We start from the raw sequence: 143191 nt of genomic DNA, 5'->3' as shown, positions 1-143191 counted from the left end.
GCTAGTGTTAGCTAGCGTTGACCTAACATCAGTCGAAGTGTTTTCTTGCTGAAAAAAAATTTCATAGCGGATTATAAAAAACAGCATAGCGCCACACAGCAACAATGGCTACAGAGAGATTGGACGACTGTATGATCACTGTATGACAGCACATTAGTTAAGGTTTTAAGGACTATGACTGTCGGTAGTCGTTGTTGATTTTGTTTAAATATGCAGAACTGTAATTTTATGGGTTATCGTTGTTCGGACGATTACTCTAAGATAGCTAATATGTGCGTCAGTGTCCATTTTTCCCACACTAACTGGCAACTATACCATGTGATACCAACATCGTTATACTATTGGCTCACAAGCCTTGTTAGAAGCAGGAACCAAACGTCAGACATCTCACACAGAGATAAACAAAACAGTCATTTTGGACCCGGCAATTTTTTAAAAATGATTAATTCCCAATCATAATAATTTTTTTTTTTAGGAAAAGTGATACTTTTACTCCACATCTTCTTAAAAGCTCTGTGGATGTATTATTTCTATTTAAATATTCATCTACATAAACATTTTGATCAATATAACCTTTAACTCTTTGATCGTTTTCTCTGTGAAGAGGAATATACCAGTGTTCTTGCAAGTTTTATTACCATTTTTCTTCACGCTCAGCAATATAAAACATTATGGTGTACTTTGGAAAATGCAATGCAATAGTTCTAATCATGATGTTTTTATTATTATTTTAAGTCATGCTAGTGGCGTGACTCTTGTTCCAGAGGGAAATATATTGACAAATATTGGACACATTCATATGACATTTTGTACCCTATTTATGGTCACTAGAGGAATAATCCAAATTAGTTTGATGATTTTTCATTCCACCTGTTCAACACTTCATGACAGGATACTTCTTAAACCAATATATGAATTATTGTCAACCTCAGCTGTACTTTGTTACCATGCCAACTGGGATGCTCCTGTGTCAGAGGGGTTTAAAGCGCTGACCTTGAAACAAAATGTCCCTGGTTCGATTTTGGCTGGGGACCAATGATCCATGTCGTTCCCGTCTCTGGAATTTCTAAAAAGGCATAAACAAAACAAAAACATGCCAACTGCACTCATGTTAAAAATGTTGTTGGTTGCTAAGTAAACAAGCTAAAAAGCTTAATGTTATATAGTGAACAAGTGAACATGCTAATAGCAAGCTAACGTGCTGAATGATAAATGTCATCCAGCATAAAAAGGATAAGAGTCTGAGATGTCCTAAAATGGCCTGCAGTTTACTCTTAGGTCAAACTTTTTATTATTTTATTGTATTTTATTGCCCCACTAGTAGTAAGGTTCTAAGACTAGCAAAGTTCTCAATTTTCAATCCATCCAACAATTTAGTTTTCTGGTGTGGCTGCTAATGCGGCTATAGACTTGGGCTACTCTTTGGGTTAGTAAATCAGCAAAACATGCATGAACTCTGGTCTGGCTCTTTAATCACCTGTAACAGAGCCCCTTTACTTCACTATGTTGGAGGAATAAGCTCCTCGCTGGATGTAGCTTTAATTACATCACCCAGCGAGCAGCACCTCCAGTTCAAACAGCCCACACTCATCCTGTCAGCTGCACAGCTCTGCGACATCAGCTGAGCCTCCGCCGCTGCGACGCACTGTAGCTTCAAAGCTGCTGCTCGTCTGGCTCACGCCAAAACCAGTTATAGTGGTGGAGAGCAGACCGCCGCCACACAAAGGAAGCTTTGCTTTAATGTTATCAGAGACTGATCCACGTCTGTACAGAGCTGTAATGATGCTGTATTTCCCTGCCCGTCTGACAATGGCCTTATGGCTTTTATAAACGGGCTCTAATACAACTATACACCATTAGAGAGCCACTTTTATTACGTTTCCAGCCCTGCAGAAGCCCATTCATCTCCAGCGAGATGGATTGCTCTTGTTTTTTGTGATCATTAAGATGAATGAGTTTATGTTTCCCTCTGGCGATGGAGGGGGGGGAAATGGTGCCTGCATGGGGATGAGCATCTCTGTGCAGAATCAGGAGGGCACAAACCACGGAATATATTTTATCTGTTTGTTAAACAATAGAACTAAAAACAACCCTACCCTATTTCCAAAAGGGTGCTTGATATTTATGTGTTTTTGTTTGTTTCTGATGCTGAAGTGTCTTTGCTAGTTTCTGAGGAGCTATATGAGGTGAATATTGCCGCTGATTCATGCTGTGTTACTTGCAACGCTGTCAATATAAACCAATATAAATTTAAATACTTGTGACTTACTATCTTTTACTTATTTTGGCATATAAGTTTGTGACTATTATTTGCAAATTTAACATGTCATATAAACCCCACTGAAGACAGCCGGAACAAAAAGGATAATCTGAAATATAAAAAGACATCAATTGAACCTAATATGGACCTCTTGAGCACCAGTATTTGCATTTTAACTTTTGCCTCAAGTAGATTCAAAGTTATTAAAGAAATGTTTGTACAAACCCTGTACTATGATGTCTGCTTGTTTCACATTAACTGAAGCTATGTCAAGTAATATCCAAATATCATTTTTTACAGATACTATTCCTAATGGCTGCACAAACGGAAAGATTTTGATATCTTCTGAATCATTTTGTAAACCTCTGTACTTCAACTTGACATATTTGGTATCTCTGGAAACTTCTTTAGCTACAGTAAAATTGGAGTTTTTGCTACATAATTTGTAATTCAGGACCTTTACAGATTAGATTATTACTACAGCAATAACTAATAAAGACAACACATCCTCATCTTCAGTCTGTGCTTTGATAGTGAAAGTGTTTCCAGTCTGTGTAACGCTTCCTCTGACATCTGGGGACACTCTGACAGTTATGGCATTTAGCTCTTTATCCACAGCAGTAAGTAACGGCTCTGTCTTCTCCAACCATAAATTCTTTATCAGGACCAAAGCAGCCGGTTTGGACATTCCTCTTTTCTGTCTTTGTGTTGTTCACTGTGTTTTGTTTATTTGAAACAGAGTTGTAAAAGATGTTCCAAACCATCCTGGTGCGGGGTCAGCTTGCTGCCGAGGCTTTGATGAACTGTAATGCAGAGCACCCCTACACCCCCACCTCCCATCGCCATCCATACACCCCCTCAACCACCCAAAACCCCAAATCTAAATGGGGGGCTTTGATGTGGCTGGTTGGTGCCTCTTGTTATTGTTTGTATCAGGGCTTATCACTGCCGACCCCGCGCCCCACCTTACCCCGATTCTGGCCACAACCCCACACACACACACACACACACACACACACACATGCACACACGCCTCTTGTTGCATCATGAAGGTCGTAAAAGATTGGGACATGACATAATTTTTGCGCTTATTTTGTTATTCCATCTTGTAAAAATACAGACTTCTCTTTTAATTCTAAAGCTGATCTTCATCTTTTCTTCTTCTCTTCTTTTTTCTTTACTTCTTCTCTTCTCCTCTCCTCTTCTCAGTACAGCCAGGCTCTCCCTGATAAGGATGATGGATGGGGCAGAACTCTGGCTCCAGCCAAGCCCGGCAGCTTCCTGGGAGCTAAGAGATACTGAGGGGGAGGTGGGGAGGTGGTACGGTGTGTGTTAGGTCGGGGGGGGGGGTACTGATGGAGGGAGTTGCTTGCCAGCACCCTGTGCTGCCCAAAGGACTGACAAATAAAATAATACTATAAAGGCCGTGTCACTCCACTTGCTCCAGATCTTTGCTGTAGGTGAGGTGAAAGGGACCAGGAGAGTAACCTTATTTTAAGTTTGACAACCAACCATAACTTCAGTTTTTGAGGTTTTTAATCTGCTTAAAACAACATCAGCAACACATTTTTGAATGCTAAAAATTTCTGAGGTTTGTGAAGTTTTAATAAGCAGTTTCACAAGGCCACTTTTGTTCCCAAGACAGAGAGGGCAGAGGTGATGGCTCCCCCTCCCTTGTGCACATCACTGCACCTCATTAAAAACAACATTTGAATGCTTTACATTCTCTAGAGCTGCATATTCATCTGCACATTTTCTTAAAAATGTTACTACATCTTCCCCTCAGAGTCATTGAGTCAGGCCGCAACATATGCATATATGAAAAAGATTCCCAAATTGAACTTTCAATGTCTTCCCTTAATTTCATGTAAAAAATGCATGATGTTTTGCTTGCCGTGACCTACAGAAGCAGCATCAGGTCACATCCCTTGTTTGTGGAAACTTAGCTGACCGAAGTAAGAGGTCCGGTCTCTGTAGCAGCGCTTTATCTCCTACTGTAACTGTGGCGTGTAACCTCCCGGCCACACAGCGCCATCCTGCTGGAAAACTGTGATTACGTTAATGATTTGTTTGGGTTTCAGGAAGACAGGGGGAAAGTCAAGCAAATATATTGTTAAATGAAAAGCCTAATCCGTGTTTACATCCCAAGCAAAGACAGGCATTTGCTTTAATTATGAATCAGGCGAGATAATGTTTCCCACAGACGTGCTTTTTTAAAATAAATGTTGACCAATTTTCTGTAGCTCTATCTGTGCCACCAGGATTAAGGGCGCAAAGTCTGCGAGCTGAAAGATGCGTTGTTGCTGTCGTATCTTGGTGCGATCAGAAACATCGACAGGGCTGGCAACTGCAACCTTAAACAAAATTTGTTTAGACAGTGTGTGTCCTCATGCCTCTGTCTTTGTCTGGGACTAAATTCCTTGTATACACACCTCGGCTCTGTCACACTTCTGATACACTCAGAGATACAGCCAAGGGACAACTTTTATTTCCCAGAATTCCTCCATTCCCCCATAAGGTGTGTGCTCACAGCTCACGATGATGATTTAGGGGTGTTTATCTCCGCTCGCTTAAACATTTACTTTTCAGCACAAGGTGAAGCAGAGAAGAAAAATGTCTCTCTGCAGGATTCAACCTCTGGAGGATTTAACACCATCTCTTCCCCATCCACACCACTGACGTTTACAAGACAAGCAACTTGTGATGGCACCCAAGGAATCATGGGATACATATTAGGGCTGGTGGAGCATCCAAGGGCGAGCGTGTATATTTTGTAAGGTCACTCACGGAAGTACATCTCGTTTTGGTTTGATTTCTATAATGTGTCTGGGAGGAGTCTCCATTTTTCATCCCAACACATTGTTTTGATCCAGTTCCTCTTTTTAATGACCCATAATCCTTTACTGTAAAACGGCTGGAAGGAGATCCAAAGACCCCTGCTGAGTGACTTATTATCAGTTTATGCTTTAGCATGTAGAGTAAAATAAATGAACATTTCTCTGTGTGCCCTGAACCTTCACCTTTTTATGTTCTTCTTCTGAGATTCTTTACTCCTTCTTGGCTGCTTTATTGCTTCTTTTTTTCGTCTCTATTTAAATTTTCTTGCTTCGCTCCCTGTCATATGTCTCTTCCCCCCTTTCTTTTTGCTCCACTCCAACACCTTGAACTTTTTAAGAGGCTGCAGTTTCAGAGAAATTACTCCGGAGACGCTGCTGGATGTTAACTGCAGAGGTGCGTTTCTGGGTGAAGGGACACCCGGCTTTCTTCGACTCCTTTTAGGACATGGGGGTCGCTGGAGGGGATGGGGTCTTAAGTAGGGCCAGATCAGGGTCAAAACTGTAATTAAGTCTCAGTGATTGTTTTAAAGCACTTGGAGTATCAGATGTTTTGGTTTAATGGAGTAAAAAGTAAAGTTAGATACATTTTCAGCCACAGAAACCCAAAATAACTTTACGGTTTTAATTCTTGTTATGGGTGCAGGGGGACTACTAATGGGGGTTTAGCTGAGACACATTAAGACATGTGGAGGAAAAAGGTCGAGCATGATTAGTGACCTTCTTAATGGTATAATGTTGCCTCTATTTCAGTGTTCCTCAAGACAAAGAGAGGGTGTGTGTATGTATGTGTGTGTCCTGGGGGAATGCATACATGGACAGGAAAGTGTGTGTGTGCAATGTATCAACTGCTAACTCTAATTCGTACATAGCCTATCTCATAAAGTTTTGTATCATCTATGAAAATGAAGGGCTCTTTTTTGAAAGACTTTTTTGTTTTAAGGATTATGGTTATTTATGTTTGTTTATGTTTTATGAAAAGAAGCCAGTAAAAAATAAGACTGCAATTCTATATCCATGCTAACAGCTCTGTGAAGCTGTTGCGCTCTTTGTGAAGAAAAAAGAAAGTTAAGATGGATAAAAGCTGAAGTCAAAAGTTAGTTTTTGTAGAAGTAGATGCAAAAATGGCAGTGGTTGTAATGCTAACATGCTCACAGTGACAATGTTAACATGCTGAGGTTTAGCAGGTAAAGTTTACCATGTTTACCATATTTGGTTAACAACATGTTAGCATAAGTTTCTAATCAGCACTATATACAAAATACATCTGAGGCTAATATAAATGTCATTCTTGCAGATCTTACTTACTAATTTAAATTTTGACCTGATGATGGCTTTAGAGGCAAAGTCAGGGGACCACCATTACAATTATTATTATAATAATTAATTATAATATGAAGTTATTATAATTCATCCAGAGGGGAACAAGAATGTTATTACACAGCAATCCATCCAAAGCGGTGGACCAGGTGGCACTGCCATCCCTATTTATATATATTTATCACTAGTAGGGCAACAAATGTAAAGCCTGGCCCGAGGATGATACCATGCAAGATTTTAACATGTTCACAGTTAGCTTGTTACCATTCTAACATTTTGTATGTTGGGATGTTCACATGAATACAAATAAACAAGAACATTCTATGAGATCAGGCTTCATCAGTCTGTCACCATGTCAGATACTCTCAAAAATCATCTCATCTCTTTTCTAGAAATTACATTTATATATTACAAATTTGCAACAGCAAATGTGTTTTCGAAGAAATGTAATGTCACCCGTATTACGAAACATTTTCAATAAATGTGTATGTAGCAAAATATTCATAGTGAACCTATCTGCAAAATGTTCACTGAAATCAATGTCAAAAGTAATGTGAAGCATGAGAATGGGCGTCTTCACTCTAAACGTTTAACTGAAACCACGATCTCTCCCTAACCTTAACCAAAGTGATCCTGTTGCCTTAACCTAGCCACCTGTGGGACTCAGGATGTGAACGCTGTGTCAATGTGTTGCCTTTTGTATGCCCGATATCCACCTCAACCTCGTCCCTACAAAACGTTGCACTACCTTCACTGGAAAAGACGTTGACGCTGAACATAATCCAGGTGACGTTACGTTTCCCTCAAAGCGTATTTGGCAAAGCAGTATAGAAGTAGTATATAATCAAGATTTCTAGCAGACAAGGCTGCTTATTTATTTACTTTCATGTAAAATATGTTATAAAAAACATGGCATCTTGTTTGCTTCCCAGTTGGATCAACTGGAGACACATTACATTTACAGCTTGCAGCTAATATGGTTAAGACTGGTTTGGACAATCAGACTACAGTCCTTTCTAAGTGCATCTTGAGGGCATATTCAGCCATATCGGTAAAATACATCTGATTACGCCGCAATTTAAAGGACAATGTTGGGCCCATAATTGATGAACTGATATATTACTCCAACCCTTCCTCCTCAACTGTCAGTGCCAGGCTTTGTTTGTGTGTCTGTGTGTGTGTGTGTGTGTGAGAACAGTGACAGACATGGCGTCCGCTGACAGCCCGGCTCGGTCTTATCTGCACTGCAGGAGTGACGTTAGAGGACCAGGAGGGGGGATGGGGGAGGAGAGAGGAGGGAGGGACAGATAGAGAGGTAGAGGAGTGTGTGAGTGCGTGTGTTTCTCTTTTCAACAAACACTTGTCACAGTTTCCTCACTTTTATTTCTCGGCCACTTTCTGACACTGTGACTGCTGACACAACTCTTTACCGTTGGTTGAATGGGACGCTGGTGATCTCATGCTGTTGCCCACTTAATGTCAGTCACCTTAGAAAACAATGCCAACTTGAAGCCTAAAATGGAGATGGAAAAGAAAAAAAAAGACAGATATTTGTTAATATCTGTGTCATTCCCTTGCAGATATCGTTCATCGTGGTAAGGAAGCTGATCACACAGCAACCACAGTCCTATCTGCGGACCATTGAGCAGGTGCTCAAGGGCACCTCAATGATGGTGGTAATGAGGGAGGGGCAAGCACTGCTTTTTCACTTTCCACAGATATATCCTGCCGGTCCGGGGATCAAACTGGCGACCTTGCGGTCACAAACCTGCTTCTCTGACCTTTAGAGAAGCAGGTTGATTCTGCTCGTGCCTAAAGGTTGATTGTAGCATCTTTCAAATTATTTAAAAAAATTGCATTTGTTTTCATTTATAGAAAACTGAGACAACAGTGGCCCTGAACACTCATCGACCATCACGCATAGAAATTTTAGATTTTTTTGAGAACCGCAAATTTTCTTATCAGACACATTTTTAAATGTAACAACCAAATCAAGTCAATTTTATGTATATGGCCCAAAATCACAAATGTGCCTGCATTTTACAATCTGTACAGCATCAGAAAGAGGACAAACAGGACAAACAACCTCTGCCCTATTGCCAGACAAGAACGATTCCCTGGATTAAAGGTACCATGGAGAGTTTTTGACCACTAGTAGCGCTATGGAGCAATGTTTTTATGAGTGGGTCCTGTTTTGTTTGTTTGTGCACGTACAACTTCAAAACTACAATCCGTGTTTTCATAATAAATTTTGAGGACCATGCAAATTACGGGAGTTTCCCGGGAGAAACAACAAAATGGGAGGATGCCGGGAGATGCCCTTGAAATATGGGAGAAACCCAGGAAAAACGGGAGTGTTGGCAGGTATGGATATGTATTTTTGATTTTGAGGTGAACTGTCCCTTTAATGAAAAGGCAAGTGTTAATAGCAGGTCTGTGATGGGACGCAAACTCTGCTATCCTGCATGAAAGTCTGACTCACTACATGCCCATCCACTAACCTGACCTCCACACCGTTACTTTCTGTCTCCACACTGCATCCTCCATTGACACTGAACATTGGTACTGGACCTAAATCGTATATGCATGTAAATATGTATTTAAATTGTAATTGAATGTATACTGGGCTATATGACTATATAAAAGCGCGGCCACACCGTTTGTTCTCAGTTGTACATACTTATGTAAAATGTTGTGTGTGTCGTGTGTGGAGGTAGGGTGAGGTTAAATAGTTTTGGTTAAGATTAGGCTTGTGTTTTTTTTTGTTTGTTTTTTTTTTTACTGTGGCAACTGCCCTGATTGAGACAGAGAACATGAAATGTATTTATTATATATTTTTTCCAGTGAGATCAGGCAACAATATCACAAATAAAAAATAAAAAAAAAAAACTAAAAAACAATGTCCCCCTGGTTATGGGAAAAATAGTTAAAGGGAAGACAAGGAGAGAGCAGAGATGGTGGAGAGGCTGAAAGGGACGAGGGTTAGAGGAGGTGATTTGAGACGGAGAGATGACAAGAGCTGGGGAGAGGAGGAGGGGGCACAGTGAGGAGAGAAGATGAGGTAAGAGAGTTGTGGGAAAGAGATGAGAGTGACAGAAGAAGAGGAAGAGTGATGAGAGAGGAAGAGAAACTATATGAATCTGCACATCTGTGACCTCTGTGAGCCTCTACAGGTGACCAGGTGGGATAACAATGTCTCACCCTCTTCCCTTCTGCATCCCCTCCAGCTACCATGGCACTATGAAACAAGAAAAGCATTCAATAATTTGCCCATTCAAACTTGATGCTCAATACTCGTTGTGTTCTCAGAGGTGTTAAAGACACAGGAATGTCTTTGGAAAAACTCAACCCTCTCGCCAGACAAGAGTGTCGTTATTGGATGATTCAGCAAAGCCCCAGATTACGTTCAATGACATTTTACAATTCACACTTCCTACAATATCTGCACATGGCATCTATGGTGTGGTTAAGGTTAGGGAAATATTGCGGTAGTGGCAAATAAGTTATGGTTAAAGTATGGGTAGGGTAAGGCAATTAAAACACTCGGGGAAAGATAAAGGTAACAGTTAATACAAAAAGGAATGTTAATTGCAGGTCTGTGATGGGATGCAAACTCTTGCATGAAAGTTAGGCATGCTACACGCCCGTCCACCACCCCTACCTCCACAACCCTTGCTTTCCGCCTTGCTATACTACTTCCTGCATTGGCACTGAGTAGGGACATTGGACATAAATCGTCTAATATGGATGTAATCATGTTTCTTTAAGTGTCATCATCAGGTCAAAATTTTCATCTGTCCAATACTCTGATAAATGATCAAATGACTGCAAAACTAATGACATTCCCGTCAGCCTCAGCTGTACTTTGTGTTTAGTGATAATTAGATGTTAGCATGCTGGTGAACATGGTAAACATTATACCTGCAAAACATAAGCATGTTAGCATTGTCACTGTGAGCAGTTCACACAACTGCTAGTATGACTGTAGACTCTAAGTCTTGTTCATTGATGTTCTATTCATTTTGTACCATTACTGAGCTGCTTGCTGCTCCCAGTTTCCCCACATTATATCATTGTCATGGATTGGATCCATAATGATACCGTGTACTTGTTTAGAGGAAATGATTAGAAATAAGGGAGTGAGATGTCAGAAAATAGAGTTGTGAAAGAATAAGAAAAACAGCAAGTCAAGAAAAGCTTTGAGAGAGATAAGTCAGCAGCAAAACAACACTGCTAGCGTGGCTCCAAGCCATTTTCCAACAAAGTCATTGGTCAAATGGAGAAAAAAAAGACCAAACATCTCCACCAATGGTTGTATTAATCTTCTTGGGATGCAGACATGTGAAATGGGTAATCATAGAGGAGAGTGGCCTGAAAACTAGACTACAAACACATCAAAACTGTATAATGTGAAATAAACTCCAAATTAGATCTTGTGCATGAAACACCGTAGCTAAATTAATCCGAGCTTATATTTTCATACCAAGCAGAGCTCATTAAAGCATGTAAAGGAAATCTGTTAATAGAACAAGTTGAGCCAGAGTGCAAACTGCAGAGACCAGCAGCAGCCACTTGTTTCTGTTTATTTCAGCTTCATGCTGTTTGTCTGATGGGACGGACATCAAAGAGAAGACGGACATCTAAGAGAGATTGTTTTTGGTTTTTCTTTCATTTTTCATCTTTTTTTTTCTTCTTTTTTTTCTTGCCTCTCTATCTCCCTAACTCAGGGGAACATGGAAGCTGTGTGACCCTGGATGATTCATCAAGACATTTCTCAGTTTTTTTTCGTCTCCAGTTAAAGTAAATGACTGGTATGTAGAGAGACTCTGGAGAGTCCACAGCCCCCCTCGCGGGCTATTAGGCCTCCCTCCGCCTTCCCCTGTGGAGAAAGGGAGATAAGGGAAAATTGAAAATGAAGAGGAAAGAAAAGGAGAGAGAGGCATCACTGCATCCACAGGCAGACCTCTTGTTCTCCTCCACTATCTCTCTTTCTCTCCCTCCTTTGAGCTTGATTAGCCGCCAAGCTTAAGAGGCTTGTTATCAACCTTGGAGACGATGGAAGTTCATCGGCCACAGGACTTGACTGATGGAGACGGGGATGGAGGGTTTTTCTGAGCGTGTGTGTGTGTGTGTGTGTGTGTGGAGGAAGTGGCGTATATCTTTTTGACTGATGTGGAGTCACCGTAGAATGCGGTCAGTTCATTCGTATCCGGGGCCGCGGGGACTCCAACAAGTCTGCTGGCTGGTTCTCATTCAGTCACATGACTCGTTTAAGTGTTGCACACAAACCCGTTCTTTGCTCAGGGTCAATCCGACCCCCAAATCTTTTTAAACACAGAAAAACAAATGTGTAAAATTTGATTTGACTTAACACGTGGGTCAGACATAGAAAAGAAAGAGCGGGCACAAACTTTCTACTTTCAGGGTACAGGAGCTCACTTATTGAATTCCCCCTTGGGGATCAATTAAGTGTTATTTTATCTTATCTCATCCATAGGAGGGCAGTAAAGCCATCCATTCTAAAACGAGCGGCCCAAACAACAAGTCCTACTTCAAAATAGGTAATTTCTCAGTGCCTTCCATTACAAAATGTTTTTTTATCTGCCACCACTATGGGGAAGATTTGGTAAGGTTAATGCAACTAAAGCTACTTACTTAAAGGGGAACTTCACTGACTTGATACATCAAAGTCTGTTTGCAGGTTTTAGGGAGTACTACTGCATATGTGAAAAGAGTTGTATAAAGCCTTTTGTGACTCCAGAGGGGTTGCAAAATCTAATAACTGATGACATCACTTGAGTCAGCACTGGTCATAAATGAAGCTGTACACAGGTTAGTAACCACAAGTTACTTGTTAGATGTTTAGCACAAAAACTCCGCCCTGTAGTTCCTGGTTCGTTGGAAAGTACTACCCCCAGAACTACGGCTGATGAACAAAATGTAGACCCTGTTCCTCCATTCCAGGGACTAAATACAAGTAAGATTCCTGAGTTCCTGAAATAGTTCCTGGGCTATTAGTGCATTGCAACTCCTCCTGTACCGCTAAGCAGAGATCCTCTGTGGACATACCTGGGTGAGGATAAGAGACCAGTTCAGGATTCCACACCACGAGTGAGCACGTCAGAAAACCTCTGCCACCTTTGCAGCATCAACAGTGGCCAAAGTTAATAAAGACAGCACAGCTCTGTCCACCAACTTCCCACGCAGAGCCAGCTTTAGTCCTGCTGCATGGGAATCGTATGGCACCCGAACGCCATAAAAGTTACACACAAGCAACCCAAACACTCGCCGTCATCCTCACTTCAAACTGATTCAAAAACTGATTTGGTAGATTTTTAGGATAAATCTGAAAACCATTTCGAGACAGTCGCCATGTTCAGTTCAAGTAGCAAAAACCAATGACCAGGTGAGTGGGGCTTTTATCCACTTCAAGTTGATGTCTGGATGAAGGGGAGAGCTGTCGATTATGTATTGCATAAATACCCAAAATATCCATTGCAGCCCAACACCCTGCATTCATTGTTGTAATTACTTCTATGGATAATCAACCACATTTGCATTTCTACCCAGTTCTACCCACTAGTACATGAAGCATTTTCTGAGCTGTCCTTGTCACAAGAGGACATACAGTAGTGGTTAAAGTCTGGATGAAAATCAATCGAAATGGAAACTGGAAACAAGTGCATTTGTTTTTGTTTTTTCCCACACAGTGAGCCAAAACTGCGGTTTGGTCTGTGATCTTCACTTTGGTTATAAATAAAATCTTCATGTTAACTACATCTTTGACTATCTCTTATTCATTTGTGACTGCAAATGTCCATAATCTGCCATAAAGACAATTACGAGCACTTCCCCATGGTCTTATCAGAAGCTGTATCAGTTCCAGTTCATGACTTGATGACCATTGTCTCTTAGTGTTTCTCTCCTCTCTGTCTGAGTCCTTGCCGGCTCTGGATGAGGCCTCAGAGGGCGACAGGACCGTGTAAACATTCCCAGCCCTCAGAATCTGTCTGTCTGCCAGGGGTGATGCATCTGTCCGGCCCGTTTGTTTACTGGCAGAAGAATGTTAAGAATATAGGCTTCAGTCTCTGTGTGTGTGTTTGTAATTTCATGTCCATGTGACCATGCACTTAAAAAAGAGAGTGTGAGGAGGCCAGGGGGACACATGGGTGGGGCGGGGTCACAAGTTTTGTTTCCTTTTGAATCGTCTTAATGTTTGTAATGATCCAATGGGATGTGGATCTGGTGAATATTGCACGGTGTTTAGTCTACCAATCATCACGGTGACAAAGAGTCTAGGTTTGGGGGGGTGGAGGTGGAGGCAGAGGGTGGGGGTCAGAGTAGTTAGTGGTGTTGTGGGTCAGGGACGACTGCACTGCAAAAAATAAAAATAAATCCACATATATAAAAATACACCCAACAAGCTGCAACACAGACAAGTTCTCCTGTAATTTTAACATTGTAGGTTTTGCCTTATTTCTTATGAATTATACGTCCACAGGAAGGGACAAATTTCAAGTTAAGAAGGAGACAACAACAAACCGCTTTCTTAAACTGCAATGACAGAGCGCTGCATGCAGAGAGAGTGTCACAGACTGGCTGGGAGAAAGTCTGCTTCTGGAGGTGGTGGGGTGGATGGATGCATGGATGGACGGACGGCTCAAACAAACAAAGGACTTTCACCCAGGAGACCAGGGTTCGTGTCCCATGTGAAGCCAAAAGTCAACGGTGACTTGTTTTAAGTTGCATAACATTACATACGTGACTTAAGTAACTTGACTTACATTAGTTATGTGACTTACGTTAGTTACGTAACATACATGACTTACGTAATGTACTTAACTTACGTTAGTTGTGTAACTTACGTAACGTACTTATTTTAACCCAAACCATGATCTTTTCCTAATGCTAGTGGTGGTCTTGACTTGGGAATCGACTCAGGACGTCATGGCCAATGACTTTGTTCTACCTCTGGCTACAAGTGTTGTAACTAGCAAATGCACTGTACAAATGTTGTCATACGCTGTTGTCAAACGAGGTTTTGCCAATTTTTTTAAGGCTAAACCTCAATTTTTGTTAGTGTGCATTCAGGTTAAAGTCCCCACCGGGATATAAGAACATGAAACACGCACACACACACACACACACACACACACACACACACACACACAACTGCTCTGGACAGTTTAAACTGCTGCTGACTGTGAAAGGTAATTCCAGTGAGCCTGCACTCTTACCGTAACACACATTAATTATCAGCTGTCTGCAAACGTTGGAGTCACTGTGAGATGTAAGATATTTAGGTAATCTCTTGGGATATTTAAAAGCTTGGATTTAGTTTGACCGGCTACTTTTGATTTGCATTATGTTCATTTGCATAAAAATATTTATGTCACACACACAGAGCAAGGACAAAGATGGCTTCTGACAAGCTGAGGAGGACAGTTGAAATGTCAAAATTACTATATGCTAAGATCAAGCTCTTCTAAAGTTATCTTAAATAATCTGCACACAAATAATCAATCACTGCACTATTAATTTCTGTGCATGTTTCATATTTTTTCCCTTTACAACATTTTCAGGTCAATCCTCTGACAATGCAAGTGTTAAACTCATCTCATCATCATCTTAACACAAAATATACTTACAATCACTTAGTATTATACTCACTGACAGTGTCAGAATATAAGCTTTTAAATTGTCAGGGGTAAAAAGATGTATAGGAAGAATACAATTTAAATATTACACACTACAATCCCAGAAATGTGCTGTTTGATAACTCTTCCCAAAAAATCAGATGAGGAGATTTCAGCTTTTTAGACAAAAATAAAATTGCTTGTTCATTAATTGAAACATATAGGTCCTAGAACATCAAAGACATACAAAATACAGATATGAATCTCACTGAGGAAGGAACTACTGCTGTTAGTGTTGACAGTATCATGTGCAGCACGGCTAATTCGATTAAATTTGTGTTTATAGCCTTTTTTCGGCCAAATAAAATAACTCACTTTTTTCCCTCCGAAAGTCTGTAAGTCCGTCGCTGTCCGACACAACAGAGGGAAAACTACATCCACTGAAGAGTTATAGATCTTATTCACCCTTTCAATGAACCTTGAGATGCACTTAGGGGTTGTTTCCAGCAGCCGTATATCAAAGCTAACAACAGTGCAGATCCTCTTCAGAGGAGCCTGGCATGAGTTTAACTCCCGGTACTGCCCCCTAGTGGAAGAGGGGTTTGGTATAAATGCATGAAATATAATTCCACCTAAATGCTGTATTTGATGAGAGATTTGTAAATCTCTAATCACTGATTCTGTTAATACTACTATTACAACTACTACACCTCATAATTCTTACACAGTGACATTTAGGGCTGCAACTAATATTTTTTTATTGACGCTTCATTTGACTGTTTTTTTAATTAATTAATTAATTGTTTAGTCTATAAAATGCCAGAAAATGAAAAAAACCGAGTTCATATTTTGTGACGACAACAAAGTGATTTAAAGTTGGGATTGGATTCAACTGCCCAGAAGAAATGCATCTAGTTTCTGGATGAGAGAGTCCTCAGTCTTGTTAGGCTGTGCTGCTGTTGTTCAGTGTGTTCGCCAAGTGTTCAAGTCCTCTGCTATCTGAATGACAAGGTTCAGCAATCAAAGAATTTGTTGACCCTCCCTCCCCTTCCCGCAACTCTCTTCTGCTGCTACACCTCCCATGCCTCTCATTTGCAAACCATTTTTTGACAATCTTGTCTTACAGTATCACTTACAAATTACATTCATTTGCAAGTATTTACATTAAGTAATACCGTGAAAATTAAAATAGCCTACATCATGTTTTCTGCAGTGTATCAGACAGAAGGCACGTGTTAAAGGTGTCTCCAAAATGTTCAGTGCCAGTGTTTTTAACTGGTTATTCCTAAAATGTCTCTAATATTAATATCACCTGTGCAGTGATTTGGTATCCGATACACCCTCTGACTCATGGATCTGTTACTCAACCGTCCTTCCATGTTTCATCTTCTCAACAGTACCTGAAACAACACCCCCCCAGCGTTGTTTTAACACAGTGCTGTTTTTGTACGCCTGGTTAGGTGGTCAGGGTGAATTGTTGGGTGTACAAAGTGAGACTGCTGTTTTTGTAATGGTCATAGGCAACAAGTCCTCCAACCCATACGACCACATAGGTCGTTTGTACTTACCCTCTAATACGATCCACAGGAGCGTTTCCTAAATTAGCGACCTTACCGGTGGCAGCTGAGGGCAGGCTGCAAGCGTACGTTAACATGAAACGGTCGCAGCTTGGTTAGGTTGGAAAAGATCGTGGTTTGGGTTAAAATAAGTAAGTCACGTAACTAACATAAGTTAAGTTACGTAAGTCACGTACGTAACATTGTGCAACTTAAAACTTTAAATAAGTCAGTGTTGACTTTTGGTTTCACATGGGACACGAACCCCGGTCTCCTGGGTGAACGTCCTTTGTTTGTTTGTGCCACCCATCCCCACCTCACCTCACCTCACCTCACCTCACCTCACCTCCTCCAGAAGCAGACTTTCTTGCTCTTTATCCTGCGTCACCTGACTTCCTCCTTTGCTCCTGTCATAATTACTACAGCCACTAGAGGTCACATCCAGCAATAAATGGAAACATGGGTTGTAATAAGCTGCTTGCACAGACAACCTATATGGACTTTTTTTTTTTTGGTGAGGACAGTCTGGTTATAGGAGTCGTTTGGGAAGGCATTGCCAACCTATTTTGTTGTTGTAGGTTGGTTCCAGTATTTTCTTTGCACATCAAAACACACTCCAACATCATGTATCATGTTCATCATTAATTGTGAATGATTTTGAACTAAGTTGCATCGTGTTTTACGATTGCAACAAATCCTTTTTTCAGTTGATCTGCAAAACTCTGATGCATCTGAATACTGTATCAATACCTGTGCCTGGCAACTAATCTATGGTTAAGATTAGGCAACTAAAATCAGAATCCGCCTTATTGGCCAAGTATGTGTACACATACAAAGAATTTGACTCAGGGTTTTCTGGCTAAAATATGGCTAAAAACAAGGAGAACAAGCTTAACAAGGTAAACAAACATTAACCTACTTAATTAAGCTACTGTAGTACAAAGTACAAAAAACAACAACAGTACCATTTGTACACAGTAAGACAATTACGTGCAATGGTGCAGTGTGCAAATGGTGCTGAAATAAATATAATTAATGCAACAGGTTGCTTTATATACATGAGGTGGTGGATATGACAGTATATACAGTATGTACAGCATGTGTAGATTTAAAAAGTGATAATATTTACATAAAACAATGAGAAATGTACAGGTACAGTGGATGTGTAAAACAAGGATAAGATCAGGGAAAGATGGTGGGTCATGGTTAAATGATAAAAATGCCAATAGTTACTATGGTATGCGAGAGGATCATAGGAATAGTAGGACAAACTTTTCACTGCACTATATAATCATTACAGCAGTTCCTGCATTAGCACTGAATGTTGCTAAATGACTGATGAGCATGGATTGTACTGGCGCTCTCCATTCTTGTTATGTAAATAAAAAAAGATTTGAAAATGGCCTAAATCCAGAGTAATCAGGAAATTCTTTCTGTTGCCGTTTGCAGTTTTTCAAATCTCATTTTCCAATACTTTTAATTCCAGAGATAGTTTGTTTTGTTTTTTTTGTAATTTGAGTAAACTGACCCTTTAGGCGCTTCTTTCCTATTTCAACATTTCAATGCCAATGACAAACTTTTAGAACAAGGTGTGACAATGCTAGTTTGGATGTGAAATTAATTATGAAGATGTAAAAGATGTGGCTGCTTATGTAGATGTCAGCTCCCCACCCCGCTGGATTTTTATAGCATTCTGGGACAAAATCTCTCCACCGAAACCAGAGTTCAAATTATTTTTGGGTTAACACAGCGACTCACTCAATGTAAAGAACACCACCACTCACACATACACACACAAACCATCTGATTTTAATAGACACTGAGACACTAAGATCACGCAGGGATCAGATAATTTTTGCCCCTTTGCCCCTGCTCTCTACCTCCCCAACGCACACACACACACTCATTGCACCATCATCAACCTCTACCTATCCGTCTCTCACTATCAGCTGCTCCCTGCTGCCGTTGTTTTGAGAGGTCATAGCTGTTTGTTTGCTCTGAGGGTCTGATAGCGTGTGTCGGACTACGCCTGCCCCTCCCGTCTCATCTTAACCTGAGCCGTTATCAGCCGACTCCCCGGCAACTCCAACCTTGTCTTTTAAAAGGAACACTTCCCCTGGAAATTATGGAGAGTCTCGGGCAGATAGACGGTGTCTCTATCTGTCATGGTGGAAACCTCAGGACAGACAGGATGACACTCAGAGGCCTCAGGCAGATTCCACGTGCTCCAGGTTCAAATCCATCTCAGCCCTGTTCTCACAGGATTCCCTCAGTAAATATAATTAAAGCTCATCCTTTTCAGTTTTTACAGATTTTCACTGCAAAATACATAGATTTCTTTTTAAAGGAGCAGATCAATTTAAGCTGATTTTCACAAAGATTTTATGTCCCCACACATCCAAAAGTTGTTGTGTTTCGTGCTGCAAGATGACACAGTGTAGTTTATAGGAAACAAGGTCCTCTTGTGGTGAGAACAGATCTGAAAGTCTTTCCTTAAAAGAAAGCCAAGAGAAAGCACAAATGAGCTGCTGACTATGCACCTCAATCCCTCTACTGTAAGTAAACAAGATTAAGGCATGCTGATGTTGATGTTAACATAACTGATGTTAAGTATAATGTTTACCATGTTAGCATGCTAACATTTTCTAATTTGCACTAAACAAAAAGTACAGCTGAGGATGATGGGAATGTCCTTAGTTTTGCAGGTATTTGGTCATAAACCAAAGTATTGGACACATTAAAATGTTTACCTGATGGTGGCGCTAGATGAAAAGTCAGAGGATCACCAAAGTTATTACAATTCATCCAGATGAACATTAATATCTGTACCAAATTCCATGGCAATCCATCCAGTAGTTGACACATTTTACTCAAAACCACAAATGTCAACGTCATGGTGGCACTAGAGGATAAGTCAGGGGATCACCAGAGTCATTAGGATTCATCTTCTGGGAACTATCAATGTCTGTCCTAAATTTCATGACAATCCATCCAATAGTAGTTGAGATATTTCAGTCAGTACCAAAGACCGACCGACAGACCGACATATTCATCCATACACCCACGCTGCTAGCAGGGCTAAAAACAATAGGTTAAGGTACAAACTGCAAAACCGTTCTTTCCGAGTATGAGTGAGTCATAAAAACCTTATTTTCAGGGGACAAATTTTGCCAGTGCAGTAAGATTATTAACAACCTGTTGCAGAAATCAACTTGTTCCAAGAATTTTCTAGAAATTGCTGTCTACATCATGAAACAAGAAAGCTAAAGGGATTCAAGTAAGAGAATACAATAAAATATTAAAGACAAGGCTACACAAAGCATTAAGATGTAAGAATAAAACCAGAAATGACGGTGAATGAAAAACAAAATAAGAATAAATGATAATCACGAACACAAATGTTGTCAAGTTTGACAGAGAATATCAAAACAATAAAAAAAAAAAACTTTCTTCAGTTGTGTTGGAATTGTGGCCATTTATTTTATTATTCAAGACAATAAAAAAAAAAAACGACACAAATCCCTTTTCGGCTTTCAGAGACCTCCCTCACCTCAGCACGGAGTCATCTGGAAGTGCAGCCGTCCATGTGACCACAGCAGAAAGTAAAGAAAGGAAAAAAAAAAACTTGTGATAAAATTACTCCCCCAGCACTGGATCAAACCCAGCGGAGCGGGGAGTGCCAACCACCTGATTAAGCAACATGGAGGAAATGAGAGAAGCAAAGGGGTCCATTTTCTTCAGGAGTGGGAAGGAAAAAACCAGAAGAAAGAATGGGGGGGGGTTTGTAGGTGGGATAAGCTGTGTACGTGTGTGTGTGGGGGGATGTTGGAGGGTGTGTGGGGTTAAAGTCACAGATTTTAAATCAGTTCTTTGGCCTTTAACGGGCGCAACAGAAGCCCAGTATGAGAGAGCAGAACAAAGAGGGCAGCAGTGGCCTCGACCAATTAAAATTCCTGCAGCCTTTATGAGCCGCCTGGACCCGCCCCTTCACTCACACCTCATAAAAGTCACAAACATCAATTCTTGCAAACCATAACTGTCGTTATAATCCCATTAAAAACAACCCACTGAGCAATTTACAGTGAACACCAGGGCCAAGTGTGCCAGCAGAGAGGAGAGATCGCCTCTGCTGGAAAGCAAACCGGACTAAACTAATGGAAAAGTTTATTGGGAGTAATGTGACAAAATATGACATGATAAGTTTACCGTGCAAACTGAACAACAGAAAATGAGGTTAAATCTCTTCTCCTCCACCCCCTTTTAAATTTAAAGGGTTTTGGCAAACGTCTAGCTGACCACACAGTACAGATGTGGTCATTTAAAGCTGCATTAAGACATTTTTGGCCACTAGAGGGCAGAACACCAAAACAAGCTGACCAATAAATAGCCACCACTTACAAAGTTGTTAAACCTGATGAATGCAAGTCCAATGCAATTTTTTTCCACCAGCTAGTCGCTAACTTTGTCTGTCTGCTGTTTGGTGCTGAGCAGGTAGTGTACAATAGGTTTTCAGACATTTTGTTTTCCTGGAAGCGGATGCCTATGGAGGTAGGTGGCTGATTTTATGACCAAAACAATGTGCAAAAAGTGGCTAAACTGTTCAGTGGGGCGTCAGAGTAAAATAACGTAAGAAACTCCTAACATTAGCATTCAGCTCAAAGCACAGTTGAGGAGTCCAAGTAGGCTACACCTGAGACAGACAAAATACAAAGTTAGGCCAACTCTGACAGTGTAGTAAGGAGGCCCAGGAAAAAAAAAAAAAAAGAAACATAAAAAGTTAGGCATGATAAAAAATACAACTACTCTTATGTAGGTCAAAATTATGATAATAATTAAAATTATTGATTTAGTAAGTCAAAATTGTGAGATACTAAGTCAAACTTTTAACTTATTAAGCAAAAACTTTGACTGAGCTGCATAATTTTGACTTAGTAAGTGAAATGTTTTGACTTAATATCATAGTATTCACTTAAGTCAAAATTATGACTAGCTCATAACGTTGGCATATCTTTATTTCCATCATGCATAATATTTCAACAACTCCCGCCCCCTTTCATTGAGGAAATGAGCTGAGTCTGGGAGATCCTATAATGGCCGTGATACAGAGGGTGGACAAAATAACAGAAACACCTTATAATATTGTCAGTGCAATTTAACAGCCATGCAACAGTTAATTTATCTCTATGAAGTTAAAGTCATATCCTGTTATTTTCGGCTGAGCCTTGATTGTTCCTCAACGATTCTTGTGTTTTACAGGGGGCGGACAAAATATCAGAAACATGGCACCAAAAGGATACAAATGTTAAAGTGACTAAAAACGGCACTTTATTTGACGTGTCCACGAGTTCCAAATAATTTCCTACTAAGTAAGTAATTAAGTAATAACTATGAACTCTGTAATTTGGTACCAAGTCTAGAGGAAACAGGAATTCCTCAGAAAGAAAAGCTCTGTATTTTTTTATTTAAATTTTCTTTAGTTATTCTTGGGAATTGTATTCTCTACATATGTTTCATTGTATGCTTGCCTGTAGACAAATCTGCACTGACTAAACGACTCTACACTAACAATTAATTGATTGAAAGTCTCTATTTTCCCTATAATTAGTACAAAATTGCATAGTTTTTTTTCCAGGAAACTGTTACCACTAAATCACAATACAAAAGCAGTTGTTGAATACAACAACTACAGTGAGTACAGTGTGCGTCAGCTTCAGCAGAGGTCTGAATGTCCTCATTTTCGCAAGTGAGGTTTCAAAGCAACTCACAGAGGTAGAAAGAGGGCAGAAACTCACTGTCTGCTAGCGCAGCATCAGTCTGAAACATTCAGTGATGTGGAGTTATTGTATAGGAATGATTTATATTGCTTGGTGTATTTGTTATTTTGTCCTCCTCCCATGTAGGTGGTGAGAGATGACGTGGGATACTGCACATCATTGGTCTGATCCACTGTGACCTCACATGAACCTCAGTGTTATCGGCACATTGTGAAGTGTGTGGCTCCCTCTAGCCGATGTATTAGGTTTTACATTAGTATTTAAAGTGAACTAAAGTTAAAGTTAAAAGTGGCTTTCCTTACGTTTTCTGTGCAGTATGCCCCTTTCGTATTATACATTTGACAATGGGTTTATATATTTATGTATTTTTAACCTTCTCCTGACAACATGCTGTCTGAATATAGGCTACAAAGAAATAACCGCATACTATATTCATTTAATTAGTTTTATTGACAAATCAATAATTAATGAAAACCAAATTGTTAAGCAGACATGAACTAAAAGCAGATTTTTCAAAAGTGAATGTGCATATATACTGTACATAAAGCGAAAATAAAACTGTAAATTGCTGCACTCTATATTTCTATGTAACGATTATTTAAAGTTGAATTTTGTTTGCATTCGGCTTATGCTGGTGCTAATGGGGATCCCAATAAAAAAAGAAAGAATTAAGAATAACCAAAAATTAAAACAAACAAAATTACATCTTAAACTGAATTCATTAGTTAATAAATCAAGAACAGTTGCCTATAAGTCATTGGACAGTTACTTCTACGTGTAACCAGGATCAGATATTATTTTTTTGTTAAAGTAAGAGTATTAAAAATAAAAAGGGAAAGACTCGGGTCATAATAAAAAAATAAATAAATAAACCTGATTTCGTTCATTTTGTAAAACCTTTTATGATGCCGGAGGGTTATTAAGTTAACCGTCTTAGTTAACATATTTAAAGTAGTACACATTTGTAGCTAGAGACACTTTCAGTCAGTAACATGAGCTCTTTAGGGTTTTTTTTAAATCACTAGTCTTTCTCAAAGGGCTTCAGTCTACAGTGTAGATATTTCAATAAAACACAACCTGCTTCGGCTGTTACTAACATGTTATACGTGACAACCCTGGTGGTGATGATGAGCGAGGAGGTCATGTGTTCTTGGCGCTGACTAGGACGATTTGGATGTTTCTTCTCCTCATCTCTCTGGACATCTGACACCAGGTGCAGGGTGTACAGCAGGTCGCATACAAGCAGTCGTTACACATGGTGTCCTGCAGACAAAATACAGTGACGTCAGGTCAACAGGTGAACAATCTGATCTACAGGCTGGATCTTACACGGGTGTCAGGGGGGAAATCTGTGATGAACCACTGCCTTTAATTATTAATTAAAAACACTTGGTATACATATTTCCTCCCTCCATTTAGTAATTCTTACCTCAAATTTAATTTGTAGCCCTGAAATACTGAGACTGTCCTCAGTCTGACCATGACTAAGTTGTTCTTTTAACCTTGATAACAAAAGGTTTCTTCACGAAGTAGCTTTTTAAATTCAAGCTATGATCTTTCCCAAAGTCTAACTAAGTACTTTCTGTGTCTCGACATAACCAAACCTTGATTGTAGTGGTGGCAGATAAGAAAACACAACTTTTTAATACCCCCAAATGACATTGCTGTACCTCAGCATTAGTGAATACATAATGTAATAATAATAATAATAATAATAATAATAATCATAAAATCTATGGGTTACGTTCCCAAAATGATATGTTCTCTCCTCCATCTGAGAGATTTTCCCAAAGCCCCTTTCTTTACTTTACTGTCCCCCTTCAGTTTTGGTATCATATTGTAACTGTGAAATATGTTAAACCATAATTACTTTATAGGTTCCACTCAATATCAGTTGTGTTAACACCATTCTTCCCAACTTTAGTTTTGTTTCCTGCTACTGTACACATTATTTACAAAATACTTAAGAGTATAATTCATTTCCCCTTTCCTCTAAAATGCCCAGTTGTTACTCCCTTGTTGTACCTACATTTAAGAACCAGGAGGAATCGGTAAGTAGTTTGTTGGTATCTGATTGATAATATGAAATTACACTGTAAAACGCAGGCTGAATTGTGTCACAAAAACGTTAATATGAATCATTATTGAAATAGTTATTTGTAGCAGTTTGGGAAGGCGCTGACAACTGACAACATCCTGCTGAGCGCCTTACTGTTCTCTTCTGCAAATAAAACAACAGCTACAAAATCATTTCTACACACCCACAGGCTTGAATTTCTTATGAAGACTTTTATAATTTATAATAATTTATAATATTGCTGAACATAATATCACCAGCTCAAAATCTTTTTGACCATTAATTGTGCCAATAACAAATGACTTTGCTGTAAATAAGTTATAGAGGACTACAAATGATTTATTTAAAATGTTTGGTGGGTGAATTGTCTCCCTTTGCTCTCCATAAAATTACACTTATAGTAAATATCAGAATCAGAAATACAGGTCAAAAGATTACAGATTGGGACTTTAAAGCAGCCAGGGCTCAAACATTTCTGCCAACTAATGACAATAACAGCAAAGAATTGTGGCCTTACTTTGATGCCGTAGCGCTGCCGCATGGAGACCCTCATGGACATGGTGATGGGCGGGATGCAGCCGAAGATGTCCAGCAGGGGGAGACAGAGACACTGGCCATAGTCCCTGGTAGTTTTACAGGCAAAGCAGGGACAGCACCAGAAAGCAAAACAACCTTAACCAGGAAACAAATACACAGAAAAGCAACAGATAAACAACACAGATACAGATAAAAGACACACCTACAAACACTCAGAGACAAAGAAACAGTGTTGTAAGACAGAAATTAAGATATGGGGAAGTTCTTTCTCAGTCTTATGTCTTTCCTTAACATCATTCAAGAAATATTTTAGATTTCAGGTTTGGGTAAAACTCTCTCACATCAGATGTGTTGTTTGTTTGGATAAGAAAAACAAGAATGACGACTTGCCCTGACAGTGAACAAACAAGGCCCTTTTGTCACAGAGGCTTACCACGACTCTGGGCAAAAATAAAAATCAACACTGAGTTGATCAAAGAAGAGTTTAACTTTAATATTTGCTCTTAAAAAGTTACTAGATAAATATGTATCAGATTAAAAAAACGCTTGACTTCATGAACATATTTATCAGTTTATCATCCAGCACTTGCACTGGTGTGGATATTAATCAGTCACTGAAGCACAGACACTTACACTCGGGCACATTGTCACAGCAGTCACATATCCCAGATCCCCACTCATCAGAGTCTCGGGCCTCCATCACAGGCTGAGGCTGCCTGATGACCAGTGTGGACATGATGGCTTCTAAAAGGAGAAACCAGGACGCAGAGTTCACGTTACACATGTTTAATAATGTCACATGCGTAAGATACAAGCATACACAAAGTGCAAACAACGAATTCCTGGGAGTTGGCGATACCCCTGCTACGACATTGAAACAAACAAATTACAAAATATTTGCTATACTTGGATGGTCTTCATGGGACTTTAACACAAGAGACTGCTGTTCCCTTCTCGTTTCCTAACAACAGTCAGCGTTGGTTTCTTTGAACCATGACCACGATGTTTCCCTAACTTTAACCAAGTGGTCCTCTAACCATGATGAAGTAGTAATTTTACCCCAGACCATGATCGTTCTCTAACCCTAACCATGCCATTTTTGTGATTACCCCTAACCAAACCTTAACCACAGCGTTGTCAGCTCAGAAAACAGGACAAACGTCCTGTCGATAGGGGCATCAGATCAGAAAACGCTTACATATGGAGGGGAATTACAAACAACATATTTTAAAACTGTAAGACTTTTGTGTTTAAGTAACGCAAGTTGTCTAAACAAGTGTGTATGGCAAGCCAACCCCTTTCCCTGGTTTCAGAGAATTTCCTTGATTTGTGGTGGCCCTTTGAAAAGGCTAACCTGACAGTGGAATCAAACGTTAAGCCTGATTTGTACAGAAAATCAGAAGCTGAAGACGCAACGAAAATGATAGTCCAGTGCGAACATCCGCCCTTAATGAGTCACAGCTTTTGGCGTGCATTACAGGTGAGTCTGCGAGGGCGGTCTGACTGAAATCAGCATGATGTGCTTGAGGGCTCTCTCATTGACTTTTTTTTAATTTATTTTTTAAACCCTTTCTGCACACATTCCCTCAATTCACTTCGCAACATTTATAAAATGCAACTCCAATTTTAGGCTCTAAAATCCTCAGTCATCTAAATCAGCCATTATGTATAATGGTATATACATAATTTTATACTTTCAAAATGAAAATTATATATTTTCAGCCAATGCACAATGAAGAACTTATGAACGTATAAATGGCAAAATATCTATCTTAGAAAAGTCCCCTTTGACATAAAGTTGAGAAAAGTCATAGATACTAAAACAGGACACATTAGACTGACCTATGGAAATACAAATAATAAATACAATTCAAATAATATGTGATGGCACTTCGTTTTAAAGAAAAGTTCTTTACAAAAAAAGCATAAAATCATTACATGAGAGAAAAATTAGATGACAAACACTAAATATAGACACATTAAGAATAATAAAAGCAAATATTTGTATAGACCACTATTTATGTATTACAATTGCGGTCTGATCCTAAAGAGCACATTTAATGTCTTACCTGTGTGTCTGTGTGATGAGAAATCTCTGAGTCGTACGTCCTGTTACAGCTGATATCTGCACTGAGAAGCTGCCATTTCTCAGTCAGCTCAGAAATACCTGCAGACAAGAGAACACCTGAGAGAGCAAACCGAACAAACCAGTCGGTCCTGTGCTTCTTTAAATCACTCTTATTATTTATAGTGAACAGCAGACAAAAAAGGGTGGGGCCATGATTTGATCACCGACAAACCCACGTCATGGCCTAACGAGCAAAGATTACATGACATTGTTTTCACGAAAAGTTCTGGATGTGAACTCTGTTGCTTTATTTAAATGAATGTCAGTCAACGTGCATCTAGATTATTTCATTCAAAAATCATAGTTTGTATTTCTGCAGCTAATTTTCATCATCAGTCGCTGTTGTACAGTAGCTTTCAGTTGCCAATTAGCTGGGGGGGGCTGGCAGATGTCGACAAACATGGTGCGTCCCAGATCAAGGGAAGCAATACCATGAACGGACGTCATTCATTTCTAAAGACTTGCTAGCTACTGCTGTTACTTGTAGCGTTAGGTGACCTTTTAGTTTGCTAGGTGATTTTTTTTCTTAATGTGACTACAAAGCATGGCTTGCATTTACACCTGTCTAACATCCAATCACAGTGTGAGCCAGACCACCTCCAGATGTGGAGGTGATCGCTGATCCGATCTTGCCTTTATACCTGACACCAGATGGGATATCCAGATCCAGGTCACATGCAAATGGGGTCAAAGCGTTTCACTGCTTCTTGCATAGCGACCCATCCTCTCTTCCTATACGATTGTTGAACATTAGTACAAAATGGCAGCTCTAAAAATACACCCTTGCTCTTTGATACCATAGAACTGACAGGAATTTTTATGATGAAGGAGCAGAGAGATGAAGGAGAAGGTTTTGGGTTTTTTTTTTTTTTTTTTTCATACAAGTGGTCGAAAAGGCCCAGACTGAGGACACTGGAGGGATTATATATCCCATCAAGCCTGGAAACACCTCAGGATCCTCTAGTAGGAGCTGGAGAATGTGGCTGAGGAGAAGGAGGAACAGACTGATGGACAGAACTGCCCTATTTTTACATAATGGCAGTGTTATAGCTGATGGTCTGAGTACAAGCTGATTGTAAGAACAAGGTTGGTCTGTGCCTTCCAAAATGACCCATATGACTGTTCTTAAAATGACTCATACGCGCATGACTAAAACTACCTGGTTAAGATTAGTGAAAGATTGCCTGCATGGTTAAAAGGAAAAGACGTGCTGCAACTTGCAAGTCTCTGGAGTCAAAATCGCATGTGCCTCGGTGTGAGATTATACGTCAGTATAAAAATGTCACACTACTTTTGCCTTTTGTTACATAGCTAAAATTTACATGTGTAACCAAGGTCTCTGAAATACAGAGCAGCTACATTTCTCTCTTACTGTGTACAGTAACTAAAAATGGCTGGGACTAATGGTTGTGAAATTCAGGTCACAGAACAAACAAGTCAACTGCATGGGTGAAAGTGACGCAACATGTGGTTTTGGGACTAAAAGGTCACCTGTTTGTCCTCCTTTAGAAAATCTGGGCGGGAATCATGAATGAATAAACTTCTCCCATCCTTTAACAATTACTGTCAAGAAACATTTTAATGAGGCACAACATCGCCTGCAAGCCACAAACCACAGTAAACGCTGTGGATGTACTGTGAATGAAGGAGAACAATGCCCACAAAACCCCTGACGGAGAATATACCGGCTGTGATCAAGTGAACAAAGCAACATAAAGATGACTAAAATAAAGAGTGTAGAAGTGTGTTTTAAATAAAATGAATGGCAGGCAAATGCTGATGAATTTGTTGGGGATTAATTACTTTGCTCGTTCCTTACCAACCATCATTTAGAGCATGTAAAGATGTAGGATTGTTGCCTCAATACATTTAGGAATACAAAAAGGATACAATAAAATGCAAAAAAAGGTAGAGATTTGAATTGACAGCAGTGCCAAACAGAAACTCATTCGACAGACGCTGAGCTGCCCTACCCTGCATTCCTGTTCAGCCAACAAAGACAGCTGAATGCCACAGTGATAACCTGCTTTACATACACATTTAGTCACAGTTACTCACTTGAGCATTGCCTGGAAATACCTGAATAGAATGTAATTCGATGGAGCATTGTGCAAGTTCAGGTAGAACACTGCAGCTTGCATTAGCAGATTCATTCTCAGTGTTTCGGTCATTCTTCAGCCTCATTGGCTCATTGATACATCAGCTGATCAGCTCCTAGCTAACAAGAAACATCTATTCATATAGGTGCACAGGTGTTCCTCCTCCACCACCAACAGCTCCTCCTCGTATGTGTTGTAGCTTTGATATTATTCACTTTGCTAAGATCTAGTGTTCATGTTACAGGTATCTGTGAATTCTGTATGCTATAGTAAGGGCTAATTATTTTAGTTTTTAATTTTAAAAAGCTGGGAACATATCTACTTATTTTGAAAAAAACAACAGCTTCAATCCGTGAAGAGCTACGTTAGCATTAGTAACAGTTACCTAATGTTATAGTTCCCTCAAACAATGTAACGTTATAACGAAGATGCAAATCAGAAAGGATTGGACCGCTTATGAAAAGTCGCTCTTCTTTAAGAACAGAGTGGACGTGGGATCCCAATGTATTACCAATGGGGCATGTCGAAGGTCATTTGTTCACTCCGATCTACTGCCGTGGCTACCACGCCTGCAGAGGACGCACCTGTGGTCATCACGGTGAATAAACGGTGTAAAACCCAGCTTCTAGAGCATCTTGACAGTTACAGAAATCTTTTAATCTGTTATAACCCAGAAATTAGAAAAGCAAGGCAAGCACTTCCGCGATCGTCAATTCAATGTACAGGCGGTCACCCAGTGCGACGGTGTAGCTCATAATGCATTTTATATATGTTTAAAATATATCAGGCTTTGGCTACACAGACAATACTTGGTAGTTTGATCGATTTTTTGTTAGATTTGTTCTTTTCAGCGGATTTGTTAACAATAAAAAAAATATACCATCGTCAGCTTTATCCTTTAACGTGACAGTAGACTTAGAGAAGGCCGTAGCTACTGTGTGGTAATGTCAAGACTATCGGTGGCTTTTGGTGATACTGCCTGTTTCAGCAGCTTTCCCATTACCTTTAACCCAGATTGACAACTACCATGAGCCAGCACAAACTGAGTAAACTGACCCTGCTGTACTATGATACAGCTCAGCCCTTGAGCTAACATGTGAACAGCAGCTTTTGAAGGCCGACGATCACATGATTTAGTGAAATCCTTAAATAGTTGGAATAGTGGAGAGTAGTTAGGATTACAACAACCTCACGCTCTTGACTTGTATCTTAATATCCATGCACGTGCAACGGCCGCAAACATGCTAATAGAATGAATACAATGCAGTAGATAAAAAATTCATTACTTATATGCATGACATATACGACACATAATGATTCAACATTGAGCTTTGGCCTTTTGAGTGTTAGATTCAGCAAGCCTACGTACCTGCTTTTTTCAACTTCATGAATACCTCCCGTTCAAGAGTGCGCATTCATGAGAAAATTTAAATAAAGGACACCTGTTCCGCTCTGCTGGTGGGCAATTTTCATTCACAAAAATGTCACCCAAGAGTAATAAGAACACTTCGCACTGCAGGGCTTGAAGTCCTGCGGTTGGAAATCAGCAGCCGAAACATTTATCAGCATCAGTAGTCATATTAGGGGCCCCGAAACAATCCTAAAATGTTATTACAGCTGTCAGCGCTGTCATTGAAGGGCCTTACAAAGACAGAAATAAAGAGGGACAGGTTTGACAGGGTGTCAGATGCCAATAAATGTCTTGCTAAAACAAAGCCTTTCATGACTAAAAAGGGAGGCAGTCAAAGAGACGCGAGCATCCTGGAAATGGATGACAGAATGAATTTCCATGATAGAAGAAGTTACAGTCGGGTGTTTGTTTGTTTGTATATATATATATATATATATATATATATATATATATATATATATATATATATATATATATATATATATATATATATATATATATATATATATATATATATATATATATATATATATATATATATATATATATATATATATATATATATATATATATCTATATCTATATATATCTATATATATATCTATATATATATATATATATATATATATCTATATATATATATCTATATATATATATATATATATATATATATCTATATCTATATCTATATCTATCTATCTATCTATCATCAACTCACTGATACGGTGACAGAATAGTCATTTTACATTAAGTTTTATTTTATTTTGTATATTTATGTAACATATGTTAACTCTGAATCCATTCAGATTAAGAATGTTTAAACCAACCAAGGGTTTTCCCCCCTGTGGCAACAGGCAGACTATCTGAACATGAGGTCCAATGTGTATATTGAATCACACATACAGGCAATGACTTCCTGAACCCTGCTATTTTGTTGCAAGGACTGGTTGTTGAATATGTGGTCACTCAACCAACACACACACACACACCTTAAACCCTGTTGTTTAACGATCCTCCTGCTTTGTCCACAGGAGATAAACCTGCTGAACTCAGGAGGTGAAGACCACAGAGCAAATGTCTGATCAGAGCAAACAGACAGCAGCGCAGCAGCCCTGCAGACTGAGGTTAAAGTCTCTCCACAGTCAACATAACACAGACCTTTTGTGCGAAACCCCAAAAAGTCTCTCTCAGAGGTGTCAGCAACAAGCCAACTGAGTGCAGAGAAAACAGGAAGATACATTTTAATGAAATGATGCATGTAGCAGCTACAGCAACCCTGTCTCCTAAAAAATCTGCTTATATACTGATAATTTGCAACAAATATGTTTTGAAAGAAACAATGTTTTCCCACAATATCCGCTCATGCCAACCAGAGCATTATTAACATTTTAATGTTTCTGTTTAGGCAACTCAAAGCACTAAAATTAGGAAAAGGTCTTTGATGAAATACAAATATTCAACTAAGTGTAGGACACTCTGTGCAAACAACGTTGAGTTGTTGTGAACACATCTTAGTGCGTGTGCTCTTTGCTTCTCCTCTGCTGTTGTTGTGTTATGTGCACTCAAAATAACATACGCGCCGCACGCCTGCAGTGTACCCTGACTAGTTTAACACATAATTTGCAGTGATGGCTGAACAAAAGTGGAGCATCGTCTGTAGCTATTTCACAGCTGTGAATGAAAACGTTGCAAACTGCAATGTGTGCATCAAACCCGGGTCTCACAGGTGGCAGGTAGAAATTATATTATTAACAGTTAATGCTAACCTTTGGCAAATCATTTAGTGGTCATGAAAATGTATTTGGATTTAGCCTATTGATGATGTAGTCACCTCATAAATCATGGCACACTGCTCTCCCCCACATGAAAGTACATAAGCTGCTTTTAATAATAAAACGAATCGTATCGATGTTGGCGATTCTGGCTCTGTATTACTTGGTATCGGATCGAAACCAAATTATGCGGTATCTCCCACTCCTACTTGAAATGCTATTGCGTGCACACAAGATACAATCCGTTCCTACGTTATGATTAATTTGTGCGCGCAAGTGTATATATATATATATATAGTTAGCACAACAGACCAGCCTTGTTTATCAGAGTGTTGAGTAATAGGAGACGTTAATTATGAAGCACTATGAGTTAACAGTTTAATTCAAGCATAGACACTGTATTATGTGTAGCTCTGGTTGTGTCTGTGTTTTTCTTGCAGCTGGTTTGCTAAACAAACAGCCAGTCGTGCTGATACAGCGGATTGTGCGCTTAAAACAGCCGCGGCCGGAAAAGACGTTCTCAGGCTGGAGAGGACGTTTTGAAAGTGCTACGGATGAAAGCATCGCAGCTACCACTCATATGTGAACAGTTACGTCTCCATAACAACTGAGCAAGCTAAGGAAAAAGCTAGTAAGTTGTCCTTGAGTTGAGATTGTTGTTTTTTTTTTCAGATTTTTTTCTATTTTTTCTATTGCATTTCTATACATAATTAAATGCAAGATGTAGGACATGGCCTCAGGTAAAGAGATAAAGGCAGACTCCATTACTCCATTTTTTATGGTGTTCATTTTATTTTGTCCCGCATCTATATGTATTTACATAAACCATAAAGTAACAACCAACATAAATGACTAAATATTTTACTTGTACACTATTACAAATGTTTAGTTGTCTATAACACTTTTTTTTTTATTAAATGTCATTACCAATTTCTACCAAAATGTAGGCTATATTCTGAACTGCACTTTGTACCAGTAAAGCTCAGTTAAATGGGGGCAGACAAAGAGAGGGGGGGTCAGATAGAGACAGCAGTGGTGAAGCAGTCGGTCCTGAGAGGAGAAAGAACTGAAAGGATCTCACACTGAAATCTGGTATTACCTGAATCTACAGCTATGTGACTATTTCTTGCGTCTATATGTTCAATATGTAGATATACAGATACACTGGAGCTGTTTGCATAATTGCTACATGATTTTGATAAATGTTTGCATATGTATATGCAGTATGCATGCATGTATGTATTTATGTATGTCTGTATGTGTCTAGATAAGAAAAAACACCTCTGATGCTGTGAGGTGGTGTGAGCACATATGGCGATTATTACCTATATTAAGTACATTTTATTGGTTATAATGGTTTGTGCTTGGCAGGTGGCATATAATTTGCTTGGATGAGCTTGTTTGTTGGAATCAGCTGCTTACGGTTTAATTTGGGGAGTTGATGAGAGTGGCGAGACTCAAAAAACTGCTTCCAAAAACAATTAGCTGAAAGCTGCTAACAGCTAAACAGAGCTGATGAATGAAATTAAGCCTGAGCATGAACATACTGTATGTATTCTGTATTACCTTGTATCAACTCTTCATTGAAGCATTTATGATGTTTACACTGAGTGAAATATTCAAACTCAAGACTCCATGTTTTCTCATGGCTGCACCATTCTGACGTCTTGTGCATCATTTTATACACATTTTCTAAAATTTCAGGCTGATATTTTTGATATATTTGAAATCACTGAGATCTCGACTAGAATTTTAAATCATAAATTTACAAAATGTTATACCTACAATATTATTCTAATTACTTTTTGTCTCTGGGGATGAGATATCTAATATATTAGTGATATAATTTCACTAATGTGCAAAGGTATGCTTAGAAACTGGTTACAGCTGGGTTTAAGAATATCTAATCACACATCAAATGAAAGTGCATTCATTCATGTGGGACTGTAGCCATACTACTGTGTCTTTTTCTTCTTTGTCCTCTTATTTTTTATCTTTTTCATATCTGCCTCTAGCACCTTTGCAGCCAGGAGCCCTGGGTGTCCATCTTCCAGCTGGCACAACCACCACTTCCTCAGGATGGACTCTGTGGCTGCTGTCCGGGGCTCCACACCCAGAGGAGGACTCATGTTACTCTCGTCCACACTTCTGTAACAGCTTCAGCAGCCACAGGTTAGTTTAGCTTAGCTGGTTCATTTGCACATTGCAATATGACTAAAGACAGAAGAAAAGATCATCTTTCTAGGAACTGCTCCTTTGACATTTATGTTGCTTTGTGTTGGTCTCACTTATAATGGTCTTTCATAGGATCTATGCCTCCCCCTGGTGGAGACTTGATGAAAACACAGGAACCGTCTCGGCTGCAGCCACCTTAAAGCAGCACTACTAAGATAATTATCATCAGCTGCAGTTTCCTGCAAATCTACAGAGCGTTTTAGCATCTTTCAGCTCATTGTGTTGGATTTCCAGCACACAAGACTCAGCAGGCAGCTGTATTTTTTTTGTTTTTTTTTTAAGCAAACGATACCTGCTGAGCGCCAAACAGCAGACAGACAAAATTAGCAACTAGCTGGTGAACATAGTGAAACATTTAGCAGCTATATAGTCTATATATTTTTTCTCAGGAGTTTGTGGAGATCAAAGCAGAGCTAAAAAGATACTGAATATTGAACTTAACTCTTAAATTCATTGTGCAGATTGAAACTTGACTACAAATGAATTCTTATGTTGCTCTGCGTCTGCTGGATGTATAAATAAGCAACTGTTTGCTAACATGTTCACTATAACAACTTTATAAAAAGGTGATAATATGCCGATGTTGTGTTTCAAGCTTTTACTACCAACATTCCTACAATACCATACAGGATTTAAGACTTAGCTAAACATGGCTTCAGTGCCCTCGTCCACGTTTCTACATTTCGTTTTAATGAGCTAATCCAGTGATTACCAACTTTTTGGCTTGTGACCCCTTAAAACGAAACAATGTCTACAACCTGTTAACCCTCATCACACGTTTCACAGGCTGTCTTTGAGCTGTGAGTACTCCTACCTTCTAAGAGTGGTTTTTGTCTCTTATAAATATTAAAATTAAACATTGTAAAAGGACTGAAGAGGTAAAACTACTCTCCATGAAAAAGCAAATATTAGAAAGGAAGTATGGAAAAAATACACTTCTTTAGCAGAACTTTTTTCGCCCCCCTGTCTATCCCTTTAACCATTTAACAATGCCTGACTTTGTGACCCGTTGGGGGGGGTTCTGTCCCCCATGTTGAGAACCATTGATTTATTATCATGTCATCTAATCTAATGCTTTAAAAATGTGATTTTCAGGTGCTTTAGTACCTCAAACCAGGTGCAGAAGCAGAGGTGGAGACTCGGGACAACAGGGGGGGGATGGAGGGCAACAGTAAGACAGAGACTGTGCCTCCTGGCCTCGGTAGGACTTTGGCCATGTCTGGGCCTCTGCTCTCAGATCCCCTGGAGACGCTGCACAGCCAGACGGACTCTTTCCTCACTGCAGCCCGGCTTGTCCGCGGAGGATGGACGGAGGAGGGGAAGAAGACAGGGTGGACATATTCCCATTTCGACTGCTCAGCACGTCAACCCTCTCTCTCCAGGTCAGATGGAAATCGGGGGCCAAAACGTGCTGAGATTTGCCTGAAGGACCACAGGAGCGGGCAGGTTCCAGCTGTGAACAGCAGGAAGACGGCTGAGGGCGGAGAAACGGGCACTGAAAAAAAGGCAGATGATGCAAAGCAGACAACTGAAGGTGCATTCTCAGCTAAGAGACAAGCAGAAAGACAGATGGGTCTCCGCAGTCAGACAGGCATTGTTTGTGTCTGGGCGTCCGGCTGTCGCACCACATGCAGACAGTACAGAAGGTTTAAAGCCCCAATATTACCAGTCATTGCTGAGATGTAGGCTAGCTGCCATTTGTTCCAGAAAGGACACAAATTAAAAAGGAAAGGTGCATGTAAAACACTGCTTTTTCTTGGTTACAAGAGTACTATAATATATCTAGACTTTAATCAAGCCTAATGTTAAATGGAGGATTACATATGTTACTGTTGGTTGGTGTTCTGACATTATTGGTGCAGTAGAATCAATATTGAAACTAAATTAGTTTTTTGTTGTCTGATCACACCGCCTTTTTTAATTTGTCATCTAGCCATTGCAATCCACACTGATCAAAAGGCTTGTCTTAACCCAGCCCAGCCCTTATCACAGCTGAGGACTGAGTGATGCGGTTCAACAGAAACAAAAACACACAGGAAATGCAGACGGAAAATAAGCCAAGTAACTAAAAAGTGACGTGGACAAAGACCCTCAATTTAGAAACTACTTCACTGTGCAGTTTAAGGTAAGGTCCACAGTATATTCAGGTTATGTTACGTGTTGTCATGTTTTATGTTGCCAATGAGACTAAGAGCAGCCCAGAGATATTTGGAAAGGCAGTTGAGTGCCTTACAGAAAGAGCACAATGTTCATCCCTCTGATAGATTGCAGGCTGAAATCACTTCTGTGAAAGCTGCATTTATAGCACTTATGAGTAATAAAAAATGGCTTGTGTACCTGCCTGACTTAACTCTCAGCGCCTGTATAACACATGCTTCTGGCAGGAAATTATACAGCAATAAAGACATTAATTCTACTGCTCTGACATTCAGTGGGTTCACAACCACAGTGATGGATGCCTCTATATCATTAATAGTGTTTAGACGAGCTGATTACTGCTTATCCCAATTTCATTACTTTATGTAGATCAAAAGCTAAAAGTTTGTCCAGAAAATTGGAGATGGTGCTTTCGAGTATTAAGTCGTCTGACCTATTTTGGGCTGTAAATCTTGTAATAACATTTGTCGGCTGATCAGCATTTTTCACTATGGGCCACATGCAAAGCAAAGGTTTTTAATTATTTCAACCAATCAAGCTTTTGATAGAATATAAATGACTATATTTTGCCTTAGAAAGAAAAAAAAAAAGTGACAATTTTACCCAAATAATACAAAAAAAAAAAATATATATATAATTCAATAAAAATGGTAATGGTGCTAACAATAACATAACTACAGTGAAATTAATACATTATGAACATTCACACAACCAAATATAGTAAATCAAAGGAATAAACAGCCAACTGGTGGCTCTAATTGGACATGGCGCTAATAACATCAATCAATTAGCTGTCAGACTGAAGGCAAATTAAACTACAGTGGCGGACATTAGTAAAACTCCAAGATATACTCAATCTCCAACATTGAATTAGATAGCAATGCACATGAACAAAAAGTAGAAAACGGGTGGAAATTAATATTGAACATTAATAGTTAGCTTAACTTTACTGCTCAGCAATGTACTCTTAGATGTGGAGCTAATTACAAACGATTAGACCACATAGATCACGTGGGAAAATGATCAAATATTAAAATACCGTTGTGTGACTGTCTTACCTGTGTTACGGTTTAACGAGCGACCTGGTTAATTGGCGACTTTCAGCCAAATGCTCTGTGAGTAATGCTGTCGAAGTTAGATAGCTGTTTAAAACAGGAAGAGCAAACGCAGCTGAATGCCTCTTTGTTTAGTTTGTCATCATTATGTCAAAGAAACACACCTGGTTCGTCTTTTGAGTCTTGTATGAGGAAACGTGTCACGTGGTACAAGAACGCCCACTTTTTCTTCTTCTCTGCTTTCATCCTTTTTGGACACAAATCGCCATTTTTTTTTTTTTTTGGGGGGGGGGCGCCATCTTGTGGCCATTTTCCACTGTAACAACTTTTCTGCAGATGTATTTCTCTGCAAAAGATAAACAAACGATTTAAATATTATTTTTGTTAATTTTCAAAACTTGACAATTATTGTAATCTTAAAGATAATCAGTGTCAGCGTATCATACCTGTGGTACACACGATGCATCACATTGATCTCCTTCCTTGGCATTGTTGTTGTGCTCCATCGCAAATGTAATGTTTCATTGTACACAACCAATATATTGAACACAATATTAATGATAAAAGATTCCTGTTAACTAGCAGGATCAGAAGATTAGTAATCAAAAGCACTTAGGAATGGTAAATTAACACAGAAAAGAGTTCACATTTATATGTTTCAAAACTATTCAGTTTATTTTTGTCAAGCCTGTGAAGATATTAAAACAAGGTACACCAGAAAGGAGTAATATTGTATATGTTTATACTATTTCAATGCTACTATATACTAGACTTACAGATTTAAATGCACAAAGAGTCAACGACTAACGATTTTCTATTTGCTGAAAATATTGAAACCCATCCAATCTCAGATATATGACAGACAGGAAGGCTGTTTGTGTAGTATTTTGACGCACTATACAGATGCTCAAATGTTGTACTTAACTGACAATAACTGAACATTTGTATATTTTAGTGTTTGTAATACAAATGACTTTAATGTCAGTGACAGCAACTGGAATTCAATTTCTTAAACCGTCTTAATATATTCAGGTTTATATATAAAAATCAGAAGAATAGTTTCTCCTGATGGTTGATTTATTACAGTATATAAAGGTTTAAACAACAATGCTCTTATATACACTTATAGATTCAAACAATGTGAATGTTTATAGATTAGGTACACTTATATGTGAATCAGGGAGAATTAATACGTTGTGTGCAGTGGTATTACTTTTACACGTGTTTACACTCAGTAATGTTTTCAAACTTCCAAAGACAAGAGAGCCACTTTGATAGAGGAGAGCAGATGGACAGCAAATCCAATTAAGCAACTTCTACCCAAAGTTTAAATGACATTAAAAGTGTCTGCTACAGGGTCACCAGCAGTGATGCCGGGTGAGGGAGAGAGAAAGAAAGAGAGATTTTCAGTTCACGTCAGAAAAGCAACTTCACAGCTCATTTTGGACTATTTATTTCCTTTATTATCAAAGTCTCATTCAAGTTACAGAATTTTCCAGGAAGTTAAAATGTCTTAAATAAATGAATTTAAGTTGCTTAAGAAACTTAGTTCTGTGATAATACTGACTTTGGTGTCAACAAGGCAAAATTGTATCCCTTCAATGTCTTATCTTACAGCCTTTTAGGACTTGAGGATATGCAATAGTCTTTACAGCACAGTACATAAAATAAAGCATCGCCTAGTGTAAATCATGTGTGAGTGGCATTTTTCTAAACAAAATGAAAAGGTCTAAGGATGCTAAACAGTTATTCACATTCAAGTTATGTGGTCTGGTGTCAATTTCAGTCCCAATATTTCTATTTACCAACCAGCGCAGGGCTGGATTGATGTTATCGACATGCTAGTGTCGTCTGTGTCAGTGTGTGTGTGTGTGTGTGTGTGCAAACTGACAGTGGGTTCAAACCATAGACTGTATAGGTTCAAACTAGCAGGCCTACAAACAAAACAAAACAATGCAGTTAAGTTAAATGGCAAGCTCAATGACAGGGTCGTCTGGCTGTGAGTTGCAGCCGGAAATGTCAAAGAATAAATATAAAATAAATATATAAATACCTAAGATAAAGCATCTATACTGTAGTGCCTGTCAATTACTGACTGACCGACAGACTGACTCACTATATTTGCTGCTATATTTCAGGAGACCAGCGGCTCAACAACTGTCCAGGAAAATATCAGAAGCAGAAATGTGTGGACTTGTTTTTATAACAAGTTAGTTTAATGTTAGTAAAGATTACTTTGTGTGAAACCTTTACTTGGAGGAAATGCCAATCCCCTCTACAAAACACATTGACCACTCTGTTTTGAGAGACCACATTGACAGCCAAATGACTCGCAATTCATAGACTTATTTTGTAGGAAAGTGTAGAAAAGTATGAGGGACCTCCTTGTTGGATAATGACATTATTCCGGTGACACTCGTTGACTTCTTGCTTATTCACATGACATTTTGTTTGTACGCCCCCTGACGTGTCGGAGAATATTGCAACGGACAGTGCGTTGAGCATAAATGCCTCTGTGCATGCCTGCAGCTCTGGCTGCAGCGACGCTTCAAAATGCACAGTGAAAAATGATCTGTTCATAGTCATATCGACATCATACCAGCAAAACATGCACCTTTCACTACAGTTTCAATGTCTATATCTGTAGAATATGTCACATATATAAATATAAATATTAAAATATAACTTTCAGAAGAGGTGTATGATGTCTACACTACTTCATACAGGTAAAAGCAAATTTACCTTAAAAACAAACAAACAAACAAAAAAATAAACATAAAAGGAGAGTTAAGGCGCCTGATCTTCAAAAGAAAAACCTACATGTTAAAAAGCATTACAAGAATATTTAAAAGGAATAATTTACTCTCTATTGAAAATGAAATGAATCCATGTGTATTGTGATATCTACTACACACCTTAGAGAACAAGGGTTTCAACTCTTCTTCTACCTGAATAGTAATTTATTTGTCATTTTTATTTATTAATTTCTATATTGGTAAGATCATTTAAGTGGGGTATGGTATTGTATTTTAATTTAAATAATATAAGTAAAAATTTATAAATTAATAAGATATTACATATTAGATATTCATTATACATATATTAGCTTTGGGAGGGTGTTTGCGTGACTGACGTTTTTCTTTGTCTACCTCTGCCATCCACAAGGAGTCTCTCTTCTAAACAGGTTACATTTTATTTAAAGGGTATAACTTTTTCTACAGTGAAATACACATTGAGCTGCCACGTTTTATTCTGAAAATCCCGTACAGTGCAAAGCGGAAGTCTTGTAGATAATGCAGGAATGTAACACTCTTTTCTGATTGGGCGATCATACTTACGTTCAATCCAACCAATGAGCGAGCAGCTGCGTCGCCATATAAAGGCGGTTTTCTCGCTTTCAGTTTTACTTTTTCAGACTCTCTCTACTAATAAACGCGGAAAATGTCTGGTCGCGGGAAAGGTGCCGGTAAGGCCAGAGCTAAGGCTAAGACCCGTTCATCTCGTGCCGGGCTCCAGTTCCCCGTCGGCCGTGTTCACAGGCTGCTGAGGAAGGGTAACTATGCCCAGCGTGTCGGTGCCGGAGCTCCCGTCTACCTGGCGGCGGTGCTGGAGTACCTGACCGCTGAGATCCTGGAGCTGGCTGGCAACGCCGCCCGCGACAACAAGAAGACCAGGATCATCCCCCGGCACCTGCAGCTCGCCGTCCGCAATGACGAGGAGCTCAACAAGCTGCTGGGGGGAGTCACCATCGCTCAGGGCGGCGTGCTGCCCAACATCCAGGCGGTGCTGCTGCCCAAGAAGACCGAGAAGCCCGCCAAGAAGTAAACACCCGGAAGGAACAACACAACGGCTCTTTTAAGAGCCACCCACGACAACTAAAGACCAGCTTCCCTTATTTCAAAATTCTTAAAGTACTTTTCCACAATTTTTAAACTATACAGTGAGTGACCGTCAACAATAATCTAAACTTAAATACTATTTATTTGAAAGCACATGTTGTATCTTAAAAACCCTTGGAAAGACTAGTGTATAGTTTCTCACTTTGAGATAAGGTAAACAGACAAGCAAAATTTAGTATGTAGAATTTTAGAAATGAGAAATTTCAGCATTAAGACATAACTGTCAAATCTAAAATGTGTTTAAATTTGGTTCAAAAGTGAAAGTTTAAGAGTCTAGCTGTCAATTAGACGGCTATTGCAAATGTATGAGAACAAAATGACTATAAGAATCACTTTTCTGCAAATATTAGCATATTGTCACTTGTAACAAATAAAAAAAAAAAAAAAAAAAAAAAATCCACATTTCTCAATGGAAAACCTGTATAAGAATATGGTCTAAAAACTGGCTATACGTAGCTCAAAAATCACTGGTCTATGGGCAATGGCAATGCTGAATGTCTATTGCTCTGTGGGTATACACAGGTAACTAAACTCAAAATGACAAGTATTACACATTCATACAGTACCACAACTAGTGTTGTACTTAAACTGATACTGCAGTACTACTGTTTCAAGTGAAGTAACACTGTGGTAAGTAGCAGTAAAGTAACGTGTTACCAAGTCTGCTGGCCTCACAGGCCTTGATGCTACTAGAGACTGGTAGATCTACAGGAGCCTGCTGCACACTGAAGGATCTTTACATTAAATACTTGTATTATATTCTTATGTAGTTTGCCAAATCTGGATTATAATTGTCTGTCATTTGTGTCAAGATCGAACACTTAAAACAGCCTGTAGTGTGATCTCAATTGTTTTATGGCACTTTCCCCTCAAGACACCAGAATCACTTTTCATTGATTTGACACTTATTAATGTCAGTAAATTGTATTTAAGTCCTTCATCTTATGTCTTTTGAATATGTTGATACCGGTATATGTCAGATGAATAAATATCTAATAAATGTGATTCCAGTTATCATTTAGTTATTATTTACACATTCATGCACACTGGCAGATGCCGTTTGGAAAGCAAACACCAAATTAAAAAGAGGTCCAGACAGCTGCTAATTTGTAGTATTTTGTCCACCCCATTTATATCAATGAGGGTAGGCAAAATAACAAATACCTCTCTGCGTAATGTAATACAGTTCAACAGCAGCACAAACTCCACCCTGCAAAATGGCAACAACAGCTGTGGTTGCTTATCTGCTCCATTTCTACCCCCTTTTATTCAGAGACTTGGGAGCACCACATGTCATAGCTAGGTATGGCGTGTATTATTTTCAGGATGAGTTCTGCTACTCAGAATTGGTTTGTTAGAATCTGAATCTGCTTTATTGGTCAAGTAAACACATACAAGAAGTTTGACTCCGGTTTTGAGTTGCTCTCGCTGTTACACAGAGCTCCATGAACAGTTTACAGGAAGACAGAAATACACATACAACTGAACCAAAATAGGTAAAACCAAACATATAACTATTATGTACGTACATGTTGGTGAAACGTTAAGTTGATGTCTTTGTTTGTCAGACCTAAATATCTACTTCAGCTCTGACAGTTATTGTTGTGTTTATTGCCACAGATTATGTGCAATGGCGTCTCTCCGCCGGCACTTGTGAAGCCTTAATAATAAGACGGTGTAGTCTCTCATTCGTCCAGGAGTGTTCTATCGTAGAAAAGGTTTCAGTCGTAGTCATCTGGACACTGTTTTCAGAATCAAGACGTTTCGGCTCCCATCCGGAAGTCATTCTCAATTGTGAAAATGGTCTGAGAACTCAGAAATTTAAGATACTCTGTGTTCCTTAAGCCCTGCCCTCAGGAAGGAGTCTACCTGAGTGCTGTTTACCCTGCCTAGTTTCACCTGAAACTGACCTTCTTTTGTTTCCATGATGGCCCAGTAATCAGTAATCAGGCCTATTGTTTTCTGGCTACACCTCCCTCATCACTGTTAAGTACCTGATTAGCATGTGATTGGCTTGACCACGGTGTTGACCAAGCCTTAATAATGTTACCAGCAGCTATGCATGAGAGGCACAAACTGGGACTACTGAGCCACCATTTATACTACCACAGTTGAGGGGTAATAAAGCAGTATGAATGAGAGGCACATTGTAAAGCGCTTTGGATAAAAGCACTTTATAAATGCAGCTATTAATCTTTAAGTTCTTCAGATACACACACATCTGAGACAACAATAGATAAGAAATAAATGAATGCGTTATGATAAGGGAACAGTCAAGAAGGCTAAAAATCAAAGTAATGTGGTTAAAATCGGAAAGTAAAAAGGTTAATAAAACAAGAGATAAGAATAAAAATAGTGTGTGTTGTTCACAAAAAGAGTGATTTAGTAGGAGACCTCTCGTGTCCAGTTTCTTCCCTCGGATGTTTGAACTTCTCTGTGCAGAACGACGTATTTGCAGAAACGTTCGTTCATCTGCTGACCAGGAAAAGTTTCACCTTCGTGTTCACACGAGCATCATTTTGTGACATCACAACACACGTGTGATGTGGAAACTGGAAGCCTCCAGTGCACAAACACCACAAATGGACTTTTCATTGAAGTAGGAGTCATCTCATGTCCAGCAGTTAAACTTTGGAAAAGAAAAACTATTTGCACATTCGTTCATTTCAATGAGGGAAAAGGAGTAGATGTGATTTTAAGAAATTTAAACAATTCAGCTGTTTTGAGAAAAAACACTTCAGACACAAATGCTTATTGAAGCAGGTTATTTCTAAATGTCTTAAAACATGTCTGGAGGGGATCTTTAAAACCCGTTCAGACTCAGAGTCCATTGTAATGGATGTCCAATATTTATTTGTCTCAGCCGTTGAAAATTAGGTTTTAACATTTGACTTTGGCCAAGTAACTAAATTGACTAATTAACTAATAAACGTCAATTTTTGAAACGTCAGCTGCCAGGTGACGGAGTTCAGCACCTAAAGTTAAACCAGAAGTTGGCAGATCTGAAATCAAATAAAGTTAGCACAGCCATTTCAGTCTCAAAATGTTTTTTTTAAACTGTGTTTTAGATAATAAAGTTATCAAGTTGATTCCAGAAGATTCGGGGAATGAAAAAACAAAATAGTTGTTTGTAAATCTAGAAATTAGGGAAACATTTTCCACCTGTCACAAAACATATTCAATGTCAAATGTAATATCAACAAATGAAATTAATAAGACACATTATAGATCCCCAATTGGCCTTAATGGCTGCAAAAGAGGGACAAAACAGCTAGAAGATGTCCAATAATTTAACTGAAATAAATTGACACTGTAGACCTACTCATGTGTGTACTTAGCTCAAACATAGTTAAATGTTTAAAGTAGAAAACATTTTCTAATCAAGCTGTTTTTTTCTCTTTATTAAAACATAAAGCACTCACCTAATTAAGTTATTTTCAGTTCATCAATGATGTATTAATCACTGTAACTATCATCTGTTACATTTAGAGCCATTTCAGCTCTGACTGAATATATCACATGCTTCTGCTCCAGAGAGAGCTGATATTGGTCAGTTATTGATTTAGCGGTAGAACCATAAACACACAAGTTGTCCTCAGCAGGAGAAATGTCCACAGCTCTGACAGGAAGTCTGGCTGCACTGCTCCACCGGCCTCTGCCATCATCGGTGTGCTTGCTGCTGCCAGAATATCTTGAGTTTATTGCAAACTGATCACCAACAGATGGTTGTTTTTACTTCGAGTCCCTGAACGAACATGTGGCTCAGCTGGCAAACGGCTTTTGATGGAGCTCGGATGCATTTTAATACATTTTAGGAGAGAAATTAGTGGGATAAGCCGCCGAGCAGCGCCGGTCAAGGCGGTGAATATGTGAAGTTTGGAGGCTCCGCCAACAAACTGCAGAGCTCCGCATGACCGCAACATGAAGAGACACGAGTCCGCTGTCGGCTGCTTCGCTGGCAGCCTGCAGCTCTTCTCCCAGAGTTAGTTTGGAGGCTTTTATCGGTGCAGAGAAAACACAAATGGCGGCGTCCAGCCTGCGCAGAGGGGCCGCGAGCCGGGCTGAGTCTCCACGGTTCTCACGGTGTGTATAAGTGCAGCCTCCTGCTCGGAGCTCCGCAACAGTCCCGTCAGACTCTCGTGTTATCGTCAGGAGGAACCGGTCTACGAGCACAACATGGCAGAAGTAGCTCCGGCTCCAGCCGCCGCCGCCCCGGCCAAAGCAGCCAAGAAGAAGGTTTCCAAGCCGAAGAAGGCTGGCCCCAGCGTCGGGGAGCTCATCGTCAAAGCCGTGGCCGCATCCAACGAGCGGAGCGGCGTGTCTGCGGCCGCCCTGAAGAAGGCTCTGGCTGCCGGAGGCTACGATGTGGAGAAGAACAAGGCCCGCGTCAAGATCGCCATCAAGAGCCTGGTGGCTAAGGGGACTCTGGTCCAGACCAAGGGGACAGGCGCCTCCGGCTCCTTCAAGATGAACAAGAAGGCGGACACCAAGGCCAAGAAGCCGGTGAAGAAAGCCGCTCCTAAAGCCAAGAAGCCCGCCGCAGCCAAGAAACCCGCAGCGGCCAAAAAGCCCAAGACCGCGGCCCCCAAGAAGCCGGCAGCGGCCGCTAAGAAGTCCCCCAAGAAGGCGGCGAAACCCGCAGCGGCCAAGAAAGCAGCCAAGAGCCCCAAGAAGGCCCCCAAGAAGGCCGCCAAGAGCCCCAAGAAGGTGGTCAAAAAGGCCCCCGCAGCCAAGAAAAGCCCCGCAAAGAAGGCCGCCAAGCCCAAAGTGAAGAAGGCAGCACCCAAGAAGAAGTGAGCTGCCATCAGGAGAACTAACGGCCCGACAAAAGGCTCTTTTAAGAGCCACCACAGCCTCCTTAAAGAGCCTCTTCCCGCCTATTGTTTAGGATGATGATGATGATGATGATGATGATGATAGGACATTAGGGTAATGAGGATGAAGAGTAATACATTCACTGCCTCATTTAATATTAATATTATGTTTTAAGTACCTACATTTACAGGAAAAATAAATATATGCACCTCAGAGAACCACCTATATTTCACAAACAGCCAGTATATATCTTAACTTAGTCAGTATAACTGCTTTCTTTAATATTTTATCTTAAATTATAGACCTATAAAGAAAAACAAACATTTTCTTATATCACCTATATTTCCTAAACAGCTAATTCCTATTTAATGTTGCCATGTGGTGTATTAATGGGTGTATTTCCCTGTTTCTACAAGCTCCAATGTTTCAAACAGTACAAAGTGAATACGAGCAGCTGCAGCATCAATCAGAATCAGAAATACTTAATTGATCCCAGAGGGAAACTCTTTTGTCAAGTCAGTGCACACAGGAATAGAAGTACTAAGCAAAAAATGCAATACAGGTAAAGTACCTACATTTAGAGGAAAAATAAATCAATGCACCTTCAGAGCTAAAACAGCTAATTCCTGTTTAACTTTTTTTATTTGATTTGCCATATCAACCATATATTTAACTCCTCCCTCTCAGTGTCTGTATGACCCCAAGTCACTAAACTGGACATTGATCATTAACATCAGAATCAGAAATACTTTATTGATCCCCGTAGGGAAACTCTTTGTTACAGTAGCTTGCCTTTACGTCAGTGCACACAGGAGATCATCACTGCAATACTTGACATAATTGTTAATACTGCTGTGCAATATACTGTTTTCAGTTTAAAATTCCCTATTAATTGATATTGACTCATACTTCTATTACTACTGTGCAATATCCACCGTCTCATTATAATCTTAATAGGTTACACTTAACTTGACAGTTCACGCACTATTACCTATTACCTATTACTTGTATTATTACATTGTATTATTATTCCGTACATACATCAACCGGTAATCCACATTGTACTTTACACTTATTTTAATTTTATACTTATACCCACTTGGTACTTAATTTATCTGACCTGTATTATAGATTATTATATTTTTTTCTTAGTACTTCTATTCCTGTGTGCACTGACGTGATGGTGAGCAGCTGTAACAAAAGAGTTTCCCCTCAGGGATCAAAGTATTTCTGATTCTGATATGGTGTATTTGTTTTAAACAGTTTAAAGTGAATTCGAGCAGCTGCACCAACTTGTCAGTATATCTGAACTTATTCAGTATAACTGCTTTAATATTTTCTTAAATTATAGACCTATAAAGAAAAACAAACATTATCTTATATCACCACCTATATTTCATAAACAGCTAATTCCTATTTGTGGTGTATCAATGGGTGTATTTCCCTGTTTCTACAAACTCCAAAGTTTCAAACAGTACAAAGTGAATATGAGCAGCTGCAGCATCAATCAGAATCAGAAATACTTTAAATACTTTTTTTTTTATTTTTATGTATTATTGTAAACTTAACATGACAATCAGAAATGCTTATCATGTCAGTGCACACAGGAATAAAAGTACAAAGCAAAAAATAATACATTTAAGAAATATAAGTATAAAATGTTGTTTAGGATAATAAGGACATTTCATAAACAATTCCTATTTAACTTTTCAATTTGATTTGCCATGTGGTGCATTAATGGGTTTGTTTTCCTTTTTCTACAAGCTCCAATGTTTCAAACAGCCTAAAGTGAATATGAGCAGCATCAATCAGCTGAATTATTATCTTGTGTGTATTATAATTATTGTTGAGTTTTTTTAAACACACAACGACCTTGTCACCACATCAGATACATATGCATGTTTGATTTATTGTATTATATATTTCATGGATGCATTAGAGACACATGAGGAGCTCTGCTCTTTCAGAGGTGAGTGAGCGGCTCTTAAAAGAGCCTTTTGGGGGGCTGGTTTCCAGCAGTCAGGGAGGTTTTACTTCTTGGCGGGCTTCTCGGTCTTCTTGGGCAGCAACACCGCCTGGATGTTGGGCAGCACGCCGCCCTGAGCGATGGTGACTCCGCCCAGCAGCTTGTTGAGCTCCTCGTCGTTGCGGACGGCGAGCTGCAGGTGCCGGGGGATGATCCTGGTCTTCTTGTTGTCGCGGGCGGCGTTGCCGGCCAGCTCCAGGATCTCAGCGGTCAGGTACTCCAGCACCGCCGCCAGGTAGACGGGGGCTCCGGCGCCGACTCGCTCCGCATAGTTGCCTTTGCGCAGCAGCCTGTGAACACGGCCGACGGGGAACTGGAGCCCGGCTCGGGAGGAGCGGGTCTTGGCCTTAGCTCTGGCTTTTCCTCCGGTTTTGCCTCGTCCAGACATTGTTGAACTTGTTTTCTAGAGTCGTGACTCAAAGAAACTGTGGCACCGGCTGTCACAACCCTCCTTTATAAATCCGCGGAGCGCGGGCCGGTCCTTGCCAGACCAACCAGGAAAGGGGCTTCCAGCAGGGCAGCCCGCGCTGGGTTTTGGCGGACATTTTGAAAAGATGTTTCGCCAATAAGCAGCGGAGATTCAGGCGGCGGGTCGCGCCTCTGGGCGGCGCTGAGCTCCAGGAGGAGGCCCTCACCAATCCGGAGCCGGGGGGCTGAAGCAGCGTCACCATTTCACAGCCGGTCCCAGAGTTTAAGAGCAGCGTGTCTCCTCTCTTTATTACACTTTTCTCCTGTTCAGAGAAACGAGATACAATGGCCAGAACCAAGCAGACCGCCCGTAAGTCCACCGGAGGCAAAGCTCCCAGGAAGCAGCTGGCGACCAAAGCTGCCCGTAAGAGCGCCCCGGCCACCGGCGGCGTGAAGAAGCCCCACCGTTACAGGCCCGGCACCGTGGCTCTCCGGGAGATCCGCCGCTACCAGAAGTCCACCGAGCTGCTGATCCGCAAGCTGCCCTTCCAGCGCCTGGTGAGGGAGATCGCTCAGGACTTCAAGACCGACCTGCGCTTCCAGAGCTCCGCCGTCATGGCGCTGCAGGAGGCCAGCGAGGCCTACCTGGTCGGCCTCTTCGAGGACACCAACCTGTGCGCCATCCACGCCAAGAGGGTCACCATCATGCCCAAAGACATCCAGCTGGCCCGCCGCATCCGCGGAGAGAGGGCTTAAACTCACCCACACCTGTTGAAACCCACAACGGCTCTTTTAAGAGCCACCTCACTCTTCACTAAAGAGCTTCTTCCTCTCCTGCTGCTGTTACTCATTTATTTCAATGTTGTATTTTTATATTCAAGTTATTAAAACACTTAATAAATTATCAAACACTGAGTTTAGACATTATATTCTGATTCACATCAGGCTGCTTCCAAAACTGGAATTTATTTGGACACAACATTTAAGAGAAACGATTTTTATGTCATCCTGGATGACTATATTCAGTTTGTTTTGGTTTCCTTCCTTCCCTTGTTAGATCATCTGTGCTGGCATCCTGGATCATCAGGCCTAGCTGCTCGTCAGACACATTTAATAATTGTAGTTTTCTTCCAGACAGACTGTTCAGTGCATTACTTCCATCATGTGGTGACTCACTGACATCTCTCACTCTTATGGTTTAAATTGTTCATTAATATGAGTATTTAAATATGAGTGATTATAGAGATGGCTATATTGTGGTGTGGTTTTCCTTCATTTCAGTTCTCTGTGTATGTTTACATATTTAACAGGTTCAACTACATGAAGCTCAAATGCAGTGATGAACAAACTTCACTCAGCCTACTACTTTACTGAAATGAGCTGTGATTGTGTGATTAAACTGTGTGTTTAATCTACATTTTCTTACATTGAGCTCAGTTGTTTGTATTGCACATTTGTATTTTCAAATGTGGTTATACTGAATGTTTGTGATAAATAAAGAAGTGTTTATGGGTTGAAAAAAACTCTCCTCCTTAAGCTGAATAAACTCTTTAACACACACACACACACACACACACACACCCCCCAGCTAGACAATGCATCAGTGGGGTTTTTTTTCTGAGCTCATGAAAAGTTAACTTTTAAGAGATATGTGGTTCTTACAGGACGGTAACGCTACAAATGTGATGATCTTATATGATGCATTGCTGTGGATTAAACTACCCAACAGTATATAAAGTAGGTAAAATGAGCTCAACTTCTGCAGATGTAAAATACAACACACACATTAATGCATCATATATAATAGTAACATACTGACTGCAAGCATTTTACTGCACTATGAGTGCTTTTACTTTTGATACTTTAAGTAAATTTTGCATACATACTTTTACTTAAGTAAAGTTTTGAATGCAGTATTTTACTGTGTAGTATTAGTACTTTTTACCTGTAAATGTAAAATCATCTGAATACTTCTTCTGCCACTGAAATATTTACACCTAGCAGCTAATAGATGTAACAGATTCTTTGCTGATAACCAACTGAACAATGACTGCTTCAAGACTAAAAACGCAACATATGGCTTAGAGCGACTAGACGAGCTAATCGCAAACAGACAGCATTTTAAAAAAATAGTCACGCTGTAACTTCCCTTTAAAAAGGAACTACAACCGTAGACTGTGGTGTCCATGATGTCAGCAATCGGTTTCTGAAAAGCTGGCAGCACGTCACTCAGCCCAACTCCCGGATAACCAAAAAATGGGCAAAGAGGTGGAGCGTGGGTGGAGCTCAGGTGCCTGTTTGCTGAAACACACCCACCTAGCTCAAAGTTACCAAGCTGGCTAAGGCTAAGAAGCTAAGCTATATGCTACTCTGCATTGCTAGCTGGCTAAAACCCTGTGGTGTGCGGTTGGCAGTCCACAGTTCTACTATACAACAAACCTTGAAATAATCATGTATTTGTTGCTGTGATTATACAACACAAGCTTTAAAATGCCTGAATGTTTTTTTTAAATATATAATTATGGTAATTTGTAACATTAGATTTTATCAAGACTTGCAAAAATGTGGCCAGTGTTACAGCGAATTGGCATAATGTTCACTTAATACAAAACAGACAATTTAAACCTAATCAATAAAATGTAGTTGTGAGTGATTTATTTGGATGTCACTTGTTTATAACGTTACTTGTAATAAGTTAAAGTTAATAAGTTACCTACATGTGATTGCATAGTCATAATTATTAATTAAAATTAATTTCCTATTATCAAAAATCTGCAGTTTCGATTCTAACTGCGGTGGAAAGGCCTTCTCCCCTTCTTTTCCCAGTCCCTGTGAGGAAGAGCAGCACCGGATGTCCTCAATATCCACTGTGGTGGCAACGACACGAGGGAGGTCAGCAGCATCAATCTGGTCAGCATGATGAAGGAGGACCAGCTTCACCTCCAGCACCCTGGCATGAAGATCATATTTTGTCTGTGATCCAAAAGGTGCAGGTGGAAGGCTGGTGCCAATCCGGTGAAGCTTGACAAGGCCATGAAATTTGTCAACAGTGTTATAGCTACATTTGTTCATAGCTTAAATAGTGTTATGATTGAACACCCTCACATTAGACATGACAGTCTTGGGCTATTCTTGAAAGATGGAGTTCATTTCACACCTAGAGGAAATGGTATGTTTTTAAGTGCAGTAGCTAATTGCCTTAAAGACCACCTCCAAACGCAGTGAACTGCTTACAGTTGGCAATGTCACTGCTTTTGAATTTGGCCTTTAGGACCCATTTTGTTACAGCTAAACATAGCCCTGCCCGTCATGTTTAATGTGGTTTATTTTTGTATGTTCATTATTGTTAAAAACACTGTTACCACCTCTGCTCTTCCTTATTCCTACAATCCAACCCTTTATCCCCTTTTCCCCTTTTCCCCCTGCCACTCTACGGACCCTGCAGCTCTCTGGACATAGCTGACCAGTCTGTTGTTGTTATTTTAATAAATGTGTTTACTTTTACATTTACAGTTTTAAAAACACAACACTATTGAGCATTTTATTCTGCTGGACTGGGTAGCGCCCACCAGTGGTTCACCTCCTACCTGACAGACAGATCTTTTTCTGTCAAAACTGGTAACATCTTCTCCTCGTGTGCTCCCATCACCTGTGGAGTACCTCAAGGGTCCATTTTAGGGCCAATATTATCTATGTATTATAGATACATGCATTCAGGCAGCAGGCGGCCACACATCTCCCAACAGCAAGAGAGACAAAATTCACTTCATCCATATTAGGCTGGAGAAAAGAGAAGTGGAGTTAGAGCTGCACAATATATCTGTCAGCTTATCTGCTCCAGTCAGTACCTGCTTCAGAATATATATATTTTATACAGGGACAAATATCAAAATCCCTTCAGGTCATTTAGAATGGATGAAGTTCATATCTGACTTACTCTAAACTCTCTCATTTACGTGATTTCTACAGGACACCGATAACAGGTTTTGGCCTTGACCATCAGTCTACTACACACCCAGGACTTTCTACATATTAAATCTGTGGAACATAACTTTTCTATCAGTCCAGATACAATATATATCTCTCATCCAATTACTTCCTGATATCGATAAGCTGAGTGATATATTATGCACCCCTGTCATATATTTACAAGTCTCTACAATCTGTGTGTTATTTTAGTGGACACAGAGTGTGGGGAGAAATAAAAGGGAAATACTTATTTAAGTTGAAAATCTGTTTAAACGAGTATTGCTGTATATGGCGTGTATGCCGAGTTTAAGAGAAGCTCTTGTTGATTCAGGTGAAGTACATAAGTCATACATGCGACGTCTGTGTTCTTGTAAACTTAAAAAGACTAGATTTCTAAATGGAGTTTGGCATTTAAACGGAACTTTGGACATTGGTAGGTATCAACTGAGCTAACTGTTACTAGCTAACGACAGTAAAGCGGTCTGTGGACAGACAGCACACATCTCCCTAACCTTCACAAACGTCAGTTAAGAAATTACCACATTCATTTCATCGCAAACCAACCTAAAAGGTGAATACCGCCACCTACTGTATCAGAGATTAATGATTCATGGCATTAAATGACCTGAATACTGATTAATTCTATTTAATACTGTACATAATAATGTGCTTATGTTTATAAGCTGTGTTTAAGATGTGACAAGCCAAAAACTTTTAACACCCCCCTTTAATAAGAGCCTTCTTTGCTAATGTATTTGCTTGTTCAACACCCATACGAGCAGCAGTGGCGGAACGTAACTAATTACATTTACTTTCCCCATCATTTGATAATTACAAGGGCACTGTATTGCAACACTTACCGTAAAATGACATTTCAATCATCCTTACACTGTAAGACATTAGGCATATTTTTACATTGACATATATTCACATTTTAATCCAATCAAAGACTACAGTACATTGTAGGGATGCTATTAAAACCCACAGTGCTTGACATTAGACTGACAGCTACAGTAAAAGTTGACATTAGCTAGCATTAGTGTTGACCTAACATTAGTCGTAAGTGTTTTCTATGAAAACAAATTTCATAGCGGATTATAAAAAACAGCTGAGCGCCACGACTGTGTGATCATGTCAGTATTTTCAGATTTATATGTTAACGTGAGTACCGTAACTGTTGATCTCAACACAGCTGGCTACATGGCTAGCTAGCCACAAGTACCTCAGCAAAGTGTCTCATAACAGGGCTAATGGTAGACTACTATATGAGATGACACCCTCAGTAAGAATCACATATTGGGTCTAAACACTATAATGAGCAGATAGAGCCAACTCATTCGTGACCGACACATCACTACGATATCACAAAATGTTAATACCAGGACCAAGATTACTGCTGTCCATACTAAAATATAAAAACAGCTAATTTCTTCATGTTAGGGAGACCTTACCCCGATGCTGGAACAGTAACATCTAATTGCTTGTAAAAGTTAGAGCAACTCTTCAAGACTCCTCCTGTGTGTGCAATAAAAGTCCTTGAAGCCTGCATTTTATTAAATCTATAATACTTCAGAAGTTATACATTAAATGTTATTGTGTAGTATGTTACAGTAATATAATTGATAAATGCATGTCCAAAATTCCTAGATGAAATTTTAATGTAACTTTTTGGTGTGATTTAGGCCCAGTGTCCCTGTGGGCATGATGTGATATAAATGGCTACATAATTTAGTTTATTATCAATGGAAAAACCCTTGTGTGATCGTGTAATATTGTCTATTCGCATTATTGCTTAAAATTAATATAACGAGAAGCTGCCTCATACAACACGGTACTACATCAAGACAGCGATATTGCAGGTTTGTAAGATAAGGATGAAATAAAAATGAATCAATATATTAATTAAAACAATAAAATGCCACTTTGTTATCAGTATGACTTCCATTTGTCTCAAAATCTGTGACCTTTTTACTTTCCTGTAATAAGATAATAGCCTAATAAAAAATTTAATAATATAATTGTGTATGATTGTATCATAATCAAATTAATCAGATCTTTTGGTAAATGAAAAAAGTATCTGAATACTTTCTCCACCACTGATATTAACAGTTAAAATCTGTGCAGCGCATGCTCAGTCGCGTTTAAAAACTCAGCCAATCCTGTGCGAGGAACCGCACAGTCTAATTTGCATCAAGCACATACAAATCCGTCACCTCAGCGCTACAGGGATCATTCGTTGAAGTAAATTCCTACGAAGTTAACGATGCCTGATCCAGTGAAAGCACCGAAGAAGGGCTCAAAGAAAGCCGTCTCTAAGAGCGTCACCAAGACCGGCAAGAAGAAGAGAAAGACCAGGAAGGAGAGCTACGCCATCTACGTGTACAAGGTGCTGAAGCAGGTCCACCCCGACACCGGCATCTCCTCCAAGGCCATGCTGATCATGAACTCCTTTGTGAGCGACATCTTCGAGCGCATCGCCGGTGAGTCCTCCCGCCTGGCTCACTACAACAAGCGCTCCACCATCACCTCCAGGGAGATCCAGACCGCCGTCCGCCTGCTGCTGCCCGGGGAGCTGGCCAAGCACGCCGTATCTGAGGGCACCAAGGCCGTCACCAAGTACACCAGCTCCAAGTAAACCCGCTGTTCATCCCAACAACACAAAGGCCCTTTTCAGGGCCGCCCACTGCCTCAACTAAGAGCTGATTTCCTGCTAAATGTTACTTAACTCAGTTTTCACTTTATACAACTTAATATCATGTCTTTTATATACCAGCATTATTTATGAAAAGTAATGTTTGTTCATATTGCATAACTGAAAGTTTACAGAAACAGACATGGTGTAATTATAACAGTAAAGATAACATGAGCTGACAACTAACTTATACACTACTTATTCTGACATAACTTTTATCAGTTGTAGGTACTTATCTCGGATTTGTATTAAAGAAATGTAATGAGTCGTCGTAGATCTTCTACAGGTGTATGAATGTGGTAAGTGTCACATCTTGAAGCTCAGGCTCAACCCCCCCAGTCGCGTGACAGGTGGAGATGTTGTCCACTATACTAAGGAGGAGAGGTGTGAAATGTCATGTGAGCACATCCAACCAATGACTGTTGTGTTGTACATGTCAGATAATAACATTGCTATGGTTTTTAAGTTGTATCTCAGGTGCTCTTTATTCATAACTCACACAAGTTCAAGTTTCAACAAGTTCAATACAAAAGCACAACATAGATACCTTAGTAAATATCATACATGAATATTATAGATAATACAAAGCACAATACAAAAGTGTTTGCTAATGTGGGGAGCCAAGCAATAAAGTGCAAAGAGAGATAAGAACTTAGTCCAGTATGTTCCAGGGAAGTAATAGTCTTTTATCAATAGTTCTCCTTCTCCGGAGGTCACCCAGTACATGTTTCACAACCATGTCGCTGTCAATGACAGTCTTATTTAAAACCATGGTACATCTGGTTCTCCAAAGTTTCACGCACACATTACAGACACTGAGCTGGAACAATTATTTTTGTTTCGGAGGCATTTTCTCTTGAAGGAGTCCATACATGATGGAGTTGTAGTGTAGTAGACATCCTGTTCACTACTCAGACTGTATATGGGCCTGCGTGAAGGAGAGCCCAACTTCATCTGAAGTCCTGCACATATAAACTTTGCAACTTATACTCACACTACTATCCTGCTGTTAACCATATTGGCTTTATATATTATATCACATCATTCCCATACTGTTCCTATACCTATATATACATGTTATAATAAGTATTGGACATCTGGGACAGAACATGAGGGCTTGACTTCATTTTGTGCAACAACAGAGTATTTTATTACAATGTAAAATATATTACCTGTATCACAAACAGGAAGCCTACAGAGAGAGAGGTTTCCACACAAACTGAAGCTGATTACAGAGAGATGTCATCATCACTGTGTGTAGCAGAAGGCAGAAACATTCATTATTATTATCTACAATAACAGGATTACAAAATACTAGTTAGTACAATTGGTTCCTATTGTGTGTTGTAATTATATTTGTCTTATTATTTTGTTTTGCTATACAGAATATAAAGCCAGCAGGTGTGTTATTGGATTATATCAATAAATCGGAAAGTGGATTTTGAACCTGAGTTTGATCATTATTACTTGTTGCTGAGCTTGTCTGCCATCAAGTTGCTAAAGAGACAGCTCTCCCTAAGGCCGACCCAAGAAAACCCAGATCTCAAGAAACAAGATAACAGATCTGTTGACATATAAAGTCATTGTCATATTTCCTTTGTGACACAGTAAGATATTAATGTTCCATAAATACAAATTCCTCTATATTATATTTAAAATGGACTGCATGTAGTGACTGATGTTAAAACGCCTCTGAGGGGAGCATCAGCTGAAGTTATTTCACAGGTAAAGAGGAAGAGTCTGGAAAACACGTCTGCCTCTGTAGCATTTCTTTTTCATTTATATCAAAGCAAAGTGCTTTGTCCAGGAGTGACCTTTCGACTTTTGTTGTTATTTGAAGAAGTAAATGGACTCCCTATCTTTCCTCTTGTTGGACACTGTAATATACAGATAGATTTCAGTCAATGATAAATCATAATTATTGAATAATAATTTAACTATGAAATACATAACATGGGTTAAAACCTCAAGTTAAAACCATACTAATGCTATTTACAAATTATTTATTTTTGTTTTAAAGTTATACCAAAATAGAGGCATCAGACGAGGTTTGTTTTATGAACACCAACATTGATTCCACTGAAAATATTTAGATTGTATTTAGTTCAATAATGTTTAAAGATTTTACCGCTACTAAGAATTTACATTCTGATGTCTAAAGCAGATTTGTAGTCGTTTCATAAATTCCTCACAATGTATTCAGCAGCTCGGCCAAGGCTGTAAACTGAGGAGTATCTTTAAAAGTCATGCAACCCCACAATATATTCGAAAACAACTCAAAGTCTATAAAATCACATTAATTTTTAATATTGTTCCATGTTTAATTAGATCACACATAGTTAAGTTTAATGAGTCTAAAAATATATCTGCCTTTAGAGAAACCCATTATGTGTAACTATAAATAAAACCCTCGGGTCTGTAAAGTACCAAATAAAATACAAAGCAGATGATAAAACCTCTGTGTCCTCAGTGATAGCTAAAGGACCTGAGTTCAGCTGAGAAGAATTACTTAGAACATATTTTAAATCACGTTTAAATATACAATACTATATAATGTATTATAATATATGTATTGACTCCTGGGACTGAGGATCAAATCATGTAACAGACAGAAAGCAGGTCTGAACACAAACTGAAGCTGATTAAAGTGATTTCAGTAAGTCAGGTCTCTGTACAGCAGAAGCAATATTTACTTTCTGCTGTAAGTCCCGTCATGTTAAACACTTAGTGGAGACGGGAAGTCTCTTCCAGCGGATCCATCTGTGACAGGAGTAACCGCCCCGAGCCACCTACAGCAACCGTGTGTTTACGTCCACAGAAAACCTCTCAGATTGAAACGAAATAAATCGCCTTAGTGCAGCGATTTCAGTTTTATTCTATCCTCACACGTCTCTGCTTGGTGGAAAACCACAGTCCCATTTAATACATCTGACTTTTAGCCATTTTTAGAGACGAAATGTGAAGAAAACTCGCAGCGAGCTGTACAAAGTGACGGTGTATTAGAGAGGTTTGAAGCCTCCTGGAGTTAAATAAAGGAGTCCTCGTCGCCAAACGCGACCTCAGTGTGAAGGGAAGAGCGATCTCTCACTGATACAATAACAAGTGTTGTCTAAAACGTTTGTCTTGTGCGGATTTTATCCCCAAAATGTGGAAGAGAAAACACAAGTGTCGCCACATTTCAGCAGGCGGCCGAGCGGCTGAGCGCGTTGCCTCTCCACGGTTCTCATGTGCTTTATAAGTCCCGCCTCCTGCTCTGAGCTCGGACACGTTCAGACGAACACAGCAGAGCGCAGACACGCAGAGATGGCAGAAGAAGTTCCAGCAGCGGCCCCGGTGAAAGCCCCGGCGAAAGCCCCGAAGAAGAAGGCGGCTCCCCGCCCCAAGAAGGATGGCCCCACCCTCCCGAAGCTGATCCTCAGCGCCGTGGCTGAGTCCAAGGAGCGCAAGGGGATGTCGCTGGCGGCCATCAAGAAGGTCCTGGCCGCCAAAGGCGTCGATGTGACCAAGTCCAACAAGCGCATCAACACCGCCGTGACCAAACTGGTGACCGGAGGAACCCTGAGCCAGACCAAAGGGATCGGGGCGTCCGGCTCCTTCAAGCTCGCCAAGAAGGAGCCCAAAGCCGCCAAACCTGCCAAGAAGGTGGCGGAGAAGAAGAAGGCTCCCGTCAAAGCCAAGAAGCCCGCAGCCAAGAAAACCGCGGCCAAGAAGCCGGCAGCCAAGAAGCCAGCAGCCAAGAAAGCAGCAGCAGCGGCAGCCAAGAAGTCCCCGAAGAAGGCAGCGGTGAAGAAAGCCGTCAAGAAGCCGGCAGCGAAGAAGACTCCCAAGAAGACCCCCGTCAAAAAGGCCAAGCCCGCTGCCAAGAAGCCCGCTGCCAAGAAAGCTCCCGTAAAGAAAGCCGCAGCCAAGAAGTCCAAGAAGTGAAGCGGCTCCGGCTCATCCAGCACTCAGTGCACCAAAGGTTCTTTTAAGAGCCACCACAGCTTCCACTAAAGAGCTGCTCCTGCATCATGTCCGTCTTCAGCTGCCATGTTCCACCATGATTATGGTGGACACAAACAGCACCCATGCATCTTAGCAACTTTATAATACTTTTGTAGTCCCCTACACAGAGCAACCTGTTCAACAGTCTCACTGACTCCATCTTTACACTAGTTATGCTTCACTACACATTGTTACTATACTGACCTACATTATTTATACTGAACATACTTATTTTATTATTTATTTTTTTCCACTGTTTATAATGATGACTGTCTACAAAAAAGAAATATTTTTTATTTATCCTTCTGTGCAAATCAGTCAGGGGCACAATTAATGACTTGGGGGCCTCTAGGAAAACAGAGCCACGGGGCCCCGCTGTGCCTTATTTTCACCCTTTCTTTAACTCAGAATGCAGGTTTTGGCTTTGGTAGAAGAAGAAGTGCTCACATCGTAAGTAGACAAAAAACATCATGCTTTTCAGTAAAGTGCATGATTGTCCTCGAATATTAAAATGAAATTAACTGTATGCTTGAACATTAATTGCACATTATCTCCTTTCTCCAGCCAGTGTTCTTCCTCCACCAGAACAATATCAGAATCAGAAATACTTTATTGATCCCCGAGGGGGAAACTCTTTTGTTACAGCTGCTCACTGTCACGTCAGTGCACACAGGAACAGAAGTACTAAGCAAATCAAAATATAATACACTTTAATACAGCTAAGATAAATTAAGTACAAAGTGGATATAAAGTATAGAAGCTCAATAAGCACAAAAGTGGATTTACAGGTTGATAAGTGTGTACGGTATAATAATACAATGTAATAATTTAAGTAAAGTGCAATAATGAGTACTGTCAAGTTAAGTGTAGCAGATTAAGATGATTATTAGACGGTGGATATTGCACAGCAGTAATAGAAGTATGAATAAATATCAATAAACAGGGAATATTAAACAGAAAACAGAGTATATTCCACAGGAGTGTTAAACAGAAAATATTTCAAGTATTGCATTGATGTCAGAGAGGTCAGGCAGGAATGACTTCCTATGGCGCATTTTGGGGGGATGAGTCTTCCCTTTTTTTTTAAAGTTAAATAACTATTAAGTTTCAACAAGTTCAGTACAAAATTTACATAAACACAACATAAATACTTCAATACAATTCATACATGAATATTAAACATAATACAAAGTGGTAAAAGTGTAAGCTAATATGAAGGGCCAAGCGATAAAGTGCACAAAGAGGTACGATATTAAAAGTCCAGTAAGTTCCGGGAGAATAAAAGTCTTTTTATCAATAGTTCTCCTCCTTCGGAGGTCAGCCAGCTCTTGTTTCACTACAGTAAACAGTTTTATTTCCAACATGTCCTATCTATTTAATAATTATTATTATTATTTCTTGGCTGTGTAGCTGAATAGGGAACAAACTGTCAAATAAGAGTTTACTTGTCTCATCTGTAGCATGTTGCCTTCATATTTCTTTGTCTATGACCTCTGGAGGTTACTAAAATTAAACAAGATATCCATCTGGAAGTTACTTATGATGAGTAGCTAAACATTTCAAAAATCCATAAGAGCTTTATTATTATTATTATTATTATTATTATTATTATTATTATTATTATTATTATTATTATTATGTAGGATATAAATAAACATGAAATGTAACATATTAAAGAAACATTTACATGATCTAAACGTTAGTATTTGCAATCGTTTATTTCTAACATGGGCCATCGGTCACATTAAATCAGACACACTTCCTTTTCTGTGAATATTATTTATTTGTCTTTCTTCTCAGCCAGCTGCTGTTGGATGATTGGTTGGTTTGAATTTTCAGTTGATGAGCTACAGCGCGCGCGCGCCTCCCGGCCTGGACCAATCAGCGCTGCCGCTGCTCTCCGGCAGCTCCTTTATAAAGCCGCTGTTCGCAGCCAGACAGTATTCCTTCTGTAGCTGCGAACGCAGAGAAGACTGAGAGACTACAATGGCCAGAACCAAGCAGACCGCCCGTAAGTCCACCGGAGGCAAAGCTCCCAGGAAGCAGCTGGCGACCAAAGCTGCCCGTAAGAGCGCCCCGGCCACCGGCGGCGTGAAGAAGCCCCACCGTTACAGGCCCGGCACCGTGGCTCTCCGGGAGATCCGCCGCTACCAGAAGTCCACCGAGCTGCTGATCCGCAAGCTGCCCTTCCAGCGCCTGGTGAGGGAGATCGCTCAGGACTTCAAGACCGACCTGCGCTTCCAGAGCTCCGCCGTCATGGCGCTGCAGGAGGCCAGCGAGGCCTACCTGGTCGGCCTCTTCGAGGACACCAACCTGTGCGCCATCCACGCCAAGAGGGTCACCATCATGCCCAAAGACATCCAGCTGGCCCGCCGCATCCGCGGAGAGAGGGCTTAGACTCACCCGCACCTGTCCAAACCCACAACGGCTCTTTTAAGAGCCACCGACACAAACCAAAGAGCCACATGTCCTCAACTACACGCTGTACACGAACGAGTCACTTTTCACAAAAGTAAACCTTTAACCTAAAACGTGTCTAGTGAAGACCGTCCAGTCATAAAGCCTACAAAAAATAAGAAGCAATAAAATCAGTATGGAAGTTAAGATTTTAGGTGGTAAATCACTCACGTGGTGTTTACCTCTTGGTAGGCTTCTCAGTCTATGTAAATATGTATATATTATATTACCTTTCAAGAGGTTCAATACAAAAGCGCAATATGTAAATATGAAAACGTAATGGATGACAAAGGCACAGAGGTTCTTTTAGTTTCAGAGGCATTTTCTCTTCTAGGAGGCCTTACATGACAGAGGTGTAGCTGATATCAAAAGACAGACCGAATCCTTTCAAGGCATCGCCATGAAACCACAGCGCTCACAGGGAGTCTGCCGACAGAGATGAGCCACCGGACACCAAGAATGCATCGAAAAATGCGCACGGTTTTTACTCTTTAATATTTTTAACACTTCTGTACCTTCACCATCGGCTACATTTTTAGATTTAATTAACCGACTTGACATATCCAAAAAGTTCCATAATGAACTATATTCAATCCAACACTCATAACTGTATAGCTGTGACATGGGCCATCAGACAAACCTTTTTCCCTTTCTTTTTTGGTGACTGTTGCTTTTCAAAACATAGTATGGAGGTTTTTGTAGTTTTGCTGGAGATAATAATTCAACCAAGTGATCCTGGACTGAATGATTATCACCAAACCTCACGAGGAGGTTCCATAACACAAAAAAGGATTCAACTTATTATTATTTAAAAACCAAACCTAGACAAGAGTAGCAATATTGGAACAGTAAGAAATCAATTAACCTCACCCTGAGAAATAACAGTATTTTCAGTAGCATCAGGGGTTAGTACCTCCAGATTGTAGCCTGTTTACTTGATTTGTTTAAATGTCTTCAGTCTGAACAGCAGCTCTTTGGTTTGCTGTTGTGTTGAACTCCAGTCATAAAGGCTACAAAGTGTAAGGAGAAGCTTTAAAATCAGAAATACTTTATTGATCCCTAAGGGGAAACTATTGTTACAGCTGCTCAATGCACACAGGAATACACACATAAAGTACTAAACAAATATAATACAATTAAGTAGTTAAAAAGTAGTAAAAAAAAGAAAAAATAAGTACAAAAGTGGAATAACAGGTTGATATTGTATGTACGGTATAATACAATGTAATAATACGTAATAGTGCGAGTACTGTCAAGGGGTGTCAAGTGTAGCTTATTAAGAGGATTATGATGAGATGGCAGATATTTAATATCAATATATAGGGAATAGAATAGGGATATTGTACATTATTGTGATGGTCCAGTGTCCAGTTTACATTATTTAAAGGTTTTTAGTTGTCACATGAGGTTTGTGGGCCATACAGTAAGAAAACAATTATAAACATGTGTGAAACAGTCAGTAAATTAAGGGAAGCCGGCCTTTAGTTGGAGGTGGGTGGCTCTTAAAAGAGCCGTTGTGTTGTTCCTTCCGGGTGTTTACTTCTTGGCGGGCTTCTCGGTCTTCTTGGGCAGCAGCACCGCCTGGATGTTGGGCAGCACGCCGCCCTGAGCGATGGTGACTCCGCCCAGCAGCTTGTTGAGCTCCTCGTCGTTGCGGACGGCGAGCTGCAGGTGCCGGGGGATGATCCTGGTCTTCTTGTTGTCGCGGGCGGCGTTGCCGGCCAGCTCCAGGATCTCAGCGGTCAGGTACTCCAGCACCGCCGCCAGGTAGACGGGGGCTCCGGCGCCGACACGCTGGGCATAGTTACCCTTCCTCAGCAGCCTGTGAACACGGCCGACGGGGAACTGGAGCCCGGCACGAGATGAACGGGTCTTAGCCTTAGCCCTGGCCTTACCGGCACCTTTCCCGCGACCAGACATTTTCCGTGTGTATTATTGGAGAGAGTCTGAAAAAGTAAAACTGAAAGCGAGAAAATCGCCATTATATCTCCGCGCTGCTTCTCGTTCATTGGTTAGATTGATCGCCCAATCAGAAAAGAGCTTGTTTCTGCATTAACTAAAAGACTTCCGCTTTGCGCTGTACGATATTTTCAGAATAAAACGTCACAGCTCCGCTATACCACGGTTTAAAAACAATAATAATAAAGTTATCCACTTCAAATACAATTTAACCTCCAGTATTATTATGAATGTATGAATGTCATTAATATCGTATTAATTGATTATTTGCGTTGCACTACTACAGTCGATGCAACATGTAGAGTCAACTGAAGGAAAGTTGAAATCATGTGATTAGTAGCTTCATGTTGACACTGTGAGCAGTCAGGACTCTGCTAACATGAACCTCAGGCTATATTAACAGGAGTTATTTCCTGAAATAATGACTTTGTTTATTGGCAGCGGTGGAAAGTAACTAAGTACATTTACTCAAGTAGTGTGAGTACAATTTTCAGATACTCGAGTAATATCTGCTCTACATTTGTTCAATAACTTCAGTTACTAGGTACTTTGCCCATTCTGATAATGATATAATCAATGAATCCATTCTAAAATCAGACTTTATTGATCACGAGGGACATATTCAAAAGTAGATAAAGTACTTCGAATGACCTCCACCTTTACACATGAATGTAGAATAATATACATTATTCTCAATAATGAGTACTTGGAGTACATTTTGATGCTGATATGTATTTCCTTTTACTTGTGTAAAAAAAAATGAATGCAGGACTTCTAATAGTTGCTTATAGCAGGTCATGTATATGAGTATGATATTTTGTTCTGTTTATTTTCAGTGCTTGCTGGTGTTATATATATATATATAGCAAATTATTATTTGTGTATGAAGGGAACACCTTAATCATGTAACAGAAACTAAATATGTTGTTATTTTAGAATAAATTCACAACAAAGTCATAGTATACACATTTATGATGTAGAGGATGGATCCAGAAGGTCAGTTATGTAGCTTCAGTAGGATCTGAGCCACACCACCACCACCTCCCCCCCATCATAGAGCCAGCAGCATTGTATTTGTTATTGAGCGAGAGGACTAACAACTGAAAGACGGGAAGTGTTTGGTTTTTGTTTTAATAATTAAAAACTATTTATTTTGGAGAAGGCTGGTATATGGAAAACATTTAGCTACTGAATTTCTTAGAGAAAATAAAGTTTAATTATTAATTGATTGAGCAGGAAAGCAGCTCTTAGTTGAGGTAGTGGGCGGCCGTACATTTCACTGTGCTGTTGCTCGCACCGGATTGGCTGATATGTTGTAAGCTTTTTAACAAGATGTAACCAAGTCTTCCATCAACAACTGTCTGGTGTGTAAACCAATGTGGAAAAAAAATTATGAACATCACAAATGTTAAGAGATTAGATGTATTCAGTATGTAGTGTTCTTATTGGGTTGACTGATGATTTGTTTCTTTGGACTAGATGGTGTTTGTGTGTATGAGGCGCTATGCAAGTAGTTGTGTTTTTGTATGAGCATCTATGAGATGCTTCAGTAATGTACAATTATATTAAACAAACGCAAATTGATTGTTTATAGTTTTGTTTTTACTACTAGTAGTAATCACCAGGATAAACTCTTGAGAAGAAGTGGGCGGCTCTTAAAAGAGCCTTTGGGTTCGCGTGTCAGCGGGTCTGGATCAGGTTTAGCCTCCGAAGCCGTACAGGGTGCGGCCCTGCCTCTTGAGAGCGTACACCACGTCCATGGCGGTGACGGTCTTCCTCTTGGCGTGCTCGGTGTAGGTGACGGCGTCACGGATCACGTTCTCCAGGAAGACCTTGAGCACACCGCGGGTCTCCTCGTAGATCAGACCGGAGATACGCTTCACTCCGCCGCGGCGAGCCAGACGGCGGATGGCGGGCTTGGTGATGCCCTGGATGTTATCACGGAGCACTTTACGGTGACGCTTAGCGCCGCCTTTCCCGAGTCCCTTTCCGCCTTTGCCCCGCCCACTCATTCTGCAGTCCGTTTATCTGAAACACTCGGAGACGAGTCTGCTGCTGGACGGCAGACTGTCGCCTTTTACATCTTCTATGCGGACGTAAGAGAAGACAGGCGAGGCGCCAAACTCAGCAGCTCCTGCAACATCTTTAACTGTCATCTTAAAGTGAAAATTCTTCCTTTTGATTGTCTCGTTTGAAATGTTTTCATATATAACAAAAACATAATCATATTATTTATTGTACAGATGAACTGATGTAGTTTTAGTTCATTTTAATGGTTTATTTTTAAATTTTACTGCCATTAATAATCCACAATGACCTACAATAAACATAACTAGGATTATTATCATTAGTGGTAAAAGCGGTCACAGTAGTAGTACTTGTTCTGAGAAAAATGTCCTGAACACTTTATTATCATATTGCATTTATGAGTTTCATTGTTATTTGTCTTCAAACTATATATGAATTCTCAATAAAAAAGGAAACACTGTGTTTATGATTTGTCTACAGTTAATTTTTAATGGCTGATTAATCATCTCAGTTCAGTTTTAATTGGAAACATTGACATTTTCTTTTTAAGTTAATAAGGAGTCAATCATAGTTTAATCAATAATACAGTTTGCATGCTGTTATCTATCTCCAGGAATGACTTTGAGACACTCGATCAGAGAAAAATAAAATCATCTATAACCTGCATTGTTCTCATCTTCATCAAAACCTTCTTATATCAATAACCACATCATAAGGACGACACGAGACTGTCTTACGCGTTGAGTCAGCTCGGTGGCAACGCCAACGGTAAAACAACTGTGTTGGTCTGCCGTCCGCTCGTTCATTTTTGCTTTTCTGAACACATCACAACTCCACTTCCTGTTCATTTGTCACATGTGTCTGTAAGCCACACAGGAAGACAGCAAAATTCACCATGCGCACCAACTTACAGAAGAGCGCCCTCATCACCTAAGGAGGTTGCACACTTACAAACACAAATCAAAAAATTCAATAAACTATTTTAAATAGAAATAAAAAGTGGATGGACATTGTTTCCCAGATGTGGAATTTTTATTGTTAAGATGTCCACCACATTATCTGCCCAGAAAATTCACCCATGATTGCAACAAGGAGACATCCCAAAGGATACTGAAGGACAGTCCCACCGAGCCACAGCCCGTTCAAACACTTCAGCTAATGAGTCTATCCTGTTGTCCTCATAGGCACTTACAATATGATTAACACCTAATGAAATCTTTCAGAATACGATTTCAATATCCTAATAAAATCTCAATATATTGGCTAATATAACTATAAATAATTAGATAATTCACTTTTCTTTTAGTAAACAACTGAACCATCATTGCAGTTAACAATGTCACAACCTTTCTAAGAAAAATGCACTAATATCCTTTTTAACTATATTTCAGTTACTGCCAAATATGGATTTCTTTGCATTATCCTTTCACTTAATCACATGTGTTTAAAGGCAAGACAGTTAATTTATTACATTTCAGGTTGTTTTTGTTTGTTTTGTTGTTGTCAGAGCTTCATTTTTTCGTTTTTTAAATCAACACGTAGCAGTCTATAAAATGAAATGCCTTTTAATATCAGCTTGAATTACAGATGAAAATTCAGACAGTGCTACTGCAGGTTGGTCAGATGAGGATGGAGTTACAATGAATAAGTAAATAAATTAAAACATGATTTCCATGTGTCTCTAACCTTTTTCACTTGTAATTGATCATTTCTGATTTCTGTACAGTATGTGTATATCAGAATCAGAATCAAAAATAATTTATTGATCCCCGAAGGGAAGCTTTTTGTTACAGCAGCTCGCCTTTACGTCAGTGCACACAGGAGAAAGTACTAGCAAAAAATATAATACAATACACTATAAAAACAGGTCAGAAAATAAATTAAGTACCAGGTGGTTATAAGTATAAGATGTCTTATAAGTGTGAAGTACCAAGTGGGTTGATGATGATAATACAGTATAATAATACAATGTAATAATATAAATAATAAGTAGTGGTGCATGTACTGTCGAGTTAAGTGTAGCTTTTTGAGATTATTAAGATATTGCACAGCAGTAATGGAGGTACATATTTTCAATATCAATAAATAGGAAAAACTAACATAGGAAAACTAAATATTGCACAGGAGTAATACACAGAATATTGCACAATTATTCAAGTACAGCAGAGATGTAATGATCAAAGTCCAGTTTAGTGACCTAGGGTCATACAGACTAACCCTTAGAGGGAGGAAGTATATGTATGTTTGTAGTAATGACTGAACCAGCTTAATACAAGGGACATGACTGAAGAGACTACTGGGAGGATTTATTCGAGTATCTGACGGAGCTCCATGGACAACCTGCTCCTACGATTCATACAACAAACCAATGTAATATAAAGGTTTGTTAGTATTTGTGTGTATAAATATTGTTCCCGTCTTAAATCTAATCCATCAACAGTATTATGCTGTAATTAATCTATTATATTCCATATTCCCAGTAAATATTGGATTGTAGTCAGTATTTTTATACATTACTAAATCAATACACAATGTAAAGTCATCGTCAAACCTAAATGTACACTTTGTAGTGTAAGTTTTGCTTGTACACTTTCAGTACTACATAAGTTGATTTGTATTGTCACTGTGCATTTAGATAACTTAGACTAAGGGCATTCAACAATGAGAATACAACCCCAAAAAAAAAAAAAAAAAAACACTGTTTATTGACTATCTGGCTCTAAGTTTGATGTTTTTCCACCTCCTCCTATAAAATAGTAGGTAAACATAATTGTAAATTATACTTATATTTGGAGTAAGGTAAGCAGTTGTTAAATGTCTCTTAAATCACTAACAAGATTAGAAAATATAACATGTTGTCATAATTATTTGGATGTGATCTTCTGTTATCGAAACATAAGGGAAGCTGGTCTTTAGTTGGAGGTGTGTGGCTCTTAAAAGAGCCGTTGTGGGGTTACTTCGGGTGTTTATTTCTTGGCGGGCTTCTCGGTCTTCTTGGGCAGCAGCACCGCCTGGATGTTGGGCAGCACACCGCCCTGAGCGATGGTGACTCCGCCCAGCAGCTTGTTGAGCTCCTCGTCATTGCGGACGGCGAGCTGCAGGTGCCGGGGGATGATCCTGGTCTTCTTGTTGTCGCGGGCGGCGTTGCCGGCCAGCTCCAGGATCTCAGCGGTCAGGTACTCCAGCACCGCCGCCAGGTAGACGGGGGCTCCGGCACCGACACGCTCACCGTAGTTGCCCTTCCTCAGCAGCCTGTGAACACGGCCGACGGGGAACTGAAGCCCGGCACGAGATGAACGGGTCTTGGCCTTAGCTCTGGCCTTACCTGCTCCAGTTTTTCCTCTTCCAGACATTTTTAATTGTTTCTTTTTTCGAGTACGAGAAAAGTATGTCTAACAGGTCGCCCAAACCGGCCTTATATCTCAAACGAGCTGCTTGTTGATTGGCCAGATTGAGCGTAACCATGATCGCCCAATCAGAAAACAGCTCAGTCTCTATTAACCACAAGGCTTCCGCTTTATACTGCATGGGATTTCAAAATAAAACGTGTCAGTTTTAATAGGAATTTAACTGTAATATCTTTTAAATATAATTACACACAATATGAACCACTTGTAGTGACTAATATTTTGTAATCCTGTTATTGTAGATAATAATAATGAATGTTTCTGTCCTCTGCTACACACAGTGATGATGACATCTCTCTGTAATCAGCTTCAGTTTGTGTGGAAACCTCTCTCTCTGTAGGCTTCCTGTTTGTGATACAGGTAATATTATTTTACATTGTAATAAAATACTCATGTTCTGTCCCAGATGTCCAATACTTATCATAACATGTATATATAGGTATAGGAACAGTATGGGAATGATATGATATAATATATAAAGCCAATATGGTTTACAGCGGGATAGTAGTGCGAGTATAACATGCAAAGTTATATTCTATATTATATGTGCAGGACTTCAGATGAAGTTGTTCTCTCCTTCAGGCAGGCCCATATACAGTCTGAGTAGTGAACAGGAGAGTAAACAGCGCCACCTTGGGGTCAGAAATACACTGCAGCTGTAATATAAAGAAACCCCCGGTGATGATGAATGACTGAAGGCAGTTTTCAGCTTCAGATGTATTTATTGTTGTGTGAGTTCAATAAAGAGCACCCGAAACATCGCAATGTTATTATGTGACGTGTACATGTATGAAAAACAGTGATTGGTTGGTTGGTTGTACTCACGTGACTCTCTCACCTCTCCTTGTTAGTATAGTGGACAGTATCTCCGCCTGTCACGCGGAAGACCGGGGTTCGATTCCCCGACGGGGAGGATTGTTTCTTTAACAGCTTCCGTGGTTACATGATAATGACAAACAACACTGTTTTCTTAGTTGACGCTGTAGTGGATATTAGAGACGGACGCTAACACCCTCCCCCCCGTTACATAAGCCCTGCCCTCTATCTGTTAATAGCTAGTTCACCTGAAACTGACCTAATTGTTTCCAAGATGGCCCAGTAATCAGTAATCAGGCCTATTGTTTTCTGGCTGCATCTACTTCATCACTGTTAAGTACCTGATTAGCATGTGATTGGCGTGACCAAGGTGATAATACACTGTGACAGACTTTGGGCAGATTGAATCTCAGACCACCATTTCTGTTCAAATAGGGGTTTTCTTTTTTCACAAAATGGCTTCCTTGATGCCCCGTTCAAACCAACTCTTCTCTCTACTTCGAGTCTTCACCTCGCTGTCTTCGAATGTGCGGTTTGTAGCGTTTAGATGCAAATGCACGGCGCTCTGTAATCCCGAGTTAGCGTGTCGTCTGTGCTGATAAAGTCTTTTGTGAAGTGGCTGTTTGGGCTCACCTATGTACCGTTCTTTGCAGTTTTCCTCACTGCACTGAATGGAGTAGACAACATTGCTCTGTTTTTGTGTGGGTAACTTGTCCTTAGGGTGAACGAGTTTCTGTCTTAAAGTGTTGCCTGGTTTAAAGAAGACAGGAACATCGTGCTGTCTAAAGATCCTTTGTAGTTTTTCAGACAGTCCAGATACATAAGGAATGGAGACACCGCTCCTTCTTGGTTCTGTTACACTTTTGTCCTGTTTTTTGGCTCTTTTAACTTTGTTGACAGCCCAAGTAGGATACCCACAGGCTGAGAGTGCATTCTGGACATGCCTTTCCTCTTTCTTCTTACCCTCTGAGCCTGTGGGCACTTCTTTGGCTCTGTGTTGTAATGTCCGGATTACGTCCAGCTTGTGCTGTAGTGGATGGTGTGAGTCAAAGAGCAAGTATTGATTCGTATGTGTTGGTTTCCTGTACACTTCTATCTGGAGCTTTCGGTCCTCTCCTCTGAGAGAAGAACAATCAAGAAAGGCCAAGCGGTTCTCTTTGGTGTCCTCACGCGTGATATGCTCTGAGAACGCTTCCAAGTCTTGTTTCTTGATTTTCACAAAGGTGTCATCCACGTAGCGGTACCGATGACTTGGTGGTGTGCCCGGAAACGAGGATAATGCCTTCTTCTCAAACTGTTCCATGTACAGGTTGGCCACGATGGGAGAGCCCGTAGTAGGTTGTGTTGAGACAGATGTCTAATAGTTTGCATATGTGTTCAGGTGTAAGCTTGGTCCTTTGCTACAAGGTGGAGTCCTCCTGCAGTCTTCTCCTCACCGCCGTCACTGCGTCTGATCTAAAGAGTAACAGCTTTGTGCAGTTGGGACACGCTGAAAATCTAGTGTCTGGTTTGTTTCACCAAACATGTTTTTTTTGTTTGTTTGTTTTTTTTTTCATTTTATTGTTGTTTATTAATACATAATCTGTCTGTTTGTAATGGCCACCACCCTCACCTTTTAACTCTGCTGTGAGTCAGAGTGTTTGGACGCGGCCTGTTGACTCCCTTAAGTGTGAATATACAGAACACGTTTCATAAAGGTACGTGGCTCAATGTGTGTTTGTTTTTATAGTTGTTTTGTTCTTTTTTGGTAAAGTATTGAATTAACTGTTTACCTTAATCATTTCAATATTTTCTCTCTTAATATATTTAATTAATAAAGTGTTGTGTTTTATCTATAGTATAAGAAAAAAGACATTAGATGATGATGACAGTGGCCAACAGTCACTCTGTGAGTGACTAAGTTTCTGTGTGGCATCAGGAAAAACTAAATTACATAAACAGGAGAGGAAACAGCGCCACCTTGGGGTCAAAAATGCACCGCAGCTATAATATTAACAATTTGTTTTGTTCTATTTTTTGTCTTTTTTTGTCTGCAAATCTACTACCCCAGTCCGGTAGGTGGCGGTAATGCACCTGCAAGCTGGTTGCAGAAGAAGAAGAAGACGACAATTTTCTGCAGTTAAACCATGAATCTGCTGTGACACGTGGACACAGTGACGCATCTCTCCTCGTTAGTATAGTGGACAGTATCTCCGCCTGTCACGCGGAAGACCGGGGTTCGATTCCCCGACGGGGAGGAGCTGATTCTTTAACAGCTGGATGGATGAAGTCGAGCTTGAGCTTTAAAGTCCGTGTAAAGCAATAATAAATATGTGTTGAAGAAAAGTGTGTTATTAGCCACTTAGCCAAATTTGAATCATTAAAAAAATCGCTGATTAAGTGAAATAAGTATTTTATAAATCTTGAAAAAAATGAGCCTTATTCTCTGCTCTCAAACGCTGGGGGCGTGTCCACTGAGGGGGCGTGTCCACTGAGGGCGCTGAAACCACGCCCACTCGCGGGAAAGCTGTCACTAAAATGGCTGCTCCCTCCATCAGCTTCATTGGATTCACACCAAACAAGCTGGAGCCTCCAGAGCCAGAATCTAATTCAGAGGACAATGACCGGCTACCCGAGCATCAACCTCGTCCCTCTCGCTCTGCAACACACTGGTATTTTTTTATGAAAGTTAGCAAGTTAGCAATATATAGCTAGCATGGCTAGCAAAATAAAGGCTATCAATAAATACTAGAATAAAACATATCTTGCCAGATTACTTTTATTATTATTTGTCTGTCACAGATCAAACTAACAGCCATCATGGTTTTAGTTATGTTACATATTAAGTATGAAAATTATGTGACACAAAATGCTACAGCCTTTACAGTAACCAGATCTTAACCCAGTTTCACACATATGGAAGATTTTGGACTAACGTGTAAAACAGTGCTCTCCACAACCAATTTTTTTATTTACGGGAATCTCTTGTGGATCCACAGTAGCACTGAAGCTGTTCTGGAGGCTCGTGGTGGCCTGACTCCACATAAGACACTTGGTTTTTCCCTTTCATTTGAAACCCATCTTCAGCTACACACAGTTGCAGGTCTTCTGACTGCTTCATTGCTGAATATCATCATTGCAAAACACACACTGAGCAACAGAATATGCTTTAAACAGATCAGATCACCTTTATTTATGTAACTGACAACTCAAATGATTGACAACATCTTTAGTCACACTGAATTAAACTGTATTGTACAGGTGCAGCTGTGGAGAACGCAGGACAATGCCCACAGAGGATGAATGTCTGCTGCAAAGACTTTAATGCTGTATGTAAAAGCAAACAAATGCATTGTCCACGATGATCATTAAAAGTATGAACACACAACCAGTCGAGTATTAGATGTCTAGCACTAAAACACTTTCTAATACATACTCCAACAGGTTCAGAATAGACGTGGAGAGCTTCCTGAAGGTGCAGGACTCTTCATCCAGGCCTTGAGCCTGTCTGCCTGAACCTGTACTCCCTGCAAAATGCCCTAAACACCTACCAGGCAGACCATGGGCCACTGGAGATGAAGGAAAGAGCTGTGTAAGTTAGACAAAATACATTTCTATTTTGAATGTGTAGAAATTAGGCAATAATGCACATTGCCTGTCTTTCATAAACTGGTAAGGTTTAGGACTCAGGAACCTCAAGTCACTGTCTGTGCAATCATATTAGTGATGATTAATGTATGCATTGATGGGATAATTCACTACATTGTCTTGAGGATCAATGCACACCAAAAACAATGTTTGTGTAATGATGTTACACTAACATACATTAGTCAAGTAAATTTATTTAAACAGCCCAATGTCACAAATCGCCTCAAAAGGCTTCCAGTCTGTATAATATGACACCCTTGATTTAAAAAAAAAATAAAACCTGGGGGGAGAGCAATAGGGGAAGTTCAAACATGCATATAATATAGATTCACAACACAAGTTATAGTATACACAATTATGACTACAAAATGTCGATTGTAAAACAAGTTAAGAGAATGGCTCCTGAAGGACAATTATGCAGCCCCCCCCCCCCCAATAGAGAAAGCTGGTACACACACATACACGTCATTTGGCTATTAAATTGCTTAAAGAAAATTGAGTTATCGAGTATCATTATTTGATTGATTGAGAAATCAGCTCTTAGTTGAGGCAGTGGGCGGCCCTGAAAAGGGCCTTTGTGTTGTTGGGATGAACAGCGGGTTTACTTGGAGCTGGTGTACTTGGTGACGGCCTTGGTGCCCTCAGACACGGCGTGCTTGGCCAGCTCCCCGGGCAGCAGCAGGCGGACGGCGGTCTGGATCTCCCTGGAGGTGATGGTGGAGCGCTTGTTGTAGTGAGCCAGGCGGGAGGACTCACCGGCGATGCGCTCGAAGATGTCGCTCACAAAGGAGTTCATGATCAGCATGGCCTTGGAGGAGATGCCGGTGTCGGGGTGGACCTGCTTCAGCACTTTGTACACGTAGATGGCGTAGCTCTCCTTCCTGGTCTTTCTCTTCTTCTTGCCGGTCTTGGTGACGCTCTTAGAGACGGCTTTCTTTGAGCCCTTCTTCGGTGCTTTCACTGGATCAGGCATCGTTAACTTCGTAGGAATTTACTTCAACGAATGATCCCTGTAGCGCTGAGGTGACGGATTTGTATGTGCTTGATGCAAATTAGACTGTGCGGTTCCTCACCCAGGATTGGCTGAGTTTTAAAAGCGACTGCGCGTGCGCCCTACAGGCAACGGTTAAACATTGAGAAGTGAACGAAGATGTGAAGGTCAAACGGTGAACACAGATTTTAACAGTTAAATGTATTAGTTTTTCTCAGTCGCTTTGGTACATGTCTCGAATCAAACTCACAATTTGCAAAACAGTAAGTGCATTTCTCAAAACAATTTGTACAAATAGCAAAACACCATGGATAACCTGCAAAAGCCAATCTCTTACTCAAAATCCTTAGTTCATCTCTCAAAAGTAAATATCTGTGTCAATGAACATGTCAGTGCCATCAGAATGACAAGTCCTTGTGTCATTGTATACGGATAAGACAGTCAAATTGTTTAGTCATGTTGTCAATATAACAGTTTACTCTGGAGGGATGTTCTGATGGAAACTATGGCTAAAGTTTTGATGACAATTATTGTCAATTGTAAGTTACATCTCAGTGTATGTGTGAGTGTAATTGCAAGAGAATGGAAAATATTCAAATTTACACTCTTACTGTTTGTACTGTATTTTATTGACAGAACATGTCATTGAGATACAGAAATGAAAAGACAGCACTGAATAGCACACAAAAAAAAAAAACCTAAAGAAGAAATGTGAACATAGGAAAAACTGTACATGCGGTGCTGTAGAAATTACATTAAGGAATTACAATCTTCCTACACCTCTTGACGATCCTGTCTGTTGGGCCACAAATTCTCATCCACATCACAACGAACATCTTCTCTTGCAATGCAGCGTGGAAAGAATCTTTTTGAGTGTCTTATCCAGCCTCTGCTGTGATGTCGTCACATGCAGCATCTATGGCAGCCAGAAGGGTCATTTGTGTATGTGGCTGACGATCGTATACTTTCCATCTCCATGCTGAGAAAAATTCCTCAATGGGGTTAAGCAATGGAGAGTAGGGTGGGAGGAACTCCATCAGCATCCTGTCATGGGCAGCAAACCATTGCCTGATGATGTTGGAACGATAGAAACTGACATTGTCCCAAACGATCACATACTTTGGCAGGTCATCTCCAATCTGACCCCTCTCTTGTTCAGGGATGAGATCCCTGTAGAGGGTGTCTAAAAAGGTGACAAGACGCTCTGTATTGTATGGCCCAATAATGGGAATATGCGTTAGCACACCATTCTCAGAGATTGCACAACCCATGGTTATGATTCCGCCCCGTTGGCCCGGCACATCAACTGTAGCTCTGTGGCCGATGATATTTCGACCACGCCTTCTACGTTTTGTTAGGTTGAAGCCAGCTTCATCCATGTAGAGGAAGCTGTGCGGTGGTTCACTTGCTTCCAGTTCCATTATACGCTATATCCAGAAGACACAAAATGAGTTTTATGAATTACATGCATTTACATTTTGGCCAAGATACAGTTACATCAAATGTATACAGCACATATTTGCTATGGCTGTAGAAAAGAAGATGCAATGTGTCAAGTTCACACTTACTGTACTGTATATCACTATACAATGTTGTACTGTTTACTCTGAGGTACAGTTGCTGCATGCTCATACATGTTTTACCTGTACATATTGGTAACGCAGCTCCTTCACTCTTTCACCATTTCTTTCAAACGGAACAGTGTAGAGCTGCTTCATATTCATTTGGTGTCTTTTCAGCACCCTATCAATGGTTGAGATGCTGACTGTTGTTTTGAAAGATGTTGTTGTCCTGTATAATGGCACTTTTTATCTCCCTGAGTCTTATTGCATTGTTTTCTATTACCATGGTGCAAATGGCCTCCTCCTGTTCACGTGCGAAAAGGGGCCCTCTGCCACCCCTGTGAATTTGTCTTGCAGTCCTATGTGGGAAAAAAATTAGTAAGGAAAGTACAGTGTACAATGCCTATTGTTAGATTACATACCTATTCTGTCGAAGAAAAGTCTGAATAATCGAGGACACAGTTGTTCTTCCAACATTTGGCTGCACCCTTCGACCAGCCTCGGCCATTGTAAGCCCATGATTGAGAACGTGGTCTACGAGTGTGGCTCTAATCTCATCAGGAACACGCATATGTCCTCGGCCTCTTCTGCCTCTTCCTCGGTTTTGCCTTCCAACTCCTCCACCACGCAGCCTCACTCCTCTTCTTCGTCTTCTCTCTGGCTGTTGACCCCGTCCAATTCCTTGTCCTTCCATTGTCAAACATTGTAACATTCTGTTGCTCCGGCTATATATATACCTGCTAGTTGATGCTTCATGAGAAGCACCTTCGTTAGAGAAAGTCAAGATTCACCTGGGAGCAATTTACCAATTCAGGACAGATTTAGAAAAAAGTCTAATGGAAATATAGAAAGTATAGAAATATGCTTGACATATTATGATAACTTGTTCAACCATTTTGCATGTAAAGACTTATGCTATGAGCTTGTGCCTAAATGTTGTGGGGGGTGAGACTATTCAACAGAGACCCAATATAATACATTTTGATCAACATGACATAAGCAACTGATAATGTAGGAAACAACAGAGAATTGTACATAATCATTTGCATGGATGTACCAAAGCATTTGCAACTTGTTCAAAGAAATGAGAAACTGCTTTTTTGATGTGCACAAGTGACACAATGATGTGAGAATTGAACAGGTAGTTTTGAGAATTTCAATTCTGATCTGAGATATGTACCAAAGCGACTGAGAAAAACTGTAATATCAGTGTTGGAGAAAGTATTCAGATACTTTATTTAGGTCACTTACCAAAAGATCGGATTAATTTGATTATAATACAAACATTCACAATTATATTAGTATTATACATATATATTTTTTAGGCTATTATCTTATTACAGGAAAGTAAAAAGGTCAGAGAGTTTGAGACACGTGGAAATCACACTGACAAACTTAAAGTGGCATTTAATTGTTTAAATTATTTTATTAATATATTCATTCATTTTTATTTCATGCTTATCTTACAAACCTGCAGGATCACTGTCTTGATTGGCAGCTTCTCTTTATATTAATTTCAAGCAACAATGCTAACAGACATTACACGATCACACCAGGGCTTTTCCAATGATAATAAAGTAAATTACGTATAAAGTCAAGTAGATGAACTCATTCAGTGTATGGGCTGTGACCAACATCTGGAAAGAGTTACATTTTATTTTTTACAGTAATAATGGTAAACCAACACGTTTTGGGACAGTAACTGCTTTATTATTATTTCAATTATGTAATATATTAATCTAATTAAATGTATACCTAATATCTAATCTAAAGAATCGATCAAAGCGTGGCTGAGCTGTTGGGTTTCGTTCACTCTGTATTTCAGTGCTTGCCATCTTGCTGTATAAAGCTTTCAGATGGATGTAATCACTGCGGGTGGGCGGATCGATCCCCAACACATCGATATTATTGATACGAAGTCTCGTTTTAGGTATTGATACCAGTGTCAATAGGATACAAAAAACTGATCCATCACATCAACACTTTTCTTAGTGCTGCAATATTTGTATCTGTTTCTGTGCGCAGCGATGACCTCTTTAGTTCAGAAAATCCTCCTAGTTAACACATTTTCACGGACGTCATCAGTGACGTGGTTTTCTTCATTTTGACGTGACTGATGACGTCCGTGAGGAATATGGAGATGTCCACTACAAACACACCATTTCTACCTGATAATACAAGAATGTAATAGGCTAGTTGAATTAATATCACACCGTGCCCACAGCGACACTGGGCCAAAAATAAAACAAAAAAACAAGACACACCAGGCAGTTAAATTAACATTTCATCTAGGATTTTTGGACAATGCAACAACTACACAACATCAGCAAGGAAACACTAATATTAAGGTTAGGTCAACACTAACGGCAGCTTTTACTGAAGCTGTCAGTCTAACACTGTGGGAATTTAATAGCATCCCTACATTGTGTTGTGTTCTTTGGAAGTGTAATTTGTTTAGTGTCTTATGGATGATTGAACTGTTATTGTACAATAAGTTAATACATGGGACCCCTGTTAAATATTGAGGGGTTAACTAACACTAGCTAAACACGATTACCATAGATAATTTTATATGAATCACTACTGCACAGCAGTCTAATCTAGTAACCTAGATTAAAATTACTTAGATGTTGCTAAATGAAATCCTTTTAAAAGTGCCACTCCATGAACGAAATATGCAGGTTGTGCAATAAACTGGCAGCTGCTGGAATAAAAGGGAGGTGCCATCTAGTAGTTAGATGTTATCGACAGCGCTAATGTATTAAAGTCAGGATAAACTCTTTGGAATAAGTGGACGGCTCTTGAGTAGATGTATTTGTGAGAATGAGGTGCTATATGCAGCTAGTCAGTCTCTAGTTCAGTGGCCTATTAATGCGTTGACCTTGTAAATCATCACCTGTGTTTTTGTATGACCATCTATGTCAGTTGGCAGGGTTCTTCTCACACCTGCTGTGGATACTAACAGGCCGGTCCTCTGGAGGCGGAGTGGACTTTACAGCTGACTCTTTGTTGGGGAGATCAAAACGAGCATTTAATGTGTTTAGCTCAGCAAGCTGTTTCCATGCAGATGTAGTATTTAAAAGCTAGTGATCACTGATTTCCAGTAGTAGTTAATATATAGTTTATGTATTAATTATATTCTTTATATTAATGAAAGTTTTTCAGTGAAAGTCATAGTCGGGGCAACACAAAAGTCAACAGGATAAACTCTTGAGAAGAAGTGGGCGGCTCTTAAAAGAGCCTTTGGGTTCGTGTGTCAGCGGGTCTGGATCAGGTTTAGCCTCCGAAGCCGTACAGGGTGCGGCCCTGCCTCTTGAGAGCGTACACCACGTCCATGGCGGTGACGGTCTTAGCTTGTGAATCTTATAATTATACATCATAATGTATTTGTTAATTAGGATATCTTCTGTATAAATATATCTGCAAAGTAACTAGTGACTAAAGCTGTCAAATAAATGTAGTGGAGTAGAAGTAGTACTACCTCAAAACTGTACTTAAGTAAAGTGATTGAGTAAATGTACTTAGTTACTTTCCACTACTGCTGCTCAACGGTTCAACACTCCTCTATGATATATATATTTTTTTGTTTTTATCTTATTACAAGGAAGTAAAAAGGTCAGAGTGAGTTTGAGACACATGGACATGTTGTCATCACTTCACAATATGACCAGAAATATCTTATAACCATAGTGAAAGCTACTATCCTAGACAATATTAAAGACTCCCCGTCGGGGAATCGAATCCCGGTCTTCCGCGTGACAGGCGGAGATACTGTCCACTATACTAACGAGGAGAGGTGACGTGATTACGTCACAACACCCAACCAATGACTGTGTAAATTTCGCACTTAATAAAAATGTGACGTGATTGGTTTTGTTGTTGTTGTTGTTCTTATGCAACAATTACGCTACTCATAACATTTTAACACGTTTTTAATCGAATTACTACACAGTAAATCCATATCGCTTATAATTGTCACGGGTGGTACTTTTCACTACGGTTGTTATATAGTTTTGGCCACATGCGGTTGAATGTAATTAATTACATTCCTCAAGTACTGTATTTGAGTCCAATTTAGAGGTAATTGTATTATATTATATCACTTATTGTTTCTAAATGTAGCACTTGAAACAGTTCAACATATTTAATGTATACATTAGTTATATTTGATGTAGTTGGATGATTCTTGCAATTTTTGGATTGTATCTACATGGTTGAACTTATTGTAAGTCGCTGTGGATAAAAGCGTCAGCTAAATAAATGTAATGTATTAGAAATAAATTAATAAGTAAAGACTCCCCGTCGTGAGCACATAAAACCAATCACTGTGTCTTATATATGTTCACGTCATGCGTCTACGTCTCAGGTGCTCTTTATTGTACTCATCTAACAATAAAATACATCTGTTTACTGTTGGATGAAATGTAAAAACGTGTTGATGTATAGAAATTTATATCCAAATGAGTTACCATTATTTATTGATTAATTTATCAAATTATACATTTATTTATATACTTATTTCAGCATTTACTTATATATTTGTTAATTAAAATATGTATATATTTTTGTATTTTAGCATTATTAGGCATATATGTATTTTTTTAAATATTTTAACATTTCTTTAATTGAATTATTTTAGCATTTATTATTTTATTCATTACTTAAAATATCTATTTATATATTTGTAATTACTTTTTCTTTTATTTATTGACAAATGAGTCAATTTGGTCCTCCACATTTATCAACAACTTTAACCAACCAGCAGTTTGCCCAGCAGGGGGCGTCCTCCTCTGTCTCCAGCCTGAGGTCAGGATGGAAGATTTAAAATGCCTAAATGAAAACAAATCAAACTTCACTTAATTCAAGTCAGTTGTAACACTGGTGTCTATGGCAAAATGAACTGAATTTGTCCCACAGTTCCCGATTTTTACATGCAGACATATATAGTGGTTGTGCTTGCAGATCTGCATATCATAGAAGTCTACGCTCTCCGAGTGACCTTCTAGTTTCATTTGTTTTTATTTAGGTTCCCGTATTCTTTAAGAATGATTTCCAGAGCCTTTTTTGTTGGCAGTTGTTTATTGAACGATGGCTGCAGTTTTAAAATGTCCTCACCCCAACATCCAGATGTGTTTCACTCCAGATTATCACAACCTCCTGGCTGCTCACATACAGATAAAATGGCCGATGTGACACCTGAAACAAAGTCATTAACTAAACTAAATGTAAACAGTTCACTGACAGCTTTTGTAACACAATGAGAAATCTTCAAAATACAACGTTAATAATAATTCATCCGACAGAAGCAGATTCTTAACTTTAACATTTACAGCATTGGTTGAAACAGTCTGATGCATGCAGGGTTAAAAATATACTGTTGTGAAACCAGAAAAGCATGGGTGGTGGTGTTTTAAAGCCTGTGTGACTGAAATGTAATCTTCAGGCAATGCGGATGTTAAATCAGTGGCTTCCAACCTTTTTGGCTTGTGATCCCTTAAAATAAACCTGCTTGTGACTCCTTCATCACTGGTGAAACTGGCTAACAACATGCGCAGTGTGCAAACAAATTTTCCTTCTCAGGTTGTTTTATTTGAACAAGTTTAAGAGGCCTGAAGAAGTAAAGTATCCGGTATTTCACCAGAAAACGAGACTTAAGAGTCTGTCGGTGCTTTGAGCCAAATGCTAACGTCACACCCATGATGCTAACATGCTCACAACAGCAATGCTAACATGCTGATATTTAGCAGGTAGCATGATCACCATCAATATTTGGTGTGTTAACATGCTAACATTTGCTAACTACAGAAGTACAGCTGAGGCTGATGGGAATGTTATTAGGTTTGCAGGGATTTGGTTATAAATTTAAATATTGGACAAATTGAAATTTTGACCTGATGATGGTTCTGGATGAAAACTTAAGGGATCACCAAAGTCATTACACTTCGTCCTGAAGGGAACGTGAATGTCTGAACCAAATTTCATCACAATCCATTCAATAGCTGTTGAGATATTTCACTGAAAACCACAAATGTCAACCTCAAGGTGGCACTAGAGGAAAGGGGGATCACCAAAGTCATGAGGATTCATGATCTGGGAACCGCGGATGTCTGAACCAAAGTTTGTGCCAATCCATCTCGTAGATGTTGAGAAATTTCACAGGAAAGTGAAAACTTATCTGACCTGCTGGTGGCGCTACAGCAAAAGTCAGAGGATCATCAAAGTCATGAGGATTCATGATCTGGTCACCACAAATATATGTACCAAATGTCATAGATCCATCCAATCGAAGATATTTCACTAAAAAGCTAAAAATGTCAGCCTGCTGTAATCAGATTCATCCTCTGGGAACCATGAATGTAGGAACAAAATTCCCAACAGTTGTTGAGATTTCTGAATCTGGACCAAAGTGGTGGGCCGACCGACAGACATTGCTATCCATATAGCCGCTCGCATGGCTAAAAACACCACAAGTTAATAATTTGGACTCATCTTTCACTTTGGAACAAGCTAATTGTATATCTGGCGTTTACACCTTAGTTGTTGATGTTTCATGAAAATTAATTAAAGGAAAACTGAACTCAAACAGGAACAGATGGCGGCTCTGAGAATTCATACCCTAAAAAAACAAAACAAAAACGCCATTAATATGAAATGCTCACACAAGTCAGTTGTATGTTTGCTGTATGCATGTATGTTCTTTGCATGTTCGATCAAATGACAAGAGTCCAGTACCACAGGAAAAAAAATAAACTCAAGAAATAATAAATACAATCAACCACATGAAACCACAGTTAACAGTGTAACAACCAACCCTCTCAGAAACGTTGAGGATGAAGGCAAAGCAGAAGTAATAGTGCATCTGTAAGCTTAAAGAAAATGTCAAAAGGTTTCGCACAAACGTCCAGTGACGGCTGGAATCAAACGAGCAGGAGTTGGGACAAGAGTGCAAAACGATAAAAAAAAAAAAATACAACAGCGGAGCCATTTTGTTTCTTGGAGACTGCTCGAGCTCTGATTCTTTCAGCTTCAGACTGAAGTGAAACTCGATGTGCCAACTTGTCTTTCAAACACAACATTTGGTGTTGGGCCCCTGCTGACTCTCCACTGCCACCTACTGTTCTTTGTACATTGTATATTTCCCCTGTCACTTTCAAAGTTCACATTAGGTACAATGCACACAGGAAATTACACATGGCAGCTTCAGCTAATATGCTCGTAATGACAATGCCAACATGCTGATGTTCTGATCTTAGTCTAGCGTGTTAGCATGCTAACATTTGCTATTAGCACTAAACACAAAGTACAGCTGAGGCTGATGGGAATGTCAGTTTAGCAGGTATTTGGTCATAAACCAAAGTATTGGGCAAATTAAATTTTTTACTTGATGATGGCGCTAGATGAACGTTTGTACCAATTTTCGTAGCAACCCATCCAATAGTTCTTGACACATTTCACTCAAAACCACAGAAAAATCCAACTGAAATTAAATTGCATTTTTCTTCTGTGCTACAGCACATATCTGCTCTGTAAATCACTTGTCACGTGTTCTCCTTTGAGAAAAACTAAAACGAAACAAGAACCAAAAAGGTAGACATTTCTGGTTTCTATTTTTTGGTTTCATGATGGTGCCCCCTAGTTTTGCATTAATTCGACATAATACCGTTCCGGTATGTGTCTATGTACATGGAGACCTTATTTCAATACGGCTTCCAATGAGGTTTCTATTTCTCTTTATGAAAAAATCAGATATTTTTTACACACATAACATCCATCCTCTAAGGCGCATCAAACTCACATTGTCTGGTTCACATGTGATGATGCTGAAAACAATATGCATGTTTTACATCGATGGTCACGTGAATGAATTTGTGCCATGCGGATAATTTCTCTGTTTATCAGAGATGTAGCATGTTCTCCTGTTGCTACACTACTTTGGAGAAAAACTTTAACAGATGGTACACATGCGTCGGTAATAATAGAAAAGCCATAATACCCTTGAGGCCGTTCTTTACTGTGATAATACTGAACATTCAACAGTGATGCAAATGTGTTAGCAGACTGGAGTTTTAGTTCCTGAAACATTTTTCAGACACAAAGTTGGAAGATTTGAACAGAAAGATGAGATGCTAAGGTGTCATATGTTGATGGATGGATGGATGAAATGTCTGCAGTGTTATTGAAACTACACACATAACCTAAGAGGAATGGCTTATTGGCTATTGTAAGCCACTTTTGTTCTAGTGGTGCTAGCATAAACCTCTTCTATGAGGAAGACAGAACTAAAACACATCAGTGGTTCAGGTCGGGTTAGGGTAGTATGAGACAGGCTCATTCAGGTTGGGTCTTAAAGGAAATTGTTTGATATTTTGGGAAATGCTTACTGGCTTTCGAAGCTATTCCTTCGTGCAAGGTGTTAAGGGAGCGCTTCTACATTAGCTAGCAGCTACCTTAGCATGACATCATGACATGTTTAGTTTCCCCACTTCTCTGAGGAAATGTTGCAGTTAAGCGTAGTGTTACTCTGAAATAGTGATAGACCGATAAAATCGGGCCGATTATCTGGCATTTTGAGAGAATCGGCAAATGCCTGCGCTCACGAAGCCGATAAACAACAAAAAAAAATCGTCTGCGCACACATCTGCAGGCGGCCTTGTCAGTGTGGCTGCTGCGAAACAATGTTAGTCACCACCTTCCGTGTTATTTTCTATTTCATTAATGAATAACAATTCCATCTAAAACAACATGTTACTGGTTAAGATAACCATGTATATTAGATTGTAACGTGCATGGAATAATGTTCTGTAAATAAAACTCTGTTCTGCTTCACATAGGTGAGTCACAGAATCACACTAAAGACTGTCCTCCTGGGTATTACTGCTATCATATATACACTATATAAGAATCATAAAAAATATTATTAGGAATAGGTTGTTACGGGGTCAAAAATGTTTTGTTAGTCTGTTTAACTTGTAGGTTTTTACTGTATTGTTGGATCGAAGACAAGGTAAGAGATTAGGAGTCGAGTCATGTGCAGGTAGTATTTTCTTCAATAAATAGATTCAGTAAGGTGTGTGTACATGTGTGTGTACATGTGGAGACATCCATCAGACACTTTACTCATGCCACAGGTTTCTTAAAGGAGCAGTCCAACATTTCAGTGAAATCCTCTTGTTCTCTTGTGTTTTCCAGAGTCAGATGAGAAGATGGATTTCAGTTTCATCTTTGTGGATCCAGAACAGAGTCTGTGTGTCCTAGCTTAGCAAAATAAAACTAGCAGCAGGGGGAAAATACACCTCTTGGATGTTGATTGTAACTACTCTATCAATCTAATCACCTATCCAACTGGGGTCTGAGTCGCTTGGGCTTGGCTGAGAGATACAAACTCCGTATTTCTCACTTTATTTTTTATTTAGTTATAACAGTTTGAGTTAACCTCTCATTTTGAGAACTTAGTGAGGACAAAGTATCTTGACCAACTTGTTGTGTTTGTTCTCAGACTGCATCCACAATAACTCATTTAATTTTTAAAAGACTGTTTCTGTGTGAACACAACATGTTATTAAAGATCTCTGTCCACACTGAAACACCTTAACAATAAGAAAATGGCCACATTATTATTATTTTTTTTTATGTATGGTCAATTGTTTTGTCTTTAGGTTTGCTTGTTTTTCTTTGTGAGTATGTATTTATTTTTATGCAGGCTTCTTGTTATTTGTTATAAGAAATGCCGGAAACCGAAACGTAGCTATTCCATAAATTCACCACAAGTGTTGACAGCGTGCAGGAGCTGATTTCTGTCTTGGAAGACAGGGAATAAATCTAAAACCTCATAGCATGCTTTGGAAAATACTTGGCTAATGTATTTTTCTTAAAAATCATGTTACGAAAACCTTCAAAAAGCAGTGGTATGGCCCTTTAAGGGTTGATATTAGGGTTAGTTTAGGGTTCAAGGATGAACATTATCAGTGGAATGTCCTCATGAGGATATGTATATGTGAACAGCAGGCACATCTATCAGTGTGTGTGTGTGTGTGTGTTTGTGTGTGTGCGCTATGACAAAGAAATGTGCGTATTCCAGTGTTTACAGGCTATAATGACAGCATGTAATATTTATAGTGAGTGGCACAGCGTTCCTTTAGGTTCGGCAGTGAATATGAAGTTTTCATGCGACTGTCATGTTCATGTTCATTGTTACGTGTCTTCATGCAGGATTCTGCTTTGCATTTTGTGTGTGTGTGTGTGTGTGTGTGTGTGTGTGTGTTTGTTTTGCTTCACTGCCTCTGTATTTTCCAGTCAGTGGTTGACTCCACCTCCAGCAGCCTGAGTGCAGTTCAGCTTGCTGAACCCAGACAGCGTGACGCGTCCGTGGGTGTAGATGTCACGGTTGGACCCCTGGTTCATCCGTTTGATCAGGTTCTTCTCGTACAGCAGAGGGTGGTAGGCGCCGAGCGTGCAGGCGGCGTCGAAGAAACGCTGGTAGTAATGGCAGAGCTCCGTCTTCCTCCGGGACGGCAGGAACTCGTAAACGTGCACCACCTCGCACAGCGACATCATCAGGACAGTGCCTGGGCAGGATACAAAGGAGAGGAGACTTTAAAAGATGTAATATTTTTCTGACACAAGAATAGTTTTATAGTTTTCAGTAGGGATCGGTATCAGGGCTGATCCGGACATATTTTAATGGATCGTATCGGCTAATATAAAGCATATCAAAATCCAATCAATCTTTGGCGCCCAGCTTGGTAAAATACACAGTTCGGCTAAACTCCAACGATAACAAAACTGTTCTCTCTCTCCTCTCCCAGCTCAGTGTATAAAACATTCAGGTAGCAGCTTTCACCAGTTAAAACAAACGTCATCTGCAATAGGTCAGATCAGCTGTCACTAATTAACAGATTCTGTTACTGCATTGCCTATTTCCCACCTCAAATGTTTTCAGAAACACATTTCAGTGTACTGTTTAGCTGTAATTTGAGAAAGTTTGTGACCAGGCCGGCATTTTTTTCCTGCTTGAAAACGGACCAAGCACCGCCCTGTCGCTCTGATTGGTAGGTCTATTAAATTGTGCCCCCTCCCAGCGCTGACGTTGCTGATACTTTTTTCACGTTCTAGAGGCATTTTTTATTTTTTTTTTTATTTCCAGGGTAGATGCACTTCAGACAGAACTTTGGGGTTTAGTGACTCTTTAAATTACTCGGATCAGGATCAGGGCCATTCTTTAGAGGCCCTAAATCATCAATCATCTTCTTACTATTATTAATGGGGTCCTTCGTAAACACACAATGTTCTGCCAAAGTTAGAACTGTTTAGGTTATTTCTGTATTCCTGTGTTTCCCTGTGCTCTTCTTACTCATTTAAAGTGAGCGGGGCTCCGTTGGAACAAGGGAAAGTCATGTGCTTCCATGCACCAATCATAATGTAGCAATATTTCAATCAAAATCTGATGGCAGTACATTTTCATTTTAAAGTTAAAATTATCATTTGCATGTAGTCCCATATGTGCTTCGATACCTTTGTGTGCACTAAATGTGTTATGAGTAGAGATCATAAACAGGGAGTGGTGAGAGAGTTGCGTTTCACATACCGAGCAGGCCGGAGGAGGGCGGGTTCTTCTGGATAGGCTCAGCCATGTTGTCTTGTATTTGGCGCCAAACCTGCCACTCAAAGCGAGGATGCAGGATGTAGAAAGGCTGCATAGGATGAAGCCTCCTGTATCTCTGGTACTGGGTGAAGATGGGGTAGTCTGTCCTGTTGTACCACTGTGAGGGGGGGCACATAGTAGTATTAAGGCTTCTGTTAAAAACGTTGTACCGTGCTGGAGGTTTCCATTCTGGTGTCTGTAGATAACTGGCCGAGTTACTGATGAGACGTTCTCCTTTCCTTTGAACAGAGGTTTTCAAACTGTGAGGCACCTCCTCAAGGTGGCGTAAGAGAGTTGAGGGAGTGATGTGAGGCAAAGATACTATTTGAGGTGAATTAGGCAATTTGAGTCACAAATTGGACACCGTCTCAGTCTTAACTATCAAATCTGAACATACAGGCGTGATACACATTTTTAGATTCACTGCGACTTCCCAAGGATATCATTATTAATTAAATAGCCTAAAAACGGAGGTGTCTCTAATACGTTTTGGAGCTGCGGAGCTGAAAGCTGCGGGTAGAAAAGTCAGAGCGATCAGATTATTGATCACATTTTCTCTTATGATTTTTTCCACCACCGTGAAAAGAAAAATATCACAATGACTTGTGACGTTAGCTCAGCTGCTAACTAGCTAAGTTAGCTTTTCACCATCTGGACAACTGTGCTGAGAAAGAAGGAAGATGCCGTAAGCTAGTAATGTTACGCTAAACAGGTACTCATTTTTATTTCTCCGTGTCAGACTCCATCATTTGGATTAGGTGAGGGGTGCAATAAAACGGTTTTTATTTTAGGAGAAATCACAAAGTCCTCTGTCCCATTAGCGCTATCTTCACAGCGGAACATTCGGGCCCAGTCAGAACAATGCAGCTTAGCCTTATGTGTGGTAAAATATAGCGGCTCTGTGGATGAGTGGGCGAGTTGAATGCTGGAAGTCAAATAACGTCGTATTTAAGTTTATGTTATGTTTGTTCAACAGTTGTTTGATAAATTGCTGATTAAATACATTCGGAGCTGTGAGTCATCATCCAGTTTTATTGAAGCTCCTCTGTCTGTTGCTCCACAACAGAGGAATGTTTTTCATACAGTTATGACACAGTAGTCGATGGTACAAACACTTCTTTTGAATAAACTGTGTGAACTTATTGTCTCATTAGCGACTGAGCTAACAGGGTTTTTTCATTCTTCATTAGGTCTTTATTGAAAGAAAATATGTACAATTCTGAGAACACAATGCCATGAGGCAAAGTACAGAGAAAATAGAAATATAACTGACTAGGATGTTTCTGGCTTGCTAGCACGTTAGCTCGCCAGCTACAGCAGTTCTTCAGCAAGCCCTACGAGCAGTCACTAATTTGGAGATATCGGGAATTTCTGACATGGACGATATCTCCCTCTTGGTGAAAAAAAAAAAAAACTACACACACGTCAAACTATTGGCAGAATGGCTGCAAATGCACCGCCGCTGGCAGTTACTTTAAAATAAAATCCAATATCAACACCAATGCAATCGATTCTGCTGATTTTATAGGAGCTGTTTGTTTGTATCTGGTTTCACATGGTAAACTGCTACAAATACATACCTCGACAAAAGTTGCTCATTTAGGCTATTTATCTGGTGTGACTACAAGTTCAGCACTAGTATAATAATGAGTGAACACACCCAAGTCGGAATAAGGGGTGTTTTTCCTGTTCTTCCAGTTCTGCCGAATGAATGCAGCATTAGCATGAACTTTCTGCTGTGATGAGGCCTTTTGTCCATGGCATTAGTGATGAAAAAAAATTGAGCAGAGTTTATCAACAATGTTGATTAATAGCTATAAAAAAGGTGCGACCCTTTAGCTTGTTTTCTGTGAGTGCAGTATGATGTAAACGTCACCTGAGTGAGGTCAGCAGAGAAGGGGGCGGGGTCCCAGGCCACCAGAGTACCTGAGCTGTAGAGAGAGCTGGACAGGAAACGATGGTCATCAGACGCCATCACCTATAAAACAAAACAATTTGAAAGCAAATGCATCATATACATAGCACTGTGAAATTAAAAAATAAATAAATAAATAAATAAATAAAGATGAGATGCTGACTCATATCTCATTACATAAATTATTCTTAATCTTTATAAATAATGTTTAATAAACCCAGTGTATCCAGGGTAAGAAGCTTCTGAGCACAAACTCCACTAATCATTTTTACAGAGTTGTTTTAAAGAAAACTGGGCAGGAAAACCAGCACATTTAAAAAGTCCCATAAATCATGCAGCCACGGTCAATTAAACCATTTACATACATTCTTTGGCTAAATTAAAAATGACAATCTCTTCTCCATCAAGGTGCTTTCAAGGGCAGCATCGGTACAGGTGTGAGATTAAATCTTTAACCATAATAAAACATCCGTAGCAGTTTGCAGTCTTAAAACATGGGACTTCTGGAACTTAGAAATATAGTTGACAGTGTAGAGATAGACGGCAAACATGGAGAGAGAATGGGGTATGGCATAACATTTGCTTCCTTGTCAACTCTTTTCAGTTTAGGCAAAAAATAAACTCAGTCGTGCATGCAAGCTTGACAACATGGTACGATTTTCATGCAACATAAATTACACCTGTTGATAATTATATATTAAATTATATTAAATATAAAAGATCATGAGAAACAAACTGCAGACTTAAGTTAGCAAGCTAAATCAAAACATGGCATTTTATCTATTATGAATATTAATGGAAACTTGATCAGAATTTGAAAACGACACAAGGATCTCTTCAAAATAAGTTAGTTAAGGATAGAAAAAACATTCATCAGTAATATTTACCAAAGATTTTGCACCAGTTTTACCACTGAGGCATGAAGGTTATGTCAGGTTTTAGTTGTATTTTTCCTTGTTTTTGGTATTTGCTTGTCTGAACTTGATATAAAAGTCAAAAAGAGTGCTGTGTTGAAAGATACAAACATTTCGTTTGGCGTACTATTTTTGTGTCAGTTGCCGTACGTGTCCCTTAGCAGGTCAGTGTGTTTACCTGTGAGTTGATGAGGCGGATGGTGGTTTTACAACCAACGTCCTTCTCATAACCGGTCGTGGGTGCAGCGTTGAAGCGCAGCACAGCATCATGAGAGTCTGTAATGTAATCATTTTTTGAAGTGAAACTTACTGAGTTCCTGATGCATCACATTTTCTGTTTCTGTCTGTAAATAACTGATAAAAACAGGAACACGAAAGTAGAAGCAGTACATGTTGTGAAAAATGGCACAATGTTAATAGCACCTGAAAGATTTCAGAAAAGTGCTACAGAAGCCTCAAATTAAATAGGTTGTTTCAATCAGCCAATCCAACTGGTCCAAGAGATTTTAAATTGTCAATGTTATTTTACAAAACAAAGAGTTGATGCACCAGCGGCATAAACAGAGCATGCATTACCAAAATTGAAAAGGTCACTTGTGACAACCTCACAGTTACAGGATTTTATAATAGGATTAATTTCTCCCTGTTTTCATTCTGATTTGTACACTGCGACACCTCCTCCCTGTTTACTGAAATTAACAGCAGGTGTTGATTTTGATCACTGGCACACAAGTTGTGATGTTACAAATCAAAATCCAAAAGTGTTTCCTAAACAACAGAGCAAACAGCGACCACTGGATTCAGCAGCAGAGGCTCAACTCAACAGTGCTGAGCTGCCTGTTGCAGCTTTCACTATTTCACATTTTTTGGAAAATGATTAATTCATGGTAAGATAATGATAGATCGGAGCATAACCATGTATAATATTGCACCAACCCAGTCACTGCTAAGTACAGAGTATCTACTCAATTATTATATCTGTCATGTCTAAACTCAATCTGTTGACAGAGCTCACAGCCCAACACACAATCATGTAAATATTTGTATTAAGTTCAAGCATGAGAACACTTTGGATCACAGATAAGTACATAAAGTACGAATTAACCGCAAGCTGTTATTCAGCCCGTGTAAACAGCTAGCATAGCAATAGTGCTTTTCAGTATACATGTGAGACTCTTGAGCTTTCAGAAAAATGGAAACACATTCTTCTTCTTGGGTTAAAATGCAATAACTTGCAGGACCTATGTAGCAGAGAGCATGTTACGTAAAAGACAAATAAAAACAGAAATAGTAATTGTTGTGGGACATAAATTAAGAAAAATCATAAATACTCACCTATCTCTTTGCCAAGTCCAGAGTAGCGGAGTGACCCTGCTGATGACACCACAGCACAGCTCTTGTACGGCCCGAGGTCAGAGGTCAGCTGCTTCGATGGCATCTGGGCGGCCCAGGGCAGTGACGAGAAGGGCTGAAGGTCAGGGGTCAAAGTCGTGACCTCTACCTTTTCCTTCAGTTGGCAGAGAAGCTTGGGGCCACTCAACTTGGGCCTGCCGGGCACACCGCCAGGGCCGGAGAACTCAACTCCGTACTTATTCATCGCCTGACAGAAGCACAAGAAATACAGAGATACAGAAGAAGATTAGGGACAAAAAAGAAACAAATTTGTTCTGAATATAATCTCAGAGTTCAAATAAAAAGTCAGAATTTTCAGTATAAGTCAGTATAGTTATAATATTTAGAGTAAGGTTAAATTTTGTGACTAAAATAAAAAGTTTAACTTTATTTTCATGAAGTTTATTCTCAAAATTCAGGTTTTTCTCTTCAGAATTCAGAGTCCATATTACTCCACTGAATAATAATAATAACTCTCACCTGATAATTTTGCACCACCTTCCTCAGTCTGCTTCCCAGCATGCTACTGGACATCTCATCATCCCACACCTCTCCCAAAAGCCCGTGAGGCCCGAAGAACTCCGCATCTCCCCCTCTCCCACTCAGCTCCCCCCTCCGCCGGCCTCCAAACAGGGTCTCCAGTGCACGTGTGAAGGGGCGCGGCAGCAGCCGAGAGAAAAACCCAGAGGGATCCCGTTGTCTCAGCTTTCGCTTTGATGAGGAGTCCCCAGCTTCCTGGGTGTGGTTTGGAGAGGAGAGGACAGGGATTGGTCGGTGAGGGTCACCTGGGACGACACCAGGGAGCTTCTGAGGGTCGATGTACATGGGCTTGGCTCCGCCTCGCAGCACCTGTGGAAGTCAGAGGGACGACAGTCCTGTAGGTCAAACATCCAGGGCCCGTATTTATCAATCGTCTCAGAGAAGGAAATCACTCCTAACTGGCCAGAAATTCTCAGAGTGACACCTTTCTAACAACTTTCCTAACTTAGGAAACCACTCCTACCTATGCTGAATATTAGGAGAGTTTCAGAGGTGTCCTACCCTGTTAGGAGATGCAGGAGATATTCCACAAGAGGAGAGATGTTTTGGGAACGCTTGTTATGCTATGCTATAGTTAGTTCAAATATTATAATGAGGAAAACTGTATCGGTTAATTCATTCAAACATAACCCTGTTTGGCTGCTTATCTTACATACTTGTTTGTATCTTCAGACAGTATGTTTCATTTTTCATGTTACAAGAGAAAAGGCTTTTAGGATGAGGACTAACCAATGTTTTGGTAAAGGTAGCACTGTCTTGGAGTTTGGCTGGAGTCTAAACTTCCCCAAATCCAATAAACAGCAGGACATAGTTGCTAACATTAGCCTCATAGCATTAAGAACTGGCTCCCACACAGTAGATGTGCCTCGCCATGGGCTTAAAAAATAAAAATAGGTAACCTGTAACCCCACAACCTAATGTAACCTAGTTAGTTAACGATGTGCTTGTTGAATTTGGAAGTTACAACTGGTTACTGCAGGTATTAAGCTAGTTAGCCAGACTTGCGAACATTAGAGCAGGTAAACTCACTGATTAATTAATTTGTTAAACCTTTGTTTGTGTTTTTGCAAAGGTTAATAAAGACACCACCCTCCAAATTCTTTGTATATCAATTATCTCTTATTACCACAGCTTGATTTTTGCCATGCCTAGTTACACTAAGACAAATGTAGCAAATCTGAAGGAAATCAGTGGGGCTATTAGTTAAAATTTTGACAGCTCATAGTCAATCAGATATATATTACTTTGGGTTACACGATTCAGCTAACAAAACCAATGTCACAGTGAAACAGGGCGACAGACCTTGATGACAGAGTGTGCACGCGGCTGAGCCCGGGTTCGCGCCCGGACCCCGAAGATGGCATCTGTGACAGGAACGCTGTTTTCAGCACAGATGGCGTAGAGCAGAGCCATGGAGATGCAGAAGAAGGCCATGCAGAGCACTCCACGGCGAGCCCGACGCCTCAGACGCCACAGCAGGCTGACTCTGTCCATCGCTGCCCCAGGGATCTGCAGAGGACACACATTCACAGTCTGGATAAACTTTTCTGGGCAGCAAACAGTTTCCAACATCTGGGTTGAAGCTAATAAAAACACAGTGTTTCAAGTATTGATTTAAGTAATTGTAAAAAAAGATTTGGTGTCAAATCCAAAATGTTTTATGTTACTTCCAAGATGGTTTGGTGTTTAATTACTTGTTCAGCACAGCTCTCTAGTTTACTCCATGTTGCATTACCAAAGAGAACAGTAGCCTAATTTGCAGTGAACAGATTGAACGTCATTCTTTACCATATTCGAAAGTTCAAATGTTTTTATAAAAAGTGACAGGCTTAGTGCTGTGTGAGATTTCCACTTGCTGCTGTTAGTGTTAGAGGGCAGTTCTTTAGTTGTGCTTTTAAATATATAGTTGAAACAATTAGTCGTCAGAAAAATCAATCAGCAACTATTTTGATATTTGATTTTTTTTTTTTAAGACTTCTATTATATTTAAGTGAATATCTTTGAGTTTTGGAGAGTTGGGTGGACAAAACAAGCAATTTGTCAACTTGGGCTTTGATAATTTGTAGTGTTCTCATATTTTATAGATCAAATGATTAAATCGATAATGAAAATAAACGTTAGTTGTAGCCCTAATTTTCATATAAACAGTGGATCACATGAATTTGTGCAGTATGTGAAAGGTGTTACTAATAATGCCGAACCCTTATCACCCAACTCTGCAGTTCCCCTGGGCTCTACAGAGCCTTTTAGCTTCTTTTAGCTCATTGTTTTGGTTTTATGCCCTGCAAAAAACCTCACTGTACACTACCTGCTCAGCAGCAGACAGACACAGAGACTAGCTGGTGAACATAGTGGAGCATTTAGCAACTAAAGAGCAAGATATATCCCTCAGGAGTTGGTGGAGACCAAAACCAGAACTAAAAGAGAGAATAATGGACTTACTTTCTTCACGTGGACACAAACGACTCCAAATTAATAATAATGTCGCTCAATAACAGCTGAATGTATAAATAAGCAACTGTTTGCTAAAATGTTCATTATTTCAAGTTAAAAGACAATGATATGTCAATGTCATCAATTATTGCAGGTTTAAGTATATATTTATTAATTTTACTTTTATTTACTTTGAGTGTAAATTAAATCTTGTCTTATGTAGTGTAGTGTGAAATCACTAGTTGGCAGCACTCATCTGCATTGTGAGGTGTTTTTTGCCTGAGCAAGTAGGTCAGCAGGATCTCCTTTCCTCTCATAAAAGACAAACTACATGAGACAAAAGAGGAAAGCACTGGAGCTCCTTTTCTCAGCATTTAGGGAGAACAAGAAGTACTTATCATGACTGACATTTAAAGAACTCCTAATCAAAATATAGCATAAAATAACCAGTGGTGGAAGAAGTATTTAGATCCTTTACTAAGTAAAAGCACCAATACAGCAGTATGAACATACTCCATTACAAGTAAAGGTTCTTCATTAAAAACCCTACTTAAGTAAAAGTACAGAAGTACTATCTGTACTATCTTATGACTTGACTTGTAGCTGCTAAAGGTGGAGCTAGTTTGATCAATTTTATATACGGTTTTGGTAGTTTAACCACGTGAGAAGTTTAGGTTGGAAGTCACTCTTTGGTGCAACTGCTAACAATTAATAGACATCTGAATCATCTCAAAGGGCCACAACTGCAGCTGCTCTTTGTTTTAATGCGCACCAGACGTGCGAAACCTCTTCTGTCGGGAAAAGGTTTGTAGGACTCTTCCCATGAGCCGCGGATTTTGAGGTGCTGTGTTGTCCACTATATCTCCAGGGATGACGTTTAGCTTCACTCCCGACCATCTCTCACGCTCCTGCTGTTGAGGTAAGTATTCTTTAACCCACCTTTTCCAGAACAAGTACTGCACCTGCTTCCATCTCCTGTGAGCATACAAAGTGTGCACTGACGAAATATATAATACAATACACTATAATACAGGTCAGAAAAGAAAACACGTGTTAAACACATAGTAGCAGATTATGTATTTAAATATGTATGTGTAAGGTGTAACCAGCAGCCCAACTCACGACACATAAAGCAAAGACAACGACCGCACCCAGCAATTTGAATACACCTGTGGATCCTCTGGGAGTAAAAGAATCAATGTATTGTGTTTTTAGCATGGCAGCCATGGCCAGCAGCTCCCTCAAACATTGCTAAATTTTAGTTTTAATTCGTTATTTTTCGGTTTTTATTACTGAAACATGTATTACTTATGACAGAAACACACTCATGAACGTCGGAAAAGGAAGTACAGGGATCAGATTAACTGCAGCGGACCTTAAGACGATCACTGCTCATGGCATCTCCCGTCCAGACAGCCAGACCAGCCGGACCAAACGTCACCATAAGCGGTGTGATCAAACCAGGAGGAGAGGAAAGCGAGCTGGCATATGAGCTAAGCTAGCCCAGGTCGGACCTAAGGCGACTCCACTACCCAGCCTACGCCAGGCTAATGTCCAGTCGAAGGAAAATAAAATGGATGAAATAAGACTCAGGCTAACTTAGCAACAGGAAATCAGACTGCTGTGCCCTCATCTTTCCCGAGACCTGGCTGCACTACAACTTCCTGGATCAAGCTATTGCACTTGATGGGCAGAGTGTGTTCCGCGCAGACAGAACACAAGACTTGCAAGACCAGTGGAGGCAGACTCACAAACACTAATGAATAACGATACCAAAATTTAAAAACATCATGAACCTTATCATTCCTACAGAATTTATTTTCTGAATTCATTTATGGTTCCAACAGTAAAAGTGATATATTAATCATGTAAATGTTTGCAGATTGGTCTGTGTGTGTGACCAGACTGAATCGATTCTCAGTTTTAAAATGTTTTGTTATGTCATCATTTATAATTTTCTGCCACAAAGAGAACAACATATTCAGTCGTGCAGCTGGATTTTGTTCTCCGATGGGCCGAGGCACAAATGCCACGGTGCACTCGACAGCAACCAACCAGTCAACCTCTCTGTGGTTTGATTCAGAGCTTTGCTGCTGCTGACACATACATAACCATCTAACTCCCTCTCACTCTGCCTGGCCAGATTAAAACACACACACTGCAGAAACACACACATAAAACGCACACACACACAGACGTGTATTATGCATGGATTTATGGAGCCATAAACTGCTCAAGATTAAAAGGTAGTGTGTGTGTGTGTGTGTGTGTGTGTGTGTGTGTGTGTGTGTGTGAAGGCAGGGGATTTAGGGCAACATCTTTAAGCAGATATCGGGTGATGCCACCATCTGTCTGAGGCTCTGCAGCAGTGCAGTGATGCAGCCATTGCATTCAGTCATTAATTCAGAGGAGCCGCCAGGCCACAGCTGTGGGTCTGTAACTCCATACCTCTAAAGGTGCTTATATTGATTCAAAACTGCAGAACTTCGAGAATCGATACGTTTATAACAACAATGTATGAAATCACAGTGTGATGATGTGAAAGGCGGTGCTCATAGTGATGAACCTGCAGAGAATTATCACCCAAATCTGCAGCTCCCCTCGGCTTTACAGCGCTTTATAGTGAGTTTCAGCTCATTGCTGTCCAGCCCACAACTTTACTGTTTTGGGTCACTCTCACTGTTCTCATAGCATTATTTTTGGCTGCGGCATGCAGCTATTTTCAGAGAAAAAGCTCTAAAAAGTCACTGTACATTACCTGCTCAGCAGTAGACAGACACAGTTAGAGACTAGCTGGTGAACATAGTGAAGCATTTAGCAGCTAAAGATCCAGATATTTCCTTCTGGAGTTGGTAGAGACCAAAACCAGAGCTTAAAGAGAGAGAATATGGGACTTACATTCATCAGGTGGACACAAACACGACTCCAAATGAATGATAATGTTGCTCTGTAACAGCTGGATGTATACATAAGCAACTGTATGCTGACAAGTTCACCATATCAACTTAAAATGGTGAGTGAGGTTGATTTAAATATCACTGCTATTTAGCTAAGAGAGGCACAAAAATGGCTAGAAACAGCCCTGGTGACAGATCTTCATCCAAATGTTAGAGTTGTGTTCTCATGTTCATCGGAGAGAGAGTAAAGAGGATGCAGACAGCTCCTTCCTTCAATTGAAGCAAAGTGGGAGCAGCTGTTTCCCCCAAAAGCCTCTTTATATTCTCCCTGAGGTCACTCATTGAAATCTTTCCCATCTTTTTAGTCACTTTGTTTTATTTCAGCTGGAAGTGCAGATGGTCCATTCACACACTGAACCGGACTCAGGGGTTTAATTTCAATAATCTCAATGGAGAAAGCCACTGAAATCTTTTTTTTTTTTTTTTTTTTTTTTTTAAATTCAATTCATTTTATTTTTTTATTTTTTTGGAAATGCATGAGTGTGTTCTATTTCAAATTCCTAGTAAGTTGACTTTCCGGTGACAGACTTTTATTGGTTTCAGCCTCATAAACAAGACTCTGAGGCTTTTCTCCTTTTTTTTTTCTTCATCAATTAGGTGAAAACCTTTAGAGTTTTTGTTTGAAGACATTAATATTATGAAAAATACCCATCATAAGTTGACATTGATGAATTGATTAATCTTAAGATGAAACAGTTCGTTCATTAAATTACTTGATCGACAAAAAAATAAACGTCAGCAAATTTGATAATTGAGAGTTTAAGTAATTTTTAGCCACGCTAGCGGCGTGACTGGGGATGGCAATGTCAGTTAGTCGGTCCGCCACTTTTCCAGCTTTAAATCTCAACTATTGGATGGATTGTCGTGAAATTTGGTTCAGACATTCATGGTCACCATGAATCCTGATGACGTAGGTGATCCACTGACTTTTCCTCTCGCGCCACCATCAGGTCAAAATTTCAATTTGTCCTTTGGTTTATGACCAAATACCTGCAAAACTAATGACATCCTGATAAGTTCCAGCTGTATTGTGTAGCAAATATTAGCATGCTAAACTAAGAAGGTGATCAAGGTAAACATTATACCTAAACTAAACTACAGCATGTAGTTTGAATCTGGACAGAAAGAGTGAATGAATGTGATTTCACAGGGCAGCACACACGTGTTAATTTGTGCAAGGCTGAACACAGTTCACAGAGTTTAAAATTCCCTATTTATTGATATTTACTCATACTTCTATTACTGCTGTGCAATATCCACCGTCTCATAATCATCTTAATAAGCTACACTTCACGCACTATTACTTACTACTTGTATTATTACATTGTATTATTATACCGTACATACTTAACGGTAAATCCACTTTGCACTTTACACTTATTTTAATTTATACTTATATCCACTTTGTACTTAATTTATCTTTCCTGTATTATAGTGTATTATATTCTGATTGCTTAGAACTGTTCCTGTGTGCATTGACGTGACAGTGAGCTGCTGTAACAAAAGAGTTTCTCCTCGTGGATCAATAAAGTATTTCTGATTCTGAACATTGTCATTGTGAGCATGTTAGCATGCTGATGTTAGCATTTAGCTCAAAGCACTGCTGTGCCTCAGGACAGACTAACAGAGCTGCTAGCATGGCTGTAATCTCTTAGTCTTGCCCAAACAAGTATGTCAAATCTTCCCTCGTTCCAGTTTCTCAGTGTGAGGATTTGCTTCTTTTCTTATGTATTTTCTTTGTTTTGCCAAACAAGCAATTTAAAGACATCATTTAGGGCTTTAGAAAATTGTAATGAATGAAGTTTTCACTATTTTCAGACAGACAGACATTCTATAAAACAAGCAATCAATTAATTAATACTGAAAATAACTGTTACTTGCAGCCCTAGAGTAATCCATTAATGAATAAAATGGGTATGGGTTACCACTGTGGCTCTTGATAGGAAAAACAAGTTATTCAGACAAATAATTAAAATCAAACTGCTGTTGTGCTCTTCATGTGGCAGCAGTGTGTCTGACAGTATAGTGTGGAGCTGGCTGCTGCACATTATGTCTCTGGCTGTGTGCAAACCCTCGACTGTATGTATCGAAATAACACAGCAGGAACATATTGATTTTCTAAGTTCTCTGCACTTGTATGCAGCAAATGGGCAGCCATGTGTGCATTTGTGTTCCATAGGGTCTGATATACGTGATAGATTCAATCAATTCCATTTGACCACTTTGTATAGCAGCAAAGAAAACCGTATAAACTGAGTACAGGCGGTATGCATAATACTGAATCCAGGGGTGGGTATTGTTTAGATTGAACCAATTCCTGCTTCAGATCCTCCATCTGTTTTCTGATGCTTATCCAGGTTGAAGCAAAGTAGCTCAGACACCGTTCTCCCTAACTACTTCCTCCAGCTCCTCCTGGGACATCCCAAGGTGTTCCAGGCCAGATCGGGTATATAATCCCTTCAGTTTGTTCTGGGTCTGTCTACCTCTGCTAGACATGTATGGTCACAGGTGATGGAAGCAGGTGCCATGCTAAAAACACAATACGCTGATTCTTTTACTCCCAGAGGATCCACAGGTGTATTTAAATTGCTGGGTGTGGTCACTGTCTTTGCTTTATGGGGCGTGAGTTGGGCTGCTGGTTACACCTAACACATACATACATAGATAGATACACACACACACACCCATAATCTGCTACTATATGTAAACAAAGACACTGACTCAGACAACCTAATTTCTTCAGACAAATTGTTCCAGAGCCTCGGGGCCCTGATACCAAAAGCTCTGTCCCCTGTAGTTTTCATCCTGGACTCAGGAACATACAGAAGACCCCTGCCCAAAGATCTCAAACTATGTGAAGGTTCATAAGGGATTACAAGGTCTAAAATATAGTCTGGAGCCAGGCTATGAAGAGCCTTAAAAGTAATCAAATGGTGTAAGTAATGGTGTCGTCACCATGGGCTTGTCGCTTTATTTTGAAGAGTTTTCATTGTACGGAAATTTTGATGGTTCGACATAAAAAAATGAAACTGTTGTAACTCGACTCCACATCGTCAGATCTTTTCACATGTTTAAGAGTCCATGCCTGAAGACATGTATAAGCCAATATTGAATTATAGCCATATTGCCACCTACTGGCAACAGGAAGTTACAGGACCTGTACTCTTAAAAATTACTCCAAGCAGGTTAAGCAAATCCACCTCAAATGTGGTCAGTGAAGTCTTAAGACCTTGCTGATGCTTAATTGTGAAGCGTGTGAGTTTTCATCAAACACCGTTGCCATGATGGCTCATTATTCGTCATGAAGCTGGAAGTTGTTATAAGAGTGTACATTGTCCATTCTGCCCCAAATTTCACGTTTGATAGAGTCCCGGCCTGAGGACATCTACATGCCAATTATGAGTCATAGTCATGAGAAAAACATCGGGGCCCGTTCAGTGCTGCTTGTAGCTTTAATTTTGTTTAGAGAAATCTTTTTTTTTTTCCCATTTAACCTCTATTGACTGATTTAAATGTTAATTGTTTTCATAATTACGTTTTTATTGCCCTTTTTAATGTCAGTTAATGAAATACTTAGTAATTGTCTGTTTATTTATAGATTAATTAATTTGTAAAATATTTTATTTCATGTTTTTGTTGTCAAATTACACGTCAGTTAATGAAATCAGAATCAGAAATACTTTATTGATCCCCAAGGGGAAACTCTTTTGCTACAGCAGCTCACTATCACGTCAGTGCACACAGGAATAGAAGTACTAAGCAAAAAATATAATACACTATAATACAGGTCAGAAAATAAATTAAGTACCAAGTGGGTATAAGTATAAAATAAGTGTGAAGTACAAAGTGGGTTTACCGGTTGATGATAATAATAATACGGCATAAGGTAATAGTACATGAACTGTCAAGTTAAGTGTAGCTATTAAGATTATAATGAGATGGAGGATATTGCACAGCAGTAATAGAGGTATGAATAAATATCAATAAATAAGGAATTTTAAACTGAAAAGAGTATATTGCACAGGAGTATTAATACAGGATATTGCAATTATGTCAAGTATTGCAGAGACGTAATGATCAATGGCCAGTTTAATGACTTAGGGTCAAACAGACTAATACTTAGAGGGAGGAGTTAAAAGAGTTTGATGGCCACAGGCAGGAATGACTTCCTGTGGCGTTCTATGGTGCTTTTTGGGGGGATGAGTCTTCCGCTGAAGGTGCTCCTTTGTTTGACCAGCACGTCATGGAGCGGGTGGGAGACACTGTCCAAGATGGCATGTAGTTTGGAAGTGGGAATGACCAGGAGCCGGTGTGTCGAATCTGTTAAGGAACAGATTAAGTTTGTTGGCCCTGTCCAAGCTGCCTTCAACTCCTCTGCTGCCAGTCGGTCTGAAGCCAGTGATGCTCTTCATGCCGCTCATGTTGTTCTGCTGGAGTTTCTGCTCCAGCTTCCTCCTGTACTTCTCCTTGGCCTCCCTGATCTTCACCTTCAGGTTGGCCTGACCTCCTCCCTATTACCATCAGTAAAGGCCGTCCTCTTGGCATTCAGGATGTCCTTGATGTCCTTTGTTACCCATGGTTTGTTATTCGGATAACAATGGAGCATCTTGGTTGGGACATTGCAGTCCACACAGAAGTTAATGTAGCCAGTGATGCACTCAGTGAGCCCATCAATGTCCTCTCCATGAGGCTCACAGAGTGCATCCCAGTTTGTCACTTCAAAACATTCCTGCAGTGTCTCATAGGCCTCCTCCGACCATCTCCTCACTGTCCTTGTGGTCGCAGGCTGCCTTTTAACCAGAGGCACATAGCAGGGTTCGAGGTGAACCAGGTTATGGTCTGACCTATCCGGGGGGGAGGGGGGAAGAGCTGTATGCCTCCTTAACGTTAGCATACAGCAGGTCCAGTGTCCTCTCCTCTCTAGTAGGAGAACTCACATACTGGGTGAAATTAGTCAGTGTTGTTGAAACACTGACATGGTTGAAGTCACCCGAGATTAACACGAGTGCTCTTTTGTCTGCACCCCTCTCTCTTCCCTCGCTGCTTCGTTCCACCTCTGCATCCTTGGTGTGTCCTCCTCCAGATCTCAGTGGGGACATTGGTTGTCCTGGTTGCCATGCCGTTCGGCTTCAGCGCGATCAGCTGTTCCCTGGTGTAAACAATGCGGCCAAACAGCTGATCTGCAGCGGTGCCCTGACCGAGAAATGCTTTCTAATTATTTACACTTGTAGTCCTCCATAGAAACAGATGTCACTGTAGAATTTTTCAAATGTCATTTTTCCCAAACGAAACTCTGTCTTCCATTGTATCGAGGTGGGGGAAGAAATATTTAAGACGTATCTCAAAACATTAAAAACCAGAACTATCTGCATGGCTAAATAACACTAGAGAGAAGTGCTAAAATGTGTTGTAATTCGGGTGAACTGACCCTTTAATAAATCCAGTGAAACTCCCTTTGTTGTCTTAATACTGCATGAGACTCCATTTAATTAATGAATAAAATTCCCCACAAAATCATTGATTGTGCTGTCCAAACAAAACTTAATAAATATCAATTATCTCTTTATCAGTGCAGTAACAATCCTGCGAAACACAAGATGTGACTCAAGTACATTTTCATGCAGGTAATCGCTTCACTGTTAGTTCTGGAAGTTTTTTTTTTTTTTTTTTTAGTTATCATTTGTGCAATATTCCCATTTTCCATACTTATCAGTTTTGTTTTATTTTTAAACTTAACTAAGAAATGATGAAGAACATACTACTGATTGGCTGGCACATGTCTGTTAAAATTTGATAATAAAATGTCTAAAACAATTTCCGGTCAACATTTAAATCACTGCTCTTATGCAGCATTCAGTCCATACAGAACAGACCGCAATTACAAGCAGCCAACAGAGAATACCTGCTCACATCAGCATCCTAGTTGGAGTTGGAGATATCAGGATTTTTAGCACAAAATGGCTGCAAAGCCACCATCATTGGCAGTTCCCCTGAATAAAAATATAAAAGGTGGGGTATGCTATTCTAATCCAATGCACATCTTTTTGTCAAATTCAGCGAATATCTCATCACAGTCTGATAACTGTCCGTTCAGTCTGTGCGCTGAAAAAAAAATCCAGTGTTTGTACACAGCCTTGGCTCTAAATGGGAAATATGCAAAGTGGCTCGGACCGAGCCACGCAACACTATTCCAGCCATGAGTTGTGTGTCAGGTGACGTTAAATGACTTATCCACGGACATTCAGCTTAGTTTCTAGTTTGGCAAGAAATGCTGTTGTTGTGATGAGAGTTGTGAGTATCACTGTCTGGAGCTGGTGTGCTGGCTCTGGGAAACCGTCTCGTCCTCTCTGGCTGTTAGCTTCGCAGCAGCAACTGTAGCGACAGTTTGCTAAGCTACAACCTAGCTAACGTTAGTTTCATTACTTGCTGTGTCGTTGTTCACTCTATATCATGGTATTGGATTTCTCCAGAATCACATACTCTACCTTTAATTCTAACAGAACCAATTCAGCTAAATGAAAAAAAAAAAAGTTTAAAAAAAAATTAAGCTGTGCACGGTGTTTGTATCTGGTTTCACATGTTAATGAAAAAATGTACATGACACAATATAAATCGCTATTTCAGTCTAAATGTCCATTAATCTGGTTTATCCTGCTTCTTGCTACATTAACAGGTAACTCGTAAGTGCAACACACGCCAGATGTATCACATATTACATTGTATGACGCCCGTAGAACACAGCAGACACTATAGACAGAAGAAGGAAAGTACAGCCAATCCACGGATCAAATGTGATTAAGCTGCTGCTTTTCTGGAGGGCTGATGTGTATTGACACTAAGATACAGGACTGTGATGCAGCCTGGGTGTTGTGCCATTATGTGACAATGACGCTTGTCAACCCTTGATGACGCATGGCAAGATGATAGTGTGTAAGATTACACACAAAACAATGGGTGTTTTGATATGCAACACACGCTGTTATGTTTCTGTTGATCAGCAAAACAGACCAAACATAACTCTTTTTTTCTACATGTGGTAAGCAGCCATGATTTATTATTATTTAATTTTTTTTTTTTATATATATGATGAATACTTTATTTAAAAGAAATAATGCTCATCCTAGTTTAGCATGCTAACATTAATGAAACAAAACAAAAAAACCTTACACTGATTCTCATGCTGGCAGTGGTCAAAAATCAGGGGGGGGAAGTCCAACAGAAGCAAATAAGTCCAAGGAGGGTAAGCAAAAATCCAAAATCTAAAAGCGAGATCCAAGAGTATATAATAATAAGTATATATTGTAATCCTACAATACACCGGGGAAACAAAGGCCAAGACGCTTGACAAAGAAACATTGACGATCTGACACAAAACAAAGGAAGCACACAGACTTAAATACACAGGTGAGGGCAGGATAACTAAACAGGTAAAACTAATTAGGATGGAGCAAACACTCAAAACTGGAGGGAAACGCAAACCAAGACAGGAATTAAAACTACACAAGACACGAGGCCGAACACATCACAAAATCAAACTGGAAATAGCTGAACACATGACAAAAACCGAAGTACTGGACGAATAACAATGTTGAAAGCTACATGTCAGCTCAATTCCAGTCCACTTCCTGTTTTCCTACATTTCCTCCCAGCTGACTGTTTTGAAGCATTTATTTTAGCAGACCTGTGTAGGTACATCTGCATAAATTATATTACTGTAGGTGCGTCAGTGCAATGAAAGAATGAATCATGACAACTACAGTGACTTCTACTACTGTTGAAGCTGTGAGTCATCTGTAGATCTTCACTCACAAAACACATTTGAGGCGAGAACCACCTGAGTTTTCAAATACTCACTGACGATTTCACTGGGAAATCGTTATTTTACACACTGGACATGAGTGGAAGATTTGAGAGTGAACATTTGATGTTTGCGGTTCAGCTGCTGTTCTGTGTGGTGAAGTTACCTTGTAGCCCATGGCGTGTGGTATTGCACGCTGGGTTGCTGTTGCTTAGAAACGGGTTGCTGCCTTCAGGTTTCCCATCATCGCTTCTGTGTAAAGAAATTACAAACAGAGTCAGCTTTATACATGGGAACCCACACACACACACAGTCTTTGTGAGGACCGTCGTTGACAATGCATTCCCTAGCCCCTTACCATCACAACTAAATGCCTAACCATAACCTAATCCTAACCTAACTCTTAAGACCAAGTCTTAACCTTCAAATAGCCCTTTGAAGTTGCGAGTGTCCTCACTCTGTACGTTGAAAAAAAACCAAAAACAAACAAACATACAAGTTTCAGTCCTCACTATGTAGCAAGTACACACTATCAAACTGCTAAAAGTACAATTTTGGACTTAAAATCCTTCACTTGTAAAGATTAAAGCTACTTCTTAAATTTGTTACAACTTACAAATGCTCTTAAAATTTGAAAGAGTAGCTCCTAGATTGCTGCAGTACAGAAACAGTGCCACAGCCTTGCCAAGCTGAGAACAGGAAAATAACCCAAATGCAGACAGGAGGCAGGACAAAGACTTAAGTGGTTTATATAAAGCTTACTGACAGGTACAGGTAGGCAGACCGGTTGATATGCAGACATGCATACAAAAATGCAGATAATCCAGAGCCAACATCGCAACTGTAAAGAACTAACAAAGAACCAAAGAAACAGGCTCTCTCTCTCTCTCTCTCTCATATATATATATATATATATATATATATATATATATCCATCCATCCATCCATCCATCCATCCACACATACATGAGGGCAGGATTACAAGTGAGACTAATTAGGGTGGAGCGAACTGTCAAAGCCTGTCAAATGACGCATCACACTTACAAAATAAAATTGGAAACTATCGTATGCTTTGTAGTGGTATATGGACCCAAATGCAGATGACCAGGAAGCCGTATGAGGGTGAAGTAACTAGATGGCTAAAGTGTTTATTGGGAGTGATGGGATTTACAGGCAGGTACAGGCAGGTACAGGCAGACAGACCGGTAGGCAGACAGGTAACAAACAGGTAACAGGAAAATAGGCAGATATAGGTACAGAGAAATGGGTTACCGGCTGGCAGTGGAGAAAACAGAGAAGTGAGTCCAAAAGAGGCTAACCAAGTCCAATAGGGAGCAGGCAAAGTTCAAACTCCAGAATCCAGCCACGGTCCAAAGGAGACAAAGAATCAAAACAGAACTCACGGGAAGAATACAGGGGAACTGGGCACGGATACCAGGTACAACAAAAAGTGCACCAAATGGCAACACACAACAGACAGGAACAACAATGATGCAACAAGGCCAAGGGGTAGACCTCGGGCGGACAGCCCAGGGGCTGGACAGGGGCGGAGCAGATCACATGAGGTGAGACAACGAGACACAGGTGCAAACAAACAATCAAGGAAGGGCCATCAATCAAAACTGGAGGGAAAGCAAACAAAGACAGGATGTAAAACCACAAGACACACAAGGGGGGGAACACACTACAAAATAAAGCAGGAAGTGACACAACCTCAAACTACAACAGAAACAACAAAACCCAAAACTACAACATAGAGGTGAGCTCACACCTTCTGAGCGATTGTACAAAATATAATTGGTCATGATGAACAATACGTTAGCTGAAGCAACATGTTTAATAAAAAATAGGGTAGTTTTACTTATTATTTGCATTTGATGTTACACCACTTTGCAAGTTTTTGCATTCCTGCAGTGGTGCAATGTAACCAAGTGCATTTACTCAAGTACTGTACTGAAGTACACATTTAAGGTACTTACTTGAGTCTTTTCTTCTCATACCACTTTCTACTTCACTACATTTCAAAGGGAAATATTGCACTTTTTACTCAACTACATTTTTCTGACAGCTTTAGGTTCTAGTTGCTTTACAAAATTTTTGCACACAAATCATATGAAGAGCATAAAAACATATGTTTTGTTAGAAATTAAACTACCCAAAAGTAAATACAAGTACAGCTGAAACGATTAGCTGATTAAGTGATTAGTTGATTGACAGAAAACTAATTGCCAGCTATTTTGATCATTGTTTTTTTTTTTGTTTTTTCATGCAAAAACATTTCATGGTTCCAGCTTCACAAATGTGACGATTTTCTCCTTTTTATTAAAATATTTTTTTACCGTTATGCACCACAACACTAAGGCAAATTCCTTGTATGTGAAAACCTACTCGGCAATAAACCTGTTTCTGATTCTGACTTCTGAGACCTGCTTGTACGGCTCCTCAATGGCAAGTCTTATAATAAACCATTATGACACACAGACGTTTCAAGCCATGGACAATCTCTAAATTTTGTTTATTACATACAAACTTTAGCTTGCTAATATCAGCTTTACTTTTATTTTCCAAAAACAGTAACACTAGCTTTATCACTATTTACATTCAACTACCAGAAACCAAACATATGATCTATTCTTTCTGCAAACCCTTCTTTTGCTGTAGATGTGATAATTGTATCGTCCACATACCATCATCGCAAATCTGAGGGAATTGGACATCCTCCTCTCTGCTCAGAGATGCAGGCTGCCAAAAATTTGGTGCAACAAGTTTTAATTTCTCCAACGTGCAGTAAACCTCTTAACTGCCTCTTGATTCACCACACAGCTTAGCACTTTCTCTCCTCTCTATTCTTACTGTTGCAGTTTATTTGTTCTTTTATCACATTAACCTTTTTACTGTATCCTGTATTGCACGGGTAGTATCAGCACTTTTGATGTCTGTCAATTGTCTTATTGTGTTTTTATTGTGTTTGTTTTGTTTTTTAAAGATCTGAACTGACCTGGAGAGAGTAAGCGGAAGAAACAAGTGATGCTCAGAGGAAAATAAGAAACAGAGAAAAGGTAAAGAAAGAGGGAGAAGAAATTATGGGAAATTAGAAGAGAGGAAAGAAAGGGAGAAAGTGAATAACTATTTAAGAACAAAATATTCTATATTTTTATACCGTAACATGGAATTGTGTTCCACAGCATATGCAGTAGCCTACATATAATAATTACTTAATTATAGCAGTTAATGAATACATAGATGCCAAATAAGATATTATAGCTATAGGCTATTATAGGCAGGCCATCATCAGAGACCATGCAAGTCACCACAGGATCATTACAAGATCATGCTAGGAATACTGAGATAGATAGATAGATTTGCTTATCTATAGATAGATTTGTTTATCTCTGTCTAGCTAATCTATCTAGCTTTAGCTGATCTAAGGTATTATGCTGATATTCGTTGACCTGTGTTAAGTGATGCTCCTTCGTTACCAGCGTCGTTCCTCTGAGTTTTCGTCGCTACGGTACCGAGCAGGTTGTTGTTCCCGCCGCCATGTTCCCGGTGAGTCCCGTGCGTCGCGGTCCCGCTGCCCGTCCGTCCGTCCGGTCCGAGGTCGCTGTCGGTGTCCGGTGGCATTTAGATAAGTACGAACCGGAGCAACGAGTCCCCTTCTCTTTGACCGCAGTCTGCAGCTCCTAGCATCAAGCTAGCGACAAGAAGGGAAAAAAGCGTTTCCGTCGGTTTTCAAAATAAGAGCCGCGAACTTTTTTCGGCTTCTTTTCCACCGCCATGAGTTGTAACAGTTCCATTTAAGAGAGATTTTCCTGTCAAAGCTATTCAAATTGTTTGGTTTGAATAATTTTCGAAGCCAAAAGATGTTATTCTAAAATAATAAAATTATTTAAATTTAAATTGTTTGGGCTGTCTCAGGATAGACTAGTGAACTATTCATCAGCACCTACGTTTAATCTCAAGATATACATATTATGACCAGTGCATATTATATTATTGGATTATAATTATTGATGAATTAATGTGCACACTATTTTAATGACTTTATATACTGGATAGATTGCGAATTCCTCCCTTTGGTTGAATGAAGTTTTATCTCATCTTAACCTATAACAATACATCATATTTATTTGTTGTTATTGATTATATCTTGTATTATTAATCTGAATCTGGAAAGTAACTCTGAACTAAAGTTATTAAATAAATGTGGAGGAGCAATATAAGCGATGTTTGCCTCTGAATAGAAGTATAAAGTAGCAGAAAATGGAAATACTCAAGTAAAGTACAAATACCTAAAAATTGTACTGCACTTGAGTAAATGTATTTAGTTACTTTCCAACACTGATAATGACCTCGAGGAACACACCTAGACATTTTTTGTGTGTGATTTTATCCAGTTGTGCATGTTGTAAAGCAGACGCTGACTGAATGCTCTCTGTATTGTTGGTTGATTTCCGATGTAACTCAACTTGTGTATAATTTATTAGAGGTTAAATACTACAATATTGCTGTTTTTGAATAGCTGTTCTACTGATTAATTGTGGATTTTTGTATATCATGTTGTGATTTTGTACGGCTGCTACCTTGGTCTCTCTTGTAAAAGAGACTTTTGATCTCAATGGGACTTCCTGGTAAAATAAAGGTAAACATCATTATTGGAACACATGGAGTCTTACAATGCACCACAGTAGGCTGCAGTACTAATAATTGATGAAAGTATCTGCTTTGTAGTTACATTTCATTAGCTGTAATTTGACTTTATATTTAATACAACCAATCACTGTGTTTTTAAAAATACTTGAACTTGTTATTGTCCTGTAGGGATTTGCCACATACACATTTTTGGTTTAAGAATTGCATTACTTTTTCCATAGTTTATTTTGAAAGGAAGGGATTATCACCTCACGTCCGGTGCTCCCCTGCTTAAATCTGTGTATCTTGACATATCTCTCTCTGCAGCAGCCTCGACACGCAATCTCTGCAGAGATGGAGGGAAGATGCAGAAACAGAAAGAGGCCAAAGGGCTTCTCTATTTTAACACCGATCTGTCCTCTGTCCTGAATTAATGATTGATTTTTGAATGCAAGCATCACTATTATCACAACTGTCACCATACTATTGGAGTATTACTGTAACATTGTTGATATTTAAATGATGATGTAATATATTTCCGTATGTAAACCATGTCTTTTTGTGTATCTCCACCTCACTTTTATTTATGTTTGATTAGACTGATGATTTAATATCGTACTGAATTGTATTATGCTCTACAGTAATGCATATGTCAAAGTATACAAGATAAGACTTTATTGATCCCCAGAGGGCAAAATCGCGTCACAGCAGTACAAGAAACAATCTACAGATATAGGACCCAGATACATTTCTGTTTAAAGTAATAAATACAATAGAATGAGATAGTCAAAAGCTATATACATCACAATATTTAGGCCATATACTTTGTGAATTGTACAAATAGCTGTGAATATTAAGTACTTAATTGAGTAAATGTATTTAATTACTTTCTACCACTGAACTTTTTTTTTGTATGTCGAAAATTACTGAAAGATTTTAATAGGCAGAGAGAGAGGGATAAAAACAGATTTAAAAAGTGTGTGAAACTGAAAGTACAGGCTAATAAACAAATACAGATCCAATACATATAATAAACATAAATTAATACAAATATTAATGTAGAAATACAGAAATAAATAAACGCAAAAGTATAGATATATGTATATGTCGAATTAATTTCTAGATTTCTATTTATTCATGCATTTAATTGTTGATTTCATATTAATTTCAGCATGTATTTAAAAATGTATTATTTTATTTCTTTATTTGTATTTGTTGTATTTATTTGTTTATTCAGATTTGTTTTTGTACTTAATTATGTTTAAGTAACGTAAACGAACAAAACACTAGTTCCCTGACCGGGAATCGAACCCGGGCCGCGGCGGTGAGAGCGCCGAATCCTAACCACTAGACCACCAGGGATCCACACGCTGGCTCTCATCATGACTCAATTTATCGTCTAATGCGGTGTAACGTAAATTATGAAATAAATTGCTCACAGAATTAATTTTATTATTGTCAACTTTTACCACTGAACATCTTACCCCATCGGTTACGTACCTATCTGACGTGTCAGCTCTCCCTCTCGCTTCAGTGGCGGTTAACTCGGTTGTTGTGTCCTGGACGTTAGTTAGCTAACGTTGACTAGCTTAACATTAATAACACAGTTATCGATAACTTGCATCACGTTATATAGCCTACAGTTTGTGCTGTCGTTAGTTGGCAGGTCAGCGATGCCGTGTTCACTATCTCTATACTTCTTCTGGACATTTAACAATTAACGCTGCAGTTAAATTAACGGTTATTTCTTTCCAAACTGTTAAGAAACTACTTTCTTCCCTTATACCGTTTGTTCATATTAGCTGGCTAACCTAGCTAAGCCTCGCTAACATTAGCTAGGGCTTAGCTTGCAAGCTATCTGCTGTTTTGTTTTGCTTTTTTCCCAATATTTTTTCATGGTTGCTGATTAATGTTTTACCGTGGAGATTTAGAAACAATATAAAAGCAAATTGAGGCACACGCGATGCTTGGGAGTGTATCCATGTTTATGTACCCACGGATCTAGAGTGGGAATGCAGGACCTCGTGGCGCAACGGTAGCGCGTCTGACTCCAGATCAGAAGGTTGCGTGTTCAAATCACGTCGGGGTCAATATTTTCACCATCGTTTAACGTTTTTTTCAGCTAATGAGTAGATATCCAGAAAATCCCAATGGCACGACTACAAATTGTATTATATAGTTGTTTCTTAAAAAAAAAAAAAAAAAAAAGAAATGTGGGAGAAGAACATATTAGAAAAATGACTTACTCATCAATAGGTATATAAATGCTGAAAGAAAGAATAAATAAATGTTGGTAATTAAGCAGGACATAAATGCCTTCAAAATATTTCAACATTTTTTTTCTGTATATGTCTACTCTTATATTTCTGTATTTCTACATTAACAGTATATTTGCCACTGTGGACAGGCGACCAACCTAGTCTCCACTCTGGGGATTATCTAATCTATATCGTGACATAATGAAATATTTGCTGGGGATATTTATTATAGAATGCAAAAGTCTGTTGGAGTGAGAAGTTATAAAGGTATAGGTGTCAGCCAAACAGAGTGAGAACTGGAACTTCGGATGATAAAATCAACTTTTTGTCCTCGGCATCCTCAGCCTCATGTGCTGCAGCTTGTTGATTTTGAGGCTTTTTAAAGACAGACCTATATTCTCTGTAACCTGCTTCTGTCCTGTTTGTCGCACAAAACCTGGAAACCTTCGTCCACTTTGCTTTTACAGAACTCGGTTTATGAAAAGATGTGGTCTGACCTAGAGCAGGAGAATATAAGTGAAAGATTTCATTTCAGAAGGGTTAGTTTGCCGTCTATGTTAATGAGTCAAAGTTCCAATAAATATTTTATAAGCAGAGATCTTTAATACAAACCCAAAGTGACCTTTTGTGTGTGCATCTTTTCAGAGCAGGAGGCACTGCTGAAACCTTTTGCAAGATTTGAGAATGATTTGAGGAAACAATCATAACTGCAGAAATTAAAACTTAATGTTTTTATTATTGTATACATGTATTAAGCAAATAAATAAAAAACAAAGCTCTACATTCTTTTTTTCCAACAAAAACCATCATAACATGGCAACCAAATAAATTCACCTTTTACTAGGAAATATAGCTTTTTCGTAGCTTCTTTTTCTTGCAGTGCGATTGTGAACACCAGCAGCTAACAGCGAGGTAGAGCTGAACGCATCAAACCGAAGCAAAAGAAGTGCTACTGGATTGGAGTAAAATCTAAGCGAGTATTGGCAATTTTGTTACAGAAGCCCAGAGCGGCTATGATGGCTAAAAATATTTTAGGCCAGTTAACTTGAGATCTCTACTTAACAAATTGTGCTCAAATTTAGGTGTGATTGTAATATTTTGAGATAAAGACTTAATGATTAAATGTTTTCTGGAGATATCAAATATTGTTTTTGAAGACCAGGACTTATTTGCTTTCTTGCTGAGAGTTAGATGAGAGGTTTGATGTCACGTTATCTTAACTTTGCATACAGACTGGAAACAGAGGGGGAAACAACTAGCCTGGCTCTATCCAACGGTAACAAAATCCACCTAATTAACATATTATATCTTGTTTGTTTAATCTGCTGAAAAAACGAAGTGTAAACCCGACAACTTGCTGTTTTATGGGGGTAACGTGGCGGACCGTTTCATGGTCTGGACCGGTAACTTTCTTGATTTTCCACTGGTTGACTAGAAGCTGCTCAGAGTCAAGAAATAGTTCAGCACGTAACCCCCTATAAAACCCTTAATTGTTGTTTTTAGACTTTGCTTTTTTGTACGAATTAAACAAACAACATATAACGTGTTAATAAAGTCACCTTTAGAGGTGTGGGTAGGTGGATTATCTTTAGACAGAGCCAGGCTAGGTGTTTGCCCCCGTTTCCACTCTTTGTGCTAAGCTAAGCTAACTGGCTGCTGGCTGTAGCTTCATATCTACCAGACAGTTGTTAGAGTGGTATTAATCTTCTCATCTAACTCTCCACCAGAAAGCAAATAAGTGCATTTCTCAAAATATCAAACCTTTGCTTTAAATGTCTCATTATATAGAGATAATGCACGCTCATACTTCATCATTAAGTTATATTGTATGAGGCCTAAACCCAATGATACTGTCACCGAAGCCATTTCTTCTCTTCAGATAATGAGCTATTTATGTCCTGATCACAAAAGGACAGTTTAAGCGTTATGAAATGATTAGTTACATTGAGTGTCATAAAATAAATATAGGCAGAAAAATCTGATAATAAAGTTAGCATCACAAGACAACTGGCCTGAGATAATGATTAGCAACCAGGGGTGCTTTGAGGGAGGAAAGTCTGGGAGTGTCAAATCAGAATCAGTTCAGTGAGTGTATCTTTAAACTTAGTTTTTGTTTGTAGAAAAATTTGACAATTTGCTCCATGTGCTTCATCCTTCATTCTGTGTCTGTCTGTCTGCTGTCTGCCACAGTGTTATTCTTGATATGACAACCAGATGGCACCAAAGTAAAGATTTTTCAAAACCTACACATAGTGGCTTAAAGGATAACACTGGTGCTATTCTATATTTTTCTTATTGTTAATACATCCCATGAAAAGACTAAAACAACACGTATTATGTGTGTATCCAAAGCCGGATATATCTTCTTCCTCTGAGCCATAGAGCTCCGTTGTGGTCCAAAAACTATTAAAACACATCAGTGAGCCACACTGTTGCACTGGGTGACATGTTCCTTCACTACCATTCGTCCTGCTGCCCCAAATACTCACTACAGCACCAAATGTGGATTAATCCGCAGCTGAAAATAGTCCCCAACAAATGCACTAGTTCCTTATGTTTGATAAAAACTACAGTGACCAGCTGTTTTAGGAAATTACTATAAACTATATGTCTGTGGGGTGTTTTTTGAAGATTAACGCCTAAGCTGACAGCCACAGAGAGGAAGTCAGAAAGTACTGCGAGGTGGACTAATATATTGTTGGTTTTGGTCTTTACATGGAATTTTTTGACAATAAAGACAATATAGACTTATTCTTTAAAGTCACAATTAAATGAAAAACACACACACATATATATATATATATATATATATATATATATATATATATATATATATATATATATATATATATATTCATTCACCTTTTGGCAAGTTCCCACACCATTGTAATATGTCAGTTAAAAAATAATAAAACATGACTTAGCCTATTTATTTTCTTAGTACTTTCTAAATTCCGTAACTTTTACTCAAATGACCTCTTGCCTTTCTCCCTCTGACTGATCTCCCATTGGTTTACACTTGTGTTTGAACCGTCTACAACAAATAAAGAAAGAAAAAAAAGCTCTCAAAAGGCTATTCTACTGAGACTTTTACGACATACGGTGAATCCAGTGCTAGCTGGTGGAGCTGGAGCGTGACTTGTGGATGCTGACTTTCTTGCGGGTTTTGTCGCTGCAGCGCTCCAGAATGAGCTCCGGACTGGGTCGGGGAGGGATGACCGGAGCCTCCTTCTTCAGCTCGCTCTCCGAACTGGAGCCAGACTGCTCGGGAATGTTTTCTGTTGGTTACAAATAACAAAATGATTAAGTCAGATATGTGTGTTCAGAGTGGTTTTATGGGTAGATTGCTGTGCCAGTGTGCAAGTATTTGTTTGCCACATTCTGCGCTAAGCTTTGTTTGATCAAACAAACTGCCCTGAGCTGTTTAAACGTGTCAGTATGAACATGTGTTCATTACCCTGGTTCTTCCTCTCCCTCAGCGGTGACTTTTCAGCGTTCCTGGAGTTCCTGTGCGGCACGGCAAGGTGGCCGCCCTTCTGCTGAAGGTATCGGCGGCTGTTCCTGCGGTAGGCGTCCTGGCTGAGCTGCTGACGAGGCTTCTTGTGGATGCTCTTTGCATTTCGGATGGTGGACCTGAGATCGGAGAAGGACACACAGAGTTGGACTGGTAAGTAGAGGTGGTGGGTGCTGATCTCACAGTAGTGGTCCCAAATCCCAGAGTTTCCTCTTAACTCTTGAGTTTCAAAATGTTAACAGTGAGATGGAAGAAAAAAAAAAAACATGCCTTTAAAATTAATCTGAAAATTAACCATTTCATCACTAGAAATAATTGTGTTTAGGCCTGCAAGTGTTTTTATTGTAAAAGGGAAGAACCAGCATGAAAGTAGCATCACATTTCTCAAGTAAGAAGATGTTAGACATGTCTGATTATGTCAGTTTGTGTATTTTTTTTAATAGTTGAAATGACAAATAAACTTTGAACTTGAACTCATGTGTACTTGGGTTATTAATTAATTACTTGGATGTTAGCAGGCTAGCATTTTAACATAAAAAATAACTAACATGCTGAACGCTACATGTGTACAAGTGTGATAACTGAACTCATGTTAAGTTTCTAAATAGTACATGCTAATTATTAGCATGATAACAGTATAAATGCTAACAGTACACTTTTACATGAGAATGTTAGAATGTTGATGATTCAATTCAAATCAATACAACTTTTTCATCCCTGCAAGATCTACTGTATACAGCAGCTTGTCTATAAGGCTATAAGCTTGTGGAATTGGTAATAAATATATTATTATTATTATTATTATTATTAATAAATATAAATATCCAAAAATATCTAAAAAAAAACGCACAAAGTAATGAAGCCGCGAGAAAGCAAAAAAACATGTTTGTGGAGCGTTTAAGCCTCAAACTCTGTGTCAAAAACCTTCCAGGGCTCTGTTTCCTGATAAAGATTGAAGTTTTGATCCTGATATTTTTACACGCATTTTGGTTGTCTGTCTGTCAGTTTGACACTTTAGGAGATAACAATAAATACCTTTTTATATGACTGGGGGCAAGAATATTAAAACAATACTATGACTCACTGTTTTTTGTTTTTTTTGTTTGTTTTTTTTTCATTTTTTAGATTTGTAAAAACTAAAAATGTGTTTTGTGCATCATAAATCCACTAGCTAACTGCTTGGAAGTGTAAATGACTTAAAAACTCATTTGGTAGAAATAATCTGTCTACAAGAACACATTTTAAAGAACCAACCAAAATAGTTAACTCAATACATGTAATATACTGTATAATATACTTGTGCTTTTGGTCAAATTACACTCAACATGTTTATCAGATGAGTGCAAACAGACCAAAACTATTACTACTTATTCTCTCGTAAAATAATCTATTTTCAAAGAGAAGTGTTAGTTTTGTCCCAGAAACAGATGAATTCATGGCAGTCAGCAGCAAAGAGGAATGAAAATCAGTGGTGCGAGAGAGTAAGAGAGAACCCACTTCTCTTTTTGTCTGAAGTGACTAAATACACCAGAGGCCACAGAGGAACTGGTTATTACAGTGAAAGAGTTATATATAAATATATATATATATATTTTAAGTTGTAACATTTGAATGATATTTTTATTTACAGTCATCCTGTGTAAACTCCAACATACCTGCGAGGTGGTGGTTTCTGTCCCTGCAGGTTCAACCTCTCGGCTTCGTATTTCTCTCTCTTGCCGGCCTTCTGCAGGAACATGGAGGGGAAATGACCGGTCTCATCTCCTTTCCTGTAAAAAAAACAACAACATTTACAACAATAAATAACAATAAAAAAATTAAGTATCCAGATTTACTAAAAAGTACAACTGAAGGATGAGTTTTAGAAAATATTAATATGAGAATCAGAATCAGAAATAACGTGATTGTACAGATGGCAGTGTAAGGCTGTTGGTCCAATACTTTGGTTCAAAGTGAAATATCTTGTCAAATATCCATGGTCCCCGGAGAATGAAGAATCAATACATACATTAATGAATAAATAAATATAAATATCCAGACAAATCCAAAAATCCCCCCCAAAAAAACACACCCAAAGTAATGAAGCCATAAGAAAGCAAAAAAAAAAAAAAAAAAAAAACCCTAAAAGACCTATCAGCATCATTATGTTAACATCCAACAGTTGTTAGCAAGCATGCAACACATGCAAAGGCGACTCTGAAAAAGGAGAAGGGTATTGGGACAAAAACTTGTTAGCAAACACTTGCTTATTATTTACACATCCAGCAGACATGGAGCAACATTATCATTCATTTGGAGTGGTGTTTGTGGCCACCCAATGACTGTAAGTCCATTATTCACTCTCTTTTAGCTCTGTTTTGGTCTCCACCAACTCCTGAGGGAAATATCTGGCTGTGTTGCTGCGTCCGAAAAACGACACTGAGAGCGGTGAGAGTGAACCAAAACAGTAAAGTTGTGGACCGGACAGATAGTCAATGAGATGAAACTCAGTATAAAACTCTGTAAAGCCGAGGGGAGCTGCAGATTCAGGTGATAATTCTCTGTAGGTTCATCACTACCAGAGACACCTTTCGCATTGTCACATCATTTTCACATTGTCATTTGAATTTTGTTATTATAAAAATATTCAATGTGTGTGTGTAGATCATACCTGACGACCCACCAGCCGTCCAGCAGCTTGTGAATGACCTCGATGGTTTCACCGAGATCCAGAGAGATCTCGTCCTCCTGCTCTGCCTTGTAGGCTTTGATGGTGACGTGCAGCTCTCCTGCAGGGACACACAACACTGTTAAAGAGACACATGGGGGAAGACTGAAAATGCATTTAGTTAAGAAAACAATGTAAACCGCCTGCCTTCATAGTTTGGTTCAGCTTCTTCGGCCTCCTCCGGTCCGTCCAGAGGCTCCAAGTAGGACGAAGGAACCCAGCCTTGTTTAGACTCACACTGGCAGAACCACCAACCTTAACATAACAGCAAGACAGCAGCTCAAACCCTGGCCTAATTTATTAAGGATTAAGGAGTATTGCGTATACCTTTCCAGATATGTTCATATTCAGCTGAGTATCTTAACTTAGAGGACACTTAGAGACAGCGACAGTAGAACACATGTAGTAGAATACAGTAGAATACACCATTAAAATGGACTGACTGACTTTTTATCTGCTTACAGTTTGACTGTCCTTCACCCATTCAACCCATGACTCCATGTTGTTTATGGCTGCATCATTCCATCAAATGGACAGATTTAATATCTTTGTAAACACTGGGGTCTCTGCTCTTCATAAAAATAAAGTTATGTGGTGTTGAACAAAGTTTGGCTGCAGAGCATGAGTTTGTAATGACCGCTGGGCTTTAATTGTTTAACTCTTCTCACCGTTCTGATTTTTCTCCACAATTTCCACCAGGTCTCCGGTGTGCAGATCGATCTCGTGTTTGGACGTCTTTTCGAAGTCTGCGACCACTCTGTAGGTGTCCAATATGATGGGACCAGAAATCTCTGAGAGGTAAAACACAATAGTCTCTTTTCATTTCAGGAAACACCTGCAACATTTACAGGAAACTGATTTGGACAATTTCAAAATTAATCCAGTAGCCTGTTCCAAAACCCGTAGCTGGAGCTAAAGTCAAGCCCTGTAGGTTACAACTGAAGTTATTAGCTTGCTGTTGCTCTATTTCCAAAAGGTTGTTAACAATCAAAGCTGTAATTTTATACATGTTGTGAATTTAGTGAAGCAGTTTGTAAAATTACTCTTACCAGATGCGTTGCCTCTGGCCAACTCCCTGGACACCACAAACGTCTCGTTTCTTTTCAGTCTAAAGAGGAAATTATCATCAATTTACAGATCTGCCATTATTTTATTTTTTTTCAGTTTGTTTGACTTATTAATTTTGAAGTGATACATCTCCCAAGTCAGTTCTACTATCAAATACATCAGCTATAAAGGAAACACAAGTGTGTGTGATATACTGACGTGTTTGGGGCAGGTGGGTTTTCGTCCTCGGGTCGGACCTTGAAGAAGGTGGTGAGTAGTTTGCAGCGGGAGATGTGTGGCGGCAGGTTGATGAGAGAGTGGCAGTACTCCGCTAAGGTGCTCTGCCTGGTTTCTGTCGACTTCTGGCTGTCCAGCCAACGTGGCGCTGAGGACACAGACACAATCACATCAGCTGGACAGCAGAGCAGTAGAGAAAAGAAGTACCCAGTAACTTATAGATGGGTTTTTTGTACATGCAGACAGGGCAGAAAGTATGTCTTTTATTTGTTCGTACAATTAAAATATCATAGTAAAAGACACGGTACAATGACGGAGCATCATTTGATATAAGTTCTCCCTAATACAAAACAGTTCTATCAACCACGGAGCCCAGGAGGTGCCGTGGATAGAAACCAAACAAATTTGTGCTCTCTTTGTGTGCACAAATTACTAATACTACTAATACTAATAGCATGTTTAATGTATTATATTATATCCTCTCCTCTTGTAGAGGGCAGCAAACACCTTTCAGTCAGCCGGTAGTTTGAAGAAGATGACAAAGTAGACATATGTGTTATGCATTTTGTTATGTTCTGTTTATGTTTTTATGAACTCAGAAATAATTTATGCTTAATACTGTATCATCAAAATGACACCTCTGTAAAAAAATAGAGAAAGTTGTTAAGTTAGGATGACAATACAATATTATAATAGTTAAATATTTTCAAGAACTGGTTGGTACCATAACTGTGCCGATTGCAAATGTATGGTCAGAAAATGTCTAGTATCTAGTACATAATTAAATGCATCCACTAATTTGTAAGCTTTGTTTAGCATTTTACTTGTTTAATCGCACAAAATTACCAATTTAGTTATTTGCAGGGGATTAATAGATGTGCTTATTACAACTAAGGGCTCAGTGGTTACTCTGCCTTGTGCTTTAAGATTTCTGGCTTTTTAAAATCTCTTTTCCAGCTTGCATGAGCTCCACTCACCTTGCGTATGTGACTTTCAAGAGGTGGAAATTTCCAGACTTGCAGTTAGGCTGCTGTTGCATCAAGATTGAGGTTTTGTCTTTGCTTCTCTTACTCTTCTTTGCAAGAACTGTTTTGTAATTAAAGTTTCACAACAGGAATGTGTGCAGTTTGAGTTCTGTTTTCATGAAAACTCGCCCTGAACTTCTGAACCAGAACAGAAAATGATCTGGTCAAAACACAGACCTGCTCAATGTTAGTGTTTCTTTTATGACACCTGGCTATAATTAAAAAGTGAAAGGAGGAAGTTAGTAAAAAGACTGAAAACAGGGGGAAACAGCTACTCCGGCTCTGTCCAAAGTTTAAAAATCCAGCTACCAACACCTCTAAAGCTCACTAATTAACATGTTGTATTGTGTTTGTCTAACCCGTACACAAACAGAAATGTAAAAATGACTAATTGTGGTTTGTTTCCGTGTTCTTTTCTAGCATGTCTGGTTTTGTCTTGTGTGGTTATAATTTCAGCTTTAACTGCTGCTCACAGCAGCAACGAAAAACCTTAGCACACTGATGTGATTTACACCTTGTTGCACTTTGCTCAGTTGCTTTAACAAATATGAAAACGAGAAGTAGATTCACCCACATGTTTTTAATGGCCACAGGTGCTTCCTGAAAGAACATTACAGCATGCAGAGGGTTTTTTTGACTGAAAATGATATGAGGTTGGTCAATTTTGCCTTCCTCTTTAAAATGCTCATCTACTTCATACTTATCTTTTAATACTAGTCATGGTGCCAGATTCGGTTTGACCTCTCCACTCTGCAGCTTGTCATAACAACTAAGTAACCAAGCTGAATCTCATCCTACAAAACCAAAATGCAGAAACGAGAGTTGAACTGCCCTGATGGCAGAAAAACAAGTGGTGACAGAATGTGACACCATTTGTACTCTTTTACATCCAGACAGCTTACATGTAGTGACAGTTATGATTGTTTTTACCTGGTAATGAAGGGATGATTCTGTCCCTCTTTTCTATTTCACCAGACTCGATGGGAAACATCTCCTTCAGCGATTTCTGTCACCAAAACATAAAACATTTCTGAGCACAGATTCAAGAACTGCATTTTATTTTGTTTTAATTCATTTGTAGAAGGTTGATTATGAATCTGGTCAGACTGATGTTGTTTCCACCGAGCTTTTATTTTGTTTCCACCGAGCTTTTATTTTGTAGTGCAGAGGAACTCACGTGCAAGGTGTGGATCTCAGGATACGTCCTGTAGATCAGCTTCTCAGAGAGGTCGCTCCATTTCACCATCAGCATGTACACCTGCACATACAGACAGTACAGACATTATATTACACTTAAACACAACAAGATCTATTATTTTCAAAGACTTGATTCAAGCTTCTCTATTTAGATTCTGAACTTTGACTCAGTACTACTGGCTATTTCAAAAATAATTTCTCTGAACTTGAATATTTTAAGAGGATGTGAAGCCTCTTTAGCAGAATTTGCGTCGGTAGAGTAAATGTGTTGAGTCTCACATAGTGCTGACTCGGGTAAAGACGTTTCTCGAAGCCCAACAGCTCCACATGCCTGACGTAGTTCCCCTCCATGTTGAGATACACCGGACCGACAGAGTCCAACTGAGATAAAAAGGAACAGGCATGAGGCTTATATAATGTGTGTGTGTGTGTGTGTGTGTGTGTGTGTGTGTAGTGCAGTATGTCATCAACATATCACAAGAGTTAGTTCCTCTTTGTGTCTTTGAAACTAATGTAACTTCATCACAGGGAAAAAGAAACAAGGAAATACTGTTGCGTTCACTCGTCAACTGTTGGAAAAATAATAATACTGTTAACATACGAATAATAATATTTAAATTTAATAATAATAGCAATAGTTGTCTGCATCAAAGTAGTAGCAGCAGCCAAAGTTGAGTAAAAAGTATGATATTTCCCTCTGAAATGTGATGAAGTAGAAGTGTAAAATAGCATAAAATAGAAATGCTCGAGTTGGGCTGCAACTAACGATTATTTTCATTATGGATTAATCTCTCAATTATTTTCTTGATTAATCGAAAATAGGGGAGGAACAACGACGGGTACACAGTGCATTTCAGTCTTGTCAATACTTGCTTGATCTCTTAATATTTCACAAAATTAAGTAATAGTTCACAAAAAAATCAAAGATTAGGGGAAAGTCCAGGTAATAAATACATTGTTTTGAATCAGAAGTTTGTTTTTTTTCTTCTTTCCTTTACCATTAATCATCTCATGACCCCTCATATTTATCCATTGGGGGGGGGTCCGACCCCTAGGTTGGGAACCACTGGACTAAACTAGCTAACTGTATATAAAGTTAAAACTCGCTCCACCTCAAACAGCTACAACAGTAAAATGCTGCTCTAACATTCACACAATCTAATAATGTCAGATAGAATCAGATGTCAGTCACAGGAGACATTTTACTGCAGAACAAGTACTTTTACTGATACTTATGTGCTTTTACTTAAGTAGGATTTTGGATGCAGAACTTTTACTTAAGTAATGAATCTGAGTACTTCTTCCACCACTCAACTGAAAAACCTCCCAGTACTCCCTTGTCAGAAGCTGTATCAGCACCAGTGGTAGTAGAACCACTAGTTGTTGTATGTTTAACTGACTCAAAAGCAGTAAACGGTCAAATTTCAAGAAATCGTTCCCCTCAAAACTGTTTCTCAATAGTCCAGGAGGGGAATCACCGTGTTGATTTCACCCAGCATGTACACACTGTGTGGGCTTTCAGAGGGGCTTTCAGCCAAACTTGTGATTTCCAAAACTTTTGCAACAGGCAAAGAGGAACAAAAACAGTCTAAAAAGAAACACAAACAAACCCACATGGGTAGACTTCCTCCATTGTAGCCACTGTGAAAAAAAGTCAGTGAGGTACGTGACTTTAGTTTACATTTAGATTTATTTTTGTTCAAATTAAATCTTAGGTGGTCACCAGCTCTGATGAATAAGAGATTTAGAAATGATAGCAGATGACATCCAGAGTCACATTACTGAGTCACTGAGGGAGCAGCTGATAACACTTATTACTACATCCAAACACACACATGAGCCTGGTGGGTGTGTTTATTTGTGTGTAGACCTTTTAAGTTCTTTGACAAAACAATCATTATCAATCGATTAATTGAGACAGTAATTATTAGCTGCAGCTCTTTTTAGTTCCATGAAAATATTGGGAAATAACAAATGACCATATAATCTTAACTCAAGATTCATTCACAAGAGTAATATTTACATCAGTGAGGTAAAAATCAAATATCTTGTTAAACATGCAGGGTCCTTAATATGAGATTAAAACACAATGTGCTAACAGCAACAAGTCTGTTCATTTATCATATTCATCTATCTGTAGCATTATATGAAATATTGTACTTTTTACTCCTCTACATCTACATTTACCTGATGGGTGTAGTTAGTTGCTCTGGAGAGTATGGAGTACATGTAAAGACAAAGTGGTACCAGTATGTCAGTTTCCGTAGTGTAGTGGTTATCACGTTCGCCTCACACGCGAAAGGTCCCCGGTTCGAAACCGGGCGGAAACATTATATATATTTTTTTTTTTCTACCCATGTTTGTTATGAACACGTCAAAGTCTGCCAGCTAACGTCCAAGTTTATTTCTTTTATGAGATTAAAATCTTTATAAATATTAGTTCCCATTGCCTCTTGTGTCAACGCAACCCGTAAATCAAGCGATTTAGTATACATAGGCTACTGTAAGTCTGAACTTTTGGTAAAGATATACTGTAATGACATGAGTGTGAAAAGGACAATTATTTGTATGTCCATGACCCCTTCACGGAGTTTCCGTAGTGTAGTGGTTATCACGTTCGCCTAACACGCGAAAGGTCCCCGGTTCGAGACCGGGCGGAAACAGCTTTTTTTTTTTTGCTTACGATTTAAGTTAATAAGTTAAATAAACTTCATACATCATTTACACGTAGCTTCCTGACTCTTTTGCGCAGATCGATTAACTGTACGTTATTGGTAATCTGTAAAAGCGGAATTTCCCATTGGTCCCCGCACGCGACATTTAGGGGGACTTTACGTGTGTTTCTGTTGTTTGGCTGCGTGTTGCAGCCGAGGGTTTGTGATAAAGAAAATAATCTCTGTAGCAAACAAAGAGTCATGATTTGCACTCATTTGTTTCACCAAGTTAATCAAACAGTCAACAGTGTTTTACCATATTTGAGTCGCACACTTAATTTGGCCGGTAGACACTACTTTCTTTATCATTTAATGTTAATTATTTTGTTTTATTTGTAGAATTATAAACTCTACTGCTCTGTTAACAAACTAAACTAACTCCAACTTCATGTTCTGTCTTTACTCACAGACTGAGAAGATGTCACAGTGATGCAGTAACTATTCTCTACGAGACAGTATCTGGTTTTCCTCTGCAAAGAAGTCGACTGGGAGTCTTTTTGGATCCAGTTCCTGGGATGTTGTTCAGGACACAAAGAGAGGGCGTGTTCTGAGGACTCTCAACAGCTTCTGTCAGCTTTGGGGTTTGGATGACAACATGGATGGCATTGATGACTATATCTATCAGCGCTCCATCCACCATGGGGTCAGGTATCAGAAAGGCGCAGTCCCGTTTCCAGAGTCGGGTTGAAATCGGTTTGGAGTTCAACGCGGCATTGGAAAGGAAGGAAAAGTTAGACGCTGTGATGCTGGAGCTTTGTGACTTTGCCAAAACGGTGACTTGACCTCGGCGTGGACAATTACATGCGATGCTATGGCCATGCGAGACACATTCATGGGGGTTGAGAGTTGCAGGAGGCAGGGTTGTGACAGGCACACTGACCGTTTGGCTGCCTGTGGTCAAACTCTGCCACAATGTCTCCAAAACCTTCTCTGAACTGGTATTAAGGGAGGAGCTGTTTATTATTATTATTATTTTTTAACTTGGCCAGATGCTTCACACGCAGTATCTGGAAATATGTTGGCATACGGTAGGATGAAGGAGGCTGTTGGGGTCAGTGCACCCCCCCCTGTACCATGTTAGCATGGTCGCGGGGCAGCTCTCATGGGTTCTGTCCACCGGCTTTGGTCCAGGACTTGAATTAGAGGAAGTTAATCTTCATTATCTCCTGTGCACAGCAAAACACAATGCATATTATATAATCATACAGTTATATTCGTATTAACAATCAGTATTTGCAATGACTAGTTAACAGCATTTGATATTACACATACAGATTACAGATAGATAGATCGATCATGGGAGAACAAAATGTCTCAGTGTAACACCTAATAATGATTAGATAATCTGTCGGTCATAGCAATTAATCCCCCAAAATAGCATATTTATACATTTGTATTTATACAGAGCCACTACGCTAACTACTTATTGATATATGCCAAAGTTCAGTACATGTCAGTTTCCGTAGTGTAGTGGTTATCACGTTCGCCTCACACGCGAAAGGTCCCCGGTTCGAAACCGGGCGGAAACACTTTTTTTTTTAAATTTATTTTTGTTTTATTTATGAATCGATCAAATCTGCCAGCTAACGTTTCGTCAGACATGTTAATTTATTTAATCGGCGATAAAAATCAAGCAGTTGTACTTAGCGTGTTTTCATGTATACATACAAATGTCTGAACGTTGTTTAGACTGTTATGGTTAGTTGTACAGTATAAGACTGCACATGAGCATAATTTCCTGTATGTTCTTGAATATATCTCTCCCACGGAGTTTCCGTAGTGTAGTGGTTATCACGTTCGCCTAACACGCGAAAGGTCCCCGGTTCGAGACCGGGCGGAAACAGTCTTTTTTTTGTTTGTTTTTTAAGAGTTTATATTAATACTTTATCCCCTATCAAGTAAGCTAACCAAACTTTAGCTATGATTTACACGTAGCTTTCTGATGCTTCTTGAGCAGATCGGATGACTGTCCGTTCTTGGTAATCTGTAAAAGCGTAATTTCCGTTGCGTCCCCGAACGCCTTTGGGGGAGTTTACATGTGTTTCTGTTGTTGGGCGACGTGTTGCAGCGCTGCAGCATCTCATAAGGATCTGTGGTCTCAATAATATGACCACATATTTCACCAACCTCTTCAACAACTGGGCTGACTACCGGTTTGTGTTCCAGTCTTTGGTAAGTGGTCGCATTTAGCCTTTGTGTGCTAAACGCCTCTCCCCGCATGCTGTGACAACCTAACCGTTAGCTTTCCTTTGAGAGGCTAACGTTAGCATTAACGCCGATTTTGGTTTTTGTGGCTTCGTAAACAGGTCAGGATGTTCGCTGTTAGCAGACATCACTATCGCAAACTGTTAAGAAGTTTCACGCCCTATCCCGAAAGTATCATATTAACTGGAGTATTTTGGACTTTGATAGAGAAGTTGTGTTTGCATGTCGCCGCCATTTTGACGTAGAATTGAAGCATATAGAAGAGCACTTAGGAGAAATGCTGCGTCCAGGGGCCATTGGTAAAAACGATATTGTTACTCGGAAATAAAGTACTTTTTAAAACTATTAATAATTGTATAAAGTTTCAACAGTAGGACGCAATGCCAGTGGGAGATAGAAGCACATGTACACGTAACAAAAGATGTATAATTGAAAATGTATGAAATGTATTTTGCTGTATTTTGAAATGTCTTACTATATATTATAGGCTGTATAATAAGGTACTTTAATCCGTTGGTTCCCAACTTTGGGTCGAGCACCTTCCAAAGGCTCACAAGGTAAATCTGGGGGTTGTGAGATGGTTAAGAAGAAAAAAACAAAGTTACGTGACTCTAATCTGTATTTATTTTTTTTTACTTTTTTGTCCAATCATCAATCAGATATCTGAAACATGTCAATGGGCATCAAATAGACACTGCTTCTTGTAAGGGGATCACAAGCCTAATTTTTAATCTGATACCTGTCACATAAATGTAGTGGGGTAAAAATTACAATATTTCCCTCTGAAACGTAGTTGAGTAGAAGTATAAAGTAGCATAAAATGAAAATACTCAAGAAAAATGCAAGTACCTCAAAGTTGTAATTTACTTGAGTAAATGTACTTATTAACAAGGCTGACCATTGATTAATCACAGTAATTTCCTGTCAGTTGACTTTTTTTAAGCCATAATCTCAATATTTTTGACCACATTGAATTAAAGCAGGACATAAACATGTCAGAAGTTTAACTGTTTAACATTACTCCTTTACCTGCGCTCTCACAAGCCTTCAATACTCAATCTAGTTGATACCTGTTAAGTGGTGAAGGCTGTGTACTGACTTATATTGCTTCAACTCAGCAGCTTTTATTTTTTACTGTTTATGATGCAAAGTGACCCATTGAACCTAGATTTTCTCATTATTTTCACTTGTTAGAAGCTTTGAAGTAAAAAAACAAAACAAAACCGAACACTTGGTATGACAGTATCACATCTAACTTGTGTATCGGCTTGTTATAACGTTTTAATGGAACTTTCTATTTCACTGCTTATATTCAATATATCAACAATGACATGCCTTTTATGTTTGTGTGATAACTATTGTGGGTGTTTTGTGTGGCATATATAAACATAATTTATACTTATTTAAAATTTGTCCTGACATATTTTGTATTTTCAGAAATGTTTGGGTTTCTACTACGTTTTAGATTTCTATCAGGGTTTTTAAAAACACATGGCTGTAAAATATGTGTTTATGAAAAGAAAGCCACCAGAGGATATAACGATGCTATGGGGTTTTCAAAAAAAAAAAAAAAGTAGGTGTTCGTTATTATAACAATACTACTCCACTCTGTTGACTGGAAGATCCAGACTGTAAATGTAACTGAGCCTTGGGGTTTATTAGGGCAGAATATTAAACCTTGATACTTTTTTAGTACTAACCGCATTGTGTCTGTAGCAGTACTGTACTGTACTACTGAAAGTTGGTATCAAATGTCTGGGAAGATTTGTAGTCTTGTTCATTTATTGTTTAATCAAATAACGTGTCTCAGTTTTAGGATTATAAACTCTACTGCTCTGTTAACAAACTAAACTAACTCAAACTTCATGTTCTGTCTTTACTCACAGACTGAGAAGATGTCACAGTGATGCAGTAACTATTCTCTACGAGACAGTATCTGGTTTTCCTCTGCAAAGAAGTCGACTGGGAGTCTTTTTGGATCCAGTTCCTGGGATGTTGTTCAGGACACAAAGAGAGGGCGTGTTCTGAGGACTCTCAACAGCTTCTGTCAGCTTTGGGGTTTGGATGACAACATGGATGGCATTGATGACTACATTTGGCAGCGCCGCATCCACCATGGGGTCAGGTATCAGAAAGGCGCAGTCCCGTTTCCGGAGTCGGTTGAAATCGGTTTAGAGTTCAACGCGGCATTGGAAAGGAAGGAAAAGTTAGATCTGGGTCTGCTGACGAACGCTGTGATGCTGGAGCTTTGTGACTTTGCCAAAACGGTGACTAAGTCCGAGACGTATTTCTTGTTCGAAATGCTACAGTTCAACTTTGACCTCAGTGTGGACGTGGACAATGACATGCAGTGCTATGACTACGCAAGACGCGTTCACAATAAAATAAAGCTGCTGAAGGAACAAATCAAGATGAAACCTCGTAGATGGAAAGAAACCTTTCCACTACCAGACCGACAAACTATAATGGGGTCCACTGGGTCAGAGCAGTCAGGACGCTACTACCCTAAAAGGAACAAAATTGTGGATAGTTCAGTCCTCACTGATGGCAGCAAGAACAGCCAGTTTTCAGAAAATCAAAAGACAGAGAGTAACGGAGCGGCGAGCTGTGAGTTCGTTATAAAGAAACCAGGAGGAGTCCGATTAAAACTAACAGATGATGTTTACCCTTTCTGTAAAGAACTTGGTGTGACTCTGGTTGTTCGTCCAGATGACACACCCAAAGAGAAACTAGACCCAAATCTGGTAACCAATGGTGTGATGATGGAACTGCTTGACTTTTCCAGAGTGCTTTGTGGAACACACACTCGGATAGTTAACGACTTGGTCAAGCAAAACTTCGGTCATGAGTTGGATAAAATGCTGTTCCGTATGCAAGTAACCAAGCTGATGGAGCGAAAATACGCCTGCATAACGGCCGAGGACAGGGACGCTTTCCGAAAGGAGCCTTTTACGGTGCAGACCAAGAAACGGGAACATAATCGTAAAAAGAGAAAAAACGCTGATGCAGATTACCAAGAACTGGAAAGACTAACAATGGCCAGTAAGAGGAGGGAAACGCTGAGGCACAGGGACAGTGATGTGAAAGAAATTTGGCAGGATGGTGACCTGTCATACATGTGTCCAGTTGATTTTGAGACAGAAATGCTGTCAGGTACGGAGGCCAGACCAGAAAACATTGAGTTTGAAAGTCGTTTGGCAGGAACAGCTGCAGAAACAAAGTCGACAGTGTTTCTGGATGTAAAAGAGGAAGAGGAGGAAGTTTTCGTCTCCCCAGTGCAGCCTCGGACTAATTTCCATAACTCTCAATTGTTTAACCTTCCTCAGAAGAACACGGCTCTAAAAGCAGTCTGGGAACTGTTTTCTGAAGATAAAAGTGAGGACATAAATAAAACACACAAACAGAAGCTGTGGATGAGACGTGCTACTCGCTCAAAACAAATTCTGAAGTCTAGCAGAGTGAATGACATGTTTGCCCGTTGCAGAGCAATAGGTTTAGACTTTAATGTGGGTTCAGGCAACAAACAGAACGTGGATCTACAACTACTCACCAACTGCGTGTTGTGGGAGGTTTATAAATTTGCAACTACGATGACAAAGAGTTTACGCAGTTTCTTATTTGACATTCTGGACAACAACTTTAACCTGGTCTTCCAAGATGAACTGCATCAGCGCAATTTTATATTTTACATCATAACAAAAGAAAAGATTCTTCAGAACCACCCTGCTAGACAGGAAATGGAGTTTCTCAGCAGTCCCTTTCACTTCCCTGAAGTTTACAACATGGTTGATGTGAACAGTGATTTTCAAACTGGACAGAAAGCTGAGACAGAGCAACAGACAAACTGGGATTCAGCAGCCTCGGCTACAAGCCAGCAGGCAGTTGTGGAGCCACACCCGTTCTGTAAAATGTTAGGTCTCAACCTCTGGTTGAGAGAAGAACGTCTGGCAAGCCAGAAGCTGGATTTGTCTGTCCTGACCACGGGCGCTGTGCTCGAAATATTCAGCTTTATCAGGGAGCTGTGTGGTACGCTCCGTGAGACAGTTAATGACGTCCTTGAGCACAATTTTGACGTTGATCTGCAAAGTGGTACGACCAAGGCTGCACAGGTGATCCAGAGATGGTATGCGACACAGAAAATTAAAATGATGAAAAGGCAAAACACATCACCAAAGATAAATAGGTGGTTAAATATGGTTGTCCCACTGAATGGTCACTCACAGCCCGGTCCACAACCACCAACTGGCAACGGCCTGGAGGATCTGGATACAGAAGACTTAAAGCTAGGCAGCGAAATAGGGCCTTTCAATGGAAATGTGCGACAGGTGAAAAGGGTCAATAGCTATCACATCTGCAAAAAAATAGGGTTGGACCTTGACGTCAGCTCTAAATCAGAATCCAAAACAAAACTTGATTTGCGATTGCTGACGAGGGGAGTCCTCCTTGAGATGCACCAGTATGTAGGACAAAACTGCAACCGATACGTTCCCGCTCTGTACGAGATTCTGGAGTACAACTTCGATCTGAGCTCTCAGAGCCATCGCAAGGTGGAGTTTGCCTGGTCCATTGCATCTCAGGTGATAGCCATAGCAGGAAAAAATGGCAGAAAGGGAGATTATCTGAACAAAGTGTTTGAATTGCCCTTCGAAGTCGCCGAGTCCTCACAGATAGTCTGCAAAGAGGAGCCGGAGGACGGCTTCGGCAAGCTGGACCTTAATGATAACTCGGACATCATGTTTGTCCGAGAACTGAAGCCTGTAGACATAGAAGTCGAGATTGATTAGAAATAGAAAATCAGTGTTCAGATTAGAGCTGCAATTACAGATAATAGTCATTATTAGTTTCTCAAATAATGAACGAATCATTTGGTGTAAAAAGCCAGAAAACTGAAAACTTCCTGAAACCCAAAGTGATGTCTTAAAATCACTTGTTTTGTCCAACCAGCAGTCTGAAACCTAAGAAAAGCAGCAAATATTGACATTTGAGAAGCTGGAACTAGATCATGTTTGGAATTTTTGCTTGACAAATAACTTAAATAATTAATCGATTATCAAAATAGTTCCCATGTTACTTTAAAGTTGAATCAAAGCCTCTCTGAAACGGTTTATAACCTTCATGAAGGTAGGATTTATTGGAAAGTATTAGCTAGTTTTAGCTAGGTGTACCTAATAATAAACTGACAACCGAATGTAAATAATTGATTAGTCCCTACTTCTGACTAGGAAAGATAAAGTCAAATGCCTGTTTAATTCAATTCTTACTCAGGAGGTTGGACATGTTTTCCCCAACCCAAATTCTTTACAGTAATGGTAAATATTATGGACAATGTCCACTGGATCTGGCTGCGTCTTTCGTTCTATTCGAGTTTGCTAATGACAACATTTTCATCATGCAGGATAGACACAGCTGGTTCCTCTGCAGAGTTTCAGCTTGTTGAACCTCCTGCTCTCTGTGATCACCTATTCAGTATTTTAATACACATTATAGTTGCTCTCATTTACATATTTTCTGTTTCTGGGCCGAGTAAAGAAAAAGAAAATAGTGATTTAATTGCAGCTTGTAAATACTACCTTTTACCAGGAAGGCATTCAGTTTCATGATCAGAAGTCACGGCGTGACTAAGAAAGCTGTGCTGTGTGATAGGCTGTATTGAAATTTAAAATGAGTGACCATAAAAGGTCATAGGATATTTTTATTATTGATTAATCTACAGATTATTTCTCAATTAATCAATTAACCATTTTGTCTATAAAATGTCAGAGAAAAATACCTGTGATAATTTCCTACAGGGTGACATATTCACATAGCTTTATTCGAGCAACAGTCCAAAATGCAAAGATTTTCAGTTTCATATAAAACAGAAAACCATCAAATTCATTTGAAATGTTGGGAATTTTTGTTTGACAAATCATTAAAAATAATTTAGCTATCAAAAGAATTGTAGATAAATTTTCAGTCGACCAGGTAATTGATTTATCAATTAATCATTGTAGCGTCAATACTAGGTGACAAATCTGCTTAACTGCCACACAGCCCCCGAGGCTCACATCCATCATTTTGCAAAAAAACTCAGTTTTGTGATGAGAAACACTCTGGCCTCGTGTTGGTGAAGGGCTAACTTTTACTGGGCTAATGTGGAAATACAGATAGACCACTTAAAGGACCAGTGTGTAGCATTTAGGAGGATCTATTGGCAGAAATGGAATATAATATTTATAAGTATGTTTTCATTAGTGTACAATCACCTGAAAATAAGAATCGTTATGTTTTCATTACCTTAGAATGAGCCGTTTATATCTACATGGGAGTGGGTCCTTCCACGGAGGTCACCATGTTGAAACCGCCATGTTTGTACAGTAGCTCAGAATGGACAAACCAAACACTAGTAGAGCCGTTCGCATTTTTTGTGAGTTTCGCGGCCACCGTAGTTTCTCCTACACGCTTGGGGGGGATCCTACACACTGCTCCTTTTTTAAGTACGACCAAGTAAAAGCAGCTGTAATGTCTGAGTAAGTTACCGATTTTGTAAATCATGAAAAATGTGGTCAAAACAAGTCAACTATATTAGAAAAGTGTCCCTCTGTGGACAATGAAACCACAACACGGCCGGAGTCATAAGATTATTAGTTTTTAAGAACACTTTGGTCAATATACATACACAGTAACATCAGTCGGTCGAATGTGATTAAAAGTTTCTCAATTGATTTAGCCAAACACTTGAAGTGCCTCAAATCACTCCTCTCACTTTTATCTTCCTACATTCGACGCACAAACACACACACACACACACATCAGTCATTAAACAAGCCTGAATCTGTAGTGATGGCAGTGTGTTGTTACATCACATCTTCATCTACAGATGTGGACCAAAAGCAGCTCACTAGAAGTTTTATGACTGGCCGCATGTGGATGAGGTTAAAGGTTGATGTATCCTTGTTTTGTATATTTTTGTTATTTGTGAAGAGGTGGGAGTTCCTGTCAAACATAAGCAGCTGAATGCTGGTCATTTTGTGGCTGAGATTTGTATTTTCAATGCAATCTAAACATACATGTGGATGAAAACATCTTTTCCTGCCTTGGATGTATTTTTTTTTTAATGATTATATACTGTTATTGGGAATTTTTCTTTCTACTGCAAATTAAAATTTCTTTAATCTTCATTTCATGTCTGTTTCAGAATTTTTCAGAATTTCAGACACAGCATATGAATATTTTCAATCCAAAATCAGATTACAATAGAGCAATTTAGACTGCACTATATTTATGCAACATCTGTAGTTAAGTTATTTTGCAGGTTGTTTAACTTGTAAAACTTCAGTGTAAAACATATCCCTCTTATAACCTATCAAGTAATTTTAGTCTGGAATAGAGTCCTTTTAAAGTTTTAGAGAGAGAGAAAAGGAGCCATAATGAGGAGCTTATCAGAACGAGTTGAAAGTACAAAGTGGCATAGCATGGAAATACTAAATAGTAAATTACGAGTACCTCAAAATTTAACTCATGTACAGCACTTGAGTAAATGTATTTAGTTACTTTCCACCACTGTTTAGTTGAGTTTTCATCTGTTAAACGTGTTGAACCTAAACCCTGCTGGATGTACCAGTGGCTCCAAGTTTACAAACTCATGTTGGTGCAAACCTGCAGAAATGTTTGTAAAATTCAAAAATGCAAGATATTTCAGGTTGAAGATGTGTTTTTATTGAGGCAAAGGACAGCTGGAATATTTCCACTTGTAATGTCATAAAATAAATAGTCACTCATTCTAAGCACCATAAACTGTAGCTTCTACTTTAAATACAATATTTAATTAGTAGAGGCTGCAGTGTAATAATTACAGGCTTTTCAGTGGATTATTACAATTGATTGCATAACTAGTACTGTACATTTAAACCATTATAAGTTGATTAAGTCAATTTGCATTTAAATGATTCAATTTAAATAGTAAAAATAATTAAATGCGTCTAATTGTGAGCCAATTAATAATTACATTTCATTTGTCTGTCTACATTGATATTTAAATTGATTATTACATAATTTAGCTTTTTACTTTTTGTCATTTCCTTCCCATCATGCTCTCTGTCACGACTCATTTGTCTTCTGCAGGCTGCAGCTGGGATGATTAAAGTCTCAGTTTGTACCTAATTTAACAGGTGTCACTAATTATTAAATGAGAAATTGACATCAGATTATTAGACAAAAAGCTACTGTCTGATTCTTATCAAATAAATTTGAGTTGTTTCTGTTCAGTGCCCACTAGATGGAGCCAGAGTCGTCTTTGTCCCGACTGAACGTACAGACTGAATGATCTGACTGACTGATGATTTTTGTTTTGATCAATTTAAAAATTGAAGTCTGGTCATTTAAACAGTCTACTGTACACAATCCATTACATGTATTTGGTTTCACTGTACAGAAAGTGTACAGAAACACCCACTGAACACAGTTTTTGAACACCTGGAAATTTCAAAGAGGTGAATTAAACCACATAAATCCAGATAAATGGTTTGCAAAGTAAAATATTTCAATACCTTAAATATACCTCTGTGGTATTTGAATTATGTGTTTAGGCTTCACAATTAGTTATTCAGGTGCTTCGAAGATTAAAGTCCATATGTGGCTGCCAGATTTGGCGCTGTTTTAGGGGAGTGGACTCGAGTGAGCGAGTACATTTACTCATGTGCTGTACTTTAAAAATATTTAACTTTTTACTTCATTTATCTGTCAGCTGTAGCTACAAGTTACTTTTCAGATTAAAAAAACATTATTCTATGTAATAAACTTATTATAAAATCCAATACAGTGTTATATATTAAAACAGTGGTTCCCAACCTTTGTGCGTTTGTGCTTCTGACCCCTTACGAAGAACAGACTGTCTGCAGGTCTTGGTCTATGTGGTATTAAAAAAGTCTTAAATTTAATTTGATGAACCCTGCAGAAACCCTGAAAAAAAAGTGTCTAGTTGGGGCTCCTGCATGTTTCAGATGTCTGAGTTGTTAGCAGTTCCACCAAAGAGACATTTCACCTCTAAACTTCTCACATGGTTTCATTTAAATAAGCTGAAAGAGGCAAAACTCAATTTCACAAAAGATTAGAGAAAAGTCCAAAAACTGAAAACATTTGTGTATCAGAACTTTGTTTTTTCCTTCTTCCTCTCACGATCCCTCAGATTTATCTTGTGACCCTTTGTAGGGGCCCGACCCCTAGGTTGGGAACCACTGGACTAAACTAGCTAACTGTATATAAAGTAGTTAAAACTAGCTCCACCTCAAGCAGCTACGACAATAAAATGCTGCTCTAACATTTATGGATCAGTATTAACAATCTAATAATGCCAGATAGAATCGTATATCAGTCACAGGAGACATTTTACTACAGAAGTACATTTTGCTGATAATTCTTCTGGACTTTTACTTAAGTATGATTTTGCCTGTAGAACCTTGACTTGTAACTGAGCATTTTTACGTTGTTGCATTGGCACGTTTTCTTAAATGAAGGATCTAAATTATTTTTCCACCATTTTTACAAATTGTATTTTTACAGTCACCTCTTTTTTTTTTTTTTTTTTTTTTTACAGTCAGCAAGTTGTTATTATTACTTTTGGCTTATTGCATTTCACCTTCCTCTGAGTCTGAGTTCACACCAGCTGTGGATGTGAGACATTATTCACTGATGCTGCCGGTGTTCCCAGTTATAATACAGTTTGTTTCTCTGTGTTGGATCTTGTGTTTCCTCACAGTTTATAATGAGCCTTAAAGGAGTTTGTTCCTCTTGTATTGCTGCCTGTCTCCCTCTGTTTTTCTTTCTTTCCCCGGTGCTCTCTCCCTCCATCCAGGCCTTAATTCAGTCTGTTTTATAGGCAGGATGTTAACTTCAGCAGTGCAACCAAAGCCCCAAAACACAGGGGAGTGTATTAAAGAGAAGCCAAATCACAGTAAATACCTGCCTCTCTCTGTCTCCCTACTCACCATGAGTCAGCCCACTCAGACTGGCAGAGTGCTGCCCTTGTTATCCCTCTTCACACACTTGCTTAACACACACACACACACGGAAGTGACAAACCTCGGCAGGAAGAAATGGAGAGGAATTGCAGCGAGACAGAAACCAATAACAAGGAAGAGATAGTCAGCCAGACTGAATCAACACTCTGAATCAAAATAGTTATGTTCATGCACATTTAGAATTTGCACATTTAAAAACGTGAATTGAAACCACAAGTTAAAAAAAAACCCCAAACTCAAACCAGTAAAGGGAATTATTTAAATGTATAATCACATTATGGCACCAGCTGCACTTCTTCTTGTTTTATTTCCTGTATCTGTCACCCTCCGTTGCATGCCTCCACTCCACCAGAAAGACCTAAAAATAAAGAATAAAAATAGTGGCTGACAAAAGTGTGTAGACAGAAGAGATTCATGGGTGTAACATCACTCTCATAGTACTGTAGGTGGAAGCAATGACATGCCACAAGTTTCTGCAACCAGAAGAGTACCTAGTGTTCTTTCTTTAGTCTGAAATATCTAAAGAAATATTGGATAGATTGTCAATACATTTTGTACAGATATTGATGATCCCCAGAGGATGAATCCTACTGACTTCCTCTGACTTTTCCTCTAGCGCCACCAGCAGGTCAAAGTTTTCACTTATCCAGTGAAATAGCTCAGCATCAACTAGTTGAATTGTTATGCAACTTGCATATTACAGATATTACACAATTTTTTGTATATATATATGTATGTATATAAGTAATTATATATCTTCCTTTCCCTTTTTTATTACTTCCCTTTGTGCTACTTTTATATACTTTGTTCTATTTTATTGCCTATTTTATTGTTTTCTTCTATTCTAATTTAAGATATTTGAATATTTGTTTATACATTTTCTGTTTCTGTAAAGTGGAGGGTTCTACAACTGCATTTCATTGTGCAATCCTGTATTGTATAATGACAATAAAGCTGAACCTTGAATTGGCATGCTAACGTACTAAACTAAGATGGTGAACATGTTAGCATGCTGATGTTAGCATTTAGCTCAAAGCATCTCTGTGCCTAAGTACAGCCTCTCAGAGCTGCTAGCATGGCTGTAGACTCTAAGTCTTGTTTTGAAATTATCATAAAACGTGTGCAGCATTTGGTTAGAAATGCCTTTTCCAATGCCCCATTTGGAGGAGATACATTTTCTAGTCTTTACTGTCACAGAGAAAAATAAATCATGGAGAAGTTTTGGTAATAATGACACAACCTCACCTCACCTGTATGACCATTGTGATGAGTCCAGTACGTATGTGTGAGTGTGTGTTGGTGATATCAGTGCAGAGAAATGTTTTGTATCTGATGTACAGTACAAACTGACACACAGAAAACCCAACTCCCCAGGCACCGACACACTCAGTCCCCCAAGAGCCTCATCTGCACTGACATATGGACACACACACACACGCACTCATCACCTCTCAAACTCCCTACAGCTGCTCTCCCACACATTTCCCACTCATTTTCACCCTGATTCATAATCTGCTCAGAGACTCTCCAGACTCACCGCAGAGCTCTGACATAATCCAGTGGGACCAATGTCTGTCACTGCAGCACGTCCAAATATTTAAAAAAGCTTTATTCACACAGGGATGGAGGCTGCAGAGCTCACTACTACCTGCATGCAGTGCGACTTAGGAATTTTACCCCACCATGTCTGCATTTCACTCAAATTTACAGACTTAAATCCTGAGAATTATCTCCAGATATGAATGAAAGGCAACACGTGCTTTATTGCCCGATCCCAGGTTACAGCAACAACCACCAACAGCCAGTCAAAAGCCAGACGAGCCTCTTGAATTTGCTTCCAAAATGCTATCAAAGCTTACAGTCATCATTTTCACTTCATCCTCTATGATTCCTGACTCGGAGAAGGAGAGAAAAAGTGTGGAAAAGCCAATAAGGAATCCTTGCAAAAACATCACAGAACATGAGGATTTGCAAAAAGGACTTGTGTTTTTGGTGATGTGTGGTCAGTTATTTGTGTTGGAATTTCTGTTTTACAGATTATCGATGGAGGAGGAAGTATTCACATCCTTTCATTCAATAATAGCAACACCACAATTTAAAAATACTCCTTTACAAGTAGAAGTCCTGCATTCACATGTTTACTTCAGGCACAGTATCACCATTTTGTAGCTGATTGTTGCAGCAAATTTTAATTACTTTATATATTGTAGGATAGTTTAATCTACAATGATGCATCATAATTTATAGGATGATCATGTGTTTTGTATGTTAAATCTAAAATCTTAAACTTCAAGTAACCAGTAGATAAATGTAGTGGAGTAAAAAGTACAATATTCCCTCAGAAATGTGGTGGAATAAAGAAAAATAAAATGCTGTTTAAGTACAGTATTTGATTAAATGTTCTTTTCACCACTGCAGACTACAGTCATGACAGATTGGCTTTGGATTAAGAACACACGAGACAAAAAGTAGCATAAAATAGAAATAGTCAAGTACAAGTATATTTAAATTCTTCTTAAGTACAGTACACCCCTGCAGACTACAGTCATGACAGATTGGCTTTGGATTAAAAACACAGATGAGTTAAATCACAGGAGACCGACTCATACTGGTCCACTGAGAAAAGGGCTTTCTAATATCTATACTGACATGAACGGAGTGTAACAGCAGCGATGGCTTCATTTCCTCGATCACCAACACGGTGAGCAGCCTGTAAGGAGGTCAGGAGTCAGAGTCTGTCACAGCATCCCAACAATATTCCTATAAATTATCAGAGGATCTTTTCAGAGAGAGGAACTACAGAAAAAAGAAAAAGACAGCTGAGTCGAATCCTTTTTTCATCTGATGGTTCAACTCATTAAATCTGTATTTTAGTGTCCTCAGGCTGCTAGTTACTGTGGTTATGGCTAGTTGGCTGATGTTTTTTCCGTTGTAAATCTGAGTTCATTGGCTTTGTTGTTCGCCATTCCAGCTGGACTGCAGGCAAAACGCAGAGAAAAAAACAAGACGGAAATCTTTCATCTGCGGCTCACAGTTAAAGGCACAGTCCAACATTTTGTAAACTCCTCTTGTTAGCCGTTCGCCGCAGAGCCAGATGACAAGAAGGTCAGTTTCATCTCTGCGTGTGGTAGAAAGTTAGGTCCGGGATGTGTTTAGCCTAGCTTAGCACAATGACTGGAAGCGGGGGGAAACTGCTAGCCTAACTCCATCAAAAGAGTAAAAACACACCTTCCAGCAACTCCAAAGCGACCCTGTCTCCTAGAAATTACTTTTGTGTATTACTACATTGTTTTCATAATTACGTTGTGGTGACAAGCGTAATTGCTGCCTGGATTATGTTCAGAGACAACGTTTCTTTCTTCTGGCTGCTGCTTATTAAACAATCGGTAGGTTTGTTTTGGTTTTATCCTGTCATAAAACAACCTACACATAACACACTTTTCTACATATTCACCAAAAAGAAAACCTACATAGTCAATTCTTGATTGTATCACAGAAAATTTTATTGCAACTAACATTTTTCTTTTCTATTTAAACTTCTGGACAATTTCATGATGATGTTTTATCATGCATGGACCAGTTCATCTCAGTCTGGACCAGTTTAACTTAGTATTAGGGCTGGGAATCGTTAAAAATATTATGACACCAGTACTACCACCAGTACCCTTAAAGTGATACCGATACCAATAAAGTTCTTCATTCCATACACATGTGAATGGAAGCATTCAGCTGCGTAAAATGCCACCACTCCTCCCCATCCAAATGATTTTTACACTAATACATTTGTTCTTTAATTTGTGTGCACAAGATAAGTGTAGAGAGCCAGCACAACAGACCAACTTTGTTTATCAGAGTGTTGAGTAATGGAAAACGTTAATTCTAAAGGACTGAGTTAACCGTTTGAGTCAAGCATAGAGGTTGTATTAGGCTATGTGAAGCTCTGGTTGCGTCTGTTTTACAAACCAACCGCAAAAAAACAAAAAAAAAACAAACACACACAGCCAGCGGTGGTGCTGATACAGCGGACTGTGAGCTGAAGTTTCCCCGGTAAACACAAAGACACTCCAGCAGCGAAGCGGGCTCCGAAGTGACCGCGAGAGAAGCAGCAGGCTGAACTACCAACTCACTTCACCACAGACTGTATGTAGCTGCTAGCTGTAGCTGCTAGCTGTAGCTGCTAGCTGTAGCTGCTAGCTGTAGTGGGCCGATCACATGTTGCATTAAATCGAACACTTGCAGTGATTGGGTGCGAGCAATAGTTGTTTTTTTCTAGATCTGGGTACAAAAAGGATCGAATGCAGGTATCGTTTGACTGGAGATGTTTCAATACTACTTGGTACTGGGTTATTTCGGTCGACACCTTGAAGGTATCAAGTACCGATACCTAGCCCTACTCAGTATAGACTGCTTTAACTCTGTGGACCACTTAAACTGTGTTTGGACCAGTTTAACTAAGTTGGGACGACTTTAACTTTGGGTGGACCAGTTCATGTCAGTATGGACCAATTTATCTCAGTATGGAAGAATTTACCTTCATATGTACCAGTTCGTCTTAATTTAGACCAGTTCAACTTAATATGAACCAATTTAACTTGTGATCTCAGTAAAGACCAGTTTAAATCAGTTTGGACCAGTGTAACGGGCTGAACCAGTTCGCTCAGTGAGGCTCACTTTAGTTGATTTATTGTGAAATAAGACTGATGTGTCTGTGAGCAGCCAATCAACAAGAGGGAGGGAATGGGAAGCTGTTGTCATGGAGACAGAGTGTGTGTGTGTGTGTGTGTGTGTGTCTGTATGAATGCGACACACAGAGCAGGAAGCTGCAGTCAGTTGCATTTTTTCATTTATGTTGATGAAGCTTTCAGTCTTTCCGCTTCCCTTTTTCTTTTCTTCATTTCCCTCCTTGTCTGTCCTTCTCTGTTTCCGTGCCTCAATTCTCCTCTCATCCTCTTTTTACTCCTTTCCTCTTCTTCAGTCTCCTCAAGTGTCCTCTCCTTTTCTTTACCCTCCTCTCCTCTCCTCTCCTCTCCTCTCCTCTCCTCTCCTCTCCTCTCCTATCTTGTTTCCTTTACTCTCCTCTTCTCTTATCTCCACTCTTTTGTCTCCGCTTTTGCTTCCTCTATCCTAATCTCCTCTTTCCTTTCCTTGTTTCCTCTCCTCTCTTGTGTCCTCTCCTTTCTTATCTCCTCTCCTCTCTTGTCTCCTCTCCTCCGGTTATATAAATCCTCCTGTCTTGTGGAGGTGTCTTATATAAGCACTGAGGCTTAATTCCTCTCTATTGAGACCACAGCCTTTATTTAGTACAGTGTGTGTTTGTGTTTGTTACACTAACATCCTCTCTGTCACTTTCTCAAACACACACCTGTTTCCTACTTTCTTTCAGTCTCTTGGTTGTTGCCTCCCCTGTCATCTTCTCTTCCCTTTCCTCCTCTCATCTCATCCTCCTTCTTTTGTCCCAATCTCCTCTCCTTCCCTGTTCTCTATTATCCTCCCTTCTCCTTCATTTGTGTCCTTTCCTTTTCTCATCCCTCCTCCTCCTTCTGTCCTCATCTCCTGTTTCCCTTGCTTTCCTCTCC

At 39.4% G+C, this 143191-nt stretch overlaps 13 protein-coding genes, 1 long non-coding RNA gene and 8 other non-coding genes across 28 annotated transcripts; 13 read left to right on the top strand and 9 right to left on the bottom strand.

The window, feature by feature from the left end:
- Nucleotides 1-22811: 22811 nt before the first annotated feature.
- LOC122888302 (cornifelin homolog B-like) lies at nt 22812-27161 on the bottom strand. Its single transcript, XM_044222600.1, has 4 exons — nt 27064-27161; nt 25628-25738; nt 24975-25129; nt 22812-23643 (listed from the first exon to the last, which is right to left on the bottom strand). The coding sequence occupies exons 2-4, from the start codon at nt 25728-25730 to the stop codon at nt 23521-23523; spliced, it is 381 nt and encodes a 126-aa protein (XP_044078535.1). The 5' UTR covers nt 25731-25738; nt 27064-27161; the 3' UTR covers nt 22812-23520.
- Nucleotides 27162-32171: 5010 nt separating this feature from the next.
- LOC122888308 lies at nt 32172-39540 on the top strand. Its single transcript, XR_006380673.1, has 4 exons — nt 32172-32365; nt 32845-33035; nt 34420-34576; nt 35735-39540. It is a non-coding gene; the product is annotated as an uncharacterized LOC122888308 (long non-coding RNA).
- Nucleotides 39541-40981: 1441 nt separating this feature from the next.
- On the top strand, nt 40982-42146 carry LOC122888300 (histone H2A-like). Its single transcript, XM_044222598.1, has one exon. The coding sequence runs from the start codon at nt 41293-41295 to the stop codon at nt 41674-41676; it is 384 nt and encodes a 127-aa protein (XP_044078533.1). The 5' UTR covers nt 40982-41292; the 3' UTR covers nt 41677-42146.
- A 1538-nt stretch (nt 42147-43684) lies between these two features.
- LOC122888297 (histone H1-like) lies at nt 43685-47273 on the top strand. The gene has a single exon (XM_044222595.1). The coding sequence runs from the start codon at nt 45927-45929 to the stop codon at nt 46545-46547; it is 621 nt and encodes a 206-aa protein (XP_044078530.1). The 5' UTR covers nt 43685-45926; the 3' UTR covers nt 46548-47273.
- Nucleotides 47274-48454: 1181 nt separating this feature from the next.
- On the bottom strand, nt 48455-64200 carry LOC122888301 (histone H2A-like). The gene is made up of 2 exons (XM_044222599.1): nt 63683-64200; nt 48455-48640 (listed from the first exon to the last, which is right to left on the bottom strand). Exons 1-2 carry the CDS (start codon nt 64019-64021, stop codon nt 48596-48598), a joined length of 384 nt encoding a protein of 127 aa, XP_044078534.1. The 5' UTR covers nt 64022-64200; the 3' UTR covers nt 48455-48595.
- Nucleotides 55192-59719, top strand: LOC122888303 (histone H2B 1/2-like). The gene has a single exon (XM_044222602.1). It carries the CDS (start codon nt 55232-55234, stop codon nt 55601-55603), a length of 372 nt encoding a protein of 123 aa, XP_044078537.1. The 5' UTR covers nt 55192-55231; the 3' UTR covers nt 55604-59719.
- LOC122888294 (histone H1-like) lies at nt 58886-59719 on the top strand. The gene has a single exon (XM_044222591.1). The coding sequence runs from the start codon at nt 58886-58888 to the stop codon at nt 59582-59584; it is 699 nt and encodes a 232-aa protein (XP_044078526.1). The 3' UTR covers nt 59585-59719.
- A 1440-nt stretch (nt 64201-65640) lies between the features above and the next one.
- Nucleotides 65641-66122, bottom strand: LOC122888307 (histone H4). The gene has a single exon (XM_044222606.1). It carries the CDS (start codon nt 66070-66072, stop codon nt 65761-65763), a length of 312 nt encoding a protein of 103 aa, XP_044078541.1. The 5' UTR covers nt 66073-66122; the 3' UTR covers nt 65641-65760.
- Nucleotides 66123-68652: 2530 nt separating this feature from the next.
- LOC122888299 (histone H2A-like) lies at nt 68653-69483 on the bottom strand. The gene has a single exon (XM_044222597.1). The coding sequence runs from the start codon at nt 69439-69441 to the stop codon at nt 69055-69057; it is 387 nt and encodes a 128-aa protein (XP_044078532.1). The 5' UTR covers nt 69442-69483; the 3' UTR covers nt 68653-69054.
- An 853-nt stretch (nt 69484-70336) lies between these two features.
- Nucleotides 70337-70408, top strand: trnad-guc. The gene has a single exon. It is a non-coding gene; the product is annotated as a tRNA-Asp (tRNA).
- A 2068-nt stretch (nt 70409-72476) lies between these two features.
- On the top strand, nt 72477-72548 carry trnad-guc. The gene has a single exon. It is a non-coding gene; the product is annotated as a tRNA-Asp (tRNA).
- A 905-nt stretch (nt 72549-73453) lies between these two features.
- Nucleotides 73454-74955, bottom strand: LOC122888304 (histone H2B 1/2-like). Its single transcript, XM_044222603.1, has one exon. The coding sequence runs from the start codon at nt 74909-74911 to the stop codon at nt 74540-74542; it is 372 nt and encodes a 123-aa protein (XP_044078538.1). The 5' UTR covers nt 74912-74955; the 3' UTR covers nt 73454-74539.
- Nucleotides 74956-75169: 214 nt separating this feature from the next.
- On the bottom strand, nt 75170-77689 carry LOC122888296. Its single transcript, XM_044222594.1, has 2 exons — nt 76573-77689; nt 75170-76356 (listed from the first exon to the last, which is right to left on the bottom strand). Exons 1-2 carry the CDS (start codon nt 76651-76653, stop codon nt 75808-75810), a joined length of 630 nt encoding a protein of 209 aa, XP_044078529.1. The 5' UTR covers nt 76654-77689; the 3' UTR covers nt 75170-75807.
- Nucleotides 77690-83162: 5473 nt separating this feature from the next.
- st6gal1 (ST6 beta-galactosamide alpha-2,6-sialyltranferase 1) lies at nt 83163-112843 on the bottom strand. Of its 6 annotated transcripts, XM_044222578.1 has the most exons (10): nt 112214-112842; nt 109534-109775; nt 106248-106333; nt 94196-94402; nt 92834-93202; nt 92297-92561; nt 91140-91237; nt 90009-90110; nt 88076-88250; nt 83163-87056 (listed from the first exon to the last, which is right to left on the bottom strand). In XM_044222578.1, the coding sequence occupies exons 3-10, from the start codon at nt 106257-106259 to the stop codon at nt 86785-86787; spliced, it is 1500 nt and encodes a 499-aa protein (XP_044078513.1). In that variant the 5' UTR covers nt 106260-106333; nt 109534-109775; nt 112214-112842; the 3' UTR covers nt 83163-86784. The 6 variants fall into 6 exon arrangements, with proteins under 6 accessions (XP_044078513.1, XP_044078516.1, XP_044078517.1 ...); XM_044222581.1 differs by lacking the exon at nt 109534-109775 and having other exon boundaries at nt 112214-112843; XM_044222582.1 differs by lacking the exons at nt 109534-109775; nt 112214-112842 and adding an exon at nt 107485-107725.
- trnae-cuc lies at nt 112004-112075 on the bottom strand. Its single transcript has one exon. It is a non-coding gene; the product is annotated as a tRNA-Glu (tRNA).
- Nucleotides 112732-112803, top strand: trnaw-cca. The gene has a single exon. It is a non-coding gene; the product is annotated as a tRNA-Trp (tRNA).
- Nucleotides 112844-115891: 3048 nt separating the features above from the next.
- On the bottom strand, nt 115892-126033 carry ncf1 (neutrophil cytosolic factor 1). Of its 2 annotated transcripts, none has more exons than XM_044222589.1 (12): nt 125820-126033; nt 122978-123079; nt 122679-122759; nt 122432-122507; nt 120459-120624; nt 120242-120300; nt 119861-119983; nt 119340-119447; nt 119136-119253; nt 118141-118254; nt 116429-116604; nt 115892-116249 (listed from the first exon to the last, which is right to left on the bottom strand). In XM_044222589.1, the coding sequence occupies exons 2-12, from the start codon at nt 123047-123049 to the stop codon at nt 116086-116088; spliced, it is 1257 nt and encodes a 418-aa protein (XP_044078524.1). In that variant the 5' UTR covers nt 123050-123079; nt 125820-126033; the 3' UTR covers nt 115892-116085. The 2 variants fall into 2 exon arrangements, with proteins under 2 accessions (XP_044078524.1, XP_044078525.1); XM_044222590.1 differs by lacking the exon at nt 125820-126033 and adding an exon at nt 124886-124904.
- On the top strand, nt 124956-125028 carry trnav-cac. Its single transcript has one exon. It is a non-coding gene; the product is annotated as a tRNA-Val (tRNA).
- On the top strand, nt 125289-125361 carry trnav-aac. Its single transcript has one exon. It is a non-coding gene; the product is annotated as a tRNA-Val (tRNA).
- An 835-nt stretch (nt 126034-126868) lies between the features above and the next one.
- trnav-cac lies at nt 126869-126941 on the top strand. The gene has a single exon. It is a non-coding gene; the product is annotated as a tRNA-Val (tRNA).
- A 241-nt stretch (nt 126942-127182) lies between these two features.
- On the top strand, nt 127183-127255 carry trnav-aac. The gene has a single exon. It is a non-coding gene; the product is annotated as a tRNA-Val (tRNA).
- A 63-nt stretch (nt 127256-127318) lies between these two features.
- LOC122888289 lies at nt 127319-134777 on the top strand. The gene is made up of 2 exons (XM_044222577.1): nt 127319-127584; nt 129504-134777. The coding sequence occupies exon 2, from the start codon at nt 129690-129692 to the stop codon at nt 132399-132401; it is 2712 nt and encodes a 903-aa protein (XP_044078512.1). The 5' UTR covers nt 127319-127584; nt 129504-129689; the 3' UTR covers nt 132402-134777.
- The last annotated feature ends 8414 nt before the right edge of the window (nt 134778-143191 follow it).

The sequence above is a fragment of the Siniperca chuatsi genome, linkage group LG14 (assembly GCF_020085105.1).
Source record: "Siniperca chuatsi isolate FFG_IHB_CAS linkage group LG14, ASM2008510v1, whole genome shotgun sequence".
Lineage (NCBI taxonomy): Eukaryota > Metazoa > Chordata > Actinopteri > Centrarchiformes > Sinipercidae > Siniperca > Siniperca chuatsi.
Note: the sequence above shows the minus strand (reverse complement) of the source record. Positions and strands in the feature narration are given on the sequence as shown.

Bases quoted from the DNA above. Each gene is read 5' to 3' on its own strand.
- LOC122888302 (XM_044222600.1), bottom strand. From the start codon at position 25,730: ATGTCCACACTGGTCATCAGGCAGCCTCAGCCTGTGATGGAGGCCCGA. The intron at 25,130-25,627 runs GTAAGTGTCTGT...TTCCTGGTTAAG, and splicing joins CTGTGACAATGTGCCCGAGT to GTTGTTTTGCTTTCTGGTGC. The intron at 23,644-24,974 runs GTAAGGCCACAA...TTTTGTCTGCAG, and splicing joins GGCAGCGCTACGGCATCAAA to GACACCATGTGTAACGACTG.
- LOC122888300 (XM_044222598.1), top strand. From the start codon at position 41,293: ATGTCTGGTCGCGGGAAAGGTGCCGGTAAGGCCAGAGCTAAGGCTAAG.
- LOC122888297 (XM_044222595.1), top strand. From the start codon at position 45,927: ATGGCAGAAGTAGCTCCGGCTCCAGCCGCCGCCGCCCCGGCCAAAGCA.
- LOC122888303 (XM_044222602.1), top strand. From the start codon at position 55,232: ATGCCTGATCCAGTGAAAGCACCGAAGAAGGGCTCAAAGAAAGCCGTC.
- LOC122888294 (XM_044222591.1), top strand. From the start codon at position 58,886: ATGTGCTTTATAAGTCCCGCCTCCTGCTCTGAGCTCGGACACGTTCAG.
- LOC122888301 (XM_044222599.1), bottom strand. From the start codon at position 64,021: ATGTCTGGTCGCGGGAAAGGTGCCGGTAAGGCCAGGGCTAAGGCTAAG. The intron at 48,641-63,682 runs GCGGTGCTGCTG...CCCAACATCCAG, and splicing joins GCGTGCTGCCCAACATCCAG to GCGGTGTTGCTGCCCAAGAA.
- LOC122888307 (XM_044222606.1), bottom strand. From the start codon at position 66,072: ATGAGTGGGCGGGGCAAAGGCGGAAAGGGACTCGGGAAAGGCGGCGCT.
- LOC122888299 (XM_044222597.1), bottom strand. From the start codon at position 69,441: ATGTCTGGAAGAGGAAAAACTGGAGCAGGTAAGGCCAGAGCTAAGGCC.
- LOC122888304 (XM_044222603.1), bottom strand. From the start codon at position 74,911: ATGCCTGATCCAGTGAAAGCACCGAAGAAGGGCTCAAAGAAAGCCGTC.
- LOC122888296 (XM_044222594.1), bottom strand. From the start codon at position 76,653: ATGAATATGAAGCAGCTCTACACTGTTCCGTTTGAAAGAAATGGTGAA. The intron at 76,357-76,572 runs GTAAAACATGTA...TTCTGGATATAG, and splicing joins TGCGTTACCAATATGTACAG to CGTATAATGGAACTGGAAGC.
- st6gal1 (XM_044222581.1), bottom strand. The intron at 92,562-92,833 runs GTGAGAGTTATT...TGCTTCTGTCAG, and splicing joins AGGTGGTGCAAAATTATCAG to GCGATGAATAAGTACGGAGT. The intron at 90,111-91,139 runs GTAAACACACTG...TTTGTTTTATAG, and splicing joins TCCGCCTCATCAACTCACAG to GTGATGGCGTCTGATGACCA.
- ncf1 (XM_044222589.1), bottom strand. From the start codon at position 123,049: ATGGAGGGGAACTACGTCAGGCATGTGGAGCTGTTGGGCTTCGAGAAA. The intron at 119,254-119,339 runs GCAGGCGGTTTA...GTGTCCCTGCAG, and splicing joins AGCTGAACCAAACTATGAAG to GAGAGCTGCACGTCACCATC. The intron at 116,605-118,140 runs GTATGTTGGAGT...CTCCGATCTCAG, and splicing joins CAGAAACCACCACCTCGCAG to GTCCACCATCCGAAATGCAA.
- LOC122888289 (XM_044222577.1), top strand. From the start codon at position 129,690: ATGGATGGCATTGATGACTACATTTGGCAGCGCCGCATCCACCATGGG.